Source organism: Miniopterus schreibersii (genome assembly GCF_964146895.1).
Source record: "Miniopterus schreibersii genome assembly, chromosome: 4".
NCBI classification, from domain to species: Eukaryota; Metazoa; Chordata; class Mammalia; order Chiroptera; family Miniopteridae; genus Miniopterus; species Miniopterus schreibersii.
Window position 1 is genome coordinate 69200717 of NC_138105.1, and position 105006 is coordinate 69305722.

The 105006-nt window shown below is 49.6% G+C and overlaps 4 protein-coding genes and 1 pseudogene across 12 annotated transcripts; 1 reads left to right on the forward strand and 4 right to left on the reverse strand.

Moving 5' to 3' along the window:
• Positions 1-7411: 7411 nt before the first annotated feature.
• LOC308556309 (eukaryotic translation initiation factor 2 subunit 3 pseudogene) lies at positions 7412-8364 on the reverse strand (annotated as a pseudogene). Its single transcript has one exon. The product of its transcript is annotated as a eukaryotic translation initiation factor 2 subunit 3 pseudogene (transcript).
• A 5715-nt stretch (positions 8365-14079) lies between these two features.
• CDC37 (cell division cycle 37, HSP90 cochaperone) lies at positions 14080-23663 on the reverse strand. Its single transcript, XM_081136696.1, has 8 exons — positions 23419-23663; positions 18149-18430; positions 17693-17801; positions 17468-17583; positions 17260-17382; positions 16025-16207; positions 15853-15924; positions 14080-14624 (listed from the first exon to the last, which is right to left on the reverse strand). The coding sequence occupies exons 1-8, from the start codon at positions 23518-23520 to the stop codon at positions 14475-14477; spliced, it is 1137 nt and encodes a 378-aa protein (XP_080992822.1). The 5' UTR covers positions 23521-23663; the 3' UTR covers positions 14080-14474.
• Positions 23664-35152: 11489 nt separating this feature from the next.
• On the forward strand, positions 35153-76492 carry PDE4A (phosphodiesterase 4A). 5 transcript variants are annotated; one of them, XM_081136408.1, is made up of 16 exons: positions 35159-35719; positions 43640-43693; positions 61990-62181; positions 62939-62975; positions 63082-63152; positions 63876-63925; positions 64118-64230; positions 67746-67839; positions 70079-70296; positions 71785-71883; positions 71989-72153; positions 72349-72448; positions 72575-72729; positions 72948-73070; positions 73628-73810; positions 75553-76492. In XM_081136408.1, the coding sequence occupies exons 1-16, from the start codon at positions 35406-35408 to the stop codon at positions 76234-76236; spliced, it is 2652 nt and encodes an 883-aa protein (XP_080992534.1). In that variant the 5' UTR covers positions 35159-35405; the 3' UTR covers positions 76237-76492. The 5 variants fall into 5 exon arrangements, with proteins under 5 accessions (XP_080992530.1, XP_080992534.1, XP_080992532.1 ...); XM_081136404.1 differs by lacking the exon at positions 43640-43693 and having other exon boundaries at positions 35153-35719; XM_081136406.1 differs by lacking the exon at positions 35159-35719 and having other exon boundaries at positions 43367-43693.
• A 14050-nt stretch (positions 76493-90542) lies between these two features.
• KEAP1 (kelch like ECH associated protein 1) lies at positions 90543-99943 on the reverse strand. 4 transcript variants are annotated; one of them, XM_081135321.1, is made up of 6 exons: positions 98322-99943; positions 95589-96274; positions 93356-94041; positions 91892-92097; positions 91436-91612; positions 90543-91269 (listed from the first exon to the last, which is right to left on the reverse strand). In XM_081135321.1, exons 2-6 carry the CDS (start codon positions 96225-96227, stop codon positions 91103-91105), a joined length of 1875 nt encoding a protein of 624 aa, XP_080991447.1. In that variant the 5' UTR covers positions 96228-96274; positions 98322-99943; the 3' UTR covers positions 90543-91102. The 4 variants fall into 4 exon arrangements, with proteins under 4 accessions (XP_080991447.1, XP_080991448.1, XP_080991446.1 ...); XM_081135322.1 differs by having other exon boundaries at positions 97919-98325; XM_081135320.1 differs by lacking the exon at positions 98322-99943 and adding an exon at positions 97919-97997 and having other exon boundaries at positions 95589-96729.
• Positions 99944-100944: 1001 nt separating this feature from the next.
• S1PR5 (sphingosine-1-phosphate receptor 5) lies at positions 100945-104492 on the reverse strand. The gene is made up of 2 exons (XM_081135265.1): positions 104450-104492; positions 100945-103048 (listed from the first exon to the last, which is right to left on the reverse strand). The coding sequence occupies exon 2, from the start codon at positions 103028-103030 to the stop codon at positions 101843-101845; it is 1188 nt and encodes a 395-aa protein (XP_080991391.1). The 5' UTR covers positions 103031-103048; positions 104450-104492; the 3' UTR covers positions 100945-101842.
• Between the last annotated feature and the right edge of the window lie 514 nt (positions 104493-105006).

Here is a 105006-nt window from a genome sequence, read left to right on the forward strand (position 1 = left end):
GACTGAGCCTGGCGCCTGGAGGGCAGCCAGTGCTGGGAACCTGGGGGCTGGGGGATTCATCCTGGCGAGGGAATAATATGCATGCAGCTGGGGGGGGGGGGATGAGGGGATCTGTACCGACATGGAGACATCTCCAGAGTGTCTATGGTAAAGGAGAGGAATTAAAGGAGTGTATTGTTGGAGGAGGTCATCAAGAGGATGTGATCACCAGTTGACCCTGGAGCTGGACCTGGACAAATTGGAGGCTCCTCCCACCTCCCCTCTCTTTGGAATGTATGCTTTACCTACTGTCCCCACAGTGGGAACTGTTCCGAGAACACAGCCTTGAGAGAGTAAGGTCTTGTTGAGACCATCTGGACAGTATTATGTGACTGGACCCAGTTGAGGCCTCTGTATAAACTTTTGAGATTCTAGTGAGTAGGAACAGAAGTCTACTCATTTGGTCGAAAACAAGCCTTTGTGTATGTTCCCTTGCTTATTAAACCTGCCACCTGCCAATCTGGAGTGATCTGCCTCTTTCTTTGGTCTCTCCTTGCCCTCTGTGTATGGGGCCAGTTTACAAATGAACAAATTATATTTCATTGTGTCTGCTCAGTCCACCTATGTAAGGACTCAAGAGAAAAATGGAAATACCCATCAGCTCAGGAAGAGAAATCTTAGGATCCTTCTTGATTCCCCCATTTCTCTCACACCCAGTTCTGGTTCATAAGCAAAATCGGCCTGTTTCTCACATCTCCCTATCCATTCCCCATCATCACACACCTGGACCAATGTAGTTGCTTCTGTCCTATTTCAGGCCTCCTGCCCTCACCCCTCACAGTCTATGCTCCCTTCATTGCCCAGAGGGTACCTGTGAGCACCTGAGTTAGGCCATGTCCCTCCTCTACTCAGAACCCTCCTTGGCTCCTACCTCACTCAGAGGAAAAGCCCAACTCCTTCCTGTGGCTCACAGGCCCTGCCTGACCTGCCCCGTCCCCTCTGGTCTTCACCTCCTCCTGTTCTCTCTCTTATTTACTCTGCTTCAGCCACAAGGGCCTCCTTGCTGTTCCTCCAACACACCAGGCACTGTCTAACCTCAGGGCCTTTGCAGTAGCTGCTCCCTTTACCTAGAATACACTTCCTCAGATTTTTATGACTCTTCCCCTCACTCTACTTAGATCTTCAAATACTAGATTGCTATTTTGTGCATGCTTTTCAACTTCATAAAAATATGTCCTCCTGTTTGTGTCCTTCTGCCATTTGATTCTATTTACTCAGTGACACATTCCTGAGATTCATCCATGTTGACTTAAATGGTTCTAGAAAAGTCCTTTTCTCCGTCTTATCATATTCCAACTGTACAAATCAATAGCTCAGAACTTAATTGTTCATTCTCCGGCTGATGGCCTGTGGTTTCCAATTTTGTTGCTATGAGGAACATTTTTTTTTAAAATTTATTTTATTGTCTGTTTTTGAGAGAGAGACATCAACTTGTTTCACTTATTTATGCATTCATTGGTTGTTTCTTGTGTAGGCCCTGACCAGAGATCAAATCCACAACCTTGGCATATCAGGACGACACTTTTAACCAACTGAGCTACCTGGCCAGGGCACTACAATGAACATTCTTGTGTGTGAGAACATATGGTTGTTTTGTTTTGTGGAAGCCATTATAGAATCTCTTTTACAGATGCAAGTGGTCAGGCCCAAGGCCTGATTGTATGGGTTACAGAGTGGCGAAGCCATTTCAATGGACTCTTCTGCTGAAGTCAGGGCACTGAGTGGGGAGGAGTGGTTTTCTGAGGTTCCGAATGGGAAAAATGAGCAGATACAGATGAGTCTGAGAACTTTGAGTCCACAAATACTCTTCTCTGAAGGAAAATTGGCCTTATTATTGATATAATAAGACATATATATTTGGTCTTTATCCCCGATTCCTGGCACAGAGCTTCTAGAACCCCTGTTACTTCCAGAGGAACCAACCATGTGATTAGAAGGTTGGAACTTTCAGCTCCACTCCACCTCCATATCCAGGGAGAGGAGAGGGGCTGGAGAATTAATCCCCAAAAGCCAGCGATTTAATCAGTCGTGACTACATAATGGATCCTTCATAAAACCCCATACAATAGGGTTTAGGGAGTGTTTGGTTTGGTAAGCACATCCATGTGCTGGGAGGGTGATACACCCCAACTCCATGGGGACAGAAGTGCCTGTGACCCTTCCAGCCCCTGTTCATCTGCATCCTTTATAATGTCCTTTATAATAAACTGGGAAACCTCCGTAATGTTTCCCTGAGTTCCATGAGCTATTGTAGCAAATTATTGAACCTGAGGAGGAGGCTGTGGGAACTCTCGAATTATAGCAGTTGGTCAGAAGTATGGGTGGCAACTATTTAGCTATTGGAGGCTGAAGTGGGAAGCAGTCCTGTGGGACTGAGTCCTTAATCTGTGAGGTTTGCGTGAACTCTGGATAGTTAGTGTCGCACTGAACTGTAGGACACCCCAGTTGGTGTCCACAGAAAACTGGAGAATCTCTTGGTGTGGAAAACCCATACATTGGGTGTCAGAAGTGTTGTGAGTAGGGAAACAGTTTTCCTTTACCATGAATTAAAAACACACACACTTTCATGGGCTTCACCTGTGGGCCCAGTTTTAAAGAGCAACAATAATAAAACAAACCAACTACGCAGGCTAAGAAACAAACCCTCACCACTCCCCAGAAGCTCCTCGTTCGGAATCAGTAAACGCATCTCTTTGTTCCTTGCTCTGGTGCATTTTTCTTCATGGCCTTTATGACGACCTGACATTTCACTGCAAGTTTCTTTGAGCACTGATTTTAATGCCTGGCTTCTATTCTAGAATGTCAGCTCCGCAAAGGAGGAGGGGTCCGCCTGATTTTCCACTGTGTCCTCAGCACCTGGAATTGTGCCTGGCACCTTGTAGGTACCAAGAAGCTGGTGGAAACAGGGGGAGAGCAATCCCTTCACCCAGATGCCAAACAGCCCCCCACCCCAACCTCCTGGACAATTCTGGCTTTCCCAAACAGCTTTTTAAAAAAAATCCTCACCTGAGGATGTGTTTATTGGGGGGGGGGGGGGAGAAGCATCGATTGGTTGCCTCCTGTTCTCATCCTGACCTGGGATCAAACACAAAACATAGGTAAGTGTGCTGACTGGGAATCGAACCCAAAACCTTCTGATGTATGGGAGGATGCTCCCACCAAATGAGCCACCCAGTCAGTGCCCAAACCACTTTTGATCTTCTGATTCCTCTTGGGTTGGAAGCAGACCAAGTTCACCTCCAGGCACCCCAGTTTGGGGGGAGCTGTATTTTTTAACAATACCCCAACTTCCCACCTTTTCCTTCCTTTCCCATGCTACCAACTTCTAACCACAACAGTGACTCTGCGCTTGTCGGTTTAGTTCTGTGTACAAGTGGAGTGTTGTGGAGATGACTCCTCTCCACTTTTCCTGGTTCCCCTCCCCTTTCCCACCCGGTCATGTCCACTCATGCAGGCAGGACCAGTAAGGCAGCTTCAATTTAAAAAAGAAACATACGCCCAGCCGGGCGTGGCTCAGAGGTTGAGCCTCGACCTAGGATCCAGGTGATCGGGGTTCGATTCCCAGTCAGGGCACATGCCCGGGTTGTGGGCTCGATCCCCAGTCGGGGGGCGTGCAGGAGGCAGCGGATCAATGACTCATTATTGATGTTTCTATCTCTCTCTCTCCCTCTCCTTTCCTCTCTCCGAAATCAATAAAGATATATTTAAAAACAAAGAAAAAAGAAACACGCACAACAATGTGAGGAAGCAGCAGCAGCAGCTGGTGGAGTGAATGGCCTGGAGAGCTGTCCGACCGGAGCTACTGTCCTTTCTGCTACCAAAGGCTGGCCCTGGCCTTCCGACCTCCGCTTCCTCTCTGCCACTGGGCGCGTAGCAGCAGGAAGCCGAGGGTGCCAGGCTCTGCAGCAGCCATCCCGGAGGAGGCCGGGCGGCCTCTGCTGGGCCCGGGAGGCTGCGCGCGCGGGGCAGGATGTGCCTGGGGCCTGGTCTATGGCTTCAGGAGGGACAGACAGAAAATGTCAGATGACTAGTAATTATAGCAATAATGGTAATAGTGGTAATAGCTCATATTGTTCCAGCCTGGATGCTGGGCCCAGGGCTGGGTGCTTAGAACTCTCCAGTTTTCCTTCCTTCCTTCCTTCCTTCCTTCCTTCCTTCCTTCCTTCCTTCCTTCCTTCCTTTTAAATATATGTTTATTGATTTCAGAGAGAGGAAAGGAGAGGGAGAGAGAAACATCGATCGGCCGCCTCCTGCACGCCCTCCACTGGGGACTGAGCCTGCAACTCCAGCATGTGCCCCAACCAGGAATCAAACCGGAGGCTTCCTGTGCTTGGGATGACTCTCAACCACTGAATCACACCAATTGGGCTCCAGTTCTTTTAAAGTGAGACCAGCACCTCCACTTGACAGCTGAAGAAAAAAAAGGTCACAGAGCCTGCTGGGAAGGCTTGTGTGCTGCACGGTACATCACAGACAGAATGGGGCCCAGTAAAAGGCTACAGGTCACCCCAACAATCGTCCAGATTTGCCCAAGACTGCAAGGGGTTCCCAGACAGGGGACTTTGGAGTTAAAATTGGGACAGACTGGGGAAACTAGGATAATTGGCTACCCTTCCTCAGTGGGTTTCCAGGAGGAAGCTAGAATCAGGGTATTCCCCGGACCCCAGAGGCCTGCAGAAGTGGCTTCCCCAGAGCTCCCAGGGGACCAGGGAAAAGCCAGGAGTTGGTGAATTAAAAACAAAATTCCTTTGGGTCCTTTTGACTTGGAAGTTTCAGGAAATGATCAACCCCTCCCAAAACAGCCATGAGGTCTTTGGGAATTCTTCCAAGAAAGTTCCACGCCCGTTGGGCACGTGGGCATGTGTGTGAACACGCGACCTTTAGAAAGTTCCCATGTACAGCCACAGCTGGGACATTCTGGGCTGGTCTCAGGAGGAAAAAGAGGTGTCACAAACACGAAGGCTGGAGCCAGAGGATCTGGGTTCAAATCCCTGCTCAGCCACTGTGTCATCCTGGACAGCCCCTTAATCTCACTATGCCTCAGTTGACTACTCTGCAAAATGGGGCTAATCGGAATCTCAAACTGAGGTAATTGGAGTCCCAAACATATAGAGCTTAAAACAAAGCATGGTGTGAAGTGAGTGCTGTTATCTTTTTTGTTTGTTTTAAATTTATTTATTGATTTTTTTTTTTTTGAGAGAGAGAAGCATTGATTTGTTGTTCCACTTACTTATGCATTTCATTGGTTGCTTCGTGTATGTACCCTGAGCAGAGATTGAACCCAAAACCTTGGCACATGGGGACGATGCTCTAACCAACTGAGCTACCTGGCCAGGGCCAATTTTTTTCATTTAATGACATTTCTTGGTGATCTTTCCTTTCCACTCTATATAGATCTACTTTGTGGAAAGGAAATATTATGAAATATTTCAGGCATTCAGAAAGGTGTTTAAATAAATAAAAACATCACCTAGGCAAAAGGTGGAAACAACCCAGGTGTCCATCCACAGATAAATGAACAAACAAAATGTGGTGTATATATAAATGGAATATTATTCAGTCATAACAGTTCTGACACATGCTACAATGTGGATGAACCTTGAAAACATGTTAAGTGCAAGAAGCCAGACATAAAAGGACAAATATATGTGATCCCTCTTACATGAGATCCCTAGAGGAGTGAAATCCATGGAGATAGAAAGTAGAATGGTTTCACTTTGGGAAGATGAGAAAGTTCTGGAGCTGGATGGTGGGGAAGGTTGCACAACAGTGTGAATACACTTAATGCCACAGAACTGGACACTTAAAAATGGTTAAAATGGGAATTTTTTTTATGGTATGTGTATTTTACCACAAGTAAAAAAAAAAAAAAAAAATCCAAGGGAGTGGAGATGGGTGAAATGGGTGAAGGGGGTCAAAAGGTACAAACTTCCAGTTATAAAATAAATAAGTCCTGGAGATGTGATGTACAGCACAGTGACTATGGCTAACAATGTTGTATTGTATATTTGAAAGTTGCTAAGAGAGTAGATCTTAACAGTTCTCACCACAAGAAAAAAAAATTATCTTTGTAACTGCATGGTGAAGGATGTTAACTAGACTTATTGCAATATATACAAATATCAAATTGTTATGTTGTACACCTGAAACTAATATAATGTCATATGTCAATTATATCAGAATTTTTTTAAATCTAAAAAGAAAATCACCTCGTGTGCCATCCACTCAAATAGAAAAAGAAAACAGCATAAATACCCAGGAGAATCTCTGCATGCCACTCTGCACTTATATCCTCTGAGGGAGCAGCTGTCCGGAAGGCGGTGTGACCCATCCCTGCCCAATACGAAACCATGAAGGCTGCTTTCCATTTAGTCAATAAGTGCACATCTCTTGAAGACCTGTGGTGTGCATGGCTCTGCTCTAGGCCCCGGGGACACAGCAGAGAAGAGAGTGGGTAAAATTCCCTCCCCTTGTGACATGGACATTCTAGATGGAAAGACAGCTGAGGAAAAGATTAAATAAAATATATAGCGTAGCAGATGGTCACACAATATGGAAAAAGCAAAGACAGGAGATGAGATGCCATTTGAGACTGGGTAGCCTGGGACTGCTTTCTGGTCTGAGGTGAAGCCACGTGGATGTCAGGGGAAAGGGTGTCTTGAGCGGGGGAACTGCCCAGGCAAAGGACCAGAGGGAAAGCTGTTCTTGAACTTTATGTAATTCCTATCCATCTGCTGGACTCTCTTTTTTTTTTAACCCTCACCCGAGGATATTTTTTTCATTGCTTTTCAGAGAGAGTGGAAGGGGGAGAGAGAGAGAGAGGGAGAGAGAGAGAGAAAGAGAAACAATGATTGGTTGCTTCCTGTACACGTCCTCACCAGGGCGGGGGATTGAGCCTGCAACTGAGGTATGTGCCCTTGGCCGGAATCAAACCCAGGACCCTTCAGTCTGTGGGCAGATGCTCTAACTACTGAGCCAAACTGACTAGGGCTGGAATCTATAACTTGCTTGCTCTATCTATATTTCATTCTTTTTATTTTATTTTATTTTATTTATTTATTTATAAGAAGAAAAATTTTATTTCAAACACATTCGGTGGTACATGTGCTACAGCGAAAGCTAATAGTAGCAAATAGTTTCATTTCAAACCAGCAGTAATATATAATTTAGACATTATATGGGAATGATTCATTTCTGGTAGATTCAATCCAATACTTTTTGCATTTTTGTAAACCCTATTTTGGTACTAGATGTTACATCTGCATCACCAAAAAATGAGAATGACTCCTATTAAGGTGCCATTCACTCCCCAGCACTGCTTTGAAAATATATCGCTAACTTGGTAATAGAAAATCCGACTTGATCCAGTTCTTCAGTCATCACCAACTGTTGGCTTGATTGTCACTCTTCTTATTTGACCCCAACTAATTAAACGCCAGTGTTTCTCAACTCGTCGGCTAAGGGCAATTTTTTCTCCTACTTCTGTGCACACAGGATTAGTCAAAATGATTTTGTCCAAATCGGCCCTGACTGCACTTACTCTTCTTGCAGTCAACAGGGGTCCTGTGTTCACCAAGAGCACTTCATTCTTAGACAACTTTTGCTGCTTTCTTGTTTCCTGCAGTGCATATGCCTACAAGCCGTCTGAGCAGGAAATAGATTTCCAGTTCCCTGAAGATCTTAGGTAAAGGCCCAACTGCACCAAGTACCTGCCCCACCATTCTATCAGCCCAGCACAAAGTGGGGGCGATTTTTGTTCCAACTCCAATAAGACCTCCTGGAGCAGCATACTGAAGACCAGTATGTTCCGCAAACAGTGATACAACCTTGGAAAAGATTGGTTTACACCTGAGTTTTCCTTCACTATCCTTGGAAACAATGCCAGGTCTGACTTCCATGCCCTGGCCCACCTCTAGGACGCCTTTGAGAATACTACCTGAGGCTACACCCCACTTAAGGTCATCAGCTTCACAGTCAGGTTTGTTGACATCAAAGGACCCAATAACAATAAGCCTGGGTTCTGAAGTAAAATCTCTTGGAGGTTCTGGAATTTTCGTTACTATGTACTCTATAAAGTTGTCTGCATACAGACAACTTCAATACTGTTTTTCAGCTGAGCAGAAGTTGGAATAATAGGAGCACCTTCTGCTACTGTACCTTGCACAAATGCAAGGATCTGTTTGTACTCTTCTTTAGCCTGGCTGTCTTTTACCAAATCAATTTTATTTTGTAGAATCAAAATATGCTTCAGTTTCATGATTTCTATAGCAGCCGGGTGTTCAGAAGTCTGAGGCTGAGGACAAGGCTCATTACCAGCTATCAACAGAAGAGCAGCATCCATCACTGCTGCGCCGTTCAGCATAGTAGCCCATCAGAATGTCACGGCCAGAACAGCTGACAAAGGAAAAATGTCTGACTAATTTAAAGTTCCCGTTGGTCCCCGGAATGTCTGTAGGCAACTCATCATGTGTTCTACTTCCACAGGATCTATAGCATTCTGGCTGAGGACAACTTGGATGATCAATTTATAGATCTTCACATTAGCATATCCAAGCTGGATTGTAATATTTCTTCCTGGTTCATTTTTGAACCTGACAGTGTGAACTCCAAAAATAGATTTTACAACTATGGATTTCCCATGAGCTACACGACCAATTGTACCTATATGATCTGTGGCTCGTCTGCTGATAACTTCGTGTGAAAGTGGCATCAATTTGGTAACATCCAACGTGAGATCCTGGCGAGAAAGATGCAGCTGCCCGAGAGTCATGCCACACACACCACACACTCACACACACACACCCTGCCATCTTGTTGGGAGAGCATATTTCATTCTTTTTAAATACATAAAATTTTATTTTTAGAAATTCAACATCACACTGAACATAGGTTTGTTTCCTTAGTAGTTAACATTCACCTTAGCATTTTTTCACGATTAGAAATTCTCCATAAGCGTAAGTGTAAAAAGTGAAGTCACACAGAAAAACATGGCTGAATTTGTCTTTTTAAAAAACTGATATGCCTTCCATATTTCTATTCATGAATTTCACCCATATTGATGCAAGCTGCCCTAATTCACTTGGTTTCACAGCTCTGTGGTGCAGCATTATACACATGGATGCACTACAACTTATTTGTCCCTTTCCCATGAATGGAGAGCTATGTGGTTTCCAATTTTGTGGTTTCAATGGCTCCAGGAAACATTCTTATACCACCATTCTTTTCTTTTTAGTGTTTTTTAAATATTTATTTTTAAATAAGTAATTCATTCACATGGTCTCAAATTGCAAAGGCACAAAAGGGTTTCAAGGACAAGCCCCCACTCTGCCTCTAACATTGAATTACTGAATTCAAACAATGCTTATGGGCTCTGGCCGGGTAGCTCGGTTGGTTAGAGCGTCAAGTTTGGTATATGGTTGACTCCATACACCAAGGTTGTGGGTTTCAATCCCTGGTCAGGGCACATACAAGAAGCAACCAATGAATGTGTAAATAAGTGGAACAACACATCAATGTTTCTCTCTCTTTCTGTCTCTCCCTGTCTCTCTCAAATCAATAAAAAAATGCTTATGGTTTAGTGGTTCCTCAAAAACTTAAATGTAGAACTACCTATGATCCAGCAATTGCACTTTCGGGTAGATACACAAAAGAAAGCTGGGACTCAAAGGATACTTGCACGCCCATGTTCACAGCAGCATAATTCACAATAAACGAGAAGTGGAAGCAACTCAAGCGTCGCGTAATTCACAATAAACGAGAAGTGGAAGCAACTCAAGTGTCCGTCACTGGATGAGTGGATAAACCAAATATGGTGTAGCCATACGATGGAATATTATTCTGCTTAAAAAAGAAATGAAATTCTGACACATACTACACCATGGGTGAACCTTGAAAACACTATGCTAAGCAAAGAAAGTCTGATACCAAATTACAGATATTTTATTAATGGAGAATTAGTGTTTAATGGGTACAGAGTTTCTTGTACTTAATGCCACTGGATTGTACACCTAAAAATGGTTAAAATGGTCATTTGTGCCCCGCCAGGTGTGGCTCAGTGGTTGAGCACCGACCTAGGATCCAGGAGAATGCAGTTTGATTCCTGGGCACATGCCCAGGTTGTGGGCTCCATCCCCAGTCAGGGGTGTGCAAGAGGCAGCTGACCAATGACGACTCATCATTGATGTTTCTATCTCTCTCTCCCTCTCCCTTCCTCTCTCTGAAAGCAATAAAGATTATATATATACATAATATATATATATATATATATATATAATATATATATATATATATATTTTTTTTAAAAGGTCAATTGTATGGTATGTACATTTTACCACAATTTAAAGAACAGACTTATGCAGTTCCTACTGTGTGCTGTTCTAGCCATGAACAAAACACAGGAATCCCTGCCTTGGAGGAGCTGGCATAAACCAGATAAATACTAAGAAGTGGGATTTATGGTGTTGGAAGGTGGTAAGTGCTAGGGATGAAAGAAGTTGAGCAGGTAAGGGGTACTGGGAGTGGAGTCTAACCTCTTCTACGCACCCAACACCATTCCAGGCACCCACAAGAGCCCCAAATATTTATTGCCTATGAGTAGCTGTGGATTAAGGGCTCCCTCCTGTGGCCACAAAAAAAGCAAGTTGTATTACCCAGCTTCCACATCCTGGTTTCTGATGGGTTCTGTCAGTGGGGAAGCCTGGCAGGAGACCAGAGGTGGGAGACAAATGAATAAGGGGTATCTATTACACCCCCCACCCCCAACACCCCAAAGTTCAGGCTGTGTCTCTCTGTGGCCACTATCCTGCAGGGAGTTCCCTCCCTATGCCCCTTAGCCCTGGACTTACTAATGGCTCTCCAATGCTGCTAGTTCTGGGGTGCCTCCCTTGACACAATAACAGACCCCATCCCCAAAGAGCCTGTGAATATGTTATGCCACATAGCAAGGAAGAATTAAGGTTGCAGACAGAATCAAGGATACTAATCAGCTGACCTTAAAATAGGGAGATGAGCCTGGGGGGTTCAATGTAGTCACAAGGGTGCTTAAAAGTGGAAGGGGGAGAAGAAAAAGAGGTAAGAGTGATGTGATTCGAGGACTTGACTCATATTTGCCACCTTTGAAGATGGAGGAAGGGGCCATGAGCCAAAGAATGCAGGCCTTCCCTAGAAGCTGGAAAAGGCAAGGAAGTGATCCTACCCAGAGCAGCCTCCAGGACCACAGCCTGACCAATGTCTTCATTTTAGCCCAGTGAGACTTTTGAACTGCAGAACTAGAATACATTTGTGCTGAAACTACTAAGTTTGTGGCAATTTGTTACAGCAGCCATAGGAAACTAATACACTCAACACACATTTGTTTTCCAACCCCGCTCACATCACTGACTCCAGTTCCTCCACTCTTCTGAGTGGAATTCTGTTTCCCAGTAAGCAGTCTTGCTTCTGGGAATTCTTCCTTCAGGTGGGAAGCATGTACTAATGGGAAATGATACACAAGGGCATTTCTTACAGCATTGTTTGAAAAAGTGAAGATTAGAAAAACCCAAGTGTTTATACAAAAGGGCTGGTGAAATAAATGCTGAGATGAGCACATACTGGAGCTTTCCACACAGGGGAGAATGAGGAAGTGCTGAGAGGCTGCAGAGGAAAGATCTGCAGACCACACTGTTCCGTGAAAAAAGCAAGACAAGTTTCAGACTGTAGAGTGGGCTATGTTTTGTGTAAAAAGAAGGAGAAGGGATAATAATTTGATTTTACAAAAAGAAACCCTAGAAGGAGTCACAAGAAACCACAAATAGTGGGTTCCAGTGGTTGGGAGCAGAGAACCAGCTGGGTGGAAGATAAGTAGAGAGGGAGCTGCTTCATAGCATTTGGTGTTTTAAATCCTGGGCCAGAGCTAGGACGAAGCACATGAGGCATGAAAGCAAAGACAGTGTAAAAAAGCTTTGTAACCAAGATAAATACTTTAATGCAATATTTTCTTTCCTTTTTTTTAGGAAGGAAATATATATATATTTTTTAATATGTCTTATTGATTTCTGAGAGAGGGAGAGGGGGGAGAGATGGAAACATCAATGATGAGTCATTGATTAGCTGCCCCCTGCACACCCTCCACTGGGGACCTGGCCCACAACCCAGGCATGTGCCCTGACCAGGAATGGAACTATGATCTCCTGGATTATAGGTCAGTACTCAGTGGCTGAGCCATACGAGCTGGGCAAGAAGGAAATCTTTAAAAAAAAAAAAGTTTTTATTAATTTCAAAGAGAGGAAGGGAGAGAGAGAGGGATAGAAACATCAATGATGACAGTCATTGATTGGCCACCTCCTGCATGCCCCCCTACTGGGGATCAAGCACACAACCCGGGGAGGTGCCCTGACTGGGAATTCAACCTTGATCTCATGGTTCATAGGTTGACACACAACCACTGAGCCATGCCAGCCAGGCTAATGCAATATTTTCAAAAAGCACAACGAATATAAAAAATGTGCATGAGGAACAAAATATCAAAATTTTAGGAGAGTGCTGAGTTATAGCGGAGCCTGAGGCAAAAGGAAAAATCAGGAATATGGACTGTCTTTAAAAGTTTTCATAGCAAAGAATTAAGAAGCTGATAACCCTGGATGCCTTCCCCTACCTGCCTTTCTCATCCAGATGAAACACATTAGGTGATGCAGTTCACTATTGCCCCCTGGTGGTGATCAGTTTGAGTACAACAGCATTCCACAGCCCCTACCTCTGGCAAATGTTTACTTAGTGCCCCCAGTAAGCTAGGACCCCTTGGGGAGGCTGTGAGTACCTCAGGAACAGGAAATACTCCATTTGTGCCCTGGTGGTGCTCACAGCATAAGGGAGACAATACACAGGTCGGCAAAGCCAACACTTGGACTGGTGAGGCATCCTCTGGAAGATGACACTGAGAGCTCTGTTCTTAGTGACAAGCAGCTGCTGTGGGTGGTACCCAAGAGGGATGGGTAGAGGGCTTCACTGGTTTAATACTTCATATCTTAAGCTGATGTGTCCTTGCTCATTGTACTATTCTTTTTAAATATCTTCATTGATTTCAGAAAGAGGAAAGGAGAGAGATAGAAACATCAATGATGAGAGTCCTCACTGATCGGCCACCTCCTGCATGTCCCCTAACGGGGATCGAGCCCACAACCTGGACAAGTGTCCTGGCCAGGAATTGAACCGTGATCTCCTGGATCCTCGGTCGATGCTCAGTCACTAAGCCACGCCTGGCTGGGCTCATTGTACTATTCTTTAAGTCCTTTTCTGCAGCCCAAATATTTCATTACGTTTTTAATGGAGCCCTACTTGAAGACACTACAGGGATATTCAGGCAGAGGGACAGGCATGCGCCAAGGCCCACATCTTGAGCATGCAAGTGCCTGGCACCTGCTTGCCTGTAGCATTATCTCCTTCACCGCAACCGTGGGAAGGCACTACCATTATTCTCATTGTACAGAGGGGAGCAGTGAGGCTGAGTAAGTTGCCCAAACTCACACTGACATAGAAATTTCAAGTGGTCTCAGATTGGCAAGGCAAGGAGGGAGTGGGCAAGAGAAGAGTGGGGCGACACAAGATGAGGGCAGATGGTTCAGGGTCTGGTGAACCTAGGGAGGGCTTTTGGCTTATGCTCTGAGGGAAGGACGTGCCCTAACTCATGTTCGTGGGCACCCTCTGGCCACTGCCTGTTGGGGTCTGGTGTGGGGCAGGTGTCGAGGCCAGAGGTGATAGGGACCTGGACCAGGGAGGAGGCCATGTGGATAAAGGGCAATTATCAGACTAAAGCTGTTTTAGAGGCAGAGCTGCACACATGGAAGGTGAAACATGGTGAAGGAGACTTAGAGGAAGACAATCAAAGACTGAGAGGTGAGAACTTTGATGGAAGAGGATGGAGCAGCATGTGTCTGGAGTGAGCATAGGAGTTGCCCAGACAGCTGGAGGGCAAAGCGTGGGACTCAGAGGTCTAGTCACCAACACTCACCAGGTCCCCCCCCAGCCCCCTGAGAAGAGCTGTGTCAACAGCCCATGTATCGCTGAACAGAGCATCTGAAATTCTTTATTGGAAGATCAGTTGTTTAATATATAGAAGACTCAACAGCTGACAGTGGAAACAGAGCCCACTGACTGGAGCAGGCCCCTCAGCTGGGGACCCTCCCCCTCTCCTGTGGATCAGCCTAACCTCCTCTGTCCCTCCCTGGACCCCCAGGCCTTTGGCATAATGCTGATGGGGGAAGCTTACAGGCAGTGAAGCCCCTTGACTCAAAGCAAGGCTTGGATGAGTGCTGAGAGGTAGGGGCATGGGAGCAGGTCACCCAGGCTGGGGGGTGGGGGAAAGTGAAGGAATCCAGGAGCTAGGGCAATGGCATCTATTTTCGTTTTCTGAAAAGGGGCGCACAGAAGCCTGCAGGCAGGCGGGCAGCAGCTGGGGCGGGTCACGCACTGACATCCTTCTCATCTGGCTTGACAGCTTCCAGCAAGGGGTCCCCAGGGCCTGCCTCCTCTCCCTCCTTGGCCTCACTGGACTTGGAGTTGGGGACCCAGAGGCCTGAGTCAATGCAGCGCTGCATGTGGTACTTCGCATCCTGCGGGGAGAAAGGCAGACAGGTGAGGCCAAGCTACCACTTCCAGGTGGCCCACCTGTCCCCTGCACATCCTAAAGCTTGCTTACTGCTTATTCTAGATTAGAGCTCTCCAAAAGGACTGTCTGCAATGATGGCAAGAATCCGTAATCTGCGCTGACATGGCGGCCACCAGCCACATGTGGCTACCAAGTAAGTCAAATGTGGCCAGTACAGGTGAAGGATGGAACTTTCAATTTGTCTTACTTTAATTCGAATTCAAATTGTGTAGGTCTAGCCTAGTGGGCTGTGGCTCAGCAGTTGAGCATTGACCTATGATCCAGGAGATAAATGTTAGATTCCCGGTCAGGGCACATGCCCCGATTGCGGGCTCGATCCCCAGTAGGGGGCATGCAGGAGGCAGCCGATCAATGACTCTCTCATCATTGATGTTTCTCTCTCTCTCTCTCCCTTCCTCTCTATGAAATCAATAAAAACATTTTAAAAAACAAAAACAAAACAAACAAAATAAACCTTTCTGTAAAGGGCCAGGTTAAATTTTTTTGGCTTGCAGGTCACAATTGATCCATCACTCCTCAACTGTATGGTTGGTTATAGCACAAAATCAGTCACAGGCGACATGAAAATAAATGAGCAAGGCCTCTGTGTATCAAGACCCCTGTTCTAGATGCTCATTTCCCACAGAAGCTTCTAGAAACCCCAGAATAGATCCTTTGACTAGACCCAATTTACAGATGAGGAAACCAGTATGGCCAACCAGTAAGCCAACTGGCAGGAATGGGGTCAAATCAAGCTCTGTTAAGACTCATCTCCCAGCACTGTTACTGCTCCAACAACAATGAATGACAGTCGAGGTTTACCAGCATCTACCATGTGCCCAACCCTCCCCACACATCTGGCCAGTTAGTATCAAGAAAGAGTCTATGGTTTGATGGGGTAACTGACAATGGGGAGGAACCCTGTCCTTGGGACACCTTGAGTCACTGGCAAGATGGGGTGAGTGGGGTGTGCTGGCTGTGCTCAGAAATAGCCCACAGTGACAGTGACACTCAGTCTAGATGGGAAGGACAAAGTAAGTGCTCAATAAATCTGAGCATGTGGGACAACAGCCTGGCTGCTTCGTGTGCCAGTCACACAGTGACCCAACTTCCCTTATTTCTCCCAGAAGCCCACAGTGCTGGCCCCACCGCTCAGCCTGGCTAGTGGGTAGGCTTGGGGCGCAGTTACTTACAGTAGGGTCCATCTTGCTAATGGCGTCTTGGAGCATCTGCACATCCTTCACATCAAAGCATTTCTGGAGTTCCTGTGAAGGCAGAGAGGCTGAGGTCAGGGCTTGGTTCCCTAGGACCTTGGGGCCCTGCTGGCTACTAGTCTGCCGCCTGCCTGGGGCTGGGGCTCCGCACCTCAGGGAGAGACTCGTAGACTTCCACGGGGTCCAGGCCACCAGGGCCAAGCCGCTTCTTGCGTTCCTCCTCCTCGTATTCCTTCATGGCCTTCTCGATGCGCAGCTTGGCGCGGCCCCGTACGCGCTCCTTGAAGGCCTCCAGCTCATCGTTGAAGCCTTCCATGTACTGGCGGTCGGCTGTCTGTGGGGAGCAGGAAAACAAGAGGGGTTCGCCAGGCAGGACTGAGGGATCCAGGACCTTCCCGATGCTGGTCCTCAGAGACACCCTGGGGCTTGGGCCTCTTCTTTACTCCATCTAGTCTCCGCCTCTAAGCTCAGACTTTACACCCTATACAGGTATACCTTGAAGGTATTGTGGTTCGGTTCCAGAGCACCGCAATAAAGTAAATATTGTAGTAAAGCAAGTCACAAGAATAGCTGGTTCTTCAGTGCATATAAAAGTTATATTTACAATGTACTGTAGTCTAAATACGCATTGCCTAAAAAAATGTACATACCTAATTAAAAGATACTTTATTGCTAAAAAATGCTAACCATTATCTGAGCCTTCGGTGAGCCGTAATCTTTTTGCTGGTCTTGCCCTAGTAACATCAAAGATCACTGATCACAGATCACCGTAACAAATATAGTAATAATGAAAAAGTCTGAAAAATTGAGAGAATTACCAAAATGTGACAGAGACATGAAAAATGATGCCAATAAACTTTAGCACAGGGTTGTCAAAAACCTTCAATTTGTAAAAACACACAATACCTGAGAAGTTCAATAAGGTGAAGTGCAATAAAATGAAGTGTGCCTGTATGCTAATGACTACCTGCTTGCATGCCTCCCTGAATCACAGACCCCCACTGCCACTTCCTTGATGTTCTCCTGTGGGGGTTTTCATAGGCACCTCAAACTCAACACAGCCACGCCTGAGCTCTGGATCATGCTGCCCTGCTCCCAAATCTGCCTTGCTCTCAATCTCCCCAGCTCAGCATGGGGAACTCTGTTCTTCCAGATGCTCAGGGTAAGAAACCTGGAGGAATCTTTAACACTGTCCCTCACCCTCTTTCAAAATCTGTCCAGAAGCCGACAACTTCTCACCTCCTCCATGGCTCAGCTGTCTCCTGATGTACAAGGTTTGAATCATAGAGGCCTGGGTCCCAATGGACATGTATTTGCCTCCCACCATACAGAAGGCTGGTTACCTGAGGACTCCCCCACCTCACCCCAGCTGCTCAGGGCCCCTACCTTGATTTTAGTGAAGAACTGCCGGAAGCAGGCACGAGGATCCACCTTCAGGCTCTTGGCCAGCTCCAGGATGAACTGCATGACAATGGTCTGGTGCGCCACCTGCTCCATGAGTGCACATTTCTGCCAAGGGAGAACCAGCACAGTGTTACCAAGCGGCAGCCTAAGGATAGAGCCTTTCCCCAGCCTCAGGGCATGCTCCACTAACCTCCTCCACCTCTAGGTCAATGCACCAGATGACCAGGTAGTTGGCTGTCTCCTCACACACTAGGTGGGCGTTGTCTGACAGGTACTTCTGACTGTCATCCCAGCGGTGGAGCATGCCTATGACAAGGTGTTGACAGGGCGCTGGAATACCCAGAGGCAACGAGCCAGCCCCTGTCACATGCACCCCTCTCAGGCCCCCATTGGTGGTCCCCTGCTCCCAACTCACCAAAGTGCTTTATCTGTTTCTCGTACTTCTCCACAAAGGTCTTGTGTTTCTGCTCCCTCGCCTCCTCCGACTCTTCCTCCACCTGCTCGGGCTTGGTATTGACCATGCTCTGTGGTGGGGCGAGAGGGGGAGTGGGCTGGGGTGAGGCCTCAGAGTGCCTCGAACATGGCCGGGTGGGCCGTGGCCGCAGTGCCCATCCCATCCACGGTGGAGGTGGTGATGGCGCCATGAACATCAGTGTGGCAGGAGCATGAGCGTGGCACGTGTGGCCTCGGATTAGGGCCTTTGGGCAGATCAGAAGGGGACCGGTAGGGTATTTCATCCGCTTGGCATCCCTGTTCCCCCTGCACTCCCCATTCATCCCTCCCTTGACCTGTGCAGTCCTCATCCCCCTCAACCTGCCAACAGCCATGAAGCCCAACCAGGGGTGAGAGTCCCCCACCGGCCCCCGTATACCTTGCTGAAGCCATCTTTGCTGAGTGTGTCCACATTCCAGGGCATGCTCTTCTCCTTCTTGCGCATCTCCTCCAGCTTCTGCTCCCAGCTCCGCTCCTCCTTGCGTAGCTGCTGGGCCTCGGCCTGTAGCCGCTCCAGCTCCACCTTGCTGCCCTCATCCTCAGCCACCTCCAGTTCCTTCAGCTTCCGCTGACACTCGGCCACCTTGCGCTTGCACTCACGGCAGCTCCTGTCCAGCTCTTCCTTCTCCTTCTGGAACTGCTCCATGCGCTCCACCCGGGCCTGTGGGCAAGAATGGCCTATCACTCTGGGGAACAGCCTATCCCTTGATCCCGGTCCCACCCCAGCCAAGGGTTTCCAGGATACGCCTGGGATGGTCACAAGGAATGTCTGCACCAACCTGTGTCCTGGATGCCCAGTTTCCACCCTCACTCTGACAGGTACCTATGCACACTTGAATCAGGGCAGGTCCCTCCGTTGCTCAGAACCCTTCATGGCTCCCACCTCACTCAGAGCAAAAGCCCAAGTCCTCCCCATGGTCCACAAGGCCCTGCACTCTGCCCTGTCACCTCTGTGTCTTCACCTCCTCCAATTGCTCTCCCCACAGCCACAATGGCTGATTTGCCTTTTCTTGAACCCACTTCAAACCTCAGGGCCTCTACACTGTCTGTTCCCTCAGCCTGGAACACTCTCTCCTCAGACACCCCCCACAGCTTACTCTCTTGCATCCTTACCACCTTGGCTCAAATGTTGCCTTATAGGTGAAGTCTTCCCTGACTACCTTACTGGAGATCAGGACCTCTCCTTATTCTTGTCCTACATTATCTTCCTCCTCAGCACATCACGTGCTAACATCCAGTGGCAATTATTTATCATGCTTTGGGCACTATCCCTCTCCAAGGATATTGGCTCCACAGAGGTGGGGATAGATCTGTTTACTGTGTCACACACACTGGCACATAGTAGGGGCTCAGGAAATGCTTGCTGGATGAATATACACCTCTCACCAAGGTCTTAGGCTCCCCCTCTTCCTCAGAGTCTCTCTCTGAAACACCAGGGCACCATCCTCTGTCCACCAACCCTCTCAATCCACCTCTGCCTGGATGTTCAGTAGGGATCTCCAACTCCATGTCCAAAACTGAAACTACCATTTTAGCCCCCCAAACCTGGTCTCCTGCCATGTCCTCTCTCAGTGAAGCCACCCTCACCCCACCTCCTGCCCCCAGCTGAGGCCTGCTCACTGGCCCTGCCCTACCCTCCTGCTCTGGCACCAAGTCCTGATGGTTTTCACTGTTAGAAGGTTCTTTAATTCATTCCACTGCAAGTCTTTGAGCCTGGATCACTGCCAAGGTCTGCTCAGCTGTCTCCAGGACAGCATACCTTCCTGAGCCCTAGCTTTGTGCCCAGTAGCCTCCTGGATGTTACACCCCAATGTCTGCTTCCACTGTGCCCTAAGCTTAGTGACCCATCTCACCACCACCCTTGCTCAGTCCCCCATCCAAACCCCTATCAGATCGCTCAGCCCTATCTGCTCTCCAGTCCTCCTGGGCTATACCATCATCTTCCCAGGCTCCAGGCTGTGCCTGTTCAATCAAGAGCCGTTGACTACCAAGAGATGTCAGTGCCTTCAACTGCTACTCTCCCAAATCCAGGCTCAGAGGCTGACAGAGAAGTCTTTGAAACATACACATCTTACTGCAGCTTTTCCCACTACCCCATCTTGGAGTGTCTGGGGTTCAGATGGGACCCCTGCCCCTGCACCAAGCTGCCCAGCTGGCACCAAGGTCCTGGCCCTTGTGGTTCCCCAAATGCATCAGTTCTCTCCTGTGTCTTGGCCTCTGCACATGCTGTTCCTTCCATCTGGAATTTTCTTCCTCTTACTTCATTTGCTTTGCCCGAGTCTCCCTAGGACTGTCCCCCTAAGTGTCATTGAGTCTCAAAGGCCCCTCTGTGATCATGAGACAATGTGAGAAGATGCTGGAGGACAGCCTTGGGGTACCAGAACTGACCATTCCATGGTCACTGTGTATTGCCTGGGTGTCCCCGGGGCAGATTTCCTAACCTCTCATAACCCGTTTCCTCATCTGTCAAATGCAGACAACACCATCAACCTCATGGGATTGCACTAGAAGCGAAGATTATAAATTAAAGCAGATGTCCAGGGCCATGGTCACACAGCAAGCACCATCCCCACACTGGCTACTGTCATTACTGTCTGTCCAGGGGACAATTGCTCCCCCTGGGGAACATTCTGCGGCTTAAATGAGGAAATGTACTTTGAGTGCTTAGTTTGATTTCTGCCCTGGAGTACGGGCTCGTTAACTGGGAATGGTTGTTACTGCATCATCAGAGCACCCAGCTATGCTACTTAGTGGTGACATGTCCTTGGCCAAGTCCCTTAACTCTCCCTGCCTTGGTTTCCCCCTCTGTGAAATGAGGCCTTACAGGGTTGCTGTGAGGACTAAATAAATGACTCCCTGGCAACTGCTTGTAATACAGCACTCAGTGTCTTACTGTTATCATCACTGTCATGGCTACTGCCATCAGAATGGTCTTCTAACTTGCTTTTGTGCCTTATTTGGGGCTGTATCTCCAGGTTCTAGCACAGGGCCAGGCATACAGTGGGTGAGATCGAGAGACCTGGGTCTTTCTCTGGTGCTCCATAGGACTGACACAGCCAGTCTTGAGCTTCACTTTTCCCCATATGGATAGGGATTGAGAAGGCCCTTGCCTCATGGAGGGATAAAACACACACACACACAACATATCCCTGGCCTCTGCAACCTCCCTTTCTACACAGGAGCCTGTGTCACCCTGCAGCCTTCTTGCTGACTTGTGAGGGGCTCTCGAGTGGGCATCACAGCTGGCCTAGGGTAGCAACAGAAACCTACTACCCTGCTGGTCTCTGCTGGGCAGTCACCAAGCTATTCCCGGTGTCCTCTGAGTGGCTGCCAGGGAAGCCGAAGCTAAATAAAGGCCTCCCAGAGCTGGCAAGGGCGGCTGCCTGCCAGGACTGGGCTTTACACTTCTATGAGGGGCTGGGGAGGGTACAGGCTCTGGCAGTGGGCGGGGCTGCCATCCTGCCTTACAGATACGGAAACCAAGGCTCATGGGATCTTAATTTGGCACAACTCACTGGAAGCAGTCACAGGAAACCTGTGGCGACTATCTGAGCAAGGTAGCTGAGGAGCTGGGACTGGGAAGACTCACGTGTTCCCTTCTGGAATCTTTGGAAGGTTTTTCTGTTTTGTTTTTTTTACCATGAGAGCAAATTACCTAAATAATAATGATGAAGATAGTGACTAAAGTTTACAAAGAGCTATTACATGCCAGGTACTGTCCCAAAAGCATTACACACATTAAATAAAAAAAGCAACCAGCACAACAACCCTATGTGGTAGATACTATTAATATTCCCAATTGGAGAAACTGAGGCACAGAGAGATCAAACAATTCGTTGGAGGTCATGAAGCAAGTCAGTGATTCTGGAGCCAGGATTTGAACCCAGGTGAGGAGGTATGTGTTCAGAAGCTCACCATTCTACTAATCCCACCTCTCTTACCAGGGCCTGAGACAAGTTCTTTTCATATCTAATCTCATTTTAATAGGCTGGGAATAGAACCCAAGCTTGACTAGTGCTGAAGATACTGAGGCTCCCTGTCTCCACTACTGTCCACTACAGCCTCAGGGCTCTTGAGACAGGACAGGAAAAGGTTCTGGAGGAGGAGGAAGGAGGGCGTGGTGGGAGGAAGCTGCTACAGGATAGAGGGGGCCTCCCACTCAGCAGGACCAAACCAGTCTCCATAAAGCTGTATAGGTTAACCTCTTTTACGTGTGTTCCCAAGAATAGTCTTTACAGCTTTGTGGAGGTCTTAAATATTTCAAAATAAATGTTACTAACGACGAGAAATGGAAGTACTAGAACTTTCTTCTTATACTCTAGTGGCTTGCCCAGCAGATACATCACCCAAGAGACTGCTGCTTTAAGGAATGGGCTGAAAATGGGACCGGGGACCAGATGTAGGAACTAATGCCTTGGCAGAATGGGAAAGGGCCCTTCTAGGAGGTTCTGGATAAATGACTGGGGGTTGCCATACGGGAGGGTGGGGCATTTCTAACTACAAGGTTCTGAGAGGTACACACCCTCAGTTTTAGAGTGTAACAGGCACAGGTATGTGGATGCAGCACCTCTGATTTGGAGGAGCGGAGGTTAGAACATTAGGTCTTATGAGAGCTATTCTACTGGTCTATGGCCACTACTGGACAGAGAGAGAGGCACGGGGACCCTCAGACTTGGGATTCTGGGGTCTGGATTTAGGGGAAAATAGATAAAAGTAGGGGCTGTGAATGTGGAATCAGTCTGGGAGCAGGCTCCTGGTGAGAGTAGACAGTCTGGGTGTCTGAGAGCAGCAGACCAGGCTAGAGTTAGGAGGAAGGCAGCGTGGGTTTGGATGAGGTGTACCAATGCTGGTAGAGGTTCCTACAGGAAGCTGGCCTTGGGGTGTGGGTGGTGCCTGGGTCTGCAATACCAAGTAGTAGCAGGGGCTCTGGCTTAAATGGAAGCCACCAAGGTAGGGTTTCCTACTGTCATGGGAAATGGGATATACAGTAGGTGAGACTAAAGGAGAGCAGCCAGAACTGGAGGCTCCATCAGGGTAAAACTGGTAATTTAGTCTGGAGAGGAACCGGGTTCCAAAACTCCAGTCTTAGATGGGACTGAGGGCCCCAGTAGGGCACCAGTCTTCATGACAGGGGAAGGGTTCTTGGTGTAGGTTGGTGTCCCAGGCCAGGAACAGAAATCCCAGGGGAAGCCAGAGTTCCTTGTTCTGTTTGGAGGAGTGGGATCTCTGGATCTGAATGGGAATCACCCTCAAACCCAGGGAAGCATATCGCAGAATAGATTCATTCAAAGTATTAGGGACTCTAGGAACTGGAGAGGGGCAAATGGGATATCCCAGATCAGAACTGGGTACCCAAACAGGACCAGGGTCCAGAATCTGAGACTGAGTTCTGGGTATAAGTTGAAGGCCCCAGAGTGGACTAGGGGGCACCCTCAATGCTTGTCTTGGGAGTCCAGACTATGAGGAAGGTGCTCTAGGGGTCCTGGCAGTTCTGGGGTCACGAAGTTGAGCCCCGGGAGATATTAGAAGTCCAGGCTACGCAGTGGGAACCCCAGGTGTCAATGGCGGGTCCCTGGAGATATAAGGGGTCAGAATTCTGGAGCGGAGTCCCGGGAGGTGGGGGGAAGGGGCTGGGCTCGCGCGCTCTACCTGGTGCCGCCAGCGGAAGAGACTGGCCGTGTCGATGTTGGGGTGCGTCTCGTCTTCATCGTCAGACACCTCGATGTGGTCCCACACGCTGTAGTCCACCATCTTGCTCTGTGGCCTAGCCAGCTTCAGCTCCCAAGGGGCAGCGGCGGTAGCGGCGGCGGTAGCGGCGGCAGGGGCGGCAGCGGCAGCACCGACAGCACTGGAGTCTCGGCCCGCGAAGACCCGCCCCTTCCGCTTCCGCCCGGGCGCGCAAACCCCGCCCTCAAGTGACGCCACATCCCTAGTAACTGCGGCGGCGGCACTGGCGACCGAGGTGGACTTACAGGGACTGGAGAGCGTGTTCTGGCGTGCTCTGGCCTCGCCGAGACCCCGCCTCATCTCCGGCGCGGGGTCCCTGCTAGATACCTCCTGGGGGTATACCTGCGGGTGCTCCAACCTCACGCCCCCCTCATCTCCTGCTGCCTCACAGTGGGAGTTTGTGGCAGCCGCAGGTGGGGGGCAGTTGGTGAAGGAGAGTATTGTCCTGTTAGCCACGCCACAGAGACAGCCTGAACCAACTGCGGGGGCAGGGCCTCGAGGAGAGACTCGCCCCCTGTCCCCTGTGACTCGGGGTGGGGTATGATCTGAGGGGACCTTCCCAAAACGAGGGATGCAGTACCCTGCCCTGGAAGAGTCTAAGTGGAGGAGGGATATGACCCTGCCTTTGGGTGGCGGCGATGTGGCCCTGCCTTGGGGGCTGGTATTTTCCCAGATCGGACCACAGCCTCTGTGTCCCGCTCCTATCTTCTGCTACTTCCGCGCGGGGACTTGGGTACACACCCCGACTCTTGAATCTCTCGGACCTCCCATCTCCGCGGCGGCGTATCCCTGCGCGGCCGCTGGGTGTCGCTAGTGTCTGGTCAGCGGCAGGTGCTCCAGATCCTAAGCAGGGTGGTGGTGGTGGGGGGGGATCGTGGAGGTGTGGATGGGGGCTTTCCTCATCGTGGTACTCTTGGACCGCTCATAGCCTCTCCGCCTTCGTGGGGGGGGGCCCTCTTCCTCCGACCGGTTCTAAGGACTTCATTACTCTGAGTTTGGGCGACCCCAGCCGCACACTTTCGTAAATCCCAACCCACGCTTTGAAACTGCGATAAAAGGTCGTGTTGCAACCTAAGGCCAAGATTATCTCAGATTTAAGGGCACTCCGTGGGGGGGGAGGGGGGATAGGAGGAGGAGCTCCAGACCCTGGGGTGGGCGGTGCAGCTTCCCAGACTCCCCCAGGGCAAGCATTTGGAGGGAGGAAGCTGGAGGGAATTAAAGGTCTTCAGGTTTGGGGGATTCCCCCGCCCGGGGAGGGGGTGGGGCTATCTAGTCTAAAGCGCCAGTCTCTCCACCTCGAGATCCATTCAAACCCGCGAGCTGGCGGGCGGGCGGGCGCGGAGTCCCCCCTCCCCCCCCTCCTCCCCCTCCAGCTGGGGCAGGCCCGCATCTCAGCGGCCGTCACTGCCCGGGCACGCGCGTCACCGACCCACACCCCAACGGGTCTCGTAATCGCGCACACACACACACACACACACACACACACACACACACCAGCAAACAGGGTCTGGACATCCCCGTTTCCCTCCCCAGCCCCCCTGCAAGGTAAGCTTCCTGCTGTGAGCTGCCGCGGGGAGGGGTACCTGGAGCCCCGGAGGGAGGGGGCCAGGACCGTGGGAGCTTTCCTCGTTCCACCGGAAAGCCAGGGCCCCCAGTACACCCTCTGAGGGCTTCAGGCCCATCTCCTGGCTGGGGGGTGTGGGGAAGTCCCCTTACGCCGGGGACTCGCGGGTAGGTGCGGGGGGGGTCTCTCCGTGGCTGGGAGACTGGAGCTGCCTGGCCCTCGTTAAGTAGGGTCCCGGGAGCCCCTTGTCATAGTATTAGGGAGCGGGCGCCGGAAGCTCCCCCATCAGCGCCAAGCTATTTCTAATCTCCTGCCAACACAGCATCTCCAGCCCTGGAGATCGAGACAGTGTTTTGCACTGTCCTTTGGTCACCACCACTAACTCGCCATCAGCGCATCCGGGGCTGTCTCTCTTGTACCTGTGAGGTGGGGGGGGGGGTTGCTGGGAACGCTCCTCTGGGCCATCCAAGTTTCCTTTGCTGCATCGCACAGCCACACACTCTTAGCTGCAGCTGGACCCAGCAAACGGCTTTGCCTTCCTGAGCCTCAGTTTTCCCATTTGTAGAATGGATAAAGACACATAGAGGCATCCGCTGGGTCATGCATGCGAGCCTGCTCTTGCTCCATTTATTTCTTACCTCATTTCACACCTATTTCCCAAGTGCCTACTATGTGCACTGTAGCCAGACAGTGGGGCTGCAGCAACCAAGACTAGCTGGGTCCCTGCTCTGCTGACTGGTAAGGGAGCAAGATCAGTGTGTAAACAGAAATACCCAATGATTTCAGACTGTGAAGACAATTCCATCAGGCATAGAAAGTTTCCATGCCTGCTAGAGATAAATGAGATTTCTGGTATTTGCTTTCCTTTTTCACTTCAGCTCCATGAGGGCAGGTCCAGGTCCATATCAGTGCTCAATAAATGTTGAATGAATTAAAGAGGGAATTAGATTAGGACTATTCCCATAGTACTTTAGATCAGAAAGGAGGCTTATCATGAACCAGTCCATCTATCCTCCCATTTTACAAATGAGGTAAATGAGTCCTTAAAACCCAGAGAAGGGAAATATGTCAATAATTCCCATAAAAGTGAGGATGATTGAAGGAATGATTGTCAATAGCTGAGAAAGGAAGAGAGTAGAGGCCAGACTTGGTTGGGCACAGGGCCCTCCAGGAACCCATAATGCCCAGCCAGCATCCACCTCTCTCTCCATACTATACAGACACGGCCCTGCATTTATCCAACAATTAGTCAGTGCCTATTGTATGTTAGGTGCTGGGGACATAGCAGTGAACAGAACAAAACTCCTTGCCCCTGTGGAGCTCACATTTAGTGGGGGAAACAAATGAATATATAACAAATTGTGATTAGGACAGCTTTTGACAGGACAGAAAAATGAAAGGGTCCACTTTTGGTTGGATATCCAGGAAGACCTCCCAGAGCTGAATTACTCTACACACACACACACACACACAAATGTAACTGTACTGACACCTTATACTGAGAACCTAAATAATGTGTCTGAGACCACATGGCTAGTGAGTGGCTGAGCAAAGATTTGAACCCAAATTCAGGATTTCAAACCACTTCAAAAACCTGTTTCCTGTTGCATCCACATGCATGTACCCCCCCCCCACACACACACACACACTCATCACAGTCACACAGGCATACATCCAACTTCATGCCCACATATACTGATGTAGTGTCACCTTATCACATACACTCCTGCAGGTCTGGTCTGGTCTGAACTACACAAATTCAGACTCATATAAAGTTCCACCCATCCAGTTGCACATGCACCGCTGTGTACAAAGTCTCATGCATACACACATGCACACACATACTCATGGCCTCTTAAGTTTTTCCCAGCCCTGCTTCAGCACCGAGCATGGAGCTTGTCAGGCCTGGATGCTCAGGGCCAAGGTTTGGACAAGGTCTTTATCCTCACTACCTTCCCTCTTGTTGGCCACCCATCCCCATTTCCTTCTGAGGGAGGTAGGTGGTGGTGGTGGGGCAATGTCAGGCTTGGTGAAGCCAGCTCTCCTCTGTCAGGCCAGGCCAGGGGCTCCCTGGCTGGACTGGTGCTGATTGGCACTGACAAGTCAGGTGGGGGAAAAGTCCTCTCAGCCTAAGCCTGGTGCCAGCTGCCCAGAGCCGCCTGCTCTGCCATCTGGACCCTCCTCTCCAGACGGCCTGCTGCCCAGGGGAGGGGAAAGCAGGCTGAGAGGCTGATGCCCTGCCTCCTGTGTCCAGCTTTCTGCCAGGACTGATTTCTTCAAATGTGCACAGGTGTCCGGACAATGGTGGCTGCATGTCTTCAACCTCTCTTCCCTGGCCTGTGGGGTTCCTCTCTCTGGCTGTCCACTCCTTCATTCCTTTCTTCACTCCACAAATCCTTGAGCACCTACCATGGGCTGTTCAGGCACTGGGGTTAGAGCCAGGACTGGCTACAAAATTTACAGAGCCCAGGGAAAGATAAAAGTGCAGGGTCCCTGTTCAAAATGATGAAGAATTTCAAGACAACCATAGTGCATTAAGCCTTCTAAGCATAGGGCCCTGTGGGACTGCACAGTTTCCAGGTCCATGAATTGGTCTTTAATACAGCTATAACAAAACAGAAAAATTCCTCTGGCCAGTTTGGCTAATGGTTAGAGCGCTGGCCTATAGACTGAAGGGTCTCGAGTTTAATTCCTGGTCAAGGGTACATACCTTGGTTGCAGGTTCAACCTCCTGCCCAGGTTGGGGTGCATGCAGAAGGCAACCAATCGATGTGTCTCTCTCACATCGATGTTTCTCCCTCCCTCCCTCCCTCCCTCCCTCCCTCCCTCCCTCCCTCCCTCCCTCCCTCTCTCTCTCTAAAAATCAATGGAAAAAAATATCCTCAGGTGAGAATTTTAAAAACAAAAACAAAAATTCTGTACCCTTGTGAAACTAAGGGGTTGGGGGGAGCAGAAACATAAAGATATATCAGGGGTGATGAGAGCTAAGAAGAAAAATAAAGCTGAGTGAGGGGCAAAGCGTGATGGGGTTGGGGGAGACATCTATGTCAGGGAAGGATCTGGAAGGAGATGATGACTTTGAGCAGAGACCCAAAGAAGATGAGAGAGTCAACCAGATTTATTCATTCATTCAAAAGCTATTTGTTGAGCACCTACTATGTGCTAGCATTGCCCTCACAGGAGACAAAACAAACCAACACCTGACCTCATGTCCTAATCAAAGGACAGGCAAAAGATAATAAAAATAGGAGGTAAGTTCTATGTCTTGTTAGAATGTCATAAGTCTAAAACAAAACAAAATAAAGCCCTAGCTGGTTTGGCTCAGTGGTTAGAGCCTTGGCCTGCAGACTAAAGGGTCCTGGGTTCGATTTCAGCCAAGGGCACGTATCTCGGTTGCAGGCACAATCCCTGGCCCCTGTCAGGGCGCATGGGGGAAGCAACCAATTGATGTATCTTTCTCACATCCATGTTTCTCTCTCCCTCTTTCTCTCCCTTCCACTCTCTCTGAAAAGCAATGGAAAAAATATCCTTGAGTGAGGATTAAAAACAACAACAAACAACCCCCCCCCCAAAAAAAAAACCCAAAATAAAAGCAGAGTCAGGGAGATGGGGTGGGGGGAAGCACAGGATATCTGAGGCTGGTTTTCTGGATGGAGGGAACAAGCACAAAGGCCCTGAGGTCTGAATATGCTTGGAGTGTTAGAAACAGCAAGGAGGCCCCACCAGCATGGCTCAGTGGTTGAGCATTGACCTGTGAACCTGGAGGTCATGGTTCGATTCCAGGTCAGAGCACATGCCCAGGTTGCGGGCTCGATCCCCGGTGGGGGGTGTGCAGGAGGCTGCTAATCCATGACTCTCATCATTGATGTTTCTATCTCCCTCTCCCTCCCTCTCCCTTCCTCTCTCTGAAATCAATAAAAACATATTTCAAAAAAAAAAAAGAAACAGCAGGGAGGCTGGTGTGGTGAGGGGGAAGATGGGAGGAAGTGAGGTCTCTGTGAATGTGTTGCTGTCTCCCATGTCTGTCTATAGCTTCATGTGAGTCAACAACAGTGCTAATTGTTATTACTACTATATGAAACGGTGGCTACTGTTTTGTGAAAACCTACTATTTACCAGGCACTGTGTTCAGAACCTTACATGCATTGCTTCACTTCATCTTCACAACAACTCCCTCAAGTAGGTATGAATATTACACCCATTTTACAGATAAGGAAACTGATACTCAGAAAGGCTGGACGACTTGCCCAAGGGTATACAGCTAATAAGCAGCAGAGCCAGGACTTACTTGAATGCAGGTCTGTCAGTGTAATTCTGGAATCTGAGCGTGGCCCTTGCTACATGGTCCTTCCTCTGCCTGTCTGAGCATGGGTATCTGCCCGCGTCTATACAGAGAGGGTGCCTTTCTCTTCCTGTGCCTGTCTTATTCATTTGGCAATAAGACTATGTGTGGGGGACCTAGACAATGACATGGGTAGCATTTCTTGCTCTCACAAAGTTCTAATAAGGAATGCAGATAATTACCCAAAATGATGAGTGCTTTAATGGGGGCAAAACAGGCAGCAGTGGGAACCCGGAACATGGACTGGTTCAGCCTGGCTGAGAACTGAGAGTGACCTTTAAGATATCTTTATACATTAATTTATTTGTTCAACAACTGTCTGTTGCAGACTTGCCTGGTGCTAAATACTGGGCTGGTGAGATGATGTTTACATTCACTTTAAGTTGACATTGAACTGAAGTGCTAGCTAATGCAATAAAGGAAAAGAAATAAGAGCCAAAATAGGGGTTAAGTAGCTAGCCCATAATAGACCTGCTAGGAACTTTATAAATATGCTATCGAGCCCTCAAATAACAACCAGACATTGAACAAATACTTAAGAAGAGCCTACTATGTTCTAGATTCAGTTCTAGGCACTGGGGATACAGCAATGAATAAAATAAAATATTTTTGCCCTACTGCAGCTGATACTCTGTTCAGGAAAGAGACAGACAATAACCCTGGCTGGTATGGTCAGTGGTTAAAGCATCAGCCTGCACATCAAAAAGTCAAGGGTCCGATTCCTGGTCAAGGGCATGTACCTGGGTTGCAGGTTCGATCCCTGCCCTGGTCAGGGAGCGTGTGGGAAACAACAAACCGATGCGTCTCTCTCACATCAATGTTTCTCCTTCTCCCCCCCTCCCCCTTTCCACTATCTCTAAAAATCAATGGAAAAAAATATCCTTGGGTGACGATTAACAAAAAACCCCAAAAAGAGACAGACAATAAATGTAATAAATAAATTGCATAGTATGTTATGAGGTGATAGTATTGTGGGAAAATAGAGCAAGATAAGGGTGTTAGGAATCCTGAGGGCCTAGCAGCTTTAAACAGATGTGCAGTAGAGAAACACCAGGAGAAACGCCTGAAAAGGTGAGATATGAACAAAGACCTGAAGGGTGTTGAGGGGTCCTGTAATTATTCAAGGGTAGAGAGTTCCAGGCAGAGCAAACAGCAAGTGCAAAGGCCCAGAGGCTGGAGCATGCCTGGTGTGTCTAGAAATAGCCAAGAGGCCAGTGTGAACGGATGAGAGCAAGCCAGAGGGAGAGTGGGAGGAGGTGAGGACAGGAAGGTGACTGGGCACATCCTAAAGGACTGCGTGGGCCTCCTGTTGAGGACTTTGACTTTTTCTCTGAGTGAGGTGAAAGCCATGGAGGGCTCTGAGCAGAGGGGCATGATCTGATTTGGGTTCTAACAGGCTCCCACAAGTTCAGATGTTAGCAGCATTTATTAAGCACTTACTGGGCGCCAGACATTGTTTTGTGAGAATTCATTATGGTTGATCTCATTTCATTCTCACGTGGACCCCGTAGAAATTATCATTCCATTTCACAGAGGAGAAAGTGAGGCTCAGAGTGTTTCAGTCACTGAGCCGCGGCCACACACCCAGCGGTAATTTGCAGCGTCCGGGTGAGAAGGTGAAGGGCGCCAGCCTCCCCCGAGCTTTTAGACAAGGATCGCCTGCAGCAGAGCTCACTCAGCATCCGGAGCTGCGTCTGTGTCCCTGTCTGTTTCTATTTCCACGCGTCCCTGTCTGTCTCCGTGCGCCTCTGCCTGCGCGTACCCCATCTGTGCCCAAGCCGGCGTCTCTCTGCGCCCGGCCCCCGCACATCGGAGCTATTTCGGGTTTAGGCTTAAAGGCCCAACAGCTCGGAGGAGACGCTTCCGTCGGCCCCCGGCTCAGATCACGCGCCGCACGCAGCCAGCTCTGAGAGCTCCGGGTCTTCTCTGCGGGATTGATCCCGGGGCAGGGGTTAGGCCCCGCCGGAGGAAGGAGGCGGGGCGTGTGCGCTGGGGGACACCCGCGCTGACGCTATTGGGAGCCCAGCGTGCGTCAGCTGTCGCTCTGGCAACGGGCGGCAACGTCACAGACAGGCAGTGCGTCAGCAGCCTGCTGACTTCATGCCCGGGAGAGGCAATTGACGTGGGAAGGGGTCGAATTCCAGGCCCAGCCGGCAGGGGGAGCCCTAGGGTGCTAATGGTGGATGCCTTTGGCTTGGTCCTGCAGGAGGCGCTGGCTCGGGCCGACATGGTCCCCGCAGCCCCTACGGAGCACTAGGTTGGCGGGATGAAGAGGAGTCGCAGTGTCCTAACGGTGGCCGGGACCTAGGACGAGGTGTGAGGGGCGGGGCCCGGGCTGGGGGCGGGGTTTGGGTCGCATGGGGCACGGGCGCCCTCTAGTGACCACAGCTATTCACTAAGTGGTCTCGAGGAGTCAAGATCCCTCGTGCCTGAGTTTACTTCCTCTATTCCCTTCTTTTTCTGACCCCAGGATTAACAGTCCCCCTGCCCAGAGGCAGAAGGCAGGGTCTTCCAAGGGGCTTCTGAAGTCGGGACAGGATTATGGGTGGAGCTGTGGGTGAGGTCTTGAGGGTCTCAGATGTGAGAGGGGCCACAGACATTAAGACCAAGAGGGGGCTGCTTAGACGTGGAGGGTGGGAAGAGACCCTAAAAAGCTGCTGTGCTAGAGGCATCTCATGTGAGGCACAGTGTACAGGCAGGGCCCAGAGCCACAGGGCTGCAACGTCAAGAGGGACCCCCACAAAAATTATGGCTGAGAAGGAGAACACCTCAAAAATTATGGCTGAGAAGGAGAACACCTCAGAAGGGGTGAAAAGGCATCTTCTGTGGGAGGGATCAGCAAGTGGCTCCAACTGAGGGGGGGACACAAGGAGCCTATACCCATGAGCCTCTCCCAGATAGCTAGAGAGGAGCCATATTGTGGGGAGGGGCTCACAGCTAGCTGCTTGGCCAGTCCGTGCACCTACCCCGCCTTTGTCCCTCCTTAGAGGCCGGGGGAGACCCCTGAACCCAGCCACACCAACATGCTGGGGGCCGACCTCCTACGCCCTCGCCGTCGCCTCTCCACTGGTCCTGGCCTGGGCTGGGCGGACCCTGAGCTCTCTGACCCTGGGGTCCCTGTGCCCCCACGGCCCACCACGCTGCCACTTCTGATCCCTCCGCGGATTTCCATCACCAGAGCCGACAGGTAGGCAGGAGGGGGAGCAGTCTGGAAGGTAGGGTGGAGGAACAGGGCCAGCTGGGCTAGGTCCAGCCACCAGCCCTTTCTGTGCTCCAGGCTCCCTGCCTTTTGCAAAATCAGCTGAACCCTCTTCTAAGTCTGGTGGGTCAGACTGTGACACCGCTCTCCCAAGGCGCCCCATTGCAGCCTCTAGAAACCCCTTTTTCCATTTTGCAGCTGCCCAAGTCAGCAAGCCTCCAGCCCCCAATGGTACCCCCACATTCAGGGAGCTGGGCCAGGCTAGGGAGCAGGCCTCTGATTAGCCTGCTGTGCTCCTCTATTTACCCTCCTAGGAGGATTCTGTTTCTTCCAGGGCTTAAAGGGGAAGGTGGGATCGTGGAGGCGGTCTGGATTGGCACTTTTCTTTCCCATGGGGAGATATGAGAGGTATTTGTGAGCCTTTACATTGTACTTTCTTGCTATTTCTCATGCGGTCCTCCCAGGGCACACCAACCCCCATCTTGGCCCAAGGATGAGTTCAGTCAGCTGAGCTGGTCCTGTCTTCTTTCAGGCCCCTGTCCCCACGGCCCTTCCCAGGCCATTGTTTTCTGTAGCCCTTTCATCTCAATTGGAAGGCTTTAGGGTCTCTGCTTCAAGGTGGTACAATGGTTCATTGACAAGTAGGGGGAAGAAGTGACTGTCATTCCCACCTCTGATAGTCTAATGTACCCCTCACCCCCTCAAAAGCCTCTCACCTCCAAACCTTAAGAGGCTGATCCATCTCAGCCTCAGGCTATAGCTCCAACTACCAGCCTGGCCTATTGTCTCGTGCCTTCCTTCTTCTGCAACCCCGCTGTGGCCTGACATTCCCCCCCACCCCCCACCCCATCAATGCCTCCAGAGTTCTTGCCCCACTCCCCAAGACTGGCCCAGCCCAGGGCCCTCAGCTGATCTTGGCAGGACCGGCAGCCCTCGCAAATCCCGGAGGTTGACCCTTGCTGCGAGGGTCCCAGAGAGAAGTGGGGGACACATTTCTGACCTCTGGGATACCCCACTACTGCTGATGGGGAGCCAGTTCTTGCTCCACCTTCGCCCACACCTGGAGCCCTCTCTAGTGGGGAGAAAAACGGCTGTGGGGGGTGGAGACGGACTTTTTTCTTTTTTAAAAATATAAGAACAGTGCGGGGGTGGGGGGCGGTGGCACACGGCGCGGCCTGCCCGGGGGTAGCCCGTGACGAACACGGGGGCCGTGGCTGCTTTCACCGACTCGCACCTAAGTCAGTTAGCGTCTGAGCGCCTCCGCTGGGCCGCTGGGGCACCCCGGCGCCCCCCCTGCGGGGCTGCCACTAGGGCTCAGCAAGGGCCTGCCGGGCGGGGGGAGGGGGACGCTTCGCTCCCACTTGCTCTCGGCTCTGCTCGCGCTCTGCTCGCTCCGCGCTCTGCTCCGCGCCGGGGGAGGCGGGAGCGTGAGTCACGGAGACTCCGGATTTAGGTGCCGGAAGGGGGGCTCTGCTGGCGGGGGGCCGCGGGGAGGAGGTGCGTCTGTTTACTCGCCTGAAAAGAGCATGAGGGTGCGTCCCGCGGCTGCTGGGGATCTGCCTTAGTTTACCTCCTACAAAAGCGCTTTTTAAAAGGGGCAGCGAAACAGAGCGGTGGGCGGGGAGCCGGGGTTTGGGCCAAGGGTTGTCCTTCTGGAGCCACACGGGAACCAAAGAGACACACTAGAAACATCCCAAAGCGGCCCCAGGTCAACCACACACACACACACACACACACACACACACACACACACACACACCCAACACACATGGACTTCCTCAGACACGACGGCCAAGGGACGGAGGCTGAATCGCGTGCACAGCTCCGCAAGCACCGACGACCACAGTACACATCCGAAAGGCGTGGGAACACATGCAGAGCGCCAAGCCACCCGAACGGACCCCGCAGAGGCGCACGCTTTCCCAACAGGCAGCACATGTGTGCGCACATCCTTCACCCACAGACACATAGATATACACATACAGCGAAACCCAAAGAAACAGGCAGACCGCGGCAGCTAACCACGTGCGCGCACACACTTCCAGGACACCCAAAACACAGACAACCCTCCGAAGGGGACACATGCGTGCACATCCCGTCCCGGGCACACACCATCGCCATCCTACGACCCACCGACAGGAGATCCCCCTCACACCGCCGCTGCCGGCCGCAGGGACCGCGCCTGTGGCACCCTGACCACTCGTTCTGGCCCCCAGCCAGGGGTAGCGGCAAGGAAACGACAGCACCGTGCTCCGCCCCGCCATGATGGACCGACTGACTGACACACCAGTAACCACTCGGGTGTCTTCTCGTTCGGATTAACCGTTTAACTCCTTCCTGCCGGTGCGCGCCGCTGCTACGCAGGGCACTCTGGAGAGAATCGCGTTCCCGCGCCCCCTCCCCGCCGGGAGTGGGGCTCTGCGTGGGCGGGAAAGGCCCCCCTCCTTGGGTGACTGCCCCCAACTGGCCGGGACCGAGGAGGAGGGGGGCGGTGCTGACAACCAAGGCGGGCGGGTAGGGGAGGGACGGGGCGGGGAGCCCGGGGCTAGCGCCGAACCCGGCGCCAAGCGCCGAGAGCGCTGACGGGCACAGAGCGGAGCGCCAAGCGCCGGCTAGAAGCTTTGGCGCCCGGCCCGGGGGCGATCGGCCCGTAGCGCCCCCGGGTCTGTTTCCAGGGCGCCATGGCCCCACCGAGGCCGGGTGCACCCTCGGGGCCCCGGGCGCGTCGGCTCTCCCGAAGCTGAGTAGGGTGCAGCGTGGAGAAGAGGCCAGGGCCCCCTGGTGTGCAGGTGGCGGCTGGCGACATGGAGCCCCCGGCCGTCCCCTCGGAGAGGAGCCTGTCTCTGTCTCTGCCCGGGCCCCGGGAGGGCCAGGCCACCCTGAAGCCGCCTCCCCAGCACCTGTGGCGGCAGCCGCGAACTCCAATCCGTATCCAGCAACGCGGTTACTCGGACAGCGCGGAGCACGCAGAGCCCGAGCGGCCACCACACCGGCCCATAGAGCGCGCCAACGCTGTGGACACCAGCGACCGGCCCGGCTTGCGCACGTCCCGCATGTCCTGGCCCTCGTCCTTCCACAGCACCGGCAGCAGCGGCGCGGGCGGAGGCAGCTGCAGGCGGTAAGACTCCCGGCGGCGGACCCGCGCGGAGCCGATAGGCGCGCAGGAATGATGCGACGCGCCCGGCTGACTGCAGGGGGCACTGTGATGCGGCTGGGGGTCAGTGTGACCGGTGGGGGTGGGAGAGTTCTGCTGCGGGGGCATCCCGGACCCTGCCCCTGGTAGTGCACTATACCCGAGGCTTTCTACTGAAGCCCATCCTGTGTCAACCTAGGGGGCACCATGCTGCGTGCGGTATTAACAGGGTCTGGGTTGAGGGCCACAGCTTTAGGGGGTCTGTATCCCTGATTGGTGACAGTGACGGACAGTGGTTAGGCTGGGTACCACTTCAAGGGACTTTCCTGGAAGCATTGTACTGAAAGCTAGATTAGCTGTGTTTGGGGGTGTCCTAGGGGCACTTTTTAGGGGGCATCTGCTAGGACCAGTTGCCTCCAGGCTGAGGGCGTTCAGGGGGGCTCTTCTAACAGTGGAGGACTATATGGGATGGGGAGCATTTATGGACTCATTCTGCAGCAGCTGGAGTCAGAAATCCAGAGGGGGCCTCTTTGGGGGGTACTGTGTTGGGGGGCTGTGTGCTGGATGGAGCCCCCTTCTCAGGGCAGGAGAGAGTTAGGGTTCAGTAGCTGCAGAGGAAGGAGCAGTGCCCAGGGGGTGCACAGTCCCAGCACAGGGTGAAGGAATCCTTGCCTCCCCAGATGACAGTGTTAGTGAGGGGGTGTGTTGGGCTGGCTCTGGCTGTATCCTTTCACTGACCTGACATTGCTCCAGCTGGTGGGGTATGACCAGCTGTGGCCACCTTGGCTGAGTACTCTGCCTGGGCTTCTGAGGTCTGTGATTGTAACCTGGGGACTGTGTGTGCTCCCAGGACAGTGATTTTGTGACTGTGCTTCTGGGACAGTGACTGTGCTACTGGAATACTGTGACTGTGTGGCTGTATGTGCTCCCAGGGTGTTGTGATTGTGTTACTGACTGTGTGTGTTGTTGGGATGCTGTGATTGAGACACAGTGTGTCTGCTCCTAATACAGTGATCATGACAGTGACTGTGTGTGCTACTGGGACAGTGACTGTGGCCATGTGAATTCCTGGGATGTAGTGATGGTGGCACTTCAATGTGCACACTCCCAGGACAATGTGATTGTGTCAGCAAGACTGTTCTCTCTGAGGAACTGAGATTGTGATGTGCTCTCTGCTGCCTGTGTGCCCCATGTCTGAGAATCAGTTCTCTGACTTTCGGGAGTGTTCCCATCTGCCTGGTGTTCTGTCCTCTACCCACCTGGTGTTCCCATGGTGCTTGAGGTTTGACTCTGTGCGCTCTGGTGACATGTGTGACTGACAGCTTTGACTGTGTGCTTTGCCTGCCCTCCATGGGTACCCCTATACTTGGAACATCACTAAGATTTCAGCCTCTCACTCCTGGAATTCACAAGGGAGGCCCTTTCAGGCTGTTACCTTACTATTCTAGCTCTCGGGACCTCCAACAGGCACCACAGCCCCCCAGGCCACCTCCACCTACCTCATTTGGGACACACCCAGCCCCAGAATCCCTTCCCCCACCAGGAATTGAATGTCATAGGCTCCTCACACACAGCCTGCTCTTTCCCAAGGGGAACTGGAGAGGAGCTGAAGGAAAACAAAGCTGGAATCAACAGGAAATGCCAAGACCAAGGGCAGCACGCCAGGCCACTGTCCTAAGAGACCAGGGAGGGGATGGGGTGCAGTAAGAACTGGACCCTAACCCCTTTTAAGGCCCCAGGGACTCCCCCAAGCCTGGTCTCTAGGGTACGGACCCTCGGGGGACAGTGGCTGAGTGGTAATAATCATCATTATCTTAGTGGCATGTCTCTCATAATGGCTTGCTCTCAGGCTCCATGTGGGGGAGTTTTTTCATAAGTTCTCATCCCTAGTGCCTTTTGAGATATTCCTGCTGGACAGATAGGGAAATTGAGGCTCAGAGTGGCAAAGAACCTTCTTCTTTTTAAAAAATATGTTTTTATTGATTTCAGAGGGAGGAAGAGACAGGGAGAGATAGAAACATCAATGATGAGAGAGAGTCATTGATCGGCTGCCTCCTGCACGCTCCCCACTGGGGATCGAGCCTGCAACCCCGGGCATGTGCCCTGACCAGGAATCAAACCATGACCTCCTGGTTCATAGGTCGAGGCTCAAGCACTGAACCACTCTGGCCAGGTAAAGACCCTTCTTCTTGCCCTATTTCACACAACCAGGAAATGACAGAGCTGAAATTCCAACACAGGTCTGTCTGATGCTTGTGTGATGCTTGCCCTCTCTGAGCCTGTTTCCCCATTTGTAAAGTGAGGCTGTCGTCAGCACTGCCCTACGGGGGTCGGTTTGAGAGTTCTGTGAGATTGGGGACGTGTGTAAAGGACTTAACACAGTGAGTGCTCTGTATCTAGTTACTCAGGAACCTGGATTCTGGAGTGGAGGTGGGGCTGCATAGACCCTGCCCCTCCTGGACTGGAAGAAAAAACAGGAACCTCAACCACATCCCTCAGGGGCTCAGGTTTCTGTTTCACTGTGGCCTGTGTAGCCTCCAGGAGCTGTGGCAAGAGGGAGGGCATTGGTGCCAGCGTCCTTCCCCCACTACCAGGCAGAGGGAGGAAGGGGGAACTGAGAGCCCTCCAATGGGAACCTCGCTTTTTAGAATGGGCATTCTGCCAGCCCAGTTCTCCAGAAAGGGGGTTTTACCGGTGCACACACAGGAGGTTCCACTGCTTCCCACGTTGGAGTTCATGCAGCCACCAAAACAGGGGGTCCAGAGAGCCCTCCAGACTTGAATCACAGGAACACCCCAGAGAGAGGGCATTGTCCCCATCCTAGATGGTATCTGCGCCCCACGTTCCCCTCTGGACCTGGCGACGTATGAGCCTGCGCTCCTGGCGCCCTGCAGGGCTGAGTCATGGCACCAACACGATCTGTCAAGAGGCAGATGGAGCTTGAGGAAGAGAAGGACTCTGGTGGTTAGATTGGGGGGGGAGACTTGCCTTAATTAGGAGTGGTGCCAATGTATTGACTTCCCACTGCCCCGCTTTGGACCCTCAAACACTCCCCACTGAGGGGGTCGCTGCCTGGTCCCAGGAGGGGGTGGAGGCAGCAGGACTAGGGTCTCTCTCTGGCGGGTGGTCTCTATGTCCATTTGGGTCCTTGCCTCCCCTCGTCTGGCGCTCGGTGTCCCTGAATGTGTACTGAGAGCGCGTGTCTCCGCGCGCCCCCTGCTGGACGACGAAAAAGGCACAGGCTAAGCGTGCGCTCTGAGTCCGGACCTGCCTCCGGGACTCGTCCTCGACGAGCAAAGTCGCCGCCGCCGCCACTGCCGCGGTGCCCCGTATTATTATTTCATGCTTATTGAGCGCCTCGGAATGTGGGCGCCAAGCCGGCCGACCGCAGGCTTCGGGTGAGGTCTGCGCCTTCCCCGGGTGCGCTGGGACCAGGCCGCCACCCTATCCTCCACCCCGCCGCCGAGCGCGTGGGTTACCGCCGCCTGGCGGATGGAGAGGAACTTGGCGGAAAAGTTGAGAACGCATAGTTTGCCCTTGCCCATGCCCACGTGGGGGCCTCCAAACACCAACGTGTATTTTAACCCCCAGCATCTTTGGCTTTCCAGTCCTGCCGAGGAAACAGAGACGAAGTGGCTTGCCCAAGGTCACATAGCCAGTAGGGGCAGAACTGGGGTTAAAAACTAGGTCTCCTCGGCTCCAGACCAGTTGGTGAGATTAAGATTGCGTCCCTACCCATTTATTCTGTGTGACCTGGGGCTAGCGATCAGGCCTCCGTGTGCCTCAGTTTCCTTATCAGTAAACCGGCTGAATAAGACCCGCTGTGAAGGCTGACATCAGGTCTGGGCGATCAGGAGCTGGTGTTTTGAGAACTGCACTTCCTCAAAATGACTTCAACAGAGAGAAAGGGGGTATCCTCGACATCACAAACCCAGGCCCTGGCTGCCAGGATGCCCCCCTCTTTCACCAGTAACAGATTGACTGCAAGTTCCTCTGAGGTGCAGGAAACCAGGGCTTTGGGTCTAGGGAAGCCACAGACTGGCAGGGTGAGGACAGAGTTTGGGGGGCATGTGGGCCCACTGTTTTCACTCCTGAGTAAAAGCTCAAATCCAGTCTTTGCCCTTGACTTGTTGTGTGACCTTGGGAAAGGACTTTACCATCTGAACCTCAGTTTCCTCATCTGTAACAGGGCTATTCATTCCACATTGAGGATCTTCAGGCTGTGGCATAAGATATGAGACAGATCCAGTCTCTGCCTCCAGGAGTTCTCAGCTTAGTGGGTGAGGGAGAAATAGCAAGTAAAGGGAGAAGGGTAATTCCAGGTGGTGACACATGGGACAATGAAGAAAAGAGGGGCCCTGGGGATAGGGAAGGCCTCTCTAAGGAGATGACATTTGAGCAGATGCCTAAATGAAATGAGAGGGGATGGTATGTGGGTGTCTAAAGGATGAGGGTGATAAGCAGAGGGAACAGCCAGTGCAAAGTTCCTGAGGTGGGAGTGTGCCTGATATGTTGGAAGAAAAGTAAGGAGGCAAGTGTGGCCAGGGCAGAGTGTGCAAGGGGTGAATGAGGGAGAATGAAGCAGGAAGGTGATGGGACAGCTCCTGTAGGGCCTTGTAAGTCATGGTTAAGGTTGGTTTTAGGCTTCAGTTTACATCTGACCTCCTAAGAAAGGACAAAGTTCACTGGGCTGGAAGGAAACTGAACCATGAAGGGACTACTGGCTAAAATCCCAGTTCCTGAATTCAGCCAGGCAACTGAATTTATAACCCAGGTCTGTTCCTTCCAAGCTGGGTGATCCTGATCAAGTCACTTCTCCTCTCTGGGCCTTGGCTTTCCCATCTCTGAAATGGGCATGTAAGGAACTTATTCTCAAAGTTTGATGAGAGAGTTCAGCAAAACAATTCTAGGAAGCCTAAGGGCAGGTAAGTGTGAATGTCCTTCCTTTCTCTTGTACTTGGACCAAGGGATCCTGGTGGCCAGTGATGAGTCTTAATGGGTTTAGAACAGAAGTTCTCACTGGAAAGCAATTCTGTCCTCCCCAGGGGACATGTGGCAATGGCTGGGGACATTTTAGTTGTCATGACTGAGGGGGTGCTACTGTCATCTAATTGGTAGAGGCTAGGAATTCTGCTACTGCTACAAGCACACAGGACTGCTCCCAGGACAAAAGATTATCAGGCGTCAAATGTCAATAGTGCCCAGGTTGGGAAACCTTGCATTCCCAATGAGGTGGTATCACCTCCATGGGTGCAAAATTTGGCTCTTGGGGTGGGTGTGTAAAAAAAAAAAAAAAGGACAGCCCTGGCTAGTGTGGCTAAGTGGTTAGAGTGTCAACCTGTGCACTGGAGGGTCGAGGATTCAATTCCCAGTCAAGGGCATGTACCTGGGTTGCAGGTTCCATCCCCACCCCTGGTCAGGGTGCAGGAGGCAACTAATCTATGTGTCTCTCTCACATCGATGTTTTTCTTTCTCCTCTCTCTCCCCCTCCCATTCCTTCCACTCTCTCTCAAAGAAAAAATTATGTATAATGTCCCATATACACACAGTACATAAACAAATATACAGTATATCTGTGGTATTAACATTTCATGGAGGAGGTGATGGGGGGATGTCTAAAAAGGCTACTCCTTAGGGAAGCAGTAATAAAATACAGGATGACAAACATTGGTCTAGAGCCTGGCTCAGCCGCTCACTGTCTGTGTGACTTTGAGCAGGTTGTGTCGCCCCAACATTCAGTTTTCCTACCTGTAAAATGGGGACAATAGTAGTATCACTTTGCAGGTGTTTTGTGAGGATTAAACGAGATCATAGAGGCGTTGAATCTCAGGAAGCGTTCTGAAGGTTTGTTGCTATGAGTGTCATCATCATCATCTGAATCCTCTGGTAGTACAGTGGCTGGCACATTATAAGTCCTTCATAAATGTTTTGTCAAATAATAATCATCATAACTAACATTCAGTGAACGCTTACTGCGTCCAGACACTTTTTGAGGCTTTACATGTCCATCCATGAGATGTGTAGCATTACACCCATTTACAAGTGGGAGAAATGAAGCTTGGTGAAATGAAGTGAATGTCCCAAGGTCAAATGACTAAGTGCCAGAAGCCAGACATAAGCCTGGGCCATCGACTCTGGGCTCCACAATAGTGGAGCCAACATGTAGAAAGTTATTTACAGAGTTGGTAGCTTAAAATAGAGATTCGCCCACTTTTCTTATTTAAAACAAGCTTCTCCCCTTTCCTAATCCCTAAAAACCCCAGACCGGTTGGAGTAAACGCCAGAATTATAACCAGCTGGCTGACTTTGTTCAAGGGTGTTCACCTCTCTGAATCTCAGTTTCCTCATCTGTGAAAGGGGGTAATGTGCCCCCCAGAGTTACAGTGGTTGGGCATGCAGAGCCACCATGCTGGGGTGGGGAGCAGAAAGTCTCCATGCCTGTGTACTACTGTGTCTGCATGGGAGTCAGCACTGAGGGGAGGTTGGGTTCTTGGGGCCACCTCATAAACTGTGGGGGCCCTAATTCTAAGGGGTGCCTCGGAGATTCTAAAGAATGTCTTGGGGCCGTGAGCACACTCAGATCTCCTAGGGGTGTCTAAGAGTTGTAAGGTATGTTTCATAAACTATGGGGGGTATTCTGGGGGCTCACCAAGGATTATGAGTGCATCTTGGATTCAGGGAGTAGCCTAGAGTTGTAGAACTGTCTTAGGAGTTGTGGAGGAATCTAGTTGTGCCCCTGAGGTTTACACAGCACCCCAGGATTTTGGTGGCATCTCTATGTTATCAGAGTATCCCCTGAGTCTGAAGGCATTCCTGAGATTATGTTGGGGTCTCTGCATTTGTGGGAGCATCTTAAGGATGCTGTGGAGCCACTCGGGTTGGGGGACCTCTGAGGGACCATGGAAGCATTCCTAGGGTCTGTGAGGGACCCTAGACTTTGAGGGCCCTCATACCCATGTCTGTGAGAATGGTTTGTGGCTGTGGGGGATTCCAGTGGTACTCTGGGGGTCTTTGCATGACTCAGAGATGGTAGAAGTGTTCTAGGGGATACGGGGGACATCTGAGGAACTGTAGCAGTGGTCCTGGGATCTAGGTGAAGGGGTTTCTCTTGGGTTCTCAAAGCACCATTGTCATTTGTAGGTGCATCCTGGGATTCTTGGGGTGCTCCTGAGGTTTGTGGGGATGTCTCAGTAACAATGAGGACACTACTAGGGGACATCTGAGGAGCTTTGGGAGTGTCCTGGGGTCTACGGGGGCCTCTCAGAACCCAGGGATTTGGAGGATATCCTTAGGTTGCATGGGGGCATCTCAGGGATATTGGGGCACTCTCTGGGATTGTGGAGACCGCTTAGGGACTTTGGGGATGCCCCTGAGGTCTGTGGGGCCTCAACACCACAGGGGTTTGTGAGAGCACCCCAGAGATTTGGGGGGCCTGCCAGGTATTTGTAGAGACGCTTCAGGAGATTGTGAGGACTTCAGAGGGACTGCGTGGGCGGAGGCCCTGGAGTCTGTGGGGTGTCCCCCTGCAGCCCTGCGGGCGTCCCAGTCCCGCCCCGCCCCAGGGGCGGCCCCAGCGCGAAGCCGGAAGGGCCAGGGCGGCCAGGCGGGGTGCGGCCCGTGGGCCCCAGGGCTGGGCGGCCGGCCTGCGTGGGCCACGCTGGGAGGGCGGCGCTGCTCCCCAGCGCCCACTGAGGCCGGGCCGCCCGCGCCCCCTGAGGCCATGGCGCGGCCGCGCCGCCTGGGCCGCATCCCGGAGCTGCAGCTGGCAGCCTTCCCGGCGGCGGTGGCGGTCGCAGAGGACGAGGCGTTCCTGCCCCAGCCCGTGGCCCGGCGCGCGCCCTGCTGGCCACGCTCGCCGCCCTCCTCGCCCGTCTTCTTCGCCAGCCCGTCCCCAACTTTCCACAGACGCCTTCGGCTTCTCCGCAGCTTCCAGGATTTCGGACGCCAGGCGTGGGCTGGGTAAGTGCGCCCAGGTGGCTGTGGGTTCGAGTCTCCTCTGGCCACCTGGAGCGCGTCGGTGTCTGGAGTTCGTGGCTGGCTCTGCCCAGCCTCACTTTTTCTCTTCCGTCACAAGGCAGCGATAAAAATCATCCCTGCCCGCCTGGGTTGCTGTGGAGACATCTGATAGGGCATACAGTAGGCACTCAATAAACGCTATGTTCCTCCCACATCCTGTGCAAACCTGAGTCTGCGGTCAGGCTTTGGGGGAACGAGGCCAACCTGCCACCCAGAGTGATCTGAGGACGCGTCTTCAGTTCTGTCGGCCTCAGTCTGACCTGTGAAATGGGCACGCGATACACTCGCGGTTGCTTTGCCATCAGGCTCGCTGGTCACCGCGTGCACCTGGCAGGGAGCGCAAATGTGAATTCCCTTCCTGGCCATACCTGGGTGGGCTGCAGGGGCTGGTGGCCACATCTGATCTGGCTTCCCACTGTCCCTTTATCCTGGAAACGGAGGTTGGCAGCCCCGAGGTGGGCACTGGCTGGAGCTGGGGGTCCTCGGGAGCCGAGAGATCTTCTCCGGGGTCTTTACCCCTACTCTCCTTACGCATTTGTTTAGAAACAGAGTCCGGAGACACAGACTGGGAGAGGGCACTGCGGGGGACAAGACGTGGATCCGGCGGAAGAGATGGGGGCAGGGAGAGAAGAGGTTGAGGGTCGGGGCCTTTGAGAGCCCCTTGTGGGGCCAGGAGGGAGTAGGGGCCGAGGATAAGTTCCTCTCTCCGGTTTCTCTCAATGTCTCTGTCTCCGCTTCTCTCTGTCTCTCCTGCCTCTGTTCCGCCCCCCAGCTCCACCTCCCGGGCATCCGTTGTCCCTCCCCCTGGTTTTTGTCACCGGACCCCGCGGGCTCGGGCATCTCGTCCCTCCGGGAGCGCACCGCGGTCAGAGGCTTCCACGGGCTCAGCTCGACGTCAGGATGGGGAGGGGGTGAAGGCGGGGCCAGAGGCGGGGGCGGGGTGGGGGGCGGTGGGCCCGGAGCCTGGGAAACCAGAGCCTGGGGAACTCACCCCCCACCCAGGCCCGGGGGAAGGTAGGCAGGCGGGAAGTGTGCGCAGAATTCTGCAGGGCCCACAGGAGGCGGCAGGCGAGGAGCCCAGCCCCGGCTCTGCGGACCTGAGGACATCCGAACGCCCATGGCCTGGGAAGTCACCGGGAGGGCGGGTGTGAAGGCGGCGCCGGCGCCGCCGCGGGCAGCCGCAGACACCTCGGGCCTGGCTGGCAGTGTCTGCTACACCGCCGTGCGTGCCGCCGTCCCCATGCGCGCCCGGAGGGCGCTTGGCACCCATGCGCTGCAGTGCAGCCCGCCGGGCAGGCCCCGGCCCCCTGCCCTAGCTCTGCCCTTCGCGGGCCCTGAATCCCTGGTCCACTTCTCCTTCACCGACGAGGACACCTGTTGGCACTCTCCAGGCAGATCTGTCAGGTGGGTGGCTCGAGGCCAGTCTCTTCCTTTTCCACCAGAGGGCTCTGGCTGTGCTGGTGGGGGTGCACAGTCCGCCTTGGGGAGTCTCCAAAGTGATTTTCAGGATCTGCCTGGAGCCCCCACCTGTTTCCCTGGTTCTAAATGTCTGGGTGCTTCTGAGGGCTTCCTGTAGGTGGTGGCTCTGAAAATGGGCACTTGGTTCTGCCCCCTTACTGCCTACTCAAGATGGGATCCCTTTACCCTCTTTGTGCCCCTAAACCTGGGCTTTTGGCACTCACCCTGGCAGCAAGTATGAGTGTCCAGCGTCACCTGGGCTCCACTCCCAGGCCATGGGACTCCAGCCAGGTCCCTCAGGCCTTACCCTTCCTCCCTCCTTGCTGCTGCTGCCAGGCTGAAAACCAAGCTGGGGCGGGTGTGGGGAGGAGGTTCCTGCTGGAACTCCTGGGCGCTAGTTAGAATCTGCTGGACAGTGGTGGGGCAGAGAAGTGGCCTTTAAGTTCTCAGAATTCTTGGGGTACTCCAGCAATGTTCTTGGTCCCCTCCGGCAACCCCTTCAGATACCTGAGCACACATATGCTCCCCAACAAGGACATACATACTCTACAGACACAGCCACACATGACACAGACACGCCCACACACAGGGCAATTGGGGTTGACCTGTGACCACGGTGACACAGAGACCACAGAAACCCTAGCCTTCTACAGCCTTGTATAGACTACACTGCCTGCAGGAACACACTCTCACTGCAACACATACCCAGGCCTGATTCCCACCTGCTCCTGTGGCTGTACACAGGAGCATACCTTATACCCACTCAGGAGTCAGAGATAGTCTCGGCACATGTGTGCCACACACAGGTACATCTTCACAAACCCACAGGATTAAAACACACAGATCCACACAGGCATTGTGAACACCCAGACCCCGCTCACACACACAGATGTATAAATCTACACTGACAACCTGTATGCACATGGGTGCCCCTGAACACACACCCCTGACTCACACATGCACAGACCCCCCTCCTACACTTAACCCCACTAACAGCTGTGTCACTGGCACCACGCGCCTGCCTGGCAGATACACACCAGCGCCTGCCCTTAACCTCCGTGTGACCTTCACAAAGCAAATGCCAGGCCTTTACAGAAAGGCTGCCTGGCACCTACTACAACGGAGTCAATTGGAGTGGGGCAGAGCCTGGGGAGATGCCAGGCTGCCCGGGGGAACACAGACACCCAGTGATTTAACTTGTAGCCTTGCAGCCTGCTTCTCGGGGTTCGCATCCTTGCTCTACCACTAGCCACACTGTTCATCCTTCCTGTGTCTCAGTTTCTCTCTCTCTCTCTCTGGAAAATGGGGATGAGTGCATGTCCAGGCATAGCACAATGCCAAGCATGTGGCTACTTTCATTGTTGTTATGACTTTTACCAACCAGGACATGTCCCCTTTCATTGCCACACCCCTCACCCCAACTTGTTTGTTTCCCATTAGCTCTTGCAGCAGAACTCTCTGAAGCTTAGATCTGCCCCTGGGCTGCAGTCCTCCAGAGGCCCAATTTGACACCCAGCTGGACAGAACTAGAGGCCCCAGAGGGGTGGAGGCAGGTAGCAACTTCACCTGAGAATGCCACCAAGTGCTCAGCCTATTAAGCAGGTCATTTCCCTTCTGATGGAGTGTCTGGGCATGTGGCTGTGATGTCAGGGCCTGTTGGCTGTCCTTGACTCTAGTTTGTGGCTTTGGGTCCCATTGGGACATCTCTGTTGCAGCCTTTAGCCTGATTTTGGGTCACTCTGAGCAGCAGCAGGCCAGGGAGGGGTGACTCCCCATAGCCTGGGGGTTCAATTCTAGGGAGTAGCTGAGACCCCCTCATGCTCAGGCTGCAATTCAGCAGGCCTAATGTCCTCCCATCTGCCTGCCACAGCCTAGGGGACATAGCTCCTGGAAGCACAAACAGTGGGGCCCCAGGGAGCCTCTTCTCATCCCTGCCTCTGGGCTCCTGCTTACAGTGAGTTGAGTCTTCTGGGGCTTCAGTATCTACTGGAGATGCTAGTTGGTTGCCCTCTGAGGCTTGGGTCTCACCTACCCTAATCTGCACTTCAGTTCTTGGGGCAGGGAGGGGTCCTCTCTACATAGATATGCTCTGCCCCGCTTCACAGTGGCACTCAGCAGAGCCAAAAATCCAGGCTGAGCCTTGGGAGACAGGACATGATTTTCAGGCAACGAGGCTACCAACCCCTTGCCACCCCTCTGTGCCTGTCTTTTCATTGAACCAACTCACAGAGTTGGTGGGAGACATACTGGGTTCATGTGTATAAAGCACTTGATGCTACAGCAAGTACACAGTGTCTTGTTATTATAACTATACACCTACAAGGATTTAACCTGGCACCCAGTACACAGCAGGTGCTCAATAAGTGGTCATTATTATCAAAGGCTCAAGCTCATGATTAAGTATTCCATCTTAAGAATGTGTTTTTAAAATTTCTTTAAAAGATTAACATATATTAAACTCACTCTTTTTATTATATATCTGTGAAGTTATATATTTGTGAAGTTTTTTTTACAAACTTTATTTACTTATTTCTTTATTTTTATTTAAAAATTTTGATGTTGACATTATTGCTGGTGTCCCCCCTTTTCCCCTCTTTGCCCCCTCTAGGCCCCCCTCCCTTGGCCTTCCCCAAACTATTGTCCATGTTCATGGGGTATGCATATATGTTCTTTAGCTAATCCCGTCACCGTCTTTGTCCAGTCACCCCACACCCCTCCCCTCGGGCATAGGCCAGTCTGTTCCATGTATCCATGCTTCTGGTTCCATTTTGTTCGTCATTTATTTTATTCATCAGATTGCACATATTAGTGGTATATATGGTATTTGTCTTTCTCTGACTGGCTTATTTTGCTTAGCATAATACTCTCCAGGTCCATCCATGCTGTCACAAAGGGTGAGAGTTCCTTCTTTTTTACAACCATGTAGTAGTCCGTTGTGTAAATGTCCCACAGCTTTTTTATCTACTCATCTGCTGATGGGCACTTGGGCTGTTTCCAGATCTTGGCTATTGTAAATAATGCTGCTATAAACATAGGGGTGCATATATTCTTTGTGATTGGTGTTTTGGGATTGAAGTTTTTTTTATTGTGGTAAAATATAAATAACATAAAATTTCCCATTTTAACCATTTATGAGTGTACAATTCAGTAGCATTAAGTACACTCACATTGTTGTGCATCCATCACCACCATCCATCCCCAGAACTTTTTCATCTTCCCAAACTGAAACTCTGTCCCCATTAAACACCCACTCCCTTTTCCCTTCCCCAAGCCCTAGCACTCACCGTTCTAATTGCTGTCTCTATGAATCTGACTCCTCTAGGGACCTCATATGAGTAGAATTGCACAATTCCACAACAAATTGCATCATTTGTTGAAAAGACTGTCCTTTCCCATTGAATGGTCTTGGCACACTTGTCAAAAAGCACTTGACCATATATGTGAGGGTTTATTTCTTGCCTTTCTAATCAATTCCATTTATCTATTTGTCCTTTTGTATTTGGCTTATTTCATTTAGCATAATGTTTTCAAGGTCCATCCACGTTGTAGCATGTGTCAGAATGTCCTTCCTTTTAAAGACTGAATAATACTGAATAATATTCCAGTGTGTGTGTAGTGTTTATTTATTATTTATTTATGTATTTATTTATTTATGTCTATCACTCTTTATCCATTCACCGTCAATGGACAGAAGTTGTTTCCATTTTTTGACTATTGTGAATAATACTGCTATGAACATTGGCGTATAAGTAACTATCTGAGTCTTTGTTTCAATTCTTTGGGGCGTATATACTTAGAAGTAGAATTGCTGGATCACGTGGTAATTCTATACTTATATTTTGAGGAGCTTCCAAACCATTTTCCACAGTGGCTGTACCATTTTACATTCCCAGGAGCAATGCACAAGTACTCCAATCTCTCCATGTTGTCACCAACATTTGTTATTCTCCTTTTCTTAATAGTAGCCATCCTAATGGATGTGCAGTAGTATCTCACTGTGGTTAATTTGCATTTCCCTAATGACTAATGGTGTTCAGTGTCTTCTCGTATACTTATTTGTCCATCTGTTTATCTCCTTTGGAGAAATGTTTATTTAAGTCTTTTACCCACTTTTTGCTTTTTGTTGTTGAGTTTCAGTTCTTTATATATTCTAGGTATTAATCTCTGATCAGATATGTGATTTAAAAACATTTTCTCCCATTCTGTGGATTGGCTTTTCATTCTCTGAATAGTGTCCTTTGAGGCATAAAAGTTTTTAATTTTGATGAAGTTCAATTTATTTTTTATTTTGTAGCCTTTGCTTTTGGTGTTGTATCCAAGAAGTCACTGCCAAATCCAAAGTCATGAAGCTTCTAAGAGTTTTATAATTTTAGCTCTTATGTTTAGGTCTTTGATACATTTTGAGTTGATTTTTGTATATGGTGTGAGATAAGGATCTGATATCATTCTTTTCTATGGGGATAACCATTTTCCCCAGCATCATTTGTTGAAAAGACTGTTCTTTTCCCATTGAATGGTCTTGGCCTATTTGTCAAAAATCATTTGACCATATATGTCAGGGTTTATTTATGGGCTCTCTACTTGATTCCATTGGTCTATATGTCTGTCTATGCAGTACCACACTGTTTTGATTACTGTAGCTTTATAATATGTTTTGAAATCAGGAAGTGCAAATCCTCTTAACTTTTTTCTCCTTTTTCAAGATTATTTTGATATTCAGGGTTCCTTGAGATTCCATAAGAATTCTAGGAAGGATTTTTTTTTTTTTCCTGCAAAGAATGTTGTTGGGATTTTGATAGGGATTCCATTGAATCTGTAGGTCATTTTGGTAGTATTTACATCTTAACCTTAAGTTTTCCAATCCATGAATATGGGATGTCTTTCCATGTATTTTTGTCTTCTTTAATTTCTTTCAGCAACATTTTCTACTTTTCAGTGTTACAAGGCTTTTGCCTCCTTGGTTAAGTTTATTCCTAAGTATCTTAACTCATTTTGATGTTATTGTAAGTGGAATTGTTTTTATAATATCCTTTTTGGATTGTTCATTGTTAGTGTATAGAAAAGCAACTGATTTTTAAAAATATATATGTTTTTATTATTTTTTAGAGAAAGAGGAGGGAGGGAAGAGAAAGAGAAACATCAATGTGAGAGAGAAACATTGATCAATTGCCTCTGGCACGCACCCCTACCAGGGATCAAACCTGAAACCTGAGCATGTGCCCTGACTAGGAATTGAACTGGTGACCTTTCAGTGCGTGGGACGACACTCAACCAACTGAGCCACATCAGCCAGGGCGAAAAGAACCTGATTTTTGTGTGTTGATTTTGTATCCTGCAACTTTGCCAGATTATTTTATTAGTCAGTTCCATGAATTTTGACACATGTAATCCCACCACTGACTTCTTTCTCTTAGCAAAATTTATTTGAGACTTGTCCAAGTTGTTTTGGGTATCAGTACTTAATAAAGAAACTGGTGTTTCTTTTCTACTCTTACAGAACACTTCTGACACCAAATGTGTATGGGGTTTCCCCACATACACACACCAACCAATATTCTCCAGCTCTCGGTGGACACCAGCTGGGTGAACTACAGTTTAATTAATTTTGACACTGAACTGCCCGGAGTTAGTGCAGATCCCACAGATGAAGGGCTCAGGCCCACAAGACTGCTCCCACTGCAGACATCAGTCTCATGTCCAGGTTGTCACCTGTGCTTCTGACTGGCTATAAATCAGAGGTTTCCATGATCCCCTTGTCAAAATTTGCTACAATGGCTCATAGAACTCAGGAAAACAGTTTACTTATTAGGTCACTGGTTTATTATGAAAGATACAGCTCAGGGCCCTAGCCAGTTTGGTTCAGTGGTTAGAGTGTCAGCCTGTAGATTGAAGGGTCCCAGGTTCAATTCCAGCCAAGGGCACACACCTTGGTTGCAGGCTCAATCCCTGGCCCCAGTCTGGGCTCATGAGGGAGGCAACCAATTGATGTGTCTCTTTTACATTGATGTTTCTCTCTCTCCCTCTTTCTCTCTCCCTTCCTCCTTCCCTCCGTCCTTCCCTCCCTTCCATTCTCTCTGAAAAGCAATGGAAAAAATATCCTCATGTGAGGATTAAAAATAAATAAATAAAAATAAAAGATACAACTCAGGATCAACCAGAGAGAAGAGATATATGAGGAGAGGGACATGGAGCTTCCATGCATTCTCCAGGTGTGCCACACTTCTGGCACCTCTATATGTTCGCCAACCCACAAGCTCTCTGCACCTTGTCACTTAGGGGTTTTGATGGCGGTTTCATTATGTATTCATGATTTATTAAGTCATTGGCCAATCCATTGGTGATTATCTCAACCTCCAGCCTCTCTCCCTTCCCTGGAGCTCCAAGAGTGGGGCTGAAAGTTACAACCCTCTAATCACATGGTCGTCTCCTCTGGCAAGCAGACCCCCATCCTGGGAGTCCTTAGCAGGCAGTCATCTCATTAGCTTACAAAAACACATTTTTCACTGTAAGATTCCCAGGGTTTTAGGAACTTTGTGCCAAGAAACCAAGGCAGAGACCAAATATGTATATATATCTTATTATTTCACAATAGTTCTTTTTCCTTTTCTTATTGCTTAATAATATTCCATGGTATGGGTCTGCCACAATTTATCCATTCAACTGTTGATGCACATTTGGTTTGGCTATTTCCAGTATTTAGTGATTATGAACAGAAGTTCTATAAACATTGGTCTGCAGGTTTTGAATGGACATATATTTACATCGTGGGTAAATACATAGGAGAGGATTTTTTTAGATCACACAGTAAGTCTATGTTTAATTTCATAAGAAAGCGACAAACTGTCCTCCAGAGTGGATGTACCACTTGACATTCCCAGCTGCAATGAATGAGGGTTCCAGTTGCTCCAAATCTTTGTCACCACTTGGTATTATTGTTTTTGTTGTCGTTTCTTTGTTTTAGCTGTCCCAGTAGGTGTGAAGTGATAGTTCATGGTTTTAATTTGCATTTCCCTAAGGACAAAAGATGTTTCCTGTGCTTATTCGCTGTCTGGATGTTGCCTTTGGTGAACTGTGCAAACTTTTCCTCATTTTTTGAGTTGTTTGTCGTCTTCTGAGTTTTGAGAGTTCAGTATATATTCTAGACCCAAATCCTTTGTCATATATTTTCTCCTTGTCTGTAGCTTGGCTTTTTATTCTCCTGACAGTATCTTTTTTAAAGTGGAAGTTTTTACAGTATTTATAAAAAGCTTTTTGAAGTTTTTATTTATTTATTTGAAAGGAAATGAATTTTTTATTTATCTTTTTTATTTTTTATTTTTCAATTACAGTTGACATGAAATATTACATTAGTTTCAGGTGTACAACATAGTGATTAGACATTTATATAACTTATAAAACGATCACCCCAGATAAGTCTAGTACCCATCGGACACCATACATACCTATTACAATACTATGGGCTATATTCCCTATGGTGTACTTTACAACCCCATGACTACTTTTTTTTAAATATGTTTTTATTGATTTCAGAGAGAGGATGGGAGAGGGAGAGAGAGATAGAAACATCAATGGTGAGAGCGAGTCATTGATCTGCTGCCTCCCGCACAGCCCCTTCGGGGACTGGGCACGTGCCTTGACCAGGAATTGAACTGCGATCTCCTGGATCATAGGTTGATGTTCAACCACTGAGCCACGCCGGCCGGACTATTTTTTTTTAAAACCCTCACTGGAGGATTTTTTTTTTCCTATTGATTTTTAGAGAGAGTGGAAGGGAGTGAGTAAGAGGGAGGGATGGAGGGAGAGAGAGAGACAGAGAGAGAGAGGGAAACATTGATGTGAGAGAGACACATTGATTGGTTGCCTCTTGTACATGCCCCGACCAGGCCAGAGATGGAACCTGCAACCCAGGTACATGCCCTTGACCAGGAATTGAACCTGAGACCCTTGGGTGTGAGGACCGACGCTCTAACTACTGAGCAATACTGGCCAGGGCAACCCCATGACTATTTTTATAACTGCTAATTTGTGCCTCTTAATCCCTTCAACCTTTTTTACCCTGCCCCCAGACTCTTCCTATCATCAGTTTGTTCTCTGTATCTATGAGTCTGTTTCTGTGGGGTTTTTTTGTTTTGTTCATTTATTTTGTTCTTTAGATTCCACATATGAGTGAACTCTTATGGTATTTGGCTTTCTCTGTCTGACTTATTTCAGACATAATACTATTTAGCATAATACCCCCTGCATCCGTACATTTTGTCACAAATGGTGATATATCGTTCTTTTTTATGGCCGAGAAATACTCCACTATATATATGTACTGCAGCTTTTTCATCCAATCGACTTTTAGGCTGCTTCCATATCTTGGCTATTGTAAATAATGCTGCAGTGAACATAGGGGAGCATAGATCTTTTTTTTAATTAGTGTTTTGGATTTAAGATAAATACTGAGAAGTGGAGTTGCTGGGTCATAAGGTAGTTCTATTTTTAATTTTTTGAGGAAACTCCTTACTCTTTCCACTGTGGCTGCACCAGTTTGCAGTCCCACCAACAGTGCATGAGGGTTCCCTTTTCTCCACATTCTCATCAGCAATTGTTGTTTGATTTTTTTATGATAGGCATTCTGACAGGTGTGCGGTGATATCTCATTGTGGTTTTAATTTGCATTCCCTGATGATTAGTGATGTTGAGCATCTTTTCATAGGTCTACTGGCCATCTGTATGTTCTCTTTGGACAAGTGTCTATTCAGGTCCTCTGCCCATTTTTAAAATATATATATTTTTGTTGATTTTAGAGAAAGGAAGGGAGAGGCAGAGAGAGACAGAAACATCAATGATGTAAGAGAGTTATTGATTGGTTGCCTCCTGCACACTCCGTGCTGGGGATCGAGCCCCCAACTGGGGCATGTGCCCTCACCTGGAATTGAACCACAATCTCCTGGATCATAGGTTGGTACTCAGCCACTGATCCACTCCAGTTGGGCCCTCTGCCCTTTTTTAATTGGATTGTTTTGGGGTTTTTTTTTAGTGTTAAGTTGTATAAGTTCTTTATATATTTTAGATATTAACCCCTTATCGGATGTATCATTGGTGAATATTTTCTCCCACTTGGTAGGCTGTGCCTTTGTTTTGTTGATAGTTTCCTTTGCTGTGCAAAAACTTTTTAGTTTGATTTAGTCCCATTTGTTTATTTTTTCTTTTGTTTCCTTTGGCCAAGGAGATAAATAAATAAAAAATATTACTAAGAGCAATGTCGAAGAGTTTTCTGCCTATGTTTTCTTCTAGGAGTTTTATGGTTTTGAGTCTTATAATTAAGTCTTTAATCTATTTTGAGTTTCTTCCTGTATATGGTGTAAGAAAGTGGTCTAGCTTCTTTTATTTTTTTGCATGTATCTGTACAGTTTTCCCAACATTTATTGAAGAGACTGTCTTTACCTCATTGTATATTCTTGCCTCCTTTGTCATAGATTAATTCACCATATAGGTGGTTTATTTCTTGACTATCTATTTGGTTCCATTGGTTTGTATGTCTGTTTTTATACCAGTACCATGTGTTTTAATTACTATAACCTTGTATTATAGTTTGATATCAGGTAGAATGATACCTCCAACTTGGTTCTTCTTTCTCCAGATTGCTGTGGCTATTTGGAGTCTTTTGTGGTTCCATATAAATTTTAGGATTATTTGTTCTAGTTCTGTGAAAAATGTCATTGGTATTTTGATAGAAATTGCATTGAATCTATAGATTGCTTTGAGTAGTATGGACATTTTAACAATGTTAATTATTCCTCTCCTAGAGCACAGTATATGCTTCCATTTATTTGTATCTTCTTCAGTGTCTTATAATTTCCTGAGTACAGGTCTTTTACCTCCTTGATTTAATTTATTCTTAGTATTTTTTTAATGCAATTGAAAATAGGATTTTTCCCTTAATTTCTTTTTCTGATAGTTTATTGATGCACAAAAATGCAACTGATTTTTTAATATTAATTTTTGTATCCTGCTACTTTACTGAATTCATTTATCAGCTCTAATAGTTTTTCAGTAGAATCTTTAGGGTTCTCTATTAGTATCATGCCATGTGCAAATAATGACAAATTTACTTCTTCCTTTCCAATTTCCCTTTATTTCTTTTTTTTGTCTGATTACTGTGGCTAGGACTTCCAATACTATGTTGAATAAAAGTGGTGTTAATGGACATCTGTGTCTTGTTCTTGTTCTTAAGGAAAACACTTTTAGCTTTTCACCATGGAGTATGATGTTAGCTGTGAGTTTGTCATGTAAAGCCTTTATTATGTTGAGGTATGTTCCCTCTATTCCCACTTTGCTGAGAATTTTTATCATAAATGGATGCTAGATTTTGTAAAATTCTTTTTCTGCATCTATTGAAATGATCATATGATTTGTATCCTTCGTTTTGTTTATGTGGTGTATCATGTTAATTTGTGTATATTGAACCATCCTTACATTGAGGATAAATCCCACTTGATTGTGGTGTATGATCTTTTTAATGTATTGCTGAATCCGGTTTGCAAATGTTTTGTTGACACTATTTGCATCTATGTTCATCAGGGATATTGGGCTATACTTTTCTCTGTCTTTTTTGTAATATCTAGTTTTGGAATCAAGGTAATACTGACCTCGTAAAATGAGCTTGGGAGCCTTCTTTCGTCTTGAATTTTTTGGAATAGTTTGAGAAGGATGTTTGAATGTTGGGTAAAATTTACCTGTGATGCCATCAGACTAGGACTTTTCTTGATTGGGAATTTTTATTTTATTTTATTGCTAATCTGATTTTATTAGTAGTTATCAGCCTGTTCAGATTTTTTGTTTTCTCTTGACTCAGTCTTGAAAGATTGCGTGTTTCTAGAAATTTATCCATTTCTTTCAGATTGTACAATTGGTTGGCATATAATTGTTCATAGTATTTTTTTCTTGTAATCCGTCATATTTCTGTGGCGTCAATGATCACTTCTCTTTCATTTCTGATTTTATATATTTGGGTCCTCTCACTTTTTTTCTTGATGAGTCTGGTTAAAGGTTTAACCTTTTTTCTTTTTTTTTTAACCCTTACCCGAGGATGTTTTTTCCATTGCTTTTCAGAGAGAGTAGAAGGAGGGGGATGAGAGAGAGATGTGAGAGAGACACATCCATTGGTTGGCCCCTGCACTCGCCCTGATGGGACCAGGGATCAAACCTGCAACAAAGGTACGTGCCCTTGGCCAGAATTGAACCCAGGACCCTTCAGTCCGAGGGAGGGCTGACGTTCTAACCAGTAAGCCAAACTGGCTAGGGCAACAGTTTATCATTTTTCTTTAACTTTTTAAAGAACCAGTTCTTGGTTTGATTGACCTTTTGTGGGGTTTTTTACACTCTATTTTGTTTAGTTCTACTCTGATATTTATTATTTCCTTCTTTCTGCTCACTTTAGGTTTTCTTTGTCCTTACTTTTGAGTTCCTTTTGGTTGAAAGGTTAAATTACTTATTTAAGATTTTTCTTTTTTTCTTGAGGTAGCCCTGTAATGCTATATCCCTCTTAGGACTTCTTTCGCTGTGTCCCATAGATTTTGAGCCATTGTGTTTTTATTTTCATTGTCTCAAGGTATCTTTTGATTTCTTCCTTGATCTCATTTTAACCCCTTCATTCTTTAATAAATAGCATGTTATTTAGCCTCCATGTGCTTTGTGTTTTCAGGTTTCTTCTTGTGACTGATTTCTAGTTTTATACTTTGAGGTCAGCAAAGATGCTTGATATGATTTCAATCTTCTTAAATTTATTAAGACTTGTTTTGTGATCTAACATGTGGTCTATCCTGGAAAATGTTCCATGTGTGCTTGAGAAGAATGTATATTGTGCTGCTTTGTGGTGAAATGCTGTAAAAATATCAATTAAATCCATCTGGTCTAATGGGTCATTTAAGGCCACTGTTTCTTTGTTGATTTTCTGTCTGGATGGGGTGTTAAAGTCTCCTACAATTACTGTATTAGATCTCTCCCTTCAAGTTTGTCAATATTTACGTTAGATACTATTTAGGTGCTCCTACATTTGGTAGTAAATGTTTATAAGAGTTACATTCCTGTGGTTCGATTGATCCCTTTATCATTATGAAATGTTCTTCTTTGTCTCTTGTTATAGCCTTTGTTTTAAAGTCTATTTTTGTCTGGTATATGTATTGCTACGCCAGCATCTTTTTTGTTTCCGTTTGCATGAAGTATCATTTTCCATCCCTTTACTTTCAATCTCTGCGTGTCTTTTGATCTGAAGTGAGCCTCTTGTAGACAGCATGCGTGTTGTATGGGTCTTGTTTTCTTATCCACTCAGCCACCCTATGTCTTTTGACTGGAGCATTTAATCCATGTACATTTAAGTGATTATTGATAGGTATGTAGTTATTACTATTTTATTATTCATATTGATATTCTTTTTTCTACTTCTTCTTAAAGAAGCCCCTTTAACATTTCTTATAATACTGATTTTTTGGTGATGAACTCCTTTACCTTTTTCTTGTGTGGGAAGCTCTTTATCTCTACTTTGATTCTAAATGATAGCCTTTATGGATAGAGTAATTTTGGTTGTAGGTCCTTGCTTTTCATCACTTTGAATATTTTATGCCAATCCCTTCTTGCCCGCAAAGTTTCTGTTGAGAAATCAGCTGACAGTCCTTTTTTTTTTTTACTTTTTTTTATTTATTGATTTTAGTGAGAGAGAGGAAGAGAGAGACAGAGAAAGAAACATCAACTTGTTGTTCCACTTATTTAGGCATTCATTTATTGATTCTTGTATGTGCCCTGACCAGGGATTGAACCTGCAACCTTGGCATATGGGGACAACGCTCTAACCAACTGAGCTACAGCTGACAGTCTTATTGGAGCTCCCTTGTAGGTAACTGTCTTTCTCTTGCTGCTTTTAAGAGTCTCTGTCTTTAAGCTTTGACACCTTAATTATGATGTGTCTTGGTGTTGACCTCTTTGGGTTTATCTTGTTTGAGACTCTCTGAGCTTCCTAGACTTGTATGTCTATTTCCTTCACCAAGTTAGGGAAGTTTTCAGTTAATATTTCTTCAAAGAGGTTTTCAATCCCTTGCTCTCTCTCTTTTTCCCCTCTGGTACCCCTATGATGTAAATGTTGGCATGGTTGATGTTGTCCAGAGGTCTCTTAGACTGTCCTCATTTTAAAAAATTCTTTTTTCTTTTGCTGTTTCAATTGGGTGTTTTCCTCTACCTTGTCTTCCAAATTGCTGATTTGATTCTCTGCTTTATCTAATCTGCTATTGATTCCTTCTAGTGTATTCTTCATTTTTGACTGGTTCTTTTTTATGGTGTCTATGACCTTACTTATGCTTACTATCTCTTTGTTGACGTTCTCACTTAGTTCATCTATTCTTCCTCTAAGTTAATTGAGCATCCTTATAATCAGTGTTTTGAACTCTGCAGCTGGTAGCTTTGTGGCTTCCATTTAGTTTAGTTATTTTTCTGGAATCTTCTCCTTTTCTCTCCTTTGGAGCATATTTCTTTGTCTCCTCATTTTGACTGCCTTTCTGTGTTTGTTTCTATGTATTAAGTAGATTTTCTATGTCTCCCAGTCTTGGCAGGGTGGCCTTATATAGTAAGTGTCCTGTGGGGCCCAGTGGAGCAGTCTTCCTGGTCACCTGAGCCCAGGTACCCCAGGAGTGTCCCTTGTGTGGGTTGTGTGTGCCCTCCTGTTATAGTTGAGTAGGCATGTCTCAGTAGAGTTGTCTGAGTAAGGTCGACCCTCAGGCTGACTGGCTGTGAGGACTGGCTATGACCACAGAGCAGGATTTACCCCAGCAGGGCTCTGGTGCCTGTTGAGACTACCCTTTGAGTGCGCCTTTTGTGGAGGTGCTCTGTTGTGGTCTGAAGCTGGCCACTGAGTATGCAAGTTCTGGGGCCTCTTGGGAGGGGCTCCAGTGCAGGCCCAGGTCAGCTGTTCCCTGTGCCTGGCCCAGGGCCACCTGATAGGAGCCACAGAGCTATCCAAGGTTGGTAGCTGTCTATGTTGGTCTGGGAGGCATATGGGAGGGGTCATGCTACAAACTGAGGCCAGGTACCACCAGTGCCGGGCCTGGGGTGCTCAACAGGAGGCACAGGGAAGGCTTAGGCTAGCCTTTGGACCTTTGAGATTTTTTAGGAAAGTCTGCGGCACAGGCTGAGGCTGGCTGCCTATGAAAAATAGCCCCTGAAAGTGGCTCGGGTGATGTGCTGAAGTTTGTTTTTAAAGAATTTTGGATTTTTGACTTTAATATTTTAGGTTTCTTTACTAAAATTGGAATATTTGATTACTCAGGGCCCCAATCCCACTTTGCTTTTTGTGTTGGTTGTCTGGCCTTTTTGAACATTTTATATAATGGGAGTAATATGCTCTGATGGGGGTCAGATAGACAGAGGGCAGCTGTTAAGATTTTGGTCTAAGGAGTCGAAAAACTTGGTTTCAAATTCTCATCCCATTATGGTTTTGCTGTGTGACTCAGAGCTAATCATTCTCCTCTCTGAACCTGGTTTTTCATCTGTAAGAGGGAGTCAGTGAAGTCCCTCCCCAGTCGCCATACCGCAGAAGTAGCCTAGAAAAAAGGCTCAGTATATGGAAGCTGTTATCACTGTCTTGTTCTAAGAGATTTCAGACTAATTTCTTTTTTTTCTTTTTCTTTTTTTTTTAATATATCTTTATTGATTTCAGAGAGAGGAAAGGAGAGGGAGAGAGAGAGACAGAAACATCAATGATGAGAGAGTTATTGATTGAGCCCACAACCCAGGCATGTGCCCTGATCGGGAATCGAACCCCTATCACCTGGATCCTAGGTCGACGCTCAACCGCTGAGCTATGCCTGGTTGGGCCAGACTTATTTCTTAGCAGAGGGACTACTCAAATAATAATCGTGCTGGCTCGCAATAGGTGGGACTGGAAAAGGGAGAGTCCCATTTCCTGCCCCTACTCCCTTGAACCCCTCAGGGCATAGCCTGAAGTCTGCTCACTAGTCTAAGCACCTCTCTTTAACAATGGAGTAAGTGACCAGAGGGCAGTGGCCTTCCCAAGGCCATACAGCATGTTGCAGGCACACAACTCCCATTTTCATACTCAATTCTTTATATCGCCTGCTTTGCTGAGACCATTCCCCAAGTGGCATATATGGGGCTGATAGACTTGGAATTGCCAATGTTTTTTCAGCTCTGTGCTAGGCATGGTTCTGAGCATTTTACCTGTGTTAATGCTGATCACCTGGATGACCCTAGAGAGGTCGTGGTTGTGTTCATTGTGTGGATAAGGAAACTGAAATTCAGTCATTTTCTTCAAGACATACATCTGGGAAGTGGCATAGCCTGCATCTCTGCCTCATCCTGAGGGTCTTGGTCTTGCTAGTGCCCCCAGGCTGGGGTCCTGTTGTCTCTCTTCTCTGTAGCTGTGTCTTTGTCCTAGACTGTATCTCCATTCCAGCCATACCAGCTTCATTGCTGGCCCTCAGACAAAAACTGAATCCTGCCCCAGGGTCTTTGCACTTACTGTTCTCTCACCCTGGAGTGCTTTCTACTACCTCCTGACCCTTAGCCTTCCTTCTCATCTTTCCCACCCTGCTCAGATGTCACCTCCTCAGACAGGCCTGCTTCAACCATAGCAGCTAAAATCAGCTCTCCAATAACTTGCAGTCATCCACCTAGTTTTAATTCTCTGTGGAGCACAATCCAGTTAATGTATTTACATATTCAGTCATTCATTTATACATTTTATGATTCATTCAGTAAACATTTACTGGGCATCCACTATGTGCCAGTCCATGTTCTTGGCCCAAGGGATACAGCAGTAAACAAAGCAGACAGAAATACCCGATCTGCAGTACTTACCTTTATAAGGGAAAGTAAACAGTAAAGAAGTAAACTGTAGATTATATCCAGTAAGTGGTATTTTTTTAAGGAAGGGAAATATAAAATATTAGGGTAAGGTTTGGTCAGGGAAGGCCTTCCTGAGGAGTTGACTTTTGAGCTGAGGCCTGAAGGAGGTGAAAGAGGAGCCACTGGAGATCTGGGCAGGGTCAAAGGCCTGTGCAAAGGCCCTAAGACAAGAATGTGTATGGAATGTTTATGGAATAATGAGGAGGCCATTGTGGCTGGAGCACAATAAGTGAAGAGTAGAGTGGAAGGTCACAAGGCAGGGCCTTGTGGGCTGCAGAGAGGTCTTTGGCTTTTCCTGAGTGAGTTGGGGTCCATAGAAGGTGCTGAGCAGAGGAGGGATGTGACCTGACTCAGGTGTTTACAAGGGTCCCTCTGGCTGCTGAGTGGGAAACAGACTGAGGGGCAAAACAGGAGCCAGGGACCAGGGCAGAGGTGAATGCACTGCTCCAGGCAAGCGATGAGGGGTGCCGGCCAAAGGGGCTAAGTGGACCAATTTTGAATAGATTTGAGCAGTGAGGCTCATTTGAGATGCAGTGGAAAAAGTAGTAAATGAGAACCACACAACTTGAGGTGTGCATTGCTACTAGGTTAATATGTTTAAAGTTCAGCCCTCCCCATGTCATCTCCATGAAGGACAGGTCATGGTCTGTCTTCGTCACTGCTGTTTCTCCAGCACCTACCACAGGCCTGGCTCACAAAGGCTCTCAGGACTGTTTGATCTCTACAATTCTTTGTCTCCCATCTCTTTTGGGATGTCTCTCTCTTTAGTATCCTCTATCTGCCCCTCATTTCTGCCAGGAATTCCCTTGGCCCCCCTGTTCCTCTTAACCTCCTCAATGCCATCTCAGGCCCCCTGACCCTTGTTCCTGCCGCCCCTGCAGCTTCGAGGCAGAGAATGGGCCGACGCCATCGCCCGGCCGCAGCCCCCTGGACTCGCAGGCGAGCCCGGGCCTTGTGCTGCATGCCGGGGCAGCCACCAGCCAGCGCCGTGAATCCTTCCTCTACCGCTCAGATAGCGACTATGACATGTCGCCCAAGACCATGTCCCGGAACTCGTCAGTCACCAGCGAGGCGTGAGCACTCCCTAATCCCACCTGCCAGCTATTCCAGGCCTGTCCCTTTATAGCATGTCCATCCAGTGAGTGTCCACCCTATCTCTGCCCCTCGCCCAGCCACACTGAGACCCTTCCTCAGTTCAAGCCCCCACCCTTGTCCTTATAGTCCCCACTTACCCAACCTACCCTTTGGCTGCTGGGGCCAGGCCACACCTTAGCCTGAGTCTCTAGCAAGGATGGAGCACCCCCCAGTTGAGCCCTCCCTGCCACTGCTTCCCCCCACAGTGTCCACCTCTGCTGAGCACCCTCCCCCTCCCTTCTTCCAGCCTTTCCTAAGCCAGCCTTCCTAGTCATTACCACATATTGAGGTGTGAGCACCCCCAGACTTTCTCAACCCCCTCCCCCTCCCTGGATCCTCCAGCCCTGCCCCTACCCATCAAGGTACCCACCTCACACACCCTCCAGGCCCCTTCCTGCCCTACACCCCTCCCCACCCACTGCTTTCACCTGTATGTGTTCACCTCCCCCCATCCACCTGAGTCCTCCCTGACCACCATTTCCTTCAGGACTGCAGCGTGTTTACCCTTGTGAGGTGTAAGTGCCCTCTTCCCCGAACCCATGGAACCCCTTCCCTGCTCACCAGCCTCCCTGGGCCCAGCCCCCACAGAGTGTCCACCCTAGAGAGTTGCTTCTCTGGCACCGCAACCCCTCTCCTCCTAGGTCCTTTGGCGTCCCACTGTGAGGACCCCTGACCTCCCCCTGTCCTTGATTATAGGTATGCTGAGGACCTCATCGTGACACCATTTGCTCAGGTGAGACCCCTCCCCTAAGGAGGGAAAGGGCTCCAAAACTCCCCCACACTTGGGGACAGGGGCCCAGGCCCAGCTACCCTCTCCTCACTGCCGACTCTGGTCCCAGGTGCTGGCCAGTCTCCGGAGTGTTCGCAGCAACTTCTCACTCCTGACCAATGTGCCCATTCCCAGCAACAAGTAAGTTGAGGCTGGGCCCCAACAACCATAATCATGAGGCTAAGCACATCTGGGTTCCACTCATATTTATGCTGCATGACCTCGGGCAGGCACTTAATCTCTCTGAGTCTCTGTTCAGGCAACAGCTCCCTTGAGCCAGTGAATCATTGCAATTCAAATGCCTAAGACACAGAAGCTTTTATAAAGACCCAGGGGTCCAGATACAAGGTGGTGAGGCCATAGGTGGCTAACCACCCCAGCCTCAGGGCCACTCCTGCCTTCATGCCAACTTGCTGGGCAGATAGCATCCTGTGGTGTATCTGTTCCCCCTCCATAAAATGGGAATTTAATAGCTTCTCCGTTAGATGGCTTCTGTGAGGATTCCAGAGATGATATATAGAAAGTGCTAGAACATTGGGTCAGGGGTGTGGCTGAGAGCTGCTGGTTCCTCTGGTAGTTGGTGGGAGGGATGCTCAAGGAAGCAGGAACTTTGGAGACACAAGACCTGACCCTACCACTGATCAGCCATGTAGTCTCCAGGAAGCTGGTTCACCATCTTGAGCCTCAGTTTCCTTATCTGTAAAATGGGTTCTTGTGGGGTTCTGTGAGAGACTGCAGAGTACATGCCAGCATGCCTGGGACACACTGAGCACTCAGAAAAAGGAATGTCAGTGCCATTCATGTTGACGGGTGGCAGGGATCTGGAGGGGCCCAGGCTGGCACTGGAGCCCCATTTCTTTGCAGGCGATCCCCATTGAGTGGCCCAACCCCGGTATGCAAGGCCACACTGTCAGGTAAATAAGCCCAGGGGTAGTGGAAAAGGTCCCCTCTTACTGCCACAGTGGGGGGCCCTCACCCAGGGTAGTTGACTCACCCTCTTTCCCAGCATCCCACTCACCTGGCGGACCCCCATCACCATGGGCTGGGGCTTCTGTGGCTCTGCCTATGGATCCTTTCAGTCACCACCCCTGCTTCCCCTTCTCCAGAGGAGACCTGTCAGCAGTTGGCCCGGGAGACATTGGAGGAGCTGGACTGGTGTCTGGAGCAGCTAGAGACCATGCAGACCTACCGCTCAGTCAGCGAGATGGCATCGCACAAGGTGTGTGGGCCTCGGGCCCTCAGGGCGGGGCTAGTCCCTGGGTGGGGCCTTCGGGGTTGGACCAACAGCTGGGTAGAATCTGTGGGTGAAACCAGCCAGGGGGTGGGCCAATCCCTGGATTAGGCCTATGGGGTGGGGTTATTCCTACATAGGGCCAGTGGGGTAGGACCTGGGGAACCTAACAATAGGGTGGGGCCAGTGGGCAGGGCCAATCTATGGATATGGCCTATAGGGTGGGGTGAATCCCTGGGTGGGACCAACCCCTGGGCATAGCTTTAGGATTTGTAGCTCCTATGGATTTTTACTTCTCCCAGAACCTAGGGAGCCTGGTATATGTATGTGTCTGGCTGTACATCTGTCTGTAGACAATCATCTTTCTTGGGGCAAGGTCATGTGCTTATATGGTCTACGGGTGTATATCTGTGACTATGGGTGTGTGTGGTGGTCCATTTGTTGGCTACACATTTGCAGCATAGGGTGGGGGTGTGTTCCAAGAGATTCTGCCAGGAGTGGCATACAGATGTGTACCAATGATTGGTGTGCACAGGCGATTATGCGGGGTTGTGTGTGGGTCTGGAGGGGTGTGTATGTCTACAAGTATGAGTTGGTCCACACTTGTGGTGTGTATCTCCATGTGTTTGTGACTGTGTGTGTGTGTGTACCGGTGTGTGCTTGCAGGGCTGCAGGGGAGGGTTCAAGGCTTGCATGTACAGCTGTGCAGATTGTGCTCTGCACAATTCCAGGGCACCATTCAGAAAGTAGGCAGTGTGAATGGTGCTCCCTGGAGTTGTGCAGTATGGTGGCAGCCCCTGTGGGAGGATGCATCTCAGGAAATGAGTGTACAGGTGGGGGTGTTTGTGTTGGGGGCAGTGCATATGCCTGTGGGTGGAGATTTGTCTGGGAACATAGAAGTCTGAGGGCGATTGTGTCCCTGAGGGTGTGTTAAACATCTGAGAATGTGACCATACCTCTGAATGTGAATCTGCAAGTGTGTGTCTGTGATGGGGTGTGTGTGTGTGTGTGTGTTCCCTTATGGATTTATCAGGGTATGTTTGTGTCTAAGATCACATGGGTATTTGTGTTTGTTTGAAAGTGTACCTATGGGTGTATTGAGTATGTGTTTATACGTGTGTCCAGTATCTGAAGGTTTGTCCCTCAGTGTGTGTCTCCATGTCTGGGTGTGGGTCTGTGTTCTTGGAAGGGACATGTCTGAAGGCATTTGTATTTCTATGTACTCAGCTGTATACCTATAAATGTGTTGCACATCAGAGTTGTGACTGTGTGTGTGTGTGTGCATGTGGTCAGTGTAGAACTAAAAACATCGGTATCTGTGCATGTTCAAGTGTGTCAAGTGTCTGGCTGTGTTAGCGTGGAAGGTGTATCTCAGAGTATTTGTATGTCTGTGAGTATGTGGAACATCTGGGTGTGTGCCTTTGTCTCTGGGTGTGTCCATGGAGGAGGCATGCTCCCGAGGGGGTGTGTACTGCTCTGCTTATCCCCAGCAGCCCCACTTGGACCTGGCTGAGGTCTGTGGGCTCTGATGCCCCTTTAATGCCCCCCCACTCCCAGCACCAGCTGACATCACATGCAGCCTGCCAGTGCTGCAGTGAGCACGCACACACACAGGCGCACACACAGAGCCCAGAGCCTCTGAAGCCGCCTCCTGGCACCCTCACCCTGCCCCTCCATGGGCAGGGGTCCCTGGTCACCTCCAACTGCTGCTGTGAGGGGGCCCATAGGGGCCAGGGGCTGGCAGACCATGTAACCAGGGCTGCTACCGGGAGCGCGGAGGGGAAGGGAGCCCCCAGCTCTGCTGGGCCGGCCCAGGCCCCTCCGCGGCTCCCCCTTCCACTGCCCACCTGCCCAGCACCCCGCCCCCACCCCAGACGGTGGTGGTTAACCCCAGGACTCCCCAAGCTCAGCCTCTGTGTGCGGCAGCCCTGAGCAGGGCTAAGACTCCAAGATGCCCTTGGTGGATTTCTTCTGCGAGACCTGCTCCAAGCCATGGCTGGTGGGCTGGTGGGACCAGGTAGGGGACCTTGGAGTGGTAGATGGGCAGGACACCTGGCCCTGGCCCTCTGACCTCTGACCCTTCAACCCCTGGTTTGGATTTGTGTGTTCAGCTATGCACGTGTGCGGTCTGGAGATTAATACTTACGACTGTGTCTCTGTGTGGCCCAGGGCTGGGTGTAAATGGTGGCTGGGGGTCTCTCTGGGTGTGACTGTCAGTGCACACATGTGTGTGCCTGCAGTGGTGTGGCGCCACCTGACTATATGCTTGTTTGCTTGGGTCATGGCTTGGCTCTGTCTGAGATCATATGGCTCTGGTTGTGTTGTTATGTGTTGGACATGTTTGTGAGTCCAGAACTACGTGATTTTTCTGGGGCATGTGACCCTGAGTGTCAGTGACCACCTTATTGTACATGCCCCTTGATTTGTGGGTCTGGGGCTATGTGAACTGTGTAACGTAGGAATCTGTGTCTGTGTGTGGTTTGTGACTTTGTGGGTCCATCTTGCACGAGTGTGTGTGTACGTGTGTGCCTCTCTCTCTTTATGTGTGCCCAAGGTCTCTGGGCAGCACTGGCTGCAGTGAGTGCCCCATTGGGTGTGGGCCCTCAGGCTCACCCTCCCTGTCCAGTGTCCCTCCTGCCTCTCTGGATGGAGTCAGCTCTGCTTTGGGGGTGCTTTGCCAGAGCTTGGGGGTGGGGAACTGATGCCCTTTTTCCTCCTTGCACAATGTCACAGCAGATGCTGTGTGAAGTGGAATGGGGGGACCAGGAGAGGCCCCCAAGCTTGGTTCTGGGTATACTTCACTCATCTGTGCATCTGTCCACCTCCTGAAGCTAGGGAAGAGGGGGCTATGATGGGAACCCCCTCCCCTTGGTGACCAAACTAGGGCTTCCTCAGCTCACTCTTCTCCCCTGCCCCAGCCAAACCTTTTCTTCACCTAGAGCTTGGGAACTATGTTTCCTCCTTCCAAACTGGGCTGGGTGCTAGGGGCAGGATCCCCAGGGAATAGGTCCCATGTCTGGGGAGACAGGGGCTAGGGGTAGCCCTGAGAAGGCAAGGGTTAAGGGGCCTGTGGCCTACCCCCCCTTTCCCCCAAGCTCAGCAGCTGGTTGGAGGGGGAGTTGCTAAGGAGACTCCCATCACCATGGCAATGGGATTCTCCTGATACCTCATTGGCTCCCTGTTAGTCAAGAGCCCCTCCCTTCCACAGGTGCCCCTCTGGCTCCTCCTTGGGGAGAGGGGGAGAGAGTATGAGGAGGGGAGCCCCCCTTCCTCAGGCAAAGAGATATGCTGAGTCCTTACTCCCCAAGCCTGGGGATCCCCATCCAGAGCTGGGAGGAGAGGAAGGGCTGACCCCTCCCCTCTGACAGCCTGTTGGGGTCTCTGTAGGCTAAACAGAGAAGTAGGAAGGACTCATGGAGTCTTCAGAAGTTTCTTGGGTAAGGCTGACTTCCCCACTTTTCCATGACTCCATCATTCCTTCCTTCTTGCCTCCTTCACCTTAGTTCAAGAGGATGCTAAACCGGGAACTCACACACCTGTCAGAGATGAGCAGGTCAGGAAACCAGGTCTCTGAGTACATCTCCACCACATTCCTGGGTGAGTGAAGGGCAGCCCGTGGTAGGGGTGCACACCTGGGCTGGAGGGGCCCCCCCAGACCTCGGGTCCTATTGCCCACCTTTACCTAAGGGACCCTGACTCTTAACTCTCCAAAGGTCAAAGTCACCGTGTTCAAGAGTTCCCATATTCATGATGCCCCCAAATTCAGTGGCACCCTAACTTCTATAGAACCCCACATTTTAAAATCTCTCCAAACTGAAAAGCTCTCCCAAACTCAGTGGAACCCTAATGGAACTCTGAAACTCAAGATCCCAGGAAACCCCCAAACTCAAATAGAATTCCTAAACTTGGTAATGCCCCCAGGCTGAGCCCTGGCAGGTAGCAAGTTGGTTGGAGCATCATCCTGATGCACTGCCCGGGTTGTGGGCTCCATCCCCAGCTGGGCACCAGCTGGAGTCAACCAATAAATGCATGGATGGGTGGTGCTGCAAGTCTATGTCTCTCTCTCTCTCTCTCTTTCTCTCTCTCTCAAATCAATAAATTAACCTGCCCAGCCGGGCTTGGCTCAGCGGTTGAGCATTGACCTAGGATCCAGGAGATCGCTGTGCGATTCCTGCTTCCCGGTCAGGGCACATGCCTGGGCTGTGGGCTCGATTCCCAGTTGGGGACGTGCAGGAGGCAGCCAATCAATGACTCTCTCATCACTGATGTTTCTATCTCTCTCTCTCCCTCTCCCTTCCTCTCTCTAAAATCAATAAAGATATATTTAATAAATAAATTAGCTCTGGCCAATGTTTCTCAGTGGTTAGAGCATTGGCCTGCACACTGAAGGGTCACAGATTCAATTCTCAGTCAAGGGCAAGTACCTGGGTTGCGGGTTCACCACCTGCCCTGGTCCGGAGCATGTGGGAGGCAACCAGTCCAACCAGTAGATGTGTCTCTCTCACCTCGATGCTTCTCTCTCTCTCTCTCTCTGTCCCCCTCCATCCTTCCCTTCCACACTTTCTTTGAAAAGCAATAGAAGGAATATCCTCGGGTGGCTGAGGATTAACAAAATAAGTAAATTGATTTAATTAATTAATTAATTTTTAAAAAAGAAAAGAAAATGCCTCCAGTCTGAAAAGCCCACAAAAGTCAATAGAATCTGCAAACTTGGATTCCCCTCAAATTCAGAAGATCCCCCCAAACTCAAGAGAGATGCCTAAACTCAGGTGGGTTCTCAAACTTAAAGGAACCTCTGCCCTGAATAGTCCATAAAAGACCCCAAAACTTTAAATAAAAAACCTTCAAACTGAAAAGTCCCCCAAATTCAATAAATCCCCAAACTTTTATGATCTCCTAAATTCAGTTGACTCCCAAAATTTTAGATATCCAAACTCAATAGACTTCTCAAGCTTAAGAACCTAGAAAAGATTCCCCAAACTTGGAGAATTTCCTAACTCAATTGAACCCCAATACAGTAGAATACCCCAAATTTATTGGAAACTTCAAGCTCCTGGGAACCTCCAATTCATCCTAACCTCTGAACTCAGGAGCCCAAGCTGAGGATATTCCTTATAAACGCAGGATTTCACCCTCACAATTTATCATCAAAGATCCCCAAAGTCAGATTTACCTCGTCCCCCAAGTTAAGGAAGGTTCTGATTCTCAAATGCTCCTGCCAGTGGGGGTGTGGCTATGCCAAACTCTGAGATCCAGCCAATGCGAGCATGGCATGCAAATGACCCTGTAGGGCCTTGTCATCGACTAGTGGGCCCCAGGTCACAATGGGTGGCCCTGACTGGGCTCTGGAAGCCCTTGAAAGCTCAGGGAAAAAGTTCCAGGGTCTGCTTCCCAGGAAGGCTGGTGTTACCCAGTAGGGGTGGGGGTCCATGGAGCCAGAGACCAACCTTCCCTCCCTCCTCCCATCACTGTCCACCCCCACCAGCACTCTCCATCACCATGGAGGTGTCTTCCCAGCGACCTCCTATTAGGGCAGGCAAGGGCTCTCTCTAGCATCCCCACCCCACTTCCTGACTTCCCATGCCACCCCCCTGGCAATTGGACTGGGGCCACTTCACAGCTCCTGGCAGGCCCCAAAGTCCCCACTCCAGCCCACCACTCCCCAGAAAAATTTCTTCCTCCCCTTTGGTTTCCAGCTATGAGTAACCAACAGCACGACACCCAGAAGGGGTCTGCCCTCCTGGGTGAAACTTTCCAAAACTAATGGGATGGGGGCTGAGGGTCAGATGAGGGAGGCTGAGGGGCATCCATGCTTGCTCCCCTCCATCTTCTATAGACAAGCAGAATGAAGTGGAGATCCCATCACCCACGATGAAGGATGGAGAAAAAGCACCTCGGCAAAGACCCTCCCAGCAGCCTCCGCCCCCTGGGCCGCAGTTCCAGCCTATGTCTCAGATCATGGGGGTGAAGAAGATGATGCATAGCAGCAGCCTGACCGATTCCAGCATACCCCGCTTTGGGGTGAAGACAGACCAAGAGGAGCTCCTGGCCCAAGTGGGTGGGGGCTCAGCTGGAGAGGGGCAAGGGTTTCCTGGAGAAGGACTGGGTGTTGGGTTAGCCTGAGATGAGGATTGGGGTGTATAGGTAGTTCCCTGGTTTTCTGAAAGCAGAACATTCCTATGAAACCTTTCGTAAACCCAAACAGCGTAAAACGAAGCAGTTACCATTAATTTATGTGTCTTTATTTCGTTCATGATTGAAATACTTAATTATATCCGGTTTTACACTAAGTATAACACCCTTACGAGCTCTCTTAGGCTTTTCTGATACCTTAGGGCACATCTTGCTAATGGCTGCACAAAATAAATTAAGAAAAAGCACAGATGCTCACAGACAAGTACAAAGCTCTGGTGACTGGATGCCAAGGAGCCGAGGGCAGGTCCTGGGGAAGGAGTTTGGCAGGGCCCCTCTAGATGATCAGCCGCTATAACAGCCGCTGCAAAACAAATGATGAACACTTTTCTGTTTTCCCTTTTCACCTTTTTTTATAAAAGCAAAAATCCTCTTTGGGTTTCTTTGAGTAAGCAAAAACAGGCACTAATGTAGGTATTTTGTAAAAGCAAGTGGCATAACATGAACTTTCTGAGACTCTTGGGAGCAGGAGAGGAAGGAGCTAAGCAAGGAGGTAGTCTCAGCTAGAGTCCAGCCTCAGCCTGAACCCACAGGGAGCTCTGGACGGTGAATAACAGAGTTGAGCCCATCCTGAGGGAAAAGCACTGGCTTCTGTACCCCTGTGTCATCACTGACTGGGGGCTACCCCCAGAGTGGATGGCATCACCTCTTCCATGTAGTTCCTTTGGGGACAAAAGCAGTTTTCTGGAGAATGGGGCAGCTGTGAGCCTTAGAAGCAACAGTCTCAGCAGCTGGGAGGTGGGTGCAGTGGCCAGTGAAGGGGATCTAGGCAGAACACCAGCAGTTTGCACTACAGGAGCCAGGGTTTGGCTCCTAGCTCTTCTGAGAGACCTTGAGCCAAGGGGCTCTCACATCAATTTGTACAATTGATGTGATACTCAGTGGCTCACTCAGCTGACATTTATTGTAACCCTTTGTGAGCTGACACTGGCCAATGCAATATTGGGTTACCCAGTATTTACTGAGCACCTGCTGTGTACTGGCACTGTTCTGGATCCTAGGAAGACACGGAAAATTAGCTCATGTTTCTTTCCTCCTGGCACCCATGAGCAGTTTAGCTTGGAGGCTACAGGGTCTGGGCTAAGTCACATCACTTCTCTGCCCCTGTCAAATGAGATCAAGTGCTTAGTGCAGTGCCTGGCAGATAATAAGCACTCCATAAACAGTCGCTGTGGTTGCTTTGTTATTTCTCAGCCCAGTAGGACCTGGGCTGTAAATTCTGTGCTGCTGAGCATGCCACCCGCTGGGTAGGCAATGGTGGTGCTACCTTCAGACCAAGGGTCTACAGGGAAAAGGCTAGAGGGCGCTGGGCCTTGCAGGCTCCTGATCTCTGGCCTCCATCTCCTCCAGGAGCTGGAGAACCTGAACAAGTGGGGCCTGAACATCTTTCACGTGTCAGATTATGCTAGAGGCCGTTCCCTTAGCTGCATCATGTACACAATATTCCAGGTAGGGCTGCTGAGTGGGGCAGGGTGGGGGGCAGTGTGAGGGGGGGGGCAAAGGCAGGGAGCTAGTGGCTCGTGGGGGTCACCGCCCCTCCATTCCTGCCCTCAGGAACGGGACCTGCTGAAGAAGTTCCACATCCCAGTGGACACAATGGTGACATATATGCTGACTCTGGAGGACCACTACCACCAGGATGTGGCCTACCACAACAGCCTGCACGCTGCCGATGTGCTGCAGTCCACCCATGTGCTGCTGGCCACACCTGCGCTGGACGTGAGCACCGCCTGGCCCCTTGGCCTCCTAACCCCCTCTCCCTGCCCATCTCTGATCTGTTTATCTCTCTGACCCTGGGTCTCTGACCTCCATCTCTCTCTGACCCCATTCTTCTCTCTGATCTTTATCTTTTTCTCTCTAACCCCCCATCTTTTTAACCCCTGTGTCTCTCTGACTCCCTCTCTCTGCTTCCAGGCTGTATTCACAGACCTGGAGATTCTCGCAGCCCTCTTCGCAGCTGCCATCCACGACGTGGACCACCCTGGGGTTTCCAACCAGTTCCTCATCAACACCAGTGAGTGGCCCTCCACAGGGTGGGGCCTGCCCTGCTCCTCCCTGCAGTCAGCCAGGGCGGGGAGGGGGGGAGGGTGTGTGTGTGCCCTCCCTCCCTCCCCTGACCTCCCGCCCGCCTGGGCCACAGATTCGGAGCTGGCGCTCATGTACAATGACGAGTCGGTGCTGGAGAACCACCACCTGGCCGTGGGTTTCAAGCTGCTGCAGGAGGACAACTGTGACATCTTCCAGAACCTCAGCAAACGCCAGCGGCAGAGCCTGCGCAAGATGGTCATCGACATGGTGGGCTGGGCGGGGACAGAAGAGGAAAGGTCAACTTTCATGGGTGGCACTTTGGGAAGGTCCGAGTTTGAGATGGAAAGGCCCATGGGGGAAGAAACATCTTTTAGCAGGACTTGTAGGGATGGGTTGTACCCAGTAAAAGCTCGAGAAGCTCCGGTCCATGCAGTGGTCTGGTGGCAGAGCTTCAGTGGCCCCTGTGACAGTCCCCTTGCCCACAGGTGCTGGCCACGGACATGTCCAAGCATATGACCCTCCTAGCTGACCTGAAGACCATGGTAGAAACGAAGAAAGTGACCAGCTCAGGGGTCCTTCTGCTGGACAACTACTCTGACCGCATCCAGGTGCCCCCTTCACACATTGTGTAAAAAAACTGGTCCCTTCTCCTCTCCTCCACCATTCAGATCTGGGTTGCTGCCTCTCTCTCAGCCTTCAGTTCCCTTCTTGCCTATCTTCATGCCTGTTTTTCTCTCTCCCCCTTCCATCTTCCCCCTCCAACCCCCACCTCTCCTTCCCATCTCCCCTCACTCCTACCATCTCCCCTTTCTTCCCTTCATAACCCCTCCGTCTCTCCCTTCCTCTTCCCCACCATCTTCTCCTCTCCCCCACCTTCCCCTTCTCTCTCTCTCTCTCTCTTGACTTCCTCCACCTCTCTTTATCTCCCACACACCTCTCTCCCCACCTTTTTTTCTTCTGTCCCTCTGCCCTTTCCTCCATCAACCCCTTCTTATCTCCTCCCTCCTCTCCCCCACTCATCTCCCTCTTTATTTCTCTGTCTCTCTTCATCTCCCCCCTACCCCTTCTCCCCACTCTCCCCCCAATGGGGGGAAGGTAAGGAAGCCTGAGGCCTCAGACTCAGATAGGAGGAGCATGGCCTCTGAAGGTCCTGTGCCCTGTGCAGGTCCTGAGGAACATGGTGCACTGTGCGGACCTCAGCAACCCCACCAAGCCGCTGGAGCTGTACCGCCAGTGGACGGACCGTATCATGGCTGAGTTCTTCCAGCAGGGCGACCGCGAACGAGAGCGTGGTATGGAGATCAGCCCCATGTGTGACAAGCACACAGCCTCGGTGGAAAAGTCTCAGGTACAGTTGCAGGGCACCAGCCCCCACCCCAACCTGGCCTAGAGCTTTCAGGCCCAGAAGGTCCTGACCTGCCCCTCCACAACATCAAGTCTTACTTTGTTTTTTTCTTTTCTATCTTGATGGGAAATATGCAACATTTTCTCCTCCACGAAACAACCACACTGAGCTTCTGGCACACAAACCTAGTTCAGACAGTTCTAACTCATTTGCAGCAACTGCCACAGTATTATCAATAATAATACTTAGCTGGCCCTTAGTTACAGACCTTATGTTGAGTCAATCTGTTTCTGATATCCTCAGCTGGCCAGTGATATGGTCCCTGATTTTTAGAGGATTTTGAATTGAGGTGGATTGACTTGTTTTCATCGCATGCCTGATTAATTTAACAACAGGGACAGGAATGCCATCTCGTAAAAGACTCAACACTGAAGTGTGAATGTAAGAGTTTCTTACCCTTCCCACTTCTAGTCTTCTCCCAGTGAGACTCACCTTTCCCAGTTCAGTGTGTATGCTCTTCTAGACCAGGATTACCCAGCCTTGGCTCTGTTGACAGTTGGGGCCAGATCATTCTCTGTGGTGGGGGCTGTCCTGTGCATCTTATGGTATTGAGCAGCATCCTTGGCCTCCACCCACTAGATGTCAGGAGCACCCTCCCCTTCCAGGCATAACAACCAAAAATGTCTCCAGACACTTCCAAATGTCTCCTGGGCCTGCAAATCACCCCCACCCCTGATGAAAACCAGTTTCATAGTTTTACTATGTAGTTATTGTCACAGGCAACATCATAGCAATGGTTCATGGGTTTAGCTTTTTTAAAAAGATAAATTGTATTAATATATAACCATTTTATACAGCTTGCCTTTTCTTCTCAACAATGACTTAGAAATATGTCCAAGTTATTGCAAACAGATTTAACCCACCCTTTTCCACTACTGTATAGTATTCCCATAGATGTATAGACAATGATTTGTGTAGTCATTCCCCTGTTGATAGACATTTAAGTGTTTAGGAGTTAGAAATTCACAGTGACTGAAACAAAATGAAGCTTTTTTTTTTCCTTTTATACAAGAAAAGTCTAGAGAAAGGGAATTTGGCTCTCTGTGGCTCCACAGAGTTGGCAGATACCTGGAGCTTTCAATGTTTCTCTTCCACCATCAAAAGAATGGGGTTTCTATCCCCAGAGATGCCTCTCATGGTCACAGATGCTGTCAAAGCCCCAACCATTCTGGCTACATTCCAGGGGAGAAAGCCCTCTGCCAGCTGAGGCAGCGCCCAGCATCTTCCATCTACAGGTGGCCTCATGGCCACCCTCTCTTTGCAAGGGAGACTGGGAAATATAGTTTTCAGCTGGAAGCATTGTGTCCCCCAAGAAAAAAAATCAAGATTCTGTCAATAAAAAGTAGGAAAGATGATATTAGGCTCTTAGCCTGCCATGAAGTTATTTCTAGTTTCTCTTTGTTGCAAAAAACGCCATTATTAATATCTGTGGGTACCACATTGAAAAAACACACACACTAATCCCCAACTGATGTATGTATAGAGGTGTTTCCAGTTTTTATTTATATCTCATATGATTTTTTTTTGGTTACTTATGCAAGAACTTTTCCAGGGTGGATCTGAAAAAGCAAGATCACTGGGTCCAATGGTATCAGCATCTTTTAAATTTTATTCAATCCATCAGTATGGCTGTGCCATCTGTACCACTGTGGCCACTGGTTAATTATGCCTTCCCCCTCCCCCAGGTGGGTTTCATCGACTATATTGTGCACCCACTGTGGGAGACATGGGCTGACTTGGTCCACCCAGACGCCCGGGAGATCCTAGACACATTGGAAGATAACCGGGACTGGTACTACAGCGCCATTCGGCAGAGCCCGTCGCCACCTCCCGAGGAGGAGCCTGAGGGGCCAGGCCACCCAACCCCACCTGATAAGTTCCAGTTTGAGCTGACACTAGATGAGGAAGAGGAGGAGGAGGCGTCCTCCGCTGCCCTGGGTGCAATTGAGGTGCAGGAATTATTCGTGGCCCAGGATGTATCCACAGCTGAGGAACTGTTGGAGGTCGATGGCCAAGATGTGTCCGCAGAGGTGGAGGTAGAGGAAATGTCCTTGACACAGCAAGCAGACAGTGTGGCTGTGGGCCAGGACAAGTCCACATCCCCAGATGCATTGATGGATGCCGTGGGCTACAGCAGCCCCCATGTCCTGTCTCCTGAGAGCCCCGCTCTGCCTGCCTTGAGGACCCCATCCACTCCAGAGGAGGCCCCGGGCCTCCTGGGCCTCCCCTCCATGGCAGCAGAGGTGGGGGCCCAGAAAGAGCATCAAGCTGCCAAGAGGGTGTGCTGTGCCTGCACAGGGACATTGGGCGAGGACCCACCCACACTCCCAGCCCCTGGTGGGTGGGGGTCTGCTGCAGGCCCTATCTGAGCCCCAGCCTCTACACCCCTTTCCCCCTCCTGCCTCCTCTCACCACCATCGTCCCCCAACTGCCTCCTTCACTGCCTCAAAGACTCTTGGGCCTCCTGAGAAAAAAGAAAACAGAAAAGTGGCTTTTTTTCTCTTTTCTTTTTTTCCCTTTTTCCCCCACCCACGGGGCCACTTTTTGGAGGTGGGGCCTGGGGAAGGAAGGGCTGAGGTCCTGGAAGGGGTTTTATTTTTGGAATTTTCATTGTTACATTTTTAGAAAAAAAAACGAAAAAAAGAAAAAAAAAAAACAGGATGAAACACAGCAACTGTAGATGCTCCTGTTCCTGGCTCCCGTCACCCACCTCCAACCCCACCTGCACCCCTCCCAGGTCCCAGGCTCAGTCTTCCAGCCTCTTTGGGCTCCCCATCTGAGCCCAAGCAGGCTTAAGGTCTCCTTCCAGGCTCTTCCTAAAATTCGAGGGTTTCTAGAATCCAGCCAGGGAATAGCCATTCTGGGCAGGGGCCTGGTGGGGGGGGGGGGGTCGCTGTGAGAGACCCCAGCTCCAGCCCCTCTCAGGCTCACTGTCCCACCCCAAGTCTTCCACCTCATTTTGCACAAACCTGGCAATACTTACTCTGGGACAGGCATGGGGACGCTGTACAACTTAGGATGCTGGGAGGGGAGGGTGTTAGAGGGACATTTGCACCACCAGCCTGGGGTCTGAGATTTGAGGAGGGCCTGATCCTCCCTCCACTTGCTACCCCCTTCCCCTTCCACTTTGGGTTCTGTTTGAATTTTCTCCATTTGTGGGGGACAGCTCCAAGCTGCACCCACTTCTTCCAGCTGCTTCTCCTCTTGTTTCTGCCTTAATGATTCTCACGGCCATAGGAGAGGGTTGCAGTGGCTCCCACCTGCACCTTGGGTAGGGTGGGGCCAGACCCAGAGCCCCCATCCTAGGCATCCCCCCAGCATCCTCTTGCCCCCTTCCCTGACTCTTTGCCCTAGGAGGAAGCAATAATGGTGTATACCCACATTCCCTTTCTGGGCATCCCTTCTCATCCTGGCACCAAAGTCATTTCTCCTTTGTCCCACCTTGCCAAGCCCCCCCCCCCAACTATTTCCCGAGCAATATGACAGACAGATGCAAGGCCATTTTTCTCCAAGCCATGAGGGACTGTTTGGAAGGAAAGGCCCCTCTTCCCCCTCCCCTATTCCCCTTGGCCTGGTTCTGCAGTTGGACAGGGCAGGGCCTCTCTCATTGCCCCACCCCTCCAATTCTGTTCGCAGGGTACTGTAGCCTCCCCCTCCCCGAAGCCTTCCATCTGTCTGTCTATCCCACTGGGGACTACCACCCTCTCCCAGCCTCATGATACTGTACAGGGTTCATTTTTGTAGCGAAAGTAGTTTCTGTCCTAGCCGGCAACCGGAGTGGGCCTTTTTTTGATTTTCTTTTTTTTCCCTTTCTTTCTTTTTCTTTGTACATACTGTAAGGTTGGTTTGTAAATTATTCTACAGAGGCAAAAAAGGGAAAATAAACTTACCCTTCCCTAGCTGACCCAGTCAGGGGAAGGAAGGGTGGGGATCTCCCAGAGGGAGAGTCCCTATTCCTGCTGTATTATACAAACTGTACCATAGACCCCCAAAAGGGTGGGCTCAGCGCTGTTGTTTGATGGGGAGTCGGTTCATCTAGGGGGTGAGGGCTAGGCAGAGCCTGTCCCTCCCCCTGCCCCAGGGCTGGGTTCGACTGGCAACAGTTGAGATGGACCATCCCACCCCCAATCAGGGCTCCTCTCTCAATAGGGGGTGCACAGGACCCCCATGAGCTGCTCAAATATTGTCCACTTTGATGATCAATCAGTCGGTCCATTGATCGATAATCAATCCTTTGATCTTGTCTCCAATTAAACCGAGGCTTTCACTGATCTTCCTGGCTGATGTGGCTTTCTTTCCCACCTGGTTCTTGAGGTGCGCCTTTTCAGCACTGTCTGCCTGAGGCAGGAGGTGTGAGGGAAAGGGGGCTCTGACCCTATCCCTCCCCAAGTAGATAGAGCTTGAGGAAGTTGCAGGGAGCTTGGCAGAAAGCAGCTCCCAGGCATGGGCCAGGTCCTGGCACAGGGAATTCCAGGTTGACCCACCTACTCTGCCATCCATCACTAGCACGAGGGACTAGTTTGGATCCCAGCTCTAGCTATGTGCCCTTGGGTGTGATCTCTCTGACCTTCAGTTGTATCATCTGTAAAACAGGATAAAAATCTCAGATTTATGGGGTCAATCTTGAGCAGAGCTGTCCAGTGAAACTTTCTATGATGATAGGAATGTTCTTTGTCTGCACTATCAACGCAGTGGCCACTAGCCACATGTGGCTTATTAAGCACTTGAAATATGACTAGTGCAACTGAGGAAGTGGAGTTTTCATTTTTCTTTACATTAAGTAGCCAAATGTAGCCAATGGCTACTGTATCAGACTGCAGAGTTCTGGAACTTAAGTGAGAGAGGAAATGTAGAGGATTTAGAGCATACAGAGGTTTGCCTGCTTGAATGTGGTTTAAAGATTCACAGTAGATATCCTGGCCCAGAGGAGTGTAGATAGCCTGGACCCAGAGAGGAGAAGCAAAGCTGGAAAACTAGCTAGAAGTTTCCAGGGAATCTGAACTTTGTGCAAGAAGCAGAGAGGAGATGCAGCTATTTCCCCAAGGGTGTTTCAAAGGGAGTCAGAGTCGGGGAAAGGGTATCAGGGTGGGGGTCAGGAGGCAATAGTACCCCAGGCTGCAGGGGATGGCCAGGTAGGCCTGGGTTAGCCTTCTTACTTTGGCCCTCAATTTCCCTGAGTGTAAAAGGGCAGGCGTGTTGTCCCAGATGTTTCCTGTGTTGGGACAAAGTTGACAGGCTGAGAATGTGGGTCAAAGGGCAGAGGTGGCATGTAATCCTTATTGGCTCTTTAAAATTCTCCTGATGGCGCCCCGGCCAGGCGGGGCTCAGCGGTTGAGCACTGACCCAGGATCCAGGAGATTGCAGTTCGATTCCCAGTCAGGGTACTTGCCCAGGTTGCTGGCTCAATCCCCAGTTGGGGGTATGCAGGAGGCAGCTGATCAATGACTCTCTCCCATCATTAATGTTTCTCTCTCTCTCTCCCTCTCCCTGAAATCAATAAAGATATATTAAAAAAAAAAAAAATCCTCCTAATGGAGAGTTCATCTTTCCTCAGGCAAAGGTGACCAAGAGCAGGGAGGCCTTGTAATCTGAACAGGAGTGGGGAAACTGGGGAAGGGGTGGAGCCAATTTATTCTCTGAAATTGACATCAACCACTTGCAGGCTACGGAGTCAGGCAAAGGGCTGTGCCTCTCCCTCTCCCAGCCTTTCCAGGGCTCTGATCTCATCAGGAGGGTTATTTTAATCACTCTCCAGCAATCCTTGAGAGTACTATCATAGGTCTATTTTGCAGATGAGGAAACTGAGGCCAAGAAGTAATCTCACAGTTGGGAAAATTCAGGGAAATAAGGCTGGGATCTCACTTTACCCAGTGCCTGTTCCACAATGATAGCTGCCCAATACTTTTATATTATTACTGCTATTTTATTTCACATGCACAAAATCTTGAGATGTGGCTAATATTTTCCCCTCTTTCGTAGCATAAAAATATAAGTAAGTACAAATGAAGAGCACTTTTTTTCCTTTTTTACCTATTGGCAAATAATATATAAACCATTCTGGGGTGGGTAAAGCACTTTCATAGCTTATTAGTGCTAACAGAAGTTGGCACACAGAACTTTCTAGGAGGGGTCTGTCAATATTTATCAAAAACGTAACAACTGTGCATGCATTTTGACCTAGCCATTGCAGTTTTAAAAGTACTTATCCTAAAGGAACAGTTGTATGAAAACCATAAGATGCAGGTACAAAATGCCCATTCCAGTGTTGGTCAGAATATTGAAGGATTATTAAAGACCCAGATGTCCAACGCAGGGACTCATTAAATTATGCTTTGCCTGAACAATGGAATAATATGAAGCCATTAAAAACAAAGTGAGTGTACATTGAAATGACAAGACGTTTACTGTGAGAAGGGCAGGTTTCAAAATGTTCTGCATTATACGATCCTACTGAAAAATATGTGCATAGAAAAGGCAGCTTGTCCATCAAAATACTAACAGTTCACCAGTGGTAGGATTAAAAGAGATCTGTGTTTTCTGTTCTGCAGTCTTTAATATTTCCTGAATTTTAGCAGTGAGCATGTATTACTTTTATAATCAAGGGGAAAGTTATTTCATAATCAAAAGAAATAAAAGTCGGTCGTTGTTGTCTGAGAACCACAAAAGCAAGGTAAATAGCGCACAGGCTCTGGATTCAGCTTGCCTGCGTTCTAGCTCCGACTCTACCAGTTAATGATTGGGTTAATCGGAGCAGGCTACTTGCTGGCTCTGTACCTGTTTCCCTCGTTGTAAAATGCAAACAATAATAGCCCAGGTTTATCAGGCGATTACTATGTGCCAGGCACTGTTTGTTTTACGTAAATTATTGCACTTAATTCTCACAAGAGCCTATAAAGTAGATGCTATTATAAAATGGGTCATAGACATAGGTCACCCGATCTATGCGAGCTCGAGTCCCCTAGCGCCCCTAGAATAGCACGAAGGAACTACAGCAGGACAAGGAAGACGCGCATGCGCAGACCGGATAGGAGGCGTGGCGAGGACAGGAGGGCGGTTCCCCCCGCGATACGATTGGTTGGCCTGTGAGGGGCGTGGCTGTCTCGCCTCTAGAGCCCGAGGACTCCGCGAGCAGAGCTCTGACCGCGGCCGAAGAGATGAACTCCCGAGGCGGGTGAGGGGACCTGGTGTCGCTCCCTTCCTGAGAGTGACTCCAGCGTCGTTGCCACTTTCTTAGGGGGACCCCAGCGTCACCCCCCTTTCCTGAGAGTACCCTGGCATCATTCCCCCTTCTTGAGGGTAACACCTGACGTCACGTTTTTCCTGCGACGTCCACCTTTCCCAAGGAAGACTCTGGCGTCCTCTCTCCCTCCTGAAGTGAACCCCAGCATCGGTTCTTCCTCCTGTGACGTCAGAGTCGCCCCCACTTCCTTAGGCCACCCAGGTGTCGACAATCCTTCCTGATGGGGCCCCAGCATCCTTCCTGAGGGAGACCCTGGCGTCACCCCCTCTTTCTGAGGGGTCCCCTCCAGTGTCTTTATCTCTTCCTAAGGGGACCCCAGGTCATACCTGCTTCCTCAAGGGTCCCCAGTATTGTTCCTTCTTCCTAGGAAGTGACCTGACATTGTTCCCCCCTTTCCTGATGGTTTCCTGTCATTGCCATCCCCCTTTGCTCTGAGGGTACCCCCTTCCTCCTCCCTTCCAATTTGAGGTGCACCCCTGCAAAAGGACTTCAGTAGTTCCCATTCATATGAGAAGTCCCAAAGCCGCCCCCTGCACTCCCCTTCCCCAGTTGGGGAGACAGAAAAGCAAGACTCAGATCACCCTCAAAGTGTTGTCAGGCTGGGGACTGGGGTGGGGAGTGAAACTAGCTTATACAGGACTCACTATGTTACATGAGAAATCATTTAAGGAACTGGGGCTGTTTCTCCTAAAATGGAAGTTGCAGGAAGGATCTAAAACTGCCTTAAAATATTTATCAAGTGCTTCTCACAGTTTTTGACATCAAGTACTTATCGAGTGATTGGAAATTGTGTGGAACTGTCACCTGGAACAATGATTACTTTGTTTCATGAAGTTTCAAAAGATCTGATGATAACAGAGGGAGGTCAAAGGGGTTTTCTTGTGCTGAACTGAAATCCTAATGGCTGATGAATGCTTTACTGGTGCACAGAGTCGGCAAAATCCACAGTCCTGGAGAAGCATCTGGAAGATCTAGCCAATTCCATTCAGTCCCGAAAATGTTTCTTGTACATCCACTGAGACAAAGAATTCATCTACTTAACATTAAAATACGTGTGAAGCTTTTATCGTGTGCCAGTAAATAAAATGGTGAACAGACAGAAAAATAGAAGAATAATTATGCATACAAGGCAGACAGATGCATCGTGACTTCTGCAAGCTCCTTTTTCTAGAACACTTCTCAGGCTTTCTGGTTGTATGTTAATGAACAATCATGCAAATATCTGTCTCACTCCCTAGTTGGCTGTAGGCTGCAGGAGGGCAGAAGCCACGTCTTTGCTCCCAATTGTCTCTACACTGTGCCTGGTAGGCACTGAAGTATTTGTTGTTCCTGCCCTAACTCTTCACTTGGTGAATCCCTTTGAGGAGTTGGGAGATAGCCAGGGAGGGTGAAATATGATAAGTAACAGGAAAACACAGCTCAGAGATGAACGGGACCCCACATGCAAGAACTGAGACTTAAGAAATAAGCAACAACTCCTTGACTAATGCAGTTAAACTTCCCTGACCCTGAAGCTCAGAGCAAGTGAAGGCAAAGAGGCAGTGGAAGTCAGCATCAGGCTGCTATGTTTCCAATTTACCACCAAAGTTGTCTAGATCAGCTGATTAAACCCCAGAGGATCCTGGAATATGTAGTCTGAAAAGTGTTCCTGGGTGCCATGCTTAAACAGTGGCATAATAAAATCAAAGTTACAATGCTGAGGTGTAGATGTGGTGCTCGGGCTCACAAGAGGAAGTTATTATTTTTTTAAAATATGTCTTTATTGATTTCAGAGAGAGGAAGGGAGACAGAGATCTAGAGATAGAAACATCAGTGATGAGAGAGTCATTGATTGGTGGCCTCCTGCACGCCCCTGACGGGATCAAGCCCACAACCCGGGCATGTGCCCTGTCCGGGAATCGGACCGAGATCTGGATCATAGGTCGATCGATGCTCAACTGCTGAGCCACGTCAGACAGGCAAGAAGTCCTTTAAATAGGGAGCTTCCAGGATGCATTTGCAGTTGTATTTGACTTATAAAAAATATAGTTAGCCCAGAAGTTTTGAAGAATGCTAATTTAAAAAATAAGAACAGTCCAGCTGGTGTGGCTCAGTGGTTGAGCATCAACTCAGGAACCAAGAGGTCACTGTGTGATTTCTGGTCAGGGTACAGGCCGGGGGTTGCAGGCTCCATCCCCAGTAGGGGGAGTGCCGGAGGCAGCCCATCGGTGATCTTTCAGATATTTCTATCTCTCTATCCCTCTCCCTTCCTCTTTCTCTAAAAATCAATAAAAACATATATATATAAAATAAGAACAAGTCCAGGTCAATCTTGACCCTTTTCTAACTTTCCTTCTCCAGAAATAGTTCCTCTTTTCATATAGAGGCCTACAAGAGGGTGCTGCACTCCTTTTAGATCTAACTTCCTGTATCAGCCCTGACGGCCACAGGGAGCTACAAAACCATCATAAAATAAGACAGGTAAGTTAGTGGAAGTACTGATTTTTCCACTGGTGATGACAACCAATGAGTAATCGAAAGTTATGCAAGTAAAGTGATCTGAGAACATTAAATGTTATCGTCATCATTCTAACTTTTAACAACCTTGATAAATCAGATTAATGATAGCATCTCAGGTTTCCAGTACTTACCTCATTCCTAGTCAATAACACTACATTTATTGTATTCTTACTGTATTTGCCAGGTACTAGGTACTGCCGTTATCACCATTTTACAGATGAGAAAAATGAGGCACGGAGATTTGCACTAAGTGCTAGATATGGATCTGAGAGGGTAACATCAATCGGCTGCCTCCTGTACTCCTCCTACTGGGGATCGAGCCCGAAACCTGGGCATGTGCTCTGACTGAAATCAAACCAGCAACCTCTCGGTGCATAGGATGACACTCAACATCAGCCAGGGCTATTTTTTATTTTCTTAAATTCTATCTTCTGTAATATATATTTCCACTAACATTTATATTTTAAAACCAGAATACACTCCCAAAGGAGAAGATATTGATTGACTCAAAGGCACAGTGTATTGTACAAGCAAGGGACTCTGAACATCCAGAACTACAGTGCCTTTCACAGAGCTGAAATTTAACTTAGACAATACCCAGTTAATTGAGAGTGGGAAGTTACTTGCTCATAGTCACCATGAGTCCATCCTTTCTTTCACCTTCACCTTCACCATCTCTTTGTATACTGGAACTTCCCCCCAGTTTATAAATATGGTGTCTTCTGAATCTTAACAGCAGAACTCCCACCCCCTCCCCCTCCATGAAGCCTTTATTCCTCTCTAGCTATCATCCCATCTTTCTTTGCTTCACACAAACGTCTCCAAAGAGATATTCCTTTCCTCAGGTACCTTTGCTGACTCAGTGTTGTCTCCTTGACAACAGTGCCTTTAAAAAAAAATGTGTTTATTGATTTTAGAGAGAGGAAGGGAGAAGGAGAGAGAGAGAGAGAAACATCAATGATGAGAGAGTCATTGATTGGCTGCCTCCTGCATGCCCCCCACTGGAGATCGAACCTGAAACCCAGGCATGTGCCCTAACCAAAATCAAACGGAGATCTCCTAGATCATAGGCTGATGCTCAACCACTGAGCCACGCTGGCTCGGCAACAGTGCTTTTTTTAAGGAGACACTCAGAAATATTTATTGAAGGAATCTATTGCTTTACCCTCACTATTCTTCCAAAATCATTCTCAGTAAGGTTACCTCCCAATTACCAAATCCAGTGGGCATTTGAAGATCTCTATTTTTCTGAACCTCTTTTCACTTAATAATGTTGTTCCTTAAAACATTTTGTGCTCAACTTTTTCTCTACTTGACTTCTGTGACACTATACTTTTCTTTAATTCTCCTCCTAATTTTCTGCTGCTGCTATGTTTCTATTGGGGCTTTTCTTACTCCCATCTATTCCTTCAGTGTTTCTCAGAATTTGCCTTTAACCCACTGTTCTCGTTCTACACTTGAATATCAAAGTGTGTTCCCTGATGGCATCAGTATCAACTGGGAACTTGTTAGAAATTCAGGTTTTTTGGCACTCACCTACTGAATAACAGGCCTCTGAAAAATTCAACACCCATTTATGATTTTTAAAAACTAGGTATAAAAGGGAGCTTCCTGAACTTGATAAAGTTTTCAGCAAAACTTAAGACACAGATTACAGAAAATCTTTTAGCAAACATCAAATTGAATGGTGGGACATTAGAAGCAGTCATTGTACAGTTAGGAATAAGACAACTATGCCCACTATTTCTACTAATAATCAACATTGTACAAAAGATCTTAACTTATAGTAAGAGAAGAAAAATAAATGAGTAGGTAACTATTGGAAAGTGACATTATACTATCATTATTTGCTTGTGATTTGATTGTCTGCTGAAAAATAATCAAAACTAGTAGAATTAGTATGGGAATTCAGCAAAGAGGCCAGTGGAAGGTCAATAGATCTGTATTGACAACTTTCATATATAGGAGAAATACCAAATTAAAAGGATCCAGGAGTAAAGAAAGATCCCATTGACAATAGCAATAAAACCTTATAAAATTCCTATAAACACATTGCAAGCCTTTTGTGGAGAACTTATAAAAGTGTTCTGAGGATAGCAAAGAAGACTTCACTAAATAGACAGGTATACTAAATTCATGAATGGAGAGATCTAACGTTGTAAAAAAAAAAATCTCTCCCAACTCAATTATTTTAATGCAGTCCAATAAAAAATTTTCATGGAATTTTGTTCTTCATAGGGAGAAATAAATATGCAATAATAACCCAGTTTTTTGTTTTTGTTTTTGTTTTAAATTTATTATTATTATTATTTTGGAGAATGTGAACACTGATCCCACTACCTCTCACACACCAACCACACTGTTTTGTTTTGTTTGTTTTTAAAGAAAGAAAAATAGAGGTGGGTTCTTGTTCTATCTGATATTAAGACAGGTTATAAAACTGATAACTAAATGAAATTGGTGCAAAAAAAATGATATTTAGGTCAACAAAACAGAATAAAAATAAAAAAACAGAATAAAGAGTCCCATGCATATATAGGAATTTAGTATATAATTGGGATATCATCTTAAAATTATAGAAAAAATGAATTAGTCAAGAAATGGTTTGAAAAATATATGTTTTGGCAGTAATTGGCTATCCTTATAAAAATTACATTCCTATTTCTTATACATAACAATAAATTCCAGATGGATTTTAACAGTACAAACACAAAACAAACATATTTGAAGAAAATTATATATATTTAAATTTCCTGATGTCTCTATTAGTCAGGATTCTTGGTTCTAACAGAATCAATAAAAACCAACCCTGGTTAACTTAGGCAGAACAATTAATCCATGGGCAGGAGACAGTAACTTAATAAATGGATAAGGAACCTATAGGAAATGTCAAGAACCACAAGTCTGTCTTAAATAATACACAAAAGGGAAGAACCATCAAAGAAAAGTGATAAATTTGTGTATAAATTTATAAGAAACTTCTAGAATACATCAGTAATATGATTTGTTACAACCACTTTATTTTATTTTTTTTTAAATATATCTTTATTGATTTCAGAGAGAGGAAAGGAGAGGGAGAGAGAGAGATAGAAACATCAATGATGAGAGAGTCATTGATTGATCCCGCAACCCAGGCATGTGCCCTGACCAGGAATCGAACCCATCGAACCCTGATCGCCTGGATCCTAGGTCGACGCTCAACCACTGAGCCACGTCCAGCCGGGCTGTTACAACCACTTTAGAGGGCAATCTAGCAGCATCTAATAAAGCTGTGCCTATCCTATGATCTAATAAGTTCCACCTCTTAGTATCCACTTGGAGAAATATACACACTTGTGCTCAAGGAGACATGATTAAGAGTGAGCATTGCAGCCTTTTGTGTAATTTTGAGAAACTGGAACAACCTAAAAGTATGTCAATAGTGAAAGAGATAAAAGCAGAACATCAGGGCCCTGGCTGGTGTGGTTCAGTTGATTGGCTATCGTCTCATGCACTGAAAGGTTGCCGGTTCCATTCCCAGTCAGGGCACATGCCCTGGCTGCAGGCTTACTCACCTAATGGGGGGTGTGCAGGAGGCAGCCAATCAAGGTACATTGATGTTTCTCTCCTCCCTTCCTCTCTATAAATCAATAAAAATTAAAATTTAAAAAAAAGCACCAGGTAGCTGATAAAAGGAATGTGACATTACAAATAGATTGAGAAGTCCTACCGAGGGAGAAAAAGCAAGTTGAAGAATAATACAAGCAACATTAGGCCATTTATGGAAGGAAACATATAAAACGTTACTGAAAATTATTTTTTAAGACTTAGAGGAGGCTGAAATGGATATATAGTAAGATTTCAGTTTTATCTGTAATGTTCTAATTTTTAATAAAAGAATACTTAGATACTTAACAATTAAAGAGAAATGAGAGTGGACACAGGGCTTGTATGGTCTGACCCCCTGACAACCTTTGTTTAGTCTCTTCTGGCACCATGCTCCTCTTCTCAGAGTTTTATCTAGATTTGATTCTCAATGCCACAAACCTTTGCACTTGATTCTTCCTCTATCCAGAATTTGGCCCCTTTCCCTCACCTACTTTACACTAATCAGTTCCTTTGGATTTCAGTGAGAAAACCACTTCCTGAAGAATGCTTCTCTGACCTAGGTCATGCTCCTGTCCTTCAGAGAGCTACCTTTGAACATAATTATGTAGGCTTTATGTGATTATGTTCTTAATTTCAGTTCTATGAGAAAGAGACAGTGTCCTGCTTGCTCCCCATTGTGTCTGAGCACCCCACTTCATGTCTTGCACAGAACAACCATTCAAGAACTATTTGTTGGAATCATTAAAGACTGAGGGCTACAGAAACCTGTGCACTTTCCTAAAACAATTGTATCTTGACACCTTACACCTGACACACTCCAAGCCCTCATCACTTCCCTTCTACAACTGCAGCTTCCTCCAAGGTTCCCTACTCCCGGCTGTTTAAGCTTGAAATCACCAGGATGATTCCTGATTCTTCACCCTTCAGATCCAGTCTCTTCACCTGTAGATTCCACTTCTCTCCGCTCCCACAGCTACCTGCCTAATCCAAACTGCCATCCTCTCACCTGACTACTGCAACAGCCATTTGCTTCCCCATCCGCTTTCATCCCCAGCCAATCCTTTCCACCAGGCCCCCAGAGCCATCGACTTTTAAAATGTGAATTTAACTGTGACCCTCATCTGTTTGTCATTCAACATGTTTGTAATATTGCTTCAGCATCTGGCTTACCTTAAGAGTGACCGATGGTCCTGGTTTACCCAAGACTGAGAGATTCCTAGGATGCCATCCTTTCAGTGTCCAAACTGGGAAAGTCCAGGTAAACTGAGATGAGTTGGTTACCCTACTCCCCTGCTAAGCTGGAATTACCATGAGGGCAGGGACCATTTGGGGCCTAGGAGAGTAAGAATTTAAAAAATAATAATATGTCTTTATTGATTTCAGAGAGCAGGAGAGAGAGAGAGAGAGAGAGAGATCAATGATGAGAGAGTCATTGATTGGCTGCCTCCTGCATGACCCGAGGATCAAGCCCACAACCAAGGCATGTGCCCTGACCAGGAATTGAACTGCGATCTCCTGGATCATAGTTCAATGCTCAACCATGAGCCACGACAGCTGGGCAGGATTTTTTAAAAGTTGTTTTGTGGATTTAGAAAGTTAATGTAAATACCTTTGTTGTTCTAGTTGCTCTCATAGAACTTAGTGCCCAGTAGGTGTCCAAGTACCATTTTTGCAGATAAGAAGCTTCACCTGACTGCAGATACCTGAAGTGCTTTACTAAATCAGCTAAACCTGAACTCAATACCAGGGCTCTAAACTGTCTGAAAGAAAACTCAACTCTAGGGTAGGTGGTGTGGCTTCTAACAACTGCATTACATGCAAATCTCTAGATTAGATCACTGTTTCCAGAATTTTCACTGCTATACACATTGATCCCACGGGAGCTCTTTAATATCCATTCTCACAAGCATGGTGGTACAGCGTGTGTTCTGGCTGAGAATGGCTGCTTTGGTGTACCCTACAGGTTGAATCTGAACTCCACTACTTAGTGGCCATGTGACCTTTGTGGCAAGTCACCTCTCTGAACCTCTGTTTCTCATCTGTAAAGAATTTAGGCTTAGTCCTGGCTGGTGTTGCTTAGTGGTTAGAGCATCAGCCCACACACCAAAGGGTCACAGGTTCAGTTCTTGGTCAAGGGCACGTACCTGGGTTGCAGGTTCCATCCCCAGCCCTGGTTGGGGTACATGCAGGAGGCAACTAATCAATGTGCCTCTCTCTCATTGATGTTTCTCTCTCTCACCTCCTCCCTCCCTCCTACTCTCTCTCTAAAAAAAGAAATCAATGAAAAAATATCTTCTGGCGGGGATTATAAAAGACACACACACACACAAAAGAAATAAGGCTTATGCTTTCTAGCTCAGAGCACTATTGAGGACCAAATGAGTTGAAACACTTTATAAATGCTTAAAGGCTATCCAGGTATTAAGTTTACAATTCCTAGCCCTCCCTCATTCATTCAATGCAGCCAACATAGATTTATTTCCTTGTTCCATAAAAACCTTAGACCAGGACTAGAGAACAGGGCACAACTAAGGTAGCCTTCAGGTGAATTGAGTGAGTGAAGCTGCAGAGATGGGAGGTACCAGGTTTTCCCGGGAAGGGATTGATATTTCCTCTCTAAGTTACTTGGAAGAACCTGTGAATTCCCCAATACAGGCATACCTCCTTTTATTGTACTTCCCTGGCACTGCATTTTTTTTACAAATTGAAGGCAAGTTCCTCCACCAGCAAAATGGCTGTGACTCACTTTATTGTGGTGGTCTGGGATCAAACCCACAATATCTCTGAGGTATGCCTATAGCTGAGACCATATTTCGTTTTTCTTTTCTCCACTCCCACAACATGAATAGAGTTGGTTGGCAGAAGATCCAGATCACATACTGCTTTCGCACATACTGTTCAAAAGAGACCAGGCTACTGAGTCCTTTGTCTAAGAAAATTCCCCTAAAACTCTTTTGTCCTTTTAATTACCAGGCACTTAAATAAAATAAAAGGTTCAGTCTATGTTAAGTGCACCAAAATGGCCAGATAGATTTTCACCAAATTTGGAAAGCATGTTGGGGGTGGTTTGCCTTAAAATATAAACTATGTGTACATATGAAATTAACCTCCTGGAGCCCTGGGAAATGTCAGGAGTTAGGTCATTGTCTTCAAAGCAGTACAAAGTGATAGACAAAGTGAGCCTTGTGTGTCTTGTCTATGGGGAGAAAGATGCCCTACATATCAAGAGGCAAAGGGCAGAGATAACAAACTGGTTTCAAATCTAAGACCTAAATCAAAGGCTGAGTGCATTTCAGGAGAGGAGTCTTTTCTGTTCCCAGGTTGAAGATCTCAAGCTGAGAGTCCAGGTAGAAGACACTAGTTAGTTTGTTCTTTATTTTCATTGGAAAGTTACAGAGTTACTTGTCAACAAAATGACTGTCAGGACAAAGATATCCAGTGGTTTATATGTACAGGCCCATCCTGGGGTTGGCACCTCCTGAAGAGCCTCACCCCAAGGCCTCAGTTGGCTCCTTCCCAGGCCCCTAGGAACCAATCATAAAGACACAGGGAACAAAAACTAGCCTGACCTCAGCACCTGCTTTCACTCCAGAGGGAGGCGGCAGCTACTGGTATGGGACCCAGGCCTAGTCTTGGCCTAGTGGGTGTGAGGTTTTCTCTCCCAGAAACCTGCCCTTCTCGAAACCCCTCCCAGGCATTCTCTTGGACATTCCTGGGACTATTCTGATGGGCTCACAAGTTCCCATTCTGGTCTTTCTTTCAAGTAGTCATTCTAACACTGAGGCATCCCAGCCTCACATCCTGGTGGACAAGCATTTGCTCTGTGGCTTTCGTTTAGTTCCTGATTTTGTACAAAAATGACAGTACTTTTCATGGGACCATTTTTTGCCCAAGAAAACCAAAGTTGCTCAACAGGTACAGTTCTGCTGGTCAATCTGCTTCCGGCAGGGCTCCATGGTGACAGCGACGCCCACCCCACTCCGGCCAGATGTCATGCAGGTCACCTCGCTCCAAGTGTCTGTGTCTGGGTCATAACACTCCACGCTGTCCAGGAACGTGTGACCGTCGTAGCCTCCTACAGGGAGAGCACAGGAGATGGTCACTGCCTCCAAGAGCAAGGGAAAGAAAGAAGAGGAAGTAACCACAAGAAGCCTTCCTCCTGTGATTTGAGCCCGCCCCCCAAAGATGAGGCTAATTAATTAGTCTTCTCCACCCAGGTCCCCCCCCCCCCAGGGCCTCACCAAGAACGTAGATTCTCCCCTGGTGCACAGTAATCCCCAGGGCACTTCGCCGATGCTTCATGGGAGCTACAAAAGTCCATGTTTCTGTCTCCACGTTGTAGCGCTCCACACTGTTCAGTTGGTCCTGACCATCGTAGCCCCCAGCGGCATAGATACAGTTGTGCAGGACACAGACTCCTAAACCACACCATGAAGAGAGGGTGAACACCGGGGCCTGGCCTGAGGGGCTCCAGCCACCACCTTCTTGGGGGACTTCTCCCTCCTCCCTCTCCAGAAGGACCCTTCAGAAACTAAGCCAGGAAAAAGGAACTTGAATTCTGTCAAAATCTGGCTCTCCCGTGTGCCACAGGGTTATTCAAGGTGGAAACAAGAGGCCTCAGCCAGGCCTGGGCAAGTTTCACTCCTGGGGCTGGGAGGGTGTTCCTCCACGGTCCCCTCCCCTCAGCCCCCACCCACCTGCTCCACTTCGGATGGTGTTCATGGGTGTGATCATTCGCCACTCATCTCTCTCTGGATAGTAACACTCGGCTGAGTTGAGTCGATTCGTCCCGTCAAAGCCCCCAACGGCATAGAGCAACCGGTTGAGAACAGCCACTCCCACTCCGATCCTCCGAGTCAGCATTGGGGCCACCAAGTGCCACTCATCATGCTCTGGCTCATACCTGCAAGGGTACAATAACAATGACAGCAGCAGTCATAGCTGACCTTCAAGGAACACTTACTAAAGCCCAATATTCTGCTAGCTCTTTATGGACTAGCTCTTTAATCTTCACAATTGTTCTCCAAAGCGCAAGTTATCAGTAGCTCCATTTCCCAGATAAGGAAACTGAGGTTCACAGCTGTTAATGTGCTCAAGGTCACACACACACGTCTATCCTCAGTAGGAGGTGTGCAGGAGGCAGCCGAACAATGACAACTTCCTCATCATTGATGTTTCTCTCTCTCTCCCTCTCTCTGAGATCAATCAATCAATCAATATATATATAAAAGTGGCCTATTAAGGGTGATGCATCATCCCATCATCGTAGTCACAGACCACATGCATTAGAAACTTCTGGGGTATTTGTTTAAAACCTCTGGGGTATTTGCTCCAAACCCACCCACCAATGCCAGATCTCCACATCTCCAGCAGGCTGGAGAGGTGTTTTGTTGTTATTGTTGTTTTAAATATGTCTGTATTGATTTCAGAGAAGAAGGGAGAGGGAGAGAGACAGAAACATCAATGATGATAGAGTCATTGATCAGCTGCCTCCTGCAAGCCCCCTGCTGGGAATCAAGCCCACAACCCTGGCATGTGCCCTGACTGGAAATTGAACCTCGATCTCCTGGATCTTAGGTTGATGCACAAGCGCTGAGTGATGCCCCCTGGGCTGGGGAGTTTGTTTTAACAGTTTCTCAAGGTGAGAACTATATCCTGGCTCACCCTTCTGGAAGAAGAGAAGGTGGAAGACTAAGCTATGCAAAAGTCCAAAATGCTTGGCCTCTAAACATAGGGTCACTATGTGCAGTTGAGCATGCTGTGCACTGCACAAGGGCACCACATCCAAGGGGGCGCTTTCCACACCAGACCTCATATATCTGTTTATTACAACAATTTTTGAGCAGAGGAGAGTGAGGGGTTATGTTTTAACAAAATTAGCATATTACAACAATTTCAAACTGATGGAACTTTTTCCAAATCTACACAAAGAAGCTGTATGGTTTTGTGATGGCCCTGTAAGCAGTTCCCAGGCCTAGACACATCATCCAAGATCACCACCATAAATCTCCCTTGAGTTTAGCTTTAATTCGAGGTTTCTGCTCCCTGAAAGCAGCATGTATAGATAGGCACTCAATAGGAGGAATCCCCAAATGCCAATGGCTTGGAACCTGTTAGCTGTGGGACACTCTGAGCCCACCCCTTCTGGCCCTGCCACTCACCTCTCCACACTGTTGTGGTGGATACATCCATGGGAGCCACCAACAGCATAGATGTGCCCATCGATGACCCCAACCCCAATTCGGTTGCGTGGCACGCTCATGGGGGCACAGGGCGACCACTGGTTGGTCATGGGGTTGTAGCAGTCCAGGGCGTTGGAGTCGGTGTTGCCATCAGGCGAGTTGTTCCTGCCGCCCACAGCGTACAGCAGCCCACCCACCACGCAGCCTGCCAGGCCACTACGAGGCACCTGCAAGTCTGCCAACCTGAGCCATGTGCCATCACTGGGGTTGTAGGCCTCCAGGTAGCTGAGTGACTGGCGGAAGTAGCCACCAGCAGTATAGATAAGCCGGCCCACCTTGGGAGCCCGGCAGGGCATCATCTGTGTGGGCTTGTGCAGGGTGAGCTCCTGGAAGATCTTGACCAGGTAGTCCTTGCAGCGGGAGTCCGACTGCAAGATCTCACACTTCTGCAGCTGCATCTGCAGGAAGTGGGGCGTCAGTGAGTGGCAGCGCACAGCCCGCAGCAGCGCCTGGACATAGAAGCGTCGGTGCTCACAGTCGTACTTGACCCAGTTGATACAGGCATGGAAGACCTCAGACTCGCAGTGTACATTCAGATCATCCCGGCTGATGAGGGTAACCAGCTGGCAGTGGGACAGATTGAAGAACTCCTCTTGCTTGGCCACCTACAGAGGGTGTTATTGTGACAGGCTGACTCCTGTGTCTCCTCCCAATGCCTCAACTAGAGTATGACCTTGGACAAGTGACTCAACCTGCCTCTGACAATCTAAGTTCCCTCGTCTGTAAAATGGGAATTTGAATAGTATGAACTCACTGTTTGTGAGGATTAAATGAGTTAATACCATGTGCCAGGCATGTAGTATATAAGTACTCAGATAAATGGGGAAAGACACAATGTACCATGTATCTTTTTGTATTATCTTTTGCTTGAACTGTAAGAACATTACTTTAAAAAATTTTTTTTATTGATTGATTTTAAAGAGAGAGGAAGGGAGAGAAAGCGGGACAAACACTGACTTGTTGCTCGGCTTATTCATGCACTCACTGGTTGGTTCTTGTATGTGCCCTCACCGGGGTATCAAACGCTCTAATCAGCTGAGCTACTGGCCCAGGGCTACTTTTTTTCTTTTTGTTAAATATGACTTTTTCAAAACGGCAAAGTGACTAAAAAGGAAAAAAATAGCAATAGAATATTCTAGAAAAAAAAAGTGAAGGCTCTGAAGAAAGTAGCCTGAGTTGTAATTTTGGTTCACTACTTTCTAACTGGATGATTTTGGGCAAATATCTGAAACATTCCATGCCTTTGTTTTCCTCTATAAAGGGGATTGTTAGTAGCTCATAATGGGGATACTCCTAGGGCATACAGGGTCCCAGGGCAAATTTTTCCTGTCAGGCACTGGTCTATAAAAATAGACCCCACATCAGCAGGTTACCACTGTTCTGGTGCCCCAAACCCATGCAATCCCTTCAAACAAGCACGGTGCAGGCCAGTGGAAGAGCCTGCTTGCCAATGCCTTTCTGGAAGCCATCAGTCCTAACACTAATGCCAGAGTTCCTCAGGACAACTGGTCAAACCCACATGTGATGTAGAGGGAAGAAGAGAAATGGTGGGCCCAGCCACTGAAGGAGGATTTTGAATACTTCCAGGAAGGCCCTCCAATGCATACTTCCTCCTGGGATAGTTAGGAAGATTCAGTGATTTAAAGGATGGCAATCACTTAGAACAGAGGCTGGCCCACAGCAAAGACTCAACAAGCACTTATTATTTCTTCTGTTCATAACTTCCTCCACGTAAAAATGAAAACGAAACCAAGAACATAGGATGACACTGCATGGACCAAAGAAAACATGCCTAAGGGTCACATTTGCCGTCAGCAGCATGCCATAGGTGTTCAAGAAATATTTGCTGACTGTCTGAAATGTTGGGCCCTGCTCTGCACCAGGGTTGAGCTGCTGTCAATGTTTGCTGCACCCTGTCCCCACCCTGGACCCATGAAATCAGGGAGCACAGATACCCATGAAGGTCTCACTTGCCTCAGCTATTTCCCAGAGTCACCCTAGATGTGTAGACTAGAAGTTCAGAGCTCCACTCTTCTCTATCTCCTTGCCTTCACCCTTCATATCTCAAGGGAGATAGTGACGACCAGCCATGGTCCCTGGTCCTTCTGATACCACCCCCAAGCCTTGCTCCATGTTCCCTCCCCTCACTCACCTCTCCAAAGTGCATGTAGATGTACTCTCGGGCGCGCTGGTGCAGCTCAGCACAGCCAATCTGCTCCGCGAAGTTGGCGATGCCAATGGCATTGCTTGGGTCCAGCTGCTGCACCAAGAAGTCACTGCAGGCACGGACGACACTGTCGATCTGGTACATGACGGCACCATTCATAACATGGAGCACACACTTCTCACCCATGGAGATAGAGGCTGTGTAGGCGAACTCTATGAGACGCTCCATGACCTTGGGGTGGATACCCTCGATGGACACCACCTCCATGCCCTGCTCCCGCAGCCCGTTGGTGAACATGGCCTTGAAGACAGGGCTGGATGAGGCCAGAACCACCTTGTGGGCCATGAACTGTGCAGCTGGTGCGTCCTGATACTTGACCTGAAGAGTGACATCACACAGCTGCTGGCTGAGCCGCAGCTCATTCATGATTCCGAAGGCCTGCTTGGTGTGGTCCTCCAGCGTGTAACTGAAGGTGCGGTTGCCATGCTGGGAGGGTGTCACCTCAGCCTTGCACTCGGTGGAGGCGTACATCACTGTGTCCCCTGAACCCTCAGGGCGCTGTGACCTCAGGGGCAGAAATCGGGTGTGGGTCCCAGCCCCGCTAGGCCTCGGTTGCGGCTGCATGGTGTTCCAGGTAACAAGGGATAACACCACCACTGACACTCAGGGGCCTGGAGGAGGGAGAGCACAGGGCTGGGGGCAGGGCCTGGGCCAGGCCTCCTTTTTAAAAATAAAGTGACTCCTAGACCAGTTTTCCTTGACAAGCCCAGGTGAAGCAGCATCCATTTGTTCTTGCTAAATGTCCCATAGCTTCACCAGCCCAAGGATCCATCTTAAAACATATCAGATGATGTCCCTTCCTTGCTCAGAACTCCCCCAACTCTCTATAGCACAAAGAGTAAAACCAAACGACCTGCAAAGCCCTCCACAGTCAGCCCCTGTCCACCTCTTCCCTTTGCTCACTCTGTTCCAGTGGTTTGCAGGCCCTTCCCTTCCTAGAGCATGTCCAGCTCACTCTTTCATTCACCTCACCAACACTTATTGAGCAGCTACTGTGTGCCAGGTACTGTTCTAGGCACCAGAGACACAGCAGTGACAAAGACATAAACTGTGCTGGAGTTGACACCTGGGGAGGGAATGGCCATAAATAAAATAAACATTACTTGAGTAGAATTTGGACATGAAGAAAATGACAACAGCATTGTGAGTATGACTTGGGGGCAGTTACTTTAAATTGGGTAGTCCAGGCTTCTGTTGGAGCTGAGACAAAAAGGATGAATATAGAAAAGGGGGATGGGGTGGGAGTTAGTTTTCCAGGCAGAGTGAACAGCAAGTGCAAAGGCTCAAAGGCAGAATGAGAGAGACAATATGGATTATCAGGAAGGAGTGTAATAACAGATAATGACTACAGAAAGGAGGGTTTCCATGAAACCTGTGGAGTCTGGAAAGCCGGGGCATGAATTGTGTTTTCAAAGGTCCTGCTGGGAAACGGCGGGCGGCAGGGGATCTGCAAGAGGCTCCCCAGGTTCTCCACCTTATCTTTCTGAGGCTCGGCTCAGATTCACCTCCTGTTTCTATTTCCATTACCTCACTTGTAAGGAGCTGAAATGAGCTTGTTGGCTTGCTTGTTGAGGGGTGGCCCATCCCTCTGACCCTCAGCACCAGCGCTTCAGAGGGCAGAGAGCCCTGTGTAAGTCACGGTTGTACCCACCCTTCACATGCCTCCCCCACGGCCAGCCTGGGACGTGGCACTGAGCTGGGGTCCGTAAGCGTGTGCCTGGCTGCCTGCCCACTCCACTGTGCCTACCAGAGCACCCTCCTCCACCCGGCCCAGGGCGCCGCTGGGCCACCTCTCGCCCGCCAAGGCCCAGGGCTGGTCTCCTTGGTCCTTAGCCAATCGGTCAACGGTGCCCCCGGGCTCTGGGCATTCACAAAACGCTAGGTGGGGGACTGCGCATGCCCCGCCTGAGCCGCCACCGAAGCCTGGAGAGGGAGGAAGTGACCCCTCCGCAGCCTCTCGATTGCCAACCCCAAGGCGCAGATCAAGCCCCCCAACCCCTCAGGGTCCCCAGGCCTCAGTCTGAGCCGCGCTCCCAGGGCCTCTCGCCGGCCTTGCTCCTCTCCCGGGCAACCCCGCGAGTCGCGCCGTCCAACAAAAGGATCGGACTCGAGCCGCGCCCTTCTGGCCCTCCGCGGGGCCGCGGGGCCCCGGAGGCGACCGGGCCAGCGGGGCCGCGTCACCCGGCCCCTCGGCACCGCGGCAGGGGCGCTCGGGCCCGCCGTGCCCTCAGCCCAGGCGCAGGCCGCTCACTCACCCCGCCATGGCCGCGCTCGGGCTCCGCCTCCGTCTCCCAGGCCCGGGCGCCTCCATCGCTGCGCAGGGGGGAGGCGCGGAGGGCGCGCGGTCACCATGACTAAGCAGAGCCCGGCGACGGCGGTGTCAGAATAAAAGTCCCCGCGGCCCGTGGCCTCTGGCGGCTGGGTTGGCACAAGGGCCGCCTCCCCCTCCCCGGCCCCGCCACGCTGCACAACCCCAACGCAGCGAGCGAAGCGTCGGTCATCGCCGCCCGGGGCGGGTCTGGGACCGCAGCCCTCAATGCACCAAGCAGCGTGGTCAGCGCCACCGGGATTAGAGCTCCCGGTTCGAGGCCTGGCCAGCCCCTGACAGCACCTGACATCGATGGACACCCTCCCTGTCGCCGCTGCTGGCGCGCTCACCTCTGGCCCCGCTGTAGCCTCGCTAGCTTTCGCTGTGGGGCGGGGATGCCCGGGACGGGGCTGCGGCTCTAGGCACGGTCGTTGCCACCCTAGCGCCGCGGGGCGGCGGCCGGGCCGGGGGCGGCTCCTGCCTAACCTTGGCTGTCGGGGACCCACGGACTCCTCCGTTGTCGGGGGACCTCGGCTCCGTGTCGTCAAGGCCTGCGGGGTCGGGGCCGTCGGGTTGGGGGCGGCCTGGGAGGCGCTGGAAGGAGGCGGGGAGAGAGCGCGGCGGGGAAGGAGCCGAGATTCCCCGCCCTTCCCGCAGGTGCTTAGAGCCTTGGACTGGGAGCCGGGCGTCGGGCGCTGGCGCGCGGCCGGGAAGCCGGCTCCGTTAGCCCTTAACACCGTCCCTTCCATCGCTCGATTTCGTCGTCTCAGCGCGGAGCTGCTTTCCTCCACCTGCCCTTCTCCCTTTAACGTTTGCCTCAAGATCCAGCGGCCGCAGGATCCAGCTAGAAATATCTATCTAGCTGGGGTTTCCTTGTCTTTACATTTTCGTTTTCTCCAGTCTTGAGGCGTGTGGAACTCACCTGCGGGGGTTCAAACCCCGGCTCTGCCGCCCTCTGGCTCTGCGCGGTGGGGACGTAACTTAACCTCTCCATGCTTCAGTTTCCTCGCTGTGAAATGGTCATGTGAATGCCGGCACCCAACAGATGTCAACTATTGCTGTTTTTCATGGCAAGGGACACTGATTTGCCATTTATGCTGTTTATGATATGAAGTTAACTTTTAAATAAATGGATTTAAGGTCTTTTAAATATAAAACTAAGTGAATAATGGGAACACTAGGCTGAACATACGTTGCTCTAAGAGAGGATTCTGCCAGCCTCCAGAATAAATTTGGAGGCTTCAACGTTCTTGCTCCAGGTCTAGGATTAAACCTGGGTGGAGGATGGGGTGGGGCTCCCCCTCCCACCACCTTCCCAGTTGTCTGAGTCTACAGTTCTAGACCGCTCCAAAGGGAGCATAGTGGGTGAATACAGGGAATGGCCAAGGCTGTGGGGGAAACTCACACCCTCCTGGAAGTAACCTCTCATATCTCAAAATCAAACCTACAGGCCCTATGACCCAGCGCACGGTGCCACTTGTAGAGATTTATCCAAGGTACACTCACACGCCTGCAGGAGTATGTATGTACACCATGTGTATTGCAGAGTCGTGCATAAAGGCAAAGGATTGGACTCAATTCATGTGTCCCTCCATAGGGTCCTAGTGCAATAAGTGGTGGCACATCCATGCTGGAAAATACTATGCAGTCAGTGAAAAGGAGAAAGACATTTGCTGTGTGAATATTTACCTGAATATTTTTAAATGTTTTTTATTTTATTTTTAAGAACAAGTGCTATGGATTGCATCGATTGGGTTTAAACGAGGTCATGAGGATGAGGCTCCCATGAGGGAATTAGTGCCCTTATAAGAAGAGACACCAGAGAGCTCCTCGAATTCCCTACACTATAAGAACACACAGCCAGAAGGCAACTATCTGCCAGCCAGGAAGAGCCCTCACCAGCACCCAACCACCCTGGCACCCTCATCTTGGACTTTCAGCCTCCAATTGTGGGAAATAAAGTTCTATTGTCTCAGCCACCCAGGCTATGGTGTTTGTTATGGCAGCCTGAGCAGACTAAGGCAGCCGGACAGAACAAAATCTGTAGATGGGCAACAATTCCCAAGATATACTATTAAGTGAAGAAAGCAAGATGCAGAGCAGTGCTAAAATTGTGTAAAAAGATAGAAGATGTATTTACATTTCGGCTCATTTATTCACAGAATAGCTCTGTAAGTTTCCCAGGAGTCCCCACAGTGATCATGTCCAAAAAGGGTAACTAGTGCTTTTTGAATTTTTAAAAATGTGAACAAGCGAATAAATCTGCCATCATGTCATTAAATAACCGAACAATGGGGTGAGCTTCAGGGTCCCCGGGAAAATTAAAGGAGCCTGGGGTGAGGGGCTCCAGGCCAGGTTGGGAACTGGGTCCAGTCTTGGGACCATAACCCCAGGCTTTGAGTGTGTTTGTGTTTCAACAAATAGGTTGGTTTCCCTTGTGCGTGCCTGTCCGGACAGCCTGAGTGTGGCCAGGGAGTCTGGCCCTTCCAGGCTGGGTCAGTACCCTCAAAACACCGTGGCTTCCTGCAGTTCTTATGTCTCTCAGCAGGATGCCTGTTGCAGTCTGAGCCCGAAGTCCCCCATAAAGGCCCCACCTCGCAGAGGTCAGGAATGCGCCTGGGGACAGCCAGGGACCATGGCCAGCATGTCTGGAGCCTTTTATGGGCACAAACGGGGCTCTAGTATCACCCACAGCAGAGAATGCGGACCCCCTCCGGAGGAGCCAGACACCAGGGCCTGCACCACTGCAGGCCTGGGAGCCTGACAGCCTGGGTGAGTGCCCTGGCTCAGGCACTGGGGCAAGGTACTCACTGCTTAGAGTCCCCTCACCTATAAAATGGGGATGAGGAAACTGACCTTGCAAGGTTGCAGTAAGGGAGAGTAAAAGGTATATCCTGGGCCTACCACTAGGACGACTAGCCAGGCACAATAAGCTGTAATTGGTCTTATTATTTTATTACATTTTTATTTTTTATGAAGAATCTGACACCACACTCAAATAAATCTTGTTTCAGCTAAGAATTGGCTGAGTCTCCCAGAGTCAAATTGTAGGGTGCCCTGTCTTTGGTGTCTTCGCCTCTAAACCGGAGAGCTGTCCGTGACTCCTTTCTCACTCCCATACTCAAGTCCTTAGTAATTCTGTCTGCTGTTTCCAAAATCTATCCAGAATCCACATGGTCTGAGTCCCCATCATCACTCTTCAGCCAGTTTAGTCATCTTCACCTTGTTCTTCTAGCTACCACCTTTGCCTCGCACAGAGATTTGTGAACACCTGAACCACATCAAGTGCTTCCTTTATCTAGAACTCTCCACGGCTCCACCTCATTTAGAGCAAAAGTAAAGTCCTCCCCTGAGCCCACAAGGCCTTGTGGGATCTGCCCAGTCATCTCCTTGCCTTTGTTTCCTCCTACTCTCACCTCCACCACTGCTCCAGCCACACCTGAATCCTTGCTTTTCATAGAACACAGACACATTCCAGCCTCAGGGCCTTTGCACCCACTGTTCCCTCATAGGAAATGCTCTTGCATCAGGTGTTCCCAGGGCAATCATGTCTCAGCTCATATCACATGTCACCATCTCTGCAGAGAGGTCTCTCCTCTGACCACCATCGCATCACTGTATTGTCACTGAAACAATCTCCATTATTTCTTCACTCCATTATCTCCTGTGTCCCCGCCAGAACGTCAGTTCCACAAGGACAGCGATTTTTGTCTGTTTTGTTCACTGTTGTGGGGTTTAGCGCCAATAAAATACCTTTCCCTGCATCTCTTCTCTCCACCATCTTCGGAGGGTTTTCCTATAAATTCCATTATTTACAAAGAAAAAGTCTGCAAAACAGCTCTTAGGTAGGTCAGTGGCAGGTCAGAGGGTGTCATTCTGTGGCTGGTGTGGGTACCAGGGTCCCTGCGGCTGTGGGTGCACCGGTGGAGCAGCTGATGTCCAGCCCGTCCCGCTGGGGCAAGGAGTGCTCAGAGCGGCTGGAGCTGCCATCCAGGCTGGGGGGCAGCCAGCGGTGCAGGCCATCCAAAGCCCCAGCGGCGCTCCCAGGTCGCCCGGAGGCTCCGGGGCCTCGGCCACAGGGGCGGCGGCCGCAGCAGATGAGGCGCAGGAGCGCGTGGCGCAGGTCGCGGTTGGTGAGCGTGTAGATGATGGGATTGAGAAGAGAGTTAGCCATGGCCAGACCAAGGAAGGGGTCGGCCTGCAGGAGCACTGGGCAGGCGCGCGCCGGGCACGCCACGTCGAGCAAGAGCAGCAGGAAGAGGGGGCCCCAACACGCGACAAAGGCCAGGAACACTATGCTGAGAGTGCGCAGGAGCGCCAGCGAGCGCTGCGTGCGGCGCGCCGCTCTGGAGGAGACCCCAGCGGTACCCGCGCGCTCCCCAAGGCGCTGCGCGTTGCTGCGCACCTGGCAGTAGATGCGCGAGTAGAGCGCACAGATGGCAGCCATGATGCCGAGGAAGGCGAGCACGCAGAAGAGCACGTAGGCCTTGGCGTAGAGTGGCAGGACGGTGGAGCAGGCATTGAGGCGGCCGAGGCAATTCCAGCCCATCGCCGGGAGTAGCCCGATGAGCAGCGACAAGCCCCAGGCGGCGGCCGCCAGCGCCAGCGTGCGTCTTCGCCGGGCTGCTGGCGCGGGTCGCCGGCGCGCCATGGTGAGACAGCGCTCGAGCGCGACGGCCAGGAGGCTCAGCACCGATGCGGCTAACGCCACAAAGACGCCACCCTCTCGCACGAACCAGAGCGTGGGCGACAGCCGCAGCGTGAGCGGCCCGGAGAGCAGGATGTTAGCTGCGTAGGCAGCGCCCGCCAGGAGGTCCGACAATGTGAGGCTGCCCAGGAGCAGGAACATGGGCGCATGAAAGCGCGGGTGGCGCCCTAGCACAAACAGCACGGCCAGGTTCTCCAGCACGATGAGCGCGCACACTGCCAGGCACACGGCGGCGTCGGCGCGCAGGCCCGCGCCGGGCTGGTAGCGGGCGCCGCGGAGCTTGCCGGTGTAGTTGTAGTGCAGGACGATGACCTCGCTCACCGGCGCCGGCCGCAGCAGCCCCGGCTCCATGGGCCGCCCGCCCCAAGGCTGCGGAGAGGCCGGTGCAGTGTCAGGCTCGGCTCGCACCATCCTCGCGGCCTGCGGAGGCGGGCACGGGCCTCGCAGTACCAGGAGAGGGGCCTAACCCCCTGCCCTCCATCCCACAGGTACTGTGGGGCGCAGGGGTAGTTCGGGATGAAAAGGAGCTGGATAAGGTGACAGGCTGACAGAAATAATATTAGAGGAGAGGGTGACACAGTCCCACAGTTCCTGAGGGATACTCCTAATTCACACACAAGCAGGGATCTCTAGAGGCATATTCGACCATAAACAGAATGCACACAAATACAGCCACACACAGAAGGGGACACACAAATACTGTGACACACCAGCAAGGACATGTACACACAGTCACAAACTAGGGCAAAAATACAGTCAGACCCCACTAGGAAAACCCAAAAATACATCCATCCATGCACAGAGGCATAGAGCGACAAACAGCCACATGCAGACAGGGTCTCACGCCCAGGCACACAGGCCACAATTTCACAACCTCCACCCACACTCAGCCTGGAGCCCTGGGCTCCACAATCTACATGTCTTGTTGCACACAGGGCTTTTTCCTGCCCAAACCCCTTCATCTACTGCAAAAACCTGTGAGAAAGTTGAGCCTATCTGCCCATTTCACAGAGACAGAGCCCGAGGGCAACAGACAGGATCCGAACCACACAGAGAGGCTTCTGCAGAGAGGCACACATGTCATTAAAGTATAATAATAATTCCCTTGCGACTGTGCCCTTTAATCCCCTAGACAACTCTCCCCTTAGTCCCATTCACAGACGAGAAAACTGCGGCTGACTGGAAGTACCTCACAGAGAAACAGGCACAAAGGTTTTCATGCTCCCACACAAACACAGTCACGAGGAAACGGTTACACAATCACACAGGTCCCACTTAACAGGGGAGAAAACTGAGGCCTGGGGAGGGAAACTGACTTATTTGGACTTGGCTGGAGCGTGCCAGGGGGCTTCAGTTGTACACAGGGATCCAGGCGCAAATACAGACCCACAGAGAGTCTGAGATTCAGTCAAGCAGGGGGGAGGGGACATCCAAGACATGCAGACACGGGTTGCACTCGCTTGGATGGGGATTCTGCAAACAGGCCCACAGCCTCTGTACCTCCCGTCTGGCCTCGGCTGGCCTGGCAGCAGTCCTCAGGTAGGGAAGGAAACTTGCAGTGGAGTGGCTCGGAGAGGACAAGGCCCTAGAATTCCAGGCGCCCCCACCCCCAGCCCTCGCCAGCATCCAGCCCGGGGGGTCGCAGCCTTTCTCCTCTCTAGAGACCTCCGGGAGAAGCCCTGGAACTCCAAGTAAGGGGACCCGGGTGGCGGCCAGAGCAAACTTTCCGGGCCAGACCAAGTCGCGCGCGCCCCAGTGCTGTACACTCACCCTGCGCCCGGGTCTTGCGCGCCCCGCAGTCGCGCAGCCTGGAGTCCAGAGATCGGATGAGGCGGGGGGGGGGGGGGGGCGCGGGGGAAGGGGTGGGACTGGAGCTGGCAGGCGGGAAACGGGGGTGAGGGTGAGGGTGAGGGTGGGGGTGGGACGGGCTCTCTACACTCAGCCCCAGCGGTCGCAAGCAACTGCCCCGCCCCTTGGGCTCCGGCACGCGGCCTGTGGCTGCCAGCCTGTGCCACCCGCTCCAGCATCGGAGAGCGCCCCGGCGGCGACTGGCACCGGCGAGCCCTCGGCTGCCCCTTCCGGACCTGGGATGCCCTCCCAAGAACGCTCCGTCGCGAAGGGAGGACCCCGAGACCCGGGAAGGGGAGGGTCTCAGTCCAGCGGCCGCAGCCTGACCCTCTCCTCCCCACCTCACCCCACCCCAAGACCCCCAACCCCAGCAGAGGGATCCCGTTTGTCCTTGGGCTTCTGGGCACCGGTCCTTCTCCATTTTCCGCTTACATTTCAACTGACCCTCCTGGGCTACACCCCAAGAACACCTGGTGGGC

Coding starts and splice junctions, on each gene's coding strand:
- CDC37 (XM_081136696.1), bottom strand. CDS start 23,520: ATGGTGGACTACAGCGTGTGGGACCACATCGAGGTGTCTGACGATGAA. Junction 17,383..17,467: donor TTGACCTAGAGGTGGAGGAG/GTTAGTGGAGCA, acceptor CTCCCTTGGCAG/AAATGTGCACTCATGGAGCA. Junction 16,208..17,259: donor AGTTCTTCACTAAAATCAAG/GTAGGGGCCCTG, acceptor TGCTCCCCACAG/ACAGCCGACCGCCAGTACAT.
- PDE4A (XM_081136408.1), top strand. CDS start 35,406: ATGGAGCCCCCGGCCGTCCCCTCGGAGAGGAGCCTGTCTCTGTCTCTG. Junction 35,720..43,639: donor GGCGGAGGCAGCTGCAGGCG/GTAAGACTCCCG, acceptor AACTTTCCACAG/ACGCCTTCGGCTTCTCCGCA. Junction 72,154..72,348: donor TGGCCACACCTGCGCTGGAC/GTGAGCACCGCC, acceptor CTCTGCTTCCAG/GCTGTATTCACAGACCTGGA.
- KEAP1 (XM_081135321.1), bottom strand. CDS start 96,227: ATGCAGCCGCAACCGAGGCCTAGCGGGGCTGGGACCCACACCCGATTT. Junction 94,042..95,588: donor TCTACATGCACTTTGGAGAG/GTGAGTGAGGGG, acceptor CACCCTCTGTAG/GTGGCCAAGCAAGAGGAGTT. Junction 91,270..91,435: donor GGGGAGAATCTACGTTCTTG/GTGAGGCCCTGG, acceptor CTCTCCCTGTAG/GAGGCTACGACGGTCACACG.
- S1PR5 (XM_081135265.1), bottom strand. CDS start 103,030: ATGGAGCCGGGGCTGCTGCGGCCGGCGCCGGTGAGCGAGGTCATCGTC.